Source organism: Equus quagga, chromosome 5 (assembly GCF_021613505.1).
Source record: "Equus quagga isolate Etosha38 chromosome 5, UCLA_HA_Equagga_1.0, whole genome shotgun sequence".
Taxonomy (NCBI): Eukaryota; Metazoa; Chordata; class Mammalia; order Perissodactyla; family Equidae; genus Equus; species Equus quagga.
This window is the reverse complement of record NC_060271.1, coordinates 35,183,013-35,323,869: the sequence shown is the minus strand read 5'-3', so window position 1 is coordinate 35,323,869 and position 140,857 is coordinate 35,183,013. Positions and strand designations below refer to the sequence as shown.

General features: G+C 56.0%; 1 protein-coding gene across 1 annotated transcript; it reads left to right on the top strand.

Annotated features, from left to right (window-relative positions):
• The first annotated feature begins 38,017 nt into the window (after nt 1–38,017).
• Nucleotides 38,018–134,204, top strand: PAX7 (paired box 7). Its single transcript, XM_046663055.1, has 9 exons — nt 38,018–38,102; nt 40,649–40,884; nt 41,455–41,584; nt 42,584–42,712; nt 90,044–90,243; nt 96,273–96,438; nt 97,837–98,039; nt 126,783–127,029; nt 134,089–134,204. The coding sequence occupies exons 1-9, from the start codon at nt 38,018–38,020 to the stop codon at nt 134,202–134,204; spliced, it is 1,512 nt and encodes a 503-aa protein (XP_046519011.1).
• The last annotated feature ends 6,653 nt before the right edge of the window (nt 134,205–140,857 follow it).

Genomic DNA, 140,857 nt, shown 5'->3' with positions numbered 1-140,857 from the left:
ACGGCTTCAGAGAATCAGGCTCCGTGGCTCCACTCAAAATCATCCCGTCCCTCGGGATTCACAGGGACCGCTGCCACCGCTTCTCGACAGTGACCATGCTGGGAACTTTCCACACTGCATTCGGCGGGTGTTCCTGAGCACCTCCTGTGTGCTGGGCGCTTTTCAGAGCACTTGGAAAAAGCAATAGCGAAAACAAAGATCTCTGCCCTTGCAGAGCCAATTTTATAGCAAGAAAAGAAGAAATTTAAAATAACAATAATAAATAAATAAATTATGTAATAGATGATAAGTGCTACAGAAAAACCAAATGGGGAAAGGGTATTGATACTGCTACGATAATTTTGATTTTCAATAAAGTGGTCATGGTGGGCCTCGTTGGAAAGTGTCATCTAGCAAAGCCTTGAAGGAGGTGAGGGTATGATCCACTCAGATATGTGGAGAAGGGACGGCCTGTGCAAAGGCCCTGAGGCACGAAGGAGCTGCCATGTTTCAGAACAGCAAGAAGGCCAGCATGGCTGGAACAGGGAGGAAGTAGAGGAGACAGGGCCTTGTCAGGACTCTGGATCATGCTGGGGCCACCACAGGGTGCTGAGCAGAGCTGTACCAGGAGCTGACTCACATTTTAAAAAGCCCCCTCTGGCTGCTGCATGGGGAGCAGACTTGTAGGGGGGAAGCAGAGAGACCAGTGGGGAGGCTGCCCAGTATGCGGGCGCAAGACAATGGTGGCTGAGGCCAGGCTGGCCCAGGGGTAGATGGGGAGAAGCGGGCAGAAGCTGGACGTGCCCGGAAGCGGGAGCACCCACCAGACTCCCTGACGGCCGGGTGCTTGCTTTACCCCAGTTTCTCCGGCCCTCTGAGAGGCGGGCGTGACGACTCCCACTTTAAAGTCACGTCAACAGGGGCTGAGAACCGAAGTCTCGCCCCCACCTCGCTCAGGGAGTGGGCAGCCCGGGGTGGCTCCACGGTGAGCGGCGCTGCTGGTGTCCAGAAGCCACCAGAGACGAGCTCGGGGCCCCCGGCAGAGGGCAGTTAAGGGGGCTGACACCTGCCTGCCCAGCACCCCATAAAGCGAGCTGGAGCGTGAATTGATGGCCTGTTAATGGCCCGGAGCTCAGAGCTGCCGTGTCCTCATCAGTTTATAAACTCATAAAACGCCGTGGTCACGGCACACGCCCCCGCCTCCTTTAGCTGAGAATGGATGGCCTTCCTGGGGGAAGAGGCAACCGGCTGTGGGCTGTCGCTGAGCGGGGGCACCACTGGACTCCCGGGCCCTTCCCCCTTCCCCTCGAGCCCCGAGGGGTCAGCCTGTGGCCCCGACTCCCGCCCCATGGCTCCATCTGCCCTTCCTCACTCTCTGCGGAAGCCCCCTGGGGTGGGGGGCCCACAGGAGGGAACGAGGGAAGGAAATTTACATCTGGGGGCAACTACTAGGTGCCAGGCATGACCCGTGACCCTCACAGCGTCCCCATAAGGTCAGCATCACAGCCCCCATCTGACAGATGGACAAACTGAAGGTCAGACACCGAGGGGTCGCACCCGAGGACCCTGAATCGGTGCCCCACCCCTGTCCTCTGAGCCACCTGTGGTCCCCAGCCCTTGGTGCACGGACAGATAAACGGCGTCACATGGCACCGCTGTGTGTGCGTCAACGAGGCCACCCGACGTCATCCCCCGCTAGCGTGGCTCTGGCACACTTGTTACAGGGACCCACTGCAGGTGGGACCGGGATCCAGACAGCCCTGTGCGACCTGCCTTCCCTCGGGCATCTCCTCTCCACCCACTCCTTACCGAGGAGCCCTGCGCCCTGAGGCGACAGCACTGTTCCCACCCCAGGCACAGTTCCAAGCTCCCGCTAATTTAACACACCCGACAGATTTAGGAGAGGTGTATTGTTTTCCCTGACTCACAGGTGAGGAACTCAAGGCACAGGAAGGTTAAGCCGCTTGCCCAAGGTCACACAGCTGGTGTGTGGCTGAACCGGGCTTTGAACTCAGGTCTTTCCACTCAGTACCCACGGCGCTGCTAGGCTTCTGTTCCCACCGGGTCCAGCCTGCTGTTCCCCGGTCACACCCGAACTGGGGACCCCGTCCAGGCCCCTGCAGAGGGACGATGCAGGGATGTCCCAGGGTGACAAGAGAAGGGTCCCCATGCCCACCCCTAGGGTCTGGTAAGGCTCTGCGCCCACCCCTGGGCGACCCCTGGCCCAAGAAGGAGCCACTCAGCGCACACCTGCGACAGGTGGGGCCCTGGCGCCCCCTCGAGTCCGCTGGCAGACTCTCCACTGGCTGGACGTGGCCCAGCTTCTAAACGCAGCCTCAGACCCGCCTGGCACCGGGGTTCGCTGCGTCCGCATCCCTCCCAGGCTGTGATTAACTGCATCGACTCGCGGTTTTACTCAGCTTCGTCCTAGGCGATAATTTCTGCAAAATCCCGAGTCTGATGTGCCAGGTGTGTTTCTTCCCGACGCCCTTTAAATGAAAGCTAAATACACAACTTCAAAAATTGCATTCATGTGCCTCAAAAAATCGCCTCCCCGCGCCTTCGGGTGGCGCTGCTCGTTCACCTGCAGAACCCGCTTGCTGGGATCTGTCGAGGACCCGGCCGTGCCTACAGCCAGGCGCCAGAGCCAGACTTTAATCAAAGAATTGAAAAAATAAGTATAGAATTACAACTCAACAATGTTATTAAGTGATAAAACTGGTTTGCCATGAGGAAGCAGAAAACACCGGATGAGCCCACACCTTGACTGGGCTGGGGAAGTCAGGGAGGGCTTCCTGGAGGAGGGGGCGCTTGAGCTGAGACCTGAAGGAGGAGCAAAAGTTAACCAGGTGAAGAGGGAAGGAAAGAGTGTTCTGGGCAGAAGGACCAGCGTTTGCAAGATCCCCGAGGCAGGAGGGAGCCTTCCCCATGAGTTCTCCATCTGCACCTTGGGACTCGGCTCCCTGTCCGCCGTCAGGGTGGGGATTCTGCCTGTGTGGCCTCCCTCCTTTGCCTTCTTTGCCCCCAGCTCCAGCCAGACTCACCCCCACCCCCCATGTCCCCAGGACTGCCCGGGGCTTTTGGTCTATTTCCTTTTCATCCTCGTGACCCTGGGGTTTGGCTCTCGGGATCCCCATTTCCAAATCAAAGAAACTGAACTTCAGAGATGTCGAGTTACTCTCCCAAAGCCACACAGCGTGGCAAAGCCAGGATTTGTACCCAGACCCGGTGGCTGTGCTCTCTTACTACATCAGGCTGCCTCTCAACCGTGTCCCAACTCTTACTCCTGTGGACTTCCAATCAGGAGACCCGGGGGCAACGCTTGACTTGGCACTAACTTGCTGAGCAAATTTGGGCAGGTTACTGGCCCTCTCTGAACCTCAGTCTCCTCATCTGTAAAATAAGAAGGGTGTACAATAATAGTAGCTAATATTTATTATTCCTCACATTAACTCTTTTAAGTGAGCAGTAGTAATATTCCCACACTACAATGTGGAAACAAGCTCAGAGAGGTTTGGTGACTTGTCCAAAGTCACACAGCTGGTGAGTAGCAGAGCAGCATGGAACCATCTCGAAAGCCCTCCCAGTAACAAAGTTCTTAGCCTGACTTTCCCAGGGAATCCCAGCTTACCCCTGGAACGTCAACCCGCACCTGGCCCCCTCTCCAGGGCTGCCCATTTTTGTCCACTACCCGCTGTCTGTGGGTGTGAGACACCTCTCCACAGAGGCAGCGGCCCAGGACGCTGCCTGACCCATGCCACCAGGTCCATGGCGAGCTGAGCAGGGTCCCTGGGGCCCTGGAGAGCCCATCCCTGCTTTCAGACCGGCACGCAGCCCCCACCCCGAGCTCTGCCGACCCGTTTAGATTCCGGGGAGAGCCTTTGCTCCCGCTGAGGGCTCTCATTCTCCGGCCTCCAGTCAATACCGCGGTTTGTTTCTGGGATCAGAAAGCCTTTCATCGCTGGCTCTGCGGCCCTCTGTCCAAGCTGCCTTTGCTGCCAGGCACGGCCCCTGACCTTGGGGAGCTCTGAGGCGCCCGGGCCGGCCCTCGCTGGCCCAGAGCTGTCCCGGCCTGGCGGGAAGGCGGGGAGCTGAGACAAGACCACGATTCTGCTGGGGTCTCCTCTGGGGCCTGAGGGGGCTGACACAGCTCAAACTCTAACAAATGCCGTCGGGAACAGAGTGTGCAAGTGCTGGGCGCCGGCCGAGGCCCTTGATGGGTGTGCTGGCGCGACCCTTCGTGAGGAGCGCCCCCGCCGACGGGAGAGGCCCAGCCCCCGCCTTCAGGGAGCCCCCATCAGATGGAGGGAACCAACCCCTGCCTCTGGGAGCCTCAGCCTCAGAGGAGGCAGGACACCAGGACAAAAACAGCAGTAAAACAAAGCTACAAATAGACAAAGGCAAAGAAACACCCAGGACGTGGAGGCTGGACCATGCAAGCTGAAGGCTGGACAAGCGTTTGGAGTCCATCACGGCTGGCTCCATGGGGGAGGCAAACACAGTGCCGTGTTCTGAGCAAAGGAACAGACTGGACTGGCCGGCAGTGCATGGCAAGCGTCCTGAGGAAGGAATGGCCGCGCAAGAGCTCACAACCTGGAGTGAGCTGCAGACCGTGCAAAGGCAGGGAGTGGGGCAGTGGAGGGGGAACCCTAGACGGACGGGGAAGAGCCGGGTTGTACTGAGCACTTACTTCGTTCTCCACTCTATGGGCCCCCGTGTACCATGTCCTCTGTCCTCACAGCAACCCTGTGAGCCAGGGGCTACCATTCCATCATGCCCATGTCAGGATGAGGGAGATGAAGCACAGAGAGGTTAAGGAACCTGCTCAAGGTCATCGCCAGTAAGTGGCAAAGCTGGGAAGCTTCTCAGGAATGACTTAACCTAATCCCTCTGTGTCACAAATAGTAGCTACAACCCAGAGAGGGGCAGTAACTGGCTCAGTGTTGCATAGCAACAGGGGGCAGGGCCAGAATGGAAGCTGAGGTCGTAGTGTCCTGGAATCCAAGACTAAGGAGGGACATCAGACACATGGAGAGGACCTTCTCTAGTCCTGATTGATCTGCGGAGCGGGCAGGGGGGCTGGGTTGGCAAGAGCAACGCGGAAGGATTGTTGTCAGCAGGGAGAGGAACAGAGCATTGATGGGCGTCCTGGCCATCTGCCACAAGTTAAAAATAGCCTGGTATTAAATTTTTAAAACAGGCAAAAGATTTAAACAGACACTTACCAAAGAAGATACATAGATGAGAAATAAGAACATGAAAAGGTGCTCAACCTCATTAGTCATTAGAGAAATACCACTTAAAACCACAGCGGGGTGCCACTGGACACCGATTAGAATGGTGACGATTAAAAAGACTGATCACACCAAGTGCTGGAAAAGAGCTGGAGGGAGGCCAGGGGCGCTCAGACGCTACTGGTGGGAGTGCAAAAGGGCACAGCCACTCTGGAAAAGTCTGGCACTTTCTTAAAAGTTAAATTTACACCTACCATATGATCCAGGCTTTCCAGTCCTAGATATCTACCTAGAAAGGAAAGCAATATCCACATGAACACCTGTGCACGCATATTCCTCAAAGCTTTGTTTAACTAGCCCAAACCTGGAAACAACCCAAATGTCCATCGACAGGTGAATGGAACAGATAAATTGTGGTACGTCCATATAATGGAATAGTACTCAGCAACAAAAAGGAGCAAACTATTAATATACACGACAACCTGGGTGAATTTCAAAATAATTACACTACAGAAAGAAGCTGGACAAGATGAGTACAGACCAGATGATTCCACTGACATAAATTCTAGAAAATGCAAACTAATCAATAGTGACAGAAAACAGATCAGTGGCAGCCTGGGGGATGGCTGGGAGGGGGGAGGTGACAAAGGGGCAGCAGGAAACTTTTAGGGACAATGACTGTGCTTGTTATCATGATCTGGGGAGGGTTTCAAAAGTACATACATATATCGAAACTTATCAAATGGAACAGTTCAGATATGTGCAATTTGCTGTGTGTCAATTATCTCTCAATAAAGTAGTCTGGTGTTAAGCAGCCCAGAGGCACAGAGAGGTGCCCCTGAACTAGAAGGTTCTGAAGGAGGCACAGTATGAAAGGGGAAACTGAGGCCATGTGCACTGCCCCGCAGCTGTGTCCAGACTCAGCCTGGTGGCAAGTGCCTCTCACAGGGCATCCCACTGGCCAGGCCAGAGCCATGGTCGTTGTTGGTAAAACGCCACATGGCCCAGAGCTCGGCACAGGCCTGGTCCAGGCCCAACAGGGGGACCCATGTGCACGATCGCTCTGTGCTCCAGTTCTTCAGCTGTAAACAGGGGTAAGAACGCCAGATGCTTCTGGACATGCTTTCTGGAAACCCAACTCAATCTGACTTAAATCACAGAGGGAATCCGCTGGCTCCAGTGCATATGCAGCCCAGCATTAGGTCTGCTCAGGCAAGGTTTGATCCAGCAGCAGCTCAGGGATATGACCAAAAGACGGGTTTCTTTCCATCTTTGTTCTTTGCCTTTTGAAGTATGGGCTTCCCCCCAAAGCTGGCAGCCCCTGTGGTCCCAAATGGTGGCTAGCAGCTATGGGCATCCTGGTTTATACCCTGCAGGAACAGGAAGGCATCTTTGTCCCGGCACCCCCAGTCCAAGAGGGAACGTGTTACGTCCTCTGATGGGCAACCCTGTTACCTGGACAGGTGCAGGCATGAGGTGTCTGTATCCCATGGGAATTAAAGGGCGGGGTTCTGGGAATGGGGGCAGGGGAAGGAGATGGGGGGAGGCATGAGGAACAGGAGACGGATGCAGAGAGGGAAAGCAGAAGCAGCAGCCACGACCAGCCACAGCCAGATCCCTGGTTAATCCAGGAGGATTCCTTGGGATCAATGGATCAATGGAAACCTCCGGCTTGTGGGAGGAGGCTGGCTGAGCCAGACAGAAACCATTCTCAAGGTCTGGAGTATTAAATGTGTCAGAGAGGGCGCATTCGAGAACAGAGACTAGTGTGTGAAACATAACGTGCATCCTTGGGCAGTTTTATTTTAAATTTCATTGCATTTTAATTTTTGAATAGTTGATCCATTCCTACGATTCAAAAACCAAAGGACATAGAAATGTACGTGGTCCAGGCTCTCCCTCCCTCCTCTGCTGACTCTCAGCTCCCCCTCCCCCACGGGTACCACTGCTCATAGTTCCTCACATATTTGTCCGGCATTTCTCCTGAATATCCATGCACATAAGAATATAGATTCTTGGTCATCCCCTTTTTGACACAAAATGTAAAATACTGAACACCCTGTCTTTCCCTTTAGTTTTTTCTCTTGACTGTGGTACCCCATGGTGTGGCTGGACCATAAAATAACCAATCTCTTACTGCTGGGCGTGGGTTGTTTCCAGCCGTTTGCTACTATAATCAATGCACTGATGAATAGCCTTGTATACAGTTGTCATTTCACGCGTGTGCAAGAGGGACAGGGTCTACTTCTCCCACAGACTCACCAACAGACGGTGGCACCTTACCTCCAGATTTTCACCAGTTTGATGAGGAAAAATGACACATGGCTGGGGATTCAGTGGGCATTGATCTGTCCATGAGTGAGCCGAACTTCTTTTCATGTGTTGGAGCACCTTGGGGCCCCTTTTTCTGTAAACCGTCTGTTCAGATCCCATGCCCGTGGTCATGTTGGGTTGTTTCTCTCATCAATTTCTGTAAGTTTTCAGGAGGGAGTTTAGCTCTTTGCCTCTGACGTGATTTCAAATATTTTTTCCCAGTTTATCATTTGCCTTTTGACTTTGCTCAGGATGGGATTTTGTTCAGCATGCAGAATGTTTTTTATTTTTATATCACTAAATTTGTCAGTTCTTTTATTTTCGAGGAAGATCGGCCCTGAGTAACAGCTGCTGCCAATCCTCTTCTTTTTTCTTTTTTTCTTTTTTTTTCTTTTCTTTTTTTTTTGCTGAGGAAGACTGGCCCTGAGCTAACATCCGTGCCCATCTTCCTCTTCTTTATACGTGGGACATCTACCACAGCATGGCTTGATAAGCGGTGCCATGTCCGCACCCGGGATCCAAACCGACGAACCCCAGGCCACCCAAGATGAGCATGCGAACTTAACTGCTGCGCAACCGGGCCGGCCCCAATTTGTCAATGTTTTTCAATAGCTGCTAGATTTTTGAGTCATAATTAGAAAGTTCCCAAGCTTCAAAGTTATAAAGAAATTCTCCCATGTTTCCTTCTAAAACGTTTGTGGTTTCATTTTCACATTTAAATCTTTGATTCCTTTGTAATCTGTTTTACGTATAAAGTAGAAATCTGGAATTTTATATCCAGTTGTCCCAGCACCACTTATTGAATAATTCAGCTTTTCTTCAACAGGTTGGTGTGGCAACTTTATCAAACAGTAAATGCCTACCTGAATCTACGCTTATTTCTGGACGTCCTGTTCTGTGTCATTCGTCTGTCTGAGAATTTGTGAGTCAAAACCACATTAATGATTGAAGCTGCATGATATGGTGGGTTCTTTCCATCCATGCTCTCTTTCTTCCTGGCTATGCTTCCTGGGTAACTTTTCATATGAACTGTAAGATAAACATACCTCCTTCAACAAAAACTGTTGACATTTTCCCCAGAATCAATGTAAATTTATCAATGAGCTTAGAGAGAATTAAAATGTCATGGCATTGAATCTCCTTCCTGAAACATGATGTGTGTTTCCACTCGTTCACATCGTTTTGCCTTTTAGCAGTTTAGTTCCTTAAAATATTTACTGAAATAGAACATGTACGCAGACAAGTCGCAAGTCGTTAAGGGTACAGCTCAATGAATTTTCACAAAGACGACACCCCGTGCAAGTGCCACCCGGAGTGAGAAACAGAAAAGGAGCAGCAACCCCAGAAGGCCCCCTAATTCCCCTCCCTCCACGCCCTCCTCTCAAATGAGCCACTGTCCCCACTTCCATGGCCAGGAGCGCTTCCTGGGTTTGAACGTTACAGCTTGAATCAGACCGTACGTGCTCTTCAGCGGCTGGCCTCTGTCACTCACCGCTGTGTTGGTGGGGTCTTTCATGCTGCACTTGCTCTTTTTCATTGCTGTATAGTTTTCCGCTGTGTGACTCTATCACAGTGGGTTCAACGTTCTATTTCTGATGGATATTTGGGGTTTTTTCCAGTTTAGGGATAGTGCTGCTATGAATGTTCTAGTCCATGTCTTTTGGTGCAAATATATGCTCACCTCTGTTAGGCCCTCCCGGGAGCAGTGTGGCCGGGTCACAGGGCATGAGGACACGCCCTCTGGCAGATGCTGTCAAGAAGCTTTCTAAAGTGCTGCACTCATTGCCACTCCCCTGGCTGTCTGCTCAAACCCGTTCTTCTCTCCTTCCTGGGCGCTTAGCAAGGCCACATTTCCCAGCCTCCCTCACAGCTAGAAAGGCCACGACACTGAGTTCTCGCTGGTGGCCGGTGATGGAAGTCGATGTGCCTCTTCCTCGCCCCACAGAGGGTGCACCTCCTCCTCACGCCCTCCCCCCACTGGAACCCACAATGACCCAGCGTCAACCATGCAAATGGCAGCCATGCCCCACGGGAGGGCAGAGCAACTTGGGCGGGATCCGGCTCCCCAAAGACGTCTTTGGGGCACAGCTGCCCCCTCACAGTGTCCACACGGGGAAGAGGCAGACGTCTGTGCTCCTCAAGCCAATGTACTTTAGGGTCTTTTTGTGATAAGAGTTAGGTCTTTTATCCTCAATAATATGGGAATTGGAACCAGAAGTGGGGCGCCATATGTGACATGGCGTCAGGCAGTGAGCAGGTTCTTAACCATGTTATGAAGATTTTCTCTATCCTTTATCCAGCATGTAATAAGGAAAGTGAATCAAAATGTGTTTCTCCTTGTATCTCACGTAACTTCTCCTTTATAAACACATCTACTGTGTCGTTTAGAGCATCGATGGCCGTAACTATTATTATTTCCATTGTGAATTACACACTCATATATTCCCAAGTGCCTTTCTTGTCTCATCAAACACTTTTTTGGGGTCTGAAGTCCACATTGTCTAATACTGAGATTACGAGACGTCGAGATTTTTATGTGCGTTCGCCTGGTGTCTTTGCCCAGCTCTTATCTCCAACCGTTCCCTCTGGCCCTGGTTCTGGCCTGCCTCCCGTACGGAGCCCAGGGCTGGATCTGCCTGTGGATTCCAACCCGGAGATTTTTTTCTTTCACTGGCAAATTAAGCCCATTTACACTTATTGACATTTCTAATATCTGTGTTCTGTCACATTATTTTACATAATTTTTTTTGTTTTTGTGGAGTTTTGAAGCCTTTTACTACGTGATTTGTTCTTCTTGCTTTTATATGTGGTTCTTCTGGTACACAAGGAGTTTTCACTTTTGTTCATTACTATAACTTTGCAGAGTATTCTCGGTCCACCATTTCTCAGAAAATGAGAAATTAAGGTGCTTGCTCTTCTTGCCATCCGCCCTCGCTCGCCCCCACCATCCGTGTTTCAGGTATTAAAGTTTCCTTCCCTGGTGGCGTCCTGTGTGCTGTTACACCTTTTTCTACTCCTCTCTCTTCTGACTTGTCACCTTTACTTGACGTCCTTTGATTCCCGGCTACCACGGATGAGGCGCTCGGCAAACACGCTCTTCTCTCTCCGTCCCCTCCCATCTCTTCTTAGCTGTATCATTTCTAACGTCGTCAGGACAACCGTCACTCCCCCTGCGAGCCATCCCTCTCCCCCACACGGTTAGTTTTCGTCCCAAACAACTGCAGGCAATGCGCCACCGTCCCCTGCTCGCGGCATCTTAGTGGCTGAAGTCCATCCTCATCTCGAGTTTGCTCAAGCCGGACTCCACGGGAACAACATCCGCTGAGCTCTGCGGTGGCCGGAACTGCTGCTGGGGTCCTGGGGCCTGAAGGACGGCTCCGCTCAGTGTGAACTCCCGCCTCACGCCGTCTTCCCTCGTTGGGTCCCGTGGGCACCGTTCTGCTCTCTTCCTAGTGCTGGGCTTCCGGCCCTTTCTCTGTCGATGGAGGGGAGAGCTGGACTCTCCCCGTCTGGTCACCTACAGGCGACGCCGTTCCTGCGCTGCCCTGGAGACAGAGACGGGACCGCCGCAGGGCAAGCCCCCTGCTGACAAGAGGGTGTTTTTGCTTCTGTTTTCCCAGCCTCCAGCGGTGGAGGCATTTATATCCCGTGCCCGGCTGCTGTGACCTTCACCATGTGGCTTTTACGGAGACCGTGGGCAGCCCCTGAATGTCATCTTTGAGTCTGCATTATCTGAACTCTGGTTTTCTGAAGATGGGGTTTGGGGGGCCTGTGGTCACCTTTGTGTGACATCCAGCAGGCAGAAATGGGAACTCCCGTCTCACGCTGACGTGCTCACGTCGGCACTCTGTTCAGTCATCAGCAGCTGTGCCCCCCGCCGGCTGCACGCCAGGGGCCGTGGACAAGGGGTTCCAGCTCCACCCCCCACAGGGGCCATCGGCCTCCTCTCAGAACAGGAGGCCCCCAAGGGCAGAAGCTGTTTCTCCCCCATCAGACTGGGAATCCTCAAAGGACCCGAGTGACATCTCCCCCATCAGACCAGAAAACTCCCGAAGGCCGAGGCCATGTCTTCTCATAAACATACAAGTTTATAGCATATTGTGAGTCCCACAAAGAAGGTAAAGTAGGAAAAGAGGAAGAAGACCGATGGAGGCTCCTAGTTTAGTTAGGGTGGACTTCTCCGAGCAAGCGGCATTTAAGTAAGCAAAGAGCTGAAAAACACAAGGGGCAGGCCAGGTGGATATCTAGGGGGAGAGCATTCCAAGCAGAGGGAACAGCAAGTGCAAAGGAACTGGGGCAGGAGAATGCATGACTGTTTAAGGAGCAAGAAGGTCAGTCAGTGTAGCTGGAGTGGAGCAAGCAACGGGCAGGTGGGGTCTGAGAAGCCAGTGTGCACAGAGTGGGTCGTCATGGGCCCCGACACCGTCTTTGGCTTTACTGTAAGTGGAGCAGAAGCCACTGTAAGATTTTGAGTGGAGTCGTGACCTCGTCTGACTTACTGTTAAAAGGATCACTCTGGAAGCCCTATAGAGACTAGACTGTAGGAAGGCAGAAGTAGAAACGGGGTCAGACTTACACAACTGGGCTTCTTGCCTTTGACACAGACAGGTATCCAGCAGCTGGGGTCCAGCTGAGGTCTGCACGCCTGGGGCCCACCAACCCCCACGGAATCTCAAACCCAAGGGCAGGAGGCGACGAGACCTGAGGACCAGTCGTTCTCCCTGTGGTCAAGGACCGTGCATCCTCGATCCCTCTTTCCCAGGCAATATTTCCCTCCAGTGGCCAGACACTGACGCCCTAACCATCGCGGGGGTGGGGGGGTCTTCGGGGTCGGTGGATGGTGGACCCGCCGCTGGGTGCTCCCTCGTCTGGCGGAGCCCCGGCTTCCCGAGGAGCAAGGCACAGGGTGGCCACTGGGTGGCAGCATTGCTCTGCCGAGAAGGCAGGGCCGCGCGGGCCGGGAGGTTCGGTCCCAGAGGGAAGGGAGCTGAAGCCGCGCCCCGCCCCTCAGCTCCGAGGGACCCTTCGCTGGCCGGGATGATGGCCGAGAGTGTGGCGATTACTCCAGGGGGGGTCTGAGACCATAAATACGGTTCACATCAGCGCCTCCCGCGACCCAGCAAATTCTGCCAGATCGCCCTGTGGGATCTGATAGTTCATTTCACAGGCGAGAACAGAGGCCCGAAGAGGGGACCCTCGCTGGCCCCACATCCTCCCGTGGCAGAGCCTGGGCCCCTCTCTGATCCTTCCACTCCCCTGAATGCGAACCAGCGGCCGGGAGAGCACTGGGCGAGGCAGTGCGGGAAGGTTCCTCTCCCTGTCCTGGTTTAGGGGTCCAGGGGGTGACCATCACCTCCGAGGATGAGGAGGAAGAAGAGCTGAGAGTAGTGCACACCCTTGGGGACTCTTTGAGGGGCCCCCAGAACCCCATCACGTCAGCTGGGGGAGGAGCATCTAGCATCGACCCCCATACAGTGAAAGCGGGATGGAAAGTGATGGCCCCGGAGAAGGAATTATGTTTGTAATTGCCTGACTGTCCTTATAAACACTCAGCTAACGGTCTTATTATTATTTGTTATCACTCAGAAAGGAGGGAGTGGCTCCTCCATGCCTCCCCCACAGACCATGTCAAACCCACATGGAAAGGCACCAGTTCCCTTCCTGGCCCGGATCTGAAAGGGCCCCATTCAACATCCTCTTAGGCAACCATCGGATTAATCTCTCTCCTCCACCAGACTGCTAGCTCCAAAAAGAACAGGGACTGGTATCTCGTGCTCCTCATTGTAGCCTCAGCTCCCACCGCTGGTGTGTGGCACATAGAAGGGGCCCAATAAGCGTGAATGAATGTGGGCATGAATGAATGAATGAATGCAGGCATGAATGAGTGAATGAATGCAGGCATGAATGAATGAACATGCGCATGACTGACTTGGCCTAATCCCACGGCCTCCACGAGGTCCCTCCTGCTCCCGAGGTTCGCAGAGCCCACAAAGGGGGAGCATCTGTGGCTGCTTCAGGGGCAACTTCACCCCGTGAACCCAGAACCAAAGTTGGCTCCAGGTCAAAAGCCCCCCGGCCGGGTTCGGGCCTGCTGCCCCCGCTGATGGGCACACAGCTGGGAATGCGAGCTGACCCAGGAAGCTGCCCCCTCCCCACTCCTGTCCCCCCCAGCTCGCTCGATGGCTGGGAACCCCGCCCAGGCGGCAGGATGGAGAAGTGGGGGAGCCTGGCTCGTAAATCACGTTCGGGCAGTCTGCTGGGAAGGGGGGACCGCAGCGTCTGGAGCCAGGGCTCTCCAGAGTCTGCCTGCAGGAAAGTGGTTCAGGGACAAACAGACTCAGCAGCAAAGGGGAAGGAGGGGAGGGGGCTGGAAACAGGAAGGGGAAAAGGGAGAGAGAGAGGAGGAGAGGGGAGAGGGGAGAGAGAGAAAGGCAAAGAGACAAAAGACAGTCAGAGACAGAGCAGCCAGAGAGAAGACCAGAAGTCACAGAGAAGGACCGGGAGACAGAGAAGGGACGGAGGGACGGTGAAAACACCTGTACGGGCAGGTCAGTGAGCACAGCCCCTCTTGCCTCTCGCATCTATTTTCAGGATCCTAGGTGCCGAGGGGAGCATATCCACAATGTCTTCCTCTAGAAGACAAGACTGATGGCCTTAGTGGTCCTGAGTACCAAGGAGGAGAAGAGTCTTCCCAATCAAGGCCCAGATTGGGGAAGACATTTGCCCAACGTCACACAGCAAACCTTGTGGCAGATCCAGGGACTTCTGGACAGGACACCTGGTCCAGTATTAAATGCTATTCTCTGGGTCCCTTGTTGGGAGTGGGGAATCTACTAGTCTTCGAGGACACCGTGCGGAGGTCACACATTCCTACACTTTCTGTTTCCTTTTGTTGCCACAGTCCTCTTGTTTCTCACCCCCTGAGACCCATTTCCATTTCCCCACCATACTCAGACGGAATAAACCTTTGCCCCCAGAAAGAAATGTTTAAACTAAACTTCAAGCCATCACGTTGTGGAAGGACAAACCTCTCAGACAGGGATTCAGCCAACCCAGCTTCAGACCCGTCAGCTAGGAACTCGCTGTGTGGCCTTGGGGTAGCCACACAGCATCTCTGGACCTCGTCTTCCAGGATAAAGAGGAGACTGGAATAGTAATCCCCAAAAGGGTCTTCCAGTGCTAAGACTCCATAATAATCCTCCCCTTCTTTGGAGGAAGTCCCGAGTGAGCGAGCACTGGACTGGGAGTCTGGAGTCCTCGGCCCCTTGGACTTAGCTCCCACTGCCCCTGGCAGGTGCATTCAGAGACAGCAACACTGGTTGAAACACGAGCGTGTCTCTCACCCACTGTTGCACGTGAACTTCCCAGCAACCCTGAGGGGCAGGCTTTATGGCTGCTCCCATTTTCCAGATGGGGAAACTGAGGGTGGGGCAGAATGACTCTACACAGAGGGAGCTGAGCCGGGAGTCAGATGGATGCAAGGCTGCCGACTCCGCAGCCCGGCTCGTCCCTGCTCCACCCACAGCGCAGCGTCTGAACCCGGGTGGGAAGAGATCGGGAGTGGGGACAAGGCAGACAGTGCTCACAGCCTCCGCCCAGGAAGCACGGCCCATCCCCTAGCCTCGTAGGTTCCGGGAAACAGTCGCTCCCACCCTCCATTGGGCAAAGAGACTTCTTTTTTTTTTTTCTTAAAGATTTTATTTTTTCCTTTTTCTCCCCAAAGCCCCCCAGTACATAGTTGTATATTCTTCGCTGTGGGTCCTTCTAGTTGTGGCATGTGGGACGCTGCCTCAGCGTGGTTTGATGAGCAGTGCCATGTCCACGCCCAGGATTCGAACCAACGAAACACTGGGCCGCCTGCAGCGGAGCGCGCGAACTTAACCACTCGGCCACGGGGCCAGCCCCATGGCAGAGACTTCTTGTACAGACAGGGAAACCGAGGGCCCGTGGAGGTTCCACAGCTCTGGGCGTCCTTCCTGCTCCACCCATAGGACCAGAGCTGCCACATAAAATACAGGACCGTATTGGGGACACATTTATACTAAAAATTGGTGCATCGCTTATCTGAAATTTAAATGTAACTGGGCATCCTGCAGTTTTATTTGCTAAATCTGGCTGGCTTGTGTGGGACACGCCCACGCCCCGCTTCCCACCGTCCTTTCGGGTTAGAACAGGCAGAGACCCCCAGACCCCAGCCTCTGTGTCTCTCCCTTTCCGAGCCAAGCCAGCCTCACACGGAACCCTGGGCCCTGCAAGCATTTGAACAGACGCCTGGGATCCGTTCCTTTTCACAAAGCATTGAAGCCCCACGTCTCTAAGGCTCTCTGGGGTCGTCAGAGGAGGGGGCGGTAGGCTCCCACAGACCCCCCACAGCTCTCCTGGCCTCCGTGCTGGGGCAGCAACGGCTCTCAGCATCGGTCAAGGCCTGAGCTTGTGACCCCGAGAGAGTCCTGTCACCCCCCACACCGGGCCTCAGTTTTCACGTCTGTGAAATGGGAGCTGGCTCCTCCTCTCCCTGCAGCCCTGGCTCGTGGACCTGGGTCTGAAAACATCTTCATGCCCCACGCCCAAAGACAGGGCCCTGTGCCCCCCGGGCATCCAGGCTCTGGTCTCTGTGCAGGTTCATGTCCCTCCTCCTCCAGGGGCCAGGCGGAGGGTGGGGTGAGAAGTCAGACCACCAGGAGATGCTGCTTCTGCCTCGCTTCCCAGTGGGCAGGCGGGCTCTGACGGTCACACTGACCAAGCGTCACGCATGCCCCCGCCGTGCGTGTCACATGTCCCCAGCTCCCAGGGCAGGGCCCAGCGCATCAAAATCCCCACTAACACTAATTAATCACTGCCCATGTGCCAAGCCCCACTCGCGGATTATCTGGTCTAATCCCCACCGCCATCTCACGCCCCTGCCAGCGCGTCCGTCACCTGGTGGCTATAGACTGTGCGTGTGTGTCGTCCACCTCCTAACCAGGTCACACGGGCCCTGCGGCCCAGCACCCTGTCCCTGCCGTTCACGGCTGCATCTTCAGGCTGGAGAGCAGGCCTGGCTCGGCGCAGGGGCTCGGCTGGCTGTGGGATGAATGATGAACAACTCTATTTGGTTGGTGAGGCCTGTCACTGTCTCCTCCACAGATGAGGACAGTGAGAGAAGCACCCAAGGTCGCGTGGGGAGAGTATTTTGAACCCAGCAGCAGGGCATCAAAGCCTATTCCATTAACCTCCACCCTATACGGTGGGAGCACAAAGAATAATTGATGAAAACGTGCATGCGCAATGAATGAATGATGCACAAATGAGCGCTCCCCCTCCCCTCTCAGCCAGCCCCCTTAGGGGCTGTTTCTCCAACAGTCTGGGGCAAAGGAATCCCTTTGAATCTGGAAGCAGGCACTAAACCTAAGAACCCGACCCTAGAGCATCAGGTTGTGGGGTCCCACTCAGAGACGGGCAGTGATGGTCCCGAGTCACACAGCACAGTGGTAGGAGGCCAGACAGCCCTCTCACAGACCCAGGCCCTCAAACCCAGCCCTGCCCCCATCCTGTGCTTGGGGACAGAGCAGTGGCTGGGGTTCAATTCAAGCCTTGCTCCTGACTTGCCGTGTGACCTTTTGAGAGTGATTGCACCTCTCTTAGTCTCTCCCACTGTAAAATGGGAATACGGCTCCTGAACCCACAGGGCTGTCCTGAAAATTAGGAAGCACAATCGTGGACAGCCAGCTGGGTCGAGAACATACTGTGCTCCGCAGGCCCCATCAACCCCCTCCAGGCCTCTTGGCCTCTGACCACAAGCACTAAAGGGGCTGACCCCAGAGCCAGCCTGACAACTCTGTAAAGTCTGAATCGAGGGAAATAATCGAGGTTAATTCCTCAGCATCTCGCACATACCTCCCACCTCTCCTCCCAGCAGGCCGGGGGATTTATGAGTTAATGTTGGCAGCGTCATGTAAAGGGCTATGAGATCCTTGGAGAGAGCCCTGGGGACGTGGGAAGAATGAAATGGGAGGCATAATGTTATTAGCACCCAATCACCGCAGGACAATCACTCTGGCTCCCCTGAAGCTAAAACTGCAGAGCCCTCCTCTCCCTGGGACCCACTTCACTCTCCCCTGTTACGACCAGGCTGGGGCCGGCAGGTGCCCTGGGCTGAGGCCTCAGTCCTTCCTGCTTGCTGTGTCACCTTAGGAAGTTCACACACCCTCTCTGGGTATGTTGCCTCATTTCCATTCCGAAGGGTCCCTGCCAATCAACAGACCCATAATGCACTGTGCCTGCCTCCCTGCCCCCGTGTGGACCTACCGCTCTACCCCAAGGGACCGTGAACCGCTCACGGGTGTCATCCAGAGGGAAAGCCAGGGATCTCCTTCCTCACCGCCCCCCCCCCCAATCTTAGCCAAACACTGAGGCCTCGACAAGCGGTCAAATGCGTTTCAGACCCTTTGATAAGGATGGATGCTACTCGACACACTGCTGCTGATGCTCAGTAACTCCTTTTGTCCTCGCCGCTGCGCTGTCACGTAGTTGCTGTGGTCACCCCACTCCAGGGACGAGGAAACCGAGGCCAGAGGGCACGTCCTTGCCCAGGCCCCACAGCTGGGAGGCAGGGGAGCAAGGATCCAGATCAGTCTAGCTCCACCCGTTCAAACATCCCCACCTCGTCCCATGTTCTCGTACCCACCACTTCCCGACCGGGCACCTGCCGGCTGTCCCTGCCCCCCTGGCTGACAGTATATGACCAGAGCTCTGTGGAGCAGTGACTGCACACCAGGCTCGGGGCTGAGCGTGTCCCTTTTGATCCAACCCCCCTCCCGGAAGTGTGGTGTCTTCCTCCCCATTCTCCAGGTGAGGAACTCGAGGCGTGGGGAGAAGAGATGGGCCTGGGGCCTTGCAGCTGCTCCCCCCCCCAATATCATCTCCTCACAGGGCCTCTGGCTCTCTCAGTCTGCCTCTTCCTGCCTCTGCGTACCAGAAGGCATTTATTTCCACCTCCCCTGACTTTGCGGGCGCATCTGGTCCCTCAGGTTCTTTGCCGGGTACCCAGAGCCTGGAATGGCACCAGTCACACAGTAGGTGCTCAACAAACACTTATAAATAAGGGTTGGAAGGCAGTGTCTCGTAGGCCAAGGAGCCCCCCGCACAGGGGCAGGAAGCTTGCTCTTAAGCAGCCAGAGAGGCTGGGATGGAGGCGGATGCTGCTCAGAGAAGGAGGGTCAGCAAGGGCACTGAGCTAAAGCCCTGTCCCACCCAGAGCCACCGATTTCTGGGACAGACACGCAGCCCTGCACATCTGGCACAATTAGCACCAGAGGGAGAACTCAGACCCCTTCCCCTTGGTCAGCTGGGGGTCTCCAGGGTTCCAAAGCCTTTGCCATTCGGCTGCCCGGTGCCCTCCAGGTGATGCGGGCCTACCTGTCTTTCCCGTTGGCAGCAACGTGTCCCCTCCGGGTAAATCTGAGGCCTCTCCCTGCCCCCTCCTTCCTCGGGTGCCGCCAGCGTCCTCCTGTCTTCGCCCAGCTCCTCATCTTCCTCCTCCTCCTCCCCCACCCCTCCCCGCCCGCCCACCAGAAGTTAATTCCTCCGAAACTTTCCGTGGGAGCAATTTCCACTTCTTATTATGCCCGCTGAGCCGGACCGGCTCCTCGCTATCTGGCTCCCTCCAGCAGGGCACACGGCTGACACTTGCCTGGAATAGCAGAGGTGACGGAAGGGGGGGCCCGGCTCCCAGGATTACGATAAGGGCTGGCAGGCCGTTTGGTATGCCAGCCCAGGCCACGCGCTTTACCTTCCATATTGGGGTGATAAAGATGATTTTCCATGCTGGTCCCTATCTCCTATCAAGACCAAACATTCAAATGCAGCCTACATTTTCAACCCCCACCCCGGACCCCCACTGCAAGACCCTCCCTCCTCCAAAGGAAATGGAACCTTAGGATTTGCAAAGGAAAAAAAAGTTAATTGAAGCAGCCAGGTCGTTCCTTGCCTGTGACTCTCGGATTTAATGAGAAAACGGAGCCGGTTTTAAAGCCAGGTGTGCTTCTGGGGTGCGGAGAGAGACGGGGGGTTGAGGGGCGCTTATTCGGTAGGCTCTGAGGAGGCCCCATTCCATCAGGAGGGTCCCAGGAAGGGGCACCACGTCCCGACCCACTTGCAGGATGCTCTGACCTCCAAGTTGTAAAAGAATTCGGGCTCTGGGCCAGAGGAGGATCTCGACCCAAAAGAGAGATGCCGGGGGTGGGGGGGGGGGGGGGTGGGGGAGGGGGGACGGGACACGGATGGGGAGGAAGCGTGACTTCACTTCCCGTCTTAATGAAATTTCACCAAAGGAGAAAGAGGCTTTAGGGAAACGTCGGTTCTTTTCCTTTATTATTATTATTTTTTAGGGTTTCGGAATTGTTTCCCGGGTTGGGAGTCTGTCAGCAGAATATTTATTGTACTTTACGGTGCATTAGTAACGAGATTGTCTTCCCTTTCCACGGCCGACTTCAAACCCCCCATCTATCTGGAAGCAGACTGTGTTAAGTAGGAGGATTTCTTTTCTGCCAAAGTCAGCAGCTGTGGCAGAGACGCCCCAACTCCCGGAACTCTGGCTGCAGTGGCATCCCCCACGGGGCCTCGGGGAAGGAGTGGGGAGGCACCCTGGCCCCCACCACCATCCTCATCCCTCCTGGCCTCTGTCCACCCACCTCACACCTCCCGAATTCTTCAGATGGCCCCCGGGGGCCCCTGCCCCTTGTGCCTCTCCACCCCCCACGCCCCCCCCCAGCAGGGCACCACACCCCAAAAGGCCTCAACACCAGCCACAAATTACAGCCCAGACAAGCATGGATTACCGGCCCCGCAGGAAACGGCCGGGGGCCTGGATGGGGAGGTGGCTCATCTCCCCACCTCCTGCAGGAGCAAAGGGACAAAGGAGCCAGAACAGAGGCTGGCAGCCCAGCCAGCTGCCCTGCCTACAGCAGCTTCTCATACAGGTTTTACAGGTCTGCCACGGAGGCGGGGACAAACGTGGCCACAAGCCATTAATTACAAATTGGTTCAGGGAAGGGAAGGCTGGAGAAGGCGGTTCCACATCCCACTCCAACCTCAGGTGGAAATTCCTGCTCTCTCCAGGATGCGCCCAGAGTGAGCGCCGCGCGGAGCGAGAGCCCTGCGTCCGCTCTCATCCGCCAGTGACGTCCAGTGGGTCTCTTCCTCTCCAGGCCTCACTTTCCCCCTCTGTCAACCAAGGGGTTGGACTGGATCATCTCTAAGGATATTCCTGATTCTGATCCTAATACTAATAATGATAATAGAAATAATAGCGACAACAGTAAAAGGAGCTACCGTGTAGTGAGAGCTGACTGGTGGCCAGTGCCATGCTGTCACGTATTATCTCATTGAATCTTCCCAACAACACTGTGGGCTGGGTACTATTATCATCCTCACCGTGCAGATGAGGGAGCAGGAGGAGGAGCAGCGAGCGCAGTGGCCCCGGGAGGCGGAGGAACGTTGCCATCGGGCAGGTAGTGGCAGTGCCTGGAGCCCGTCCTGCCTGACACCACATCCCTTCTCATGACTCTGGGCACGACCACCCGGGACGGTCCCGCAGGTCTAGGATTATACACTTGTCTTCCAACTGTTCCTCAGCAACTAAAAGTCAAGAAAGAAATGTGTCTAGAATGGTAAAGACTCCGGGAGAAGCTCCCGCGCTGCAGCGGGGCCGTCCTGTGCCTGTGCAAACGGAGCTCAGACACGAGAGGATCCAGGTCTGGTCTTCATTCCAGGAGGTGGAGAGGCACAGGGTGAGGAAAGCCACCAAGCCCATTAGTGAGGCACCGCCTGCCCACAGCCCCTGTTATTCCACTCGCCATCTTCCCTCCTCTCCCAGAACCCCCACCCCACCAGGCTCATCTCTCTTCCTGCTGGACCACCATGGAGGGCAGGGGCTCCCAACCTTAGCAGTGTTGACACACTGGGCTGATAGTTCTGTGTTGTGGGGCCTGTCCTGTGCACTGGAGGATGTTTAGCAGCATCCTTAGCCTGGGGATGGGGAGGGTTGACTGCGGGGGGGAGGGTTTCTACTGGCATCTAATGGATGGAGGCCAGGGATGCTGCTAAACATCCTACAGTGCACAGAGCAGCCCCCACAACAGAATTATTGGGCCAAAGAGGCAATGGTATCTAGGTTGAGAGACCCTGCATCAGTTTGATTAAACCCACTTGCTTGCCCTTTTTTGCCTTGGCCACTGGGAAGCTCAGAACAAAATTTTATACTCAGCTGCCATAGCTTCTCTCAGCCTACGTTTCTGAGTCAACCCTTTCTCCCCTCCCATCTTCAATTACTGTATATCTTCTTCTTTTATCCTTCTTTCAAGAGGCATACAGAATTTTTGTCTCATTTTAATCATGTTTTATTGTTATAGACAGAAAAGGGTATATAAACCAAAAGTAATTCCTATTGGTTTTTTAAAAGTGATTTTAAAAATTTTATAGGGTTTGCCATTTCATTTATAAGTTATTTCATCCTCTCAACAGCCGTATAAAGCAGGCTGGTGAGGAACCAGGCTCAGCCGGGTGACCCTGTGGGTAAATGAGGAAGCAGAACTTACACGTGAATTAAATGAAGTGTCAGAGACTAAATGAATCATATTGATCGGCTTCGATAGGAAATAGTAATAACTCCTACTGATTTATCTGAATTAATCAATTTATCTTCACAGCATCCTTTTAAAAATGATACTATTCCCTTTTCTTGATGAAGAAACCCAGCATTCCCAATCAACATGTATGGTGTGATTAGGTTTCCTCATCCAAAAGCTGATTTGGTTAATTCTGTGGTCTACACAGGCTGAGTTACCCAGATAATTGGCACGTTTGATGCCATCTGCCCATTGTTCAGCCAGCCTCATCGTCACAGTGCCCTCCTCCCGTCCTGTCCACCAGGCTGCTTGATGGGAACGCCAAACTCCACGTGGCAGAAAGAGGTATATCCAGACAGTAGAACATTATTCAGCTATGAAAAAGGAGTGAAGTCCTGATTCATGGTACGATGTGGATGAACCAGGAAAACATCAGGCTGAGAGAGAAGCCAGACACGAAAGGACACATATTGTGTGATTCCATTTAAGGGAAACACTCAGAATAGGCAGATCTTTAGAGACAGAAAGGAAACTAGTGGTTGCTGAGGGCTGGGGTGAAAGGGACCAATGGGGAGTGACTGCTAAGGGGAGCGAGGTTTCCTTTTGGACTAATGAACGTGCTCTAGAAATAGACAGTGGTGATGGTTGCACAACATTGTGAATGTACTGAATGCCACTGGAGTGTAAGTTTAAAATGGTTACAACATGGTATATTTTATGTATGTGTATTTTACCACAATTTTTTTTAAATGTAAAAAAAAAACGAAAGAAAGAGAAGAGCCAGTCTGCCTCCTCTGGGCCGGGAGTGTGGGAGCATCTTTCTCTTTCTTTTGATCCCATCTCTCTAATACTGGAATATTGCTTTCACCACAAACAAACCAAAAAGAAGAAGAAACAAACAAACAAAGTCCCAGACCGCTGGCACAGCGGAGGTCTTGCTGACGTCGCAAAGAATCAGCAGGTCAGAAAGGTGAGCCACTCGGTCTGTCAAAGGGTTATTTTGTCTACACAACACGGCACAGCTGGTTCGAAGTTTGGGTTTTGTTTTCTTTTCCCTCGCTTGGACTGGCTGCTTTAACTTGGTGAATAAGCAATTTGAGAATGATTGGGGAAAAATAATATTTTTACTCAAGCCCAGGTTTCCAAATTGCCCAATTAATAGAAGAGGAAAAGTCCTTTCTCTGAAGGACCTGGCCTTAGGCATTTGGAGCCAAAGTGAGTTTTGATCCCACTCCAAGCGACAGGGAAAGGATGCAATGGGAGCCCACCCGGCTTTGCTCTTCCCGGGGCTGAGAGAGGAGGTTTGCATATGACAGGTGTACCGGGGGGCTTGTCATTTATCCCGGGGGAAAGGGAGAATGCCCACAGGAGTCTCAGCCAGCGATGGCTAACAGAACTGGGCTTCAACCATCCAGCAGAACATTGTGCAGCTATGACATACGCTGTCTGCAAGCAAACTAACAAACAAAAACGTGAAGAAACATTTTCACGTAGATTTGGGTGAAACAGCACTTGAACCCCAGTATGACTGCAAATGTTGGTACAGGGAGAATACTGGACACAAATACACGAAAATGCGGGGAATGACAGTCTTCATTTTGTTTTATGTACTTTGCCAAGAACGAATGTTGCTTCTAGAATCCAAAATCTTTTTTTTTTTCCCAAAGATTTTCAGGGAGTCTCAATGTCCAGCCTTCCCTTGAAATGGCTTCCGGCTTGCAAATGGCCACAACATTTCCTTGCTTTGCGCGTGTCACTGCAGCCGCAGGGGGACACTCGGATCACAGGCAGGGCCGCATCTCGGCTGCAGCTGCTCCGGGCCACGTCCGTGGGATGCAGCCTCGGCAGACAGCAGTGGAGGAACCCAACGCTAGAGAGGCAGTGGGGTTTGGGGGACTCAGAGCCTCCCTCCAGGAATTTTCCTTTCCATTCCCTCGTCTATCCGTGATGGACTTACTTCTGAGAGAGAGGCAGGAGCATGCTTTCAGATCTAAGCGTAGGCACTTCTCCCCTACATCTGTCTCTGACGCTCTTGCTCCTGTTTCTGCCACTTAGCGGCCTGTGTGTCCTTGGGCAGGTCATTTGAATCCTCACCAGTAAAAGGGAAAGTGGTTCCAGTGAGATTCAAATGAGCAAGTCCTCAGGGCCCCAGTCCTGCCTGCGACTTGAACCCTGCATTCCGGCCGCCTGGTCTGATCCTTTGCCTGTCGGGACAGTCCTGTGAAGCAATGGTGATGCCACCACTGAGGAAAGAGCTGCCCGAAGTCACACGGCTGGAAAACGGCAGAGCGGGATTCGAACCCAGATCCCTGGCAGCAGGGCCCAAGCTGTTTGGTCTTGTTTCTCATTTTTGTGTCCGTGTGGTCCCTCTGGCTACACAGCAGCTTAAGAATCCACACCACATCTGGTTCGGTAAACATTTGTGAAGAATCTAATAATAAACATTTATTGTGCAGCTATGAAGTGTCAGGCACTGTGCTAAGCGCTCTTTGCTTATTATCTCATTTAATCTTTCATCCATCCCCAAGAGGTAGGCATGTCAGTATCTCCATCTTACAGATGAGGAGATGAAGGCACAGAGAGGTAAACTGACTCACCCAATATCACACAGCTGGTAAGTCAGAGGATGTAATCCCAAGAGTGTCAGATGTCTTGAAGGTGAGCTGCTCTGCGGCTTGGGAATTACAGCTGGTATCTATATGAACCTGGGGTAATGGATTCTAAGCTGACTGTTTGCTCTGGGTAGGGTCGGCCAGTAGGACGGCTGGGAAGCTTGACCCCTGCCTCCAGTTTCCAGCTGGAGGACAAAGCCCTGGGCCTGGAGCAGCTGGTACGCCGAGTCTCCCTTCCCCAGGCAGAGGCTGCGAGCCGCGGGCGTTAGCCGGCTCTGGACTGGCAGACATTGTGACCCAGCTGTAGGTCAGTGGACATTACTCAGCTGCGGGGGACAAGGTAAGATGCACTTTTCCTTGCAGACCGTGGATGTGGCCCACTGAGCAAGTGTGGGTGTTCACTGCCCAACCTTTAAAAAAACATCACACGCACAGAAACTGACAGTATTTGGGATAAATAGACAAGACGCCTTGCAGCGGGGGGCGAGTGGCTCAGCCCCCCTTACGCAGGCACCCCCACCCCAGGTTTCGGGGGATCCAAATCTTGGCACATGAAGAGGGGAGCTTGGTTCAAGAGGACCCTTCCACCGCCCTCTCCCCTCCCCACCATGCGGGAGTGACTTTTCACTTAAGGGAAATTGAAGAATTTCCCTCTGAAGGGTTTTTAAAGTTCAGCCCAGGCAAGCTCCGCTTTAGCGTAGATTTCCAGTTCCGAGGTGCAACCCCACGGGTCCACGTGCACATGGAAAAATGCCCGACTTTCCAGCGAGCACATGCGGACGGCCCCTGTTTTGCATTTGCAGCAACCCAGTATCAATCAACACTTATTTGTTGATGTGTCTTTCAGGGAATGAAGAAAACCGAAATCTGCTCTTTGTGTCAGCATCTGTCTGCATCTCCTTTTCCATATACTTCAGCCCACGTCAGTCTATCAGGCACGGACACACGCTCATGCACACACACCCATACACACACTCACACACACCTCTCTTTACAACTCTGTGGGTCTCTTCCCGAAAATTATTCAATATATGAAACACCTCCATGAACTTTCTCAATAATGTCCAGCTCTGGAAATTCAGAGCAGAAGAAAATTTGCAGGTTTCAAATCATAGATGCAAACGTAGGAACCATCTGACCCAGTAATTTAATGGAGGGGCACACTGAGACCCGGGGGGAAGTGACTTGCCCAAGGTTGTACAGAGAATCCGCGCTGGACCCCAAGTGCATCCCCAGGCTCCCTGGCTCCCGGTCCAGCACTGCCCGGAGAGGGACGAGAATCGAGGTCATTGTGTAAATTGCAAGGAGACGAATAGCACGTCTGCATCCCCGAGGACAGCCAAGGAGCGGATCTTTGCAGGCACAATTGCCACAGAAAGTTTTCAAAGCCTTTCCTAACCTAATATATGTCAAGAAATCTTTGGAGAGTCGTTCCCCATTAATCAGCTGTCAGCAGTGTTCTGAGGGAGGGCAGAGGAGCAGAGGATGGAGACGCCTAACGCATTTCCCAGAGCCTGCCTTCAGGATTTCCAAAACGAGTTTAGCAGAGCCAGTCACTTTGGGGGCGTCTGAGAGGAGAAATGCCTGTCACACCCCCAAATACTCTAAACCAGCACAACGACACCCCGATGAAGGGACTCTCCCACTTTGGGGTGTAGCAGCGTCATCTGGAAGGCTTGTGAAAACACAGATTGCTGTCCCCCACCCACCCAGAGTTTCTGATCCAGCAGGTCTGGTGTGGGGCCTGAGAAGTGGCATTTCTAACAGGCTCCCAGGGGAGGCTGACGCTGCTGGTCCGGGGAACACACTTTGAGAATCAGTGGTCTATGCCATTGAAGCTATTTGGACGGTCCAGACAAAAGGGTGAGAAAACAGCTGCATTCATCTGGGAGCAGAGTAACGTGGTGGTCGGGCACGAGGCTCAACGTCAAGCAGAGGTGATTGGCACTTGAGCTCTGCCCTAAACACTGGGGGTGCCGGTCTGGTGCTGCCGCTCCGCTGCCTGGCCCTGGGGTTGGCACATCCTGGGGGTGGAGTAAGTATGTGTTTCTGGGTGCTGTCTTTGTTGTTGGGTGGAGGTAAATCGCCCCAGTGCTTCCTCGCTCCCTACGTGGAAAGGAAGGGAGAGGTGGCACCGGGGCTGGGGGAACGTGGAGAGTGACCTGTGAGTCTGTTTCTTTTCATTGTATTAACTTCCACGGAGATGTCCTTGTTCGTAAAGATTAGAATCCTCATTACAGAAAATGCCTGGAGGCAAAAGAAGAAAATAAATAGCACCCACGATCTCACCCCTTAGCACCCACTCATCATTTGGGTACACATTCTTCTGAGGTTATTTTTCTACACTGCCGTATAATTTTTTTTTTTAAGTCAAATCACGCTGTTTTGGAAGTCTCCTTCTCCCACACGATATTTCATGAACATTTTGCCAAGTTATTAAAAATTTGAGAGGTAGTATAGTTCAGTGAAGAACTCAGACCCTGGAGCCAGACCATCTGAGTTCACGTTGGCGTCTGCCGCTTACTAGGTAAGGGACGAAGGACAAGTTACCCCCTCTCTCAGGGCTTCATTTTCTCCACCAATACCGTGGGGACGATAATATTAGTACTTACCTTAAACAGCTGATGTAAGGATTAAATGAGCGGTGTATGTAGAGCACTTAGGATGGTTGCTAGCATGGAGAGAAAGAAACACTACACAATGTTATCTCTTATTGTGTGTCCTGGTGCTGGTTCCAGAGTACTCCATTATACGGATGCTTCATAATATATTTGTCAATGTCCTATGGTTAAAGGCTTTTTCCCAGTTTTCCCTATTATAAGAAAAACTGCAATGAGCATACTTATATCTTTGCAGATGTGCCTGATAAATTCCTAGAAGTACAAAGTGATTTCTCAAGAATGGTTCTAAACATTTCTAGAACTTTTGAGACACACTTTCCAGATTGCCCTTCGGAAAGCTGGTAACCATTTACTCCACCGCGAACAGAACACAGGAGCCCCAGCTGCCAGAGCCCTCAGCAACCCTCAGTGGTACCATTTCCCCTCTCACAACTGCCACTTTGATGGGCGAGCCTGTATCTCACTGTTTTCATTTGTTTTTCTTAGGTATCTGGTAAGATTAACAATTTTTCATCTTCTTCCAGCCTTCACACACTTCTTTAATAAGTTTGCTGCCCATGTTCTTTGCCCAGAGGTTGTTCATCATCCTTATTGATTTGCAAGAGCTCTTTATATAGCAAAGACATTATTAACACTTTGCAGCAGAGATGTTGGAAGTATTTTCTCCAGGTTGTCATTTACTTCTCAGTTTTGTTTTTTGTGGACTCTCCCCCTTGTGCGTTACTTTGTTCCCCTCCGATCCCTTTGGTGACCAGCCAGGGCAGCCATGGCTTCTTCCCCCATCAGCATCTTCCCTGCCCACTTCCATGAGCCTGGGGCCCTTTTAAGTTTGTAGCCTGGGGCAGCCCCTTTGATTTACTGCCCCCTACATAATGAAAAACCCCAGATTGGAAAGTGGTCTGTCAGGTCTTTCCAGAAGTCCTCGATGACCCCAAATCTGCGGGGCTCCTACCCCTGCTGGCTGCACAGGTCACAAGTCATCACGCCCCAATGACCCCCAAGAAGGGATAACTCAAGCCCCCTGGTGATAACAGTTGATGCCAGCCAACTGGTTTGGCTGCTTGCTTCTCTAAATTTCCCTGATAATTTTTGGTGGAATGTAGGTCACAGCCCAGGACTGCAAGAGGAAAAATAATATTCAATTGAGAATAAGCATTAAAAGCTGCCCCTTACTGAGCCCTGTTAAGTGCGAGCTGCTCTACACATGTTATCTCTCCAGCAATCCCCCACAAGCTGTGTTACTGTGCTCATTTCTTCAATGAGGAAACGGAAGTTCAGAGAGGTTAAGTAACTTGCCCCAGGAAACCCAGCTCCTCAGGACTGAAACCAAGATTAAAATGGAGCTCATCAGTTTACAAGGCCTGTGTCCTATTGCACAACCCCTCTCACTGGAACCATCTGGGTTTAACCCACTGCCTTGCCACCACCTGCTCTCCGACACCAAGAAACCTCTTTACTGCCCTAATCCTCAGTTCTCTTTCATCTGGGGGGAAGAGCCTGCCTCTATAGCACACAATTTTGAGGCGAGAATCAAGGTTTTAAAATATGGACATGAAAACTCTACAAACTGTAAAAATGTTCAACACTGGTACAGATAGCACCTGCTTAGGTGAATGCACGGAAAATAACCAGTTATTCACTTACAACCTACAATTTGTATCCACTTGTATCAGTCACATAAGCCAGATACCCACATGCACAGGAGGGATCTCCAACGCCCTCCCCACCTTCGCAGTCACACTCATTCCTTCGTTCAGCAAATATTCGCTGTTTTCCAGGTCTTGGGGAGACAGGCAGACGGTGTCTGTGACCTCAGGGAGCTCACACGTGCACACATGCTCACACACACACACACACACACACACATTCTCGTCTGCATTTCAGTTTTCGTTTTGAGCATCTTTCTCTCCCATGGCTTGGAACCCCCGACACGCCCAGGTCTCAGAGACACGGAATCTCTGAGTTCACTTGAAACCAGATCCACATACCTTCTCCCCGGCTCCAGCGAGCCCAGCCTTCCTGGCACACGCATGTTTATCTGAGTCCCCACACCTGGAGATGCAGGATGACAAGTGTGGCCCTTCCAGAACGTGGCAGCCAGGGCCACCTCGGCCTCCAGCCAGCGGAGCATTCTGCAGAAGCACACACGGGGCCATTCAAGATCCAGCTGTATCTGCCCACAGGTTAGATTCTTTGTTGCATTTAAACCGACACTACCTGCGTCTACAGTGATAAAGCTCACAAACCTTATGCGGGGCAAGAAAAGCAAGTTTCAGAATGATGCCCACACTATACCATTCTGCCAACTGGAAACCGACAGATTTTAATGTAAATAAGTAGTAAATTATAAATGCATGTCTATAAGTTTCCTGTGTCTGCCATAACGAATTATTATAAACACAGCGTCTTAAAACAACAGAAACTTATTCCCTCACAGTTCTGGAGGCCGGAAGTCCTGAATCACACCATCGCTGGGCCAAAATCAAGGGGTCACAGGGTATGCTCTCTTCGGAGTCTCCAGGGGACAATCCCTTCCTCCAGCTTCTGGAGGCTGCCAGCATTCCTTGGCTTATGGCCTCATCACTCCAACCTCTGCCTCCACGAACACAGCACCTTCTCCTCTGTCTGTGTCAAATCTCCCTTTTCTCCTCTCTTATGATGATGCTTGTGACGGCATTTTGAGCCCACCCAGATGATCCAGGATAACCTAATAATCTCAAGATCCTAAACTTAGGCCCGTCTGCAAAGGTCCTTTTACATTTGAAGGAAACATTTCTAGGTTCCAGGGACGAGGACCTGCTATCTTTGGGGACCATTGTTCAGCCTCCTACAGCATCTCTAGAAACAATACACGCCAAATTCATGATTATGGTTTCTCCTGGGAGAAAAGTAAGGAATGATGCAGAGAAGGGGAGCATGAGGGTGTCAACTGTGTCTGTCAGTGCCCATTCTATTCTATGTCTGTGTGAAATAGATCATTTTTTTTTTTTAATTTTAAACCCTGCCACCTCCTAGCTGTGTGACCCTGCACAATTTATCCCACATTTCTGGACTGTTGTCTCCTCATCTGTAATAGGAAGATACTGGCATCTGCCTTGTGGACGTGTATGAGCATCAACAATATAATGGGCGTAAAGTGCCCAGCAAGTGTCTGGCTCTGTAAGTTCGGAGTCACCATTATTATTACTGTTGTTGTGGTTGTTGCTTTCCTGAACGTGAGGAGCATTTTCTCCAGCACACCCACGCACGCACGCACACACACACACACGCAACGCTTCCTGAGCAAGAGAAATAAGTTTTTCTGCTCCGAGCCCTGGTTTCTGAAACTCAGCACCAGTAGGGGGGTGGGGCGGACAGGCGAGCTGAGAACGACAATGGTAGAGGGGGGGCAGCCCCTTTGCGAAGGCACTTTTTGATCTGCTCTAACTGCCGCTATAGAGAATTAGATGGAATTCATTTCTGTGATGAAGGAATTAATGGTTATGGAGAGAATCGGGTTCAGGTGGAAGACTTGAATCCAAAAAAGGGAATAAAGCCTTGAAATTCAAATGAAAAATTATTATATAAGCATAAAGGAAACCTATTTTACACCTGTAAGACTAAATGTATAAATATGAACCAACTGCTCCCTCTGGGAAGTGGGGATTGTGCTTTTAATTCACCTAGACAAATGTGTACTGCACCCTTACCGCCACCTAGACATTTCAATGAAGACCTGGCACCTGCCGGGGGCTCCTCAGTACCCCCGGTCTGGCCACCTCCTCCCTTGGGCGAGGCACTTCCCAGCCAGGCAAAGGCCCTTCTGGCTTCCCCAGAACCCCTAGGAGGGAGGTGGGCTCCCAAAGCTGCAGACTCCTGGGACAAGGTCATCTCAAAGGCTCCCTGCCAGCTCTAGCATTCTCTGGTCCCACAGTCCCCCACTCCCACCCCCGTGGACTCCCGTGGCTGGACATAAAATCCTGCAGTCAATAGAATGTTTCAGCTTCCTTCATTCATTCAATAGCACCTTCTGAGCACCTGCCATGTGCCAGGCTCCATGCTCAGGGCTGGGGATCATCTGCCTTACAAAAGGAGAAACTGAGGCAACAAGCGAAGAAACGGGAGCAAGAAAGAGGGCAGGCTTTGGAGTCAAGGAGGCCTCAATTGAAATCCCTTCCCTACCACCTGATACCCTTTGACCTTGGACCAGTCGCAGTTTGACCTTGGACCTCCCTGAGTCTCAGTTTCCCCCTCTGTAACACAGAGATGCTGATATCCATCACACAGTGTGGCTTTGAGGTTAAACAGGCTGGCCATTAAATGCCTGGCACGGGGCAGGCATTCAAAATGCTCATTGTTAATATGGGCCCCTAAAGTCAAAGAGTAATATGGTCATTCCACTTAGCTCTTTGTCGAGCATCACGTGTGTTCTTCCAGACACTGAGCTCAGCCCCAGGACTGCAGAGAATACCAAGAGGACCCTGTGGCCGACTACAGAGGAAGCAGGAAGCGAGGGAGGCAGCACGGATGGAGCGCCGACTGCAGACCAGACTGCAGGACAGGCGTCTTCACCCAGCTCATCACTGCCACTTGAGACAGTACAAGTCGGCCATGTTTTGAGTTCCATCGGAGCAGCCTTCACCACACGTACACGTGCCGTAGGTGGCACATCAAAGGTTCAATATCACAGCAAATCGCTGGCCTCCCAAGATTCAAGCCCTAGTCTCCCATCCTGCTTGGGCTAGAATCACTGGTTCATTCATTCGTCCATCCAATGAATATTTATTTATTGAGCATCTACTGCAGAACTTAGGCATCAGCAGTGAATACAGAGAACAAATGCCCCTGCACCCAGGAGAGGGAAGACCCCTCCCAACTGAGCGGGCCCTGATAGAGGAGGGGGGTTACCAAGGACAGGAGGACATGCAACCCCGTTGCATCAGCTTCCCCTTAGCAACAAGCCAGACTGAAGTAGGGATCAGGCAGCGTTTGATCTTTTCGTCCTCATTCCCGTCCTGCCCTGCCCCCTGAAAAGCCTGGAGGCCTGCAAGGAGAGTTAGTCTGGGCTTGTGGGCTTGCCTGGAACTGGTGCACAGCCGTGCGCTCTGGGCCAGCCGGCGCTGGGCGCCGCCACCCTGCTTTGATTTGTATAATGAAAATGCTTTGCCGGTTCCATAGATGCTGGGCTCTGATAAGGTAATTGTCCAAGGGCACAGTCTACAACCCATTAACACTGGACTCGGTGCAAATTGAACTTGGAGAAGTGATCTAAAGGGGCCAGAGGAGGCAGCCCAGCGCCATCCAACACTTGGTCTTTTGTTCAGGCGGCTGGGAGCTTGGGAGGAGCCTCCCTCCCCAGGCTCTGCAGCGGTTCCAGGAAACCGAAATTCCTGTTGCACACCCACCTCCACCTCCTCATACCTGCGTTTGTGCACATGCACGCCTGTGTACACACATGCACACACGTACACGTGCAGGCACACTCACGTGCTCTCATATACTCTTACACAGGTACACGCGTACTCTCAGCCTCATCCATTCTTACATACACACTCTGAATCACAGGCACCTCCAGCCCACTCCACGCCCTCTAGAGGACAGACTGGAGGGGCATTCTCCTGCTCCTGGGCAGGGCCTTTCCCCCCACCAGAAATGGAAAGGAAAGAGGGAGTCCCAGGCAGAGGGAAGGTTTTTACAGATATTGGGGAACCCATTGGCCTTGACTGCATTTCTGAAAGCCAGTGAGAAAGCAGTCAGAGAAAGAAGTCCGGAGAAGAGAGAGGAGGGAGGGGAGGAGGGAGAGGAGGAGGAGGTTGGAGGTTGGAGGAGGACGATGAGGAAGAGGAGGAGGAGGAAGAGAAGGGCCAGAAAGAAGGGAAAGAAGCGGCTCACTGAGACCCTATTTAGCTGTGGGCCTGGGGGAATCCTCATTATTATTATTGTCATTATTTACCTTAAGAACTAGAATCCAACACACATTATTTTACTTTTCTGGGGAAAATTAAAATGTCAAGCAAGAAACCATCCCAGTTTCACTCTCCTTTCTGTTCAGGTTTGGGCAGATATTTTAAGGTCGCTCTCAGAGGAGTGTTACTCTTCAAGAGAAAAAAATAATAATAAAAGGTTGGAGCAGTGGGAAAAGGGTTCTTTTTCAAGGCTGTCTCTTCAAACGCGGCACTGAGGAATTTGGGCATCCGGAACCTGGCTGAGCCTCCAGAGGGTTCTTTGTTCGTGGATATTCCGTTTCCCTCCCCACCCACACGCCCACCCCCTCCTCTCTCATTATCAAACATTTGAAGACTGAATCATGCCATTGGCCGAAGTCTTTGGCCCAAGCCTCGGAAAATGCAAAAGGCCCCAGCCGAAATCCAAACCTCTGGTTTTCAAGGTGGATTTATCACCCTTTAAAGGAAGATTTATTGGGTAATCGCTTTTAAAAAGTACTCATCGCACAGGGATCTGAAATAAAAAGTGTGTCCTCTCCCTTGGGCTGGGGGAAGGGACCCCTGGCCACTCGAGGGCAGGGAAGGTGGAGCCCCAGTAAGTCAGCTTCCCACTTCCCACCCATCCACAGTCTGGCCAACTGTCCCAGCTGAAGTCTCCATCCTGGGGCCTACATCTGTCATTCCCATTTTTATTGGGTTTGGAGGGTTCAATTTGGGAACTTGAGAGGAAGAATTCCTATGAGCATTGTTGTTGCCTTTATAAAAGAAGTGGGAGGAGATCTCAGACCAGACAGGGAGAGGTGGAGGCAGGGGACCCTCGTCCAAGCCACAGAGCGTCAGGACAGGAGTGATTCCCGGGGGGAGGGGGGCCTGGAGGTGCTCCTTCAGAGACAGCCCAGGAGATGCAGAGCAGAGGAGGGGCCCTTCTTTGCTCAGCCCCATCTGGACCAAAGGGCCCTCCCAGGGATTCGAATCTGAGCTACAGCCCAGAGAGCAATGGAGGCCCGTGCATACCTCAGGAAACCATGGAGATGGGGGGAGGCGGTGGACTGGACAAGATGGTCAGAGTAAGAGAGGGACACCGCTGGGAGAAGTCAGAAAGGCAAGGAGGAAAGGAGAGAGAGAGGGACAAAAAGAGAGACGGAGACCATGAGACACACTGCGCAGCGACAGAGAGAGAGACAGAAAAAGTGTGTGAGAGAAAGAGAGACAGACAGAGACAGAGAGAGATTAGGGTGAGCAGCTGAAGGGGAAACTATGGGCCAAGTCCAGCCCCCCACACAATGCAGCCCAGAGCTCCTCAGGGCCACCGAGGTCTCAGGAGTCGATCAGTGTCTGTACGGGGAGTAAACTGGGCCAAGGAGATTAGCGAGGGGAACTGGGAGGAGGAGGGAAGAGGCCCCCCCACCCCCAGCTGCAGCCGCCCCAGTTCCCAGGTGAACCCCCCTTTCCGCTGTTGGATGTGAAATCGCCATTTCACCCCGCCACACTTCTTAATTGTTGCAAAAATCATTTGTGAAATTGGTCTCCAACAGGCGAGAACGGCCACGCTCATTCCGACAGACACCCCCCCTCCTCCCCCTCCGCCTTCCCGGCGGGAGCCCACGGAATCCCCGAGCTGCGAAAACGCAGGGCTGGCGCCGCCAGCGCGGGCTTCGGGGGAGCCTGCTCCCGGGCCTCCCTTGCGATTGGACCCGCCGACCCGCCGCTCTGAGTCTCCTGCCAGGGAGAGCGGGGGACCATGCCAAGGGTTAGGTGGCCACCGACTGGGCGGTGGGCCCTGAACCGAGGGGTCTGGCTGTGCGCGCGCTCGCCCCACTCAGCTCCGGGGACGCGCCGGCGCCTTCCAGGGTCCGCGCCCGAGCGCGCGCCCGCCGTCTGAGGTCTTTGCTCGCCGGAGAGATGACCAAGTCACACCCTGACCCCTTCTTGACTGGTGCTTAGAGCTATGCAAAGGCAACATGGGAGGGACCCCAAAACATAGAGACAGATACAGACCCTCTCTTAGAAACCCACACTTACTCAGACAGGCCCACAAGCCTACACACACACACACCCTCACCTGGACACACACAGACAGGACATCAACTCACAGACATACTGGCCCTTCCACCCAGAAATACAGAGGAGGTGCCTTAAATCCTTCTAAGGTGGGAGGGAAATTAGTGGTGAGTGAATGAATGTGCAATATACATAATAAATGTGCGTGCATCATACACATGTACACGGACGTCTATGTGTGTATCGATACCCGGATCATCTAGGCCTCTATCTCTATCTGTAAAGTATCTAGCCACCTCTGGAGGTCAAGGCAGGCCAGGCTCTCCAGCAAGATGAGATGTAAGGGGACTCAAGTCTAACTCTTCCCCAGACACACACTGTGGCTTAAAACTTCACCTCCCAACCTCTCTTGGGGGCAGCAGATACAGTGGGGCGGCACGAGCACTGAGAAAAGGAGCCCAGAACGCTTGTAGGGCCCCTGTAACTCAGGCAGCCTGGCCCCCTGGTGGCCCCCTTTCCAATTCTAAAGCTACTTGTCCTCCTCAATCCTGGAGAGACCGGAGGGTGTGGGTGTAACAGCTTTTCAGTAGGCCCCCATTCCCAGAGGGCAGCCCCCCAAGAGCCAGAGGAGCCCCCTCTGCTGACAGAGAGGGGAGGACCGAGTCAGCCACATGCTGAGAGGGGCAAAGGTCACAGGTGAGGAAAAGGGGAGGGGAGGGGGCACAGTGGGGCCAGCGTGAGGAGAGCCCCCCAGGCCAAGAGGAGGCTGACCCCAGCACCGGGAGAGGGCGGGCAGGGGGCGGGCTGGGGGCCAGTTAGAGGGCTGGGTTTATTTTATTGTATTTTGCCTCCAGCGCTAGGCCGGAGACACTCTTTCCCCGGGGAGACAAAAGGCCGGCAGCCATGGCGTCCTGCCCCGCTGGGAGGGCGGTGCGCCCCCAGGATTCGGTGTCCTGAGGCAGGAGCCCAGAGAACACAGAATTTCTGGACCTCTGACCACCCACCCCCCACAGCCCTGACCGTTTAATTGGGGCACACCCCCCTCCCACAATCCACCAGCGGAGGAGTTCGGAATTGATGAGCTCAGGGTGGTACCAAGTCCTGACCGGCTCCCTCTCTTCTGCAACCCATCCCTCTGGCCCCCAGATGCTGGGCACCCACTTTCTGTTGAGCCTCAGGGCCCCAACTACCTGCTGGAAAGGGGTTCTGGGTTGTGGGCTGAGGGCCTGAAGAGGGGGACGGGGTTTAAACTCGGTTGGAGATGGGCGGGGGTCGAGAGCCAGGAGGGGCGGGAGAGATGCATCCCTAACTCTCCGCAGACCCCGTTTTCTAAGCGCCAGACTCGCCCGGTCACTCTGGGCTTCGCAGAGCTGCGGGAGGCCGGGCATCCACCGGTCCCCGGGGCTCAGACCCTATTCCGCAGAGAAAATCACAAACTCCCTTGAAGTCACCTTAGGCCGTTTCTCCGTGGGGCCCACTCGCCACCGTTTCAGAACGTGTGAGCGAGATGAGAGAGAAGACAGCGGACTCTGACCCTGGGAGGCCGGAGGAAAGGAGAGCCCCGGAGGAGCCAGCGACCCAGGACGGGCATTCCCGTGCAGCCGGGACGCCGAGAGGGGCCGTGGGCCACCGGGGGCTGGGGACGCCGCAGATCGGGCCCATTCGTCAAAGGAAGACACTTGGACAAAGTTGGTCCCCTCCTCTCCTCCCCCTCCCCCAACCCCTCGGCCTCTGCTTCCTCTGTTTTAACGGGCAGTTCAAATTCTCCCCCAAAAAACGAGGTCGAGCCGAGGATTAGAAAAGAGAAAAAAAAAAAATATTCGTTGGCGATTTCTTTTCGTTATTGGTCCTCAGCTCCCTTCCGCTCTGGCCCCCTTCCCTCCTCATGAATAAAAGAAAAGTCCGCACCTATCAGATCTGTTCGCTGCCTCCTCCTCCTCCTCCTCCTCTCCGTGCTCCTGTGGAGCACTTTTGGACAACTTACCCAGCGGATCACTGGTCCCCTCGCTTTCCCTCTTCTCTTCCCGGCCCTGTCACCCCCTGTCGCCTCCCCTCGATCCCCGAAACCCAAAAGGCCCCTTCTGCCCTCCCCAAGTCTGCTGGGGGGCGGGGGTGTGGAAGCCCGTGTGTCAGGGCGTAGCGAGTGTGCTCTGGAGAAAGAAGGCGCGGGGAGGAGAGCGCAGACCAGCGGGAGGGAGGGGGGCGAGAGCGAGGGCATAAATATATAAATAAATACGAAAAAGAAATCCACGCGGCAGCCTCTCGGCTCAGAAACTTTGGCCCGGAGCGCGAGAGCTAGCGCGTCGCTCGCCAGTCCGAGGCTGGGGGCCCTGACTCTGGCCGCGTCCCCCCAGCCCCGCTCCGCGGCCCGGCCTCGTCTCCCGGCTCTGCCCGCAGCATCCGCCAGCACAACTTCTGACGGATCGGAGCGGGCAGAGGCGGACTTGGGGTTGGTGTGTTTGTTTGTTTGAACTTCCTTGTCGCCACCTTCCCTCCCCCCCAACCTCCGCCCCCATCTCGCCCCCTCCCCAGCTTCTGGACGCGTTTGACTGCAGCCGGGGGTGGGGGACTGGGGCAGGGAGTGTGTGTGGAGGGGAGGGGGGAAGAGGGTTCAGAAAAAAAAAAAAAGAAGAAGAAGAAGGAAAGAAAGAGATCGCAGCAGGGGTAAAGGGAGCGGACGGGAAGCGATTTTGGCCGACTCTGGATCCGTCCCCGGCGTGCGCAGGCATGGCGGCCCTTCCCGGCACCGTTCCGAGGATGATGCGGCCGGCGCCCGGCCAGAACTACCCCCGCACCGGATTCCCTCTGGAAGGTAAGAGCGCCGGGCCGCCTCGCCTCCACCCCTGGGGAGCTCGAGCTCCTCGGAGAGGCGGCGATCTCCGGGGGGTGCTGGCGGCGCCAGCGGCAGCAGGGGGTCCCGCTCTCTTCTGGGTCCAAGTCCGGGCGCCGGATCCAGGAAGTCTCCGGGACCGACACTTGTCCGTTTCTGCGTGGGTTTCACTGACCCGCGGCCTCGGCTTCCCGGGTCGCCGGCTCCGGCCTGCACCCGCGGGGCTGACCTCCGTGCGGGGGGGATCCGGCTCGTAGTGAAATTCAGCTCTTTCCACTATTTTCAGCTACTTTTCTCCTGACCCCTTCTCCGCTCCCTGCGTCCGCCGGCTTCGGGCTTTCTACTCCTGTTTTGAATTGTTCCTTCCACTCCCAGGAGGGTTGTCTAATCCCTTTTATTTCGAAATACCAACAATGTGTGATATTTTATATGTCTAAACTCGGAAGGCTCTCCGCTTCTTCCAAAGCAACGCTCAGCAGCTCCTGCTCTGGGCTCTGGAAACAGACTGATTTGAAAGAATACACAGTAACGAGTTTTTCCCGCAAACTTTTCTCTCGGGCTTCCGAACTCTGGAAATCTCCCGGGCGAGAACCTCAGGACGGCGGGAGGGCGCCACAGTACCCGGACAAGGGGAAAATATTGATTTTGTGATGTGTCCTCCCCAAATATCCAGCCCCGGCGTGAGCGGGGAGGATGGGCGGTGAACGGTCCCGGCTCCAGACAGGGCTGGGAGCGCACACCGCGGAGATCTTTCCTGCGTTTTTGTTTTGATTTATTTTTAAACTAATGGAAGGCCTTCAACCTGTCAACTGAGGGATCATTGGGCTTCTGGCGCTAGGGAGCCCAGGCTGTCACGGAGAAGTGGTTAGAGAGAGGCGCCACTTTTATTTTCTTAATTACTCTTCTTGTAATTGTTTGAGCCTCTTGTGCGTGAGGAAGGGGAGAGAAGGCAAGGCAGGGATGGAGGGGGGGCGGCTTGCGGTCTGGGGAGCGGGGGCCCCTCCGGCAGCGAGACGGCGCGGGTCCCTGAATTGGACAGAGGCGCGGAGAGTGGCTCCGTGATCAAGTGCGCGCGAGCAGCCACGCAGGCGGGAGAGCGCCCGAGCCCGGGGATTTGCCGAGCTCTCTGCTGTAGCGAATGCAAGTAAAACAGGCGGCCGAAGACGCGCGGCGGATTAGAACAATATTTGCCCAACATGACGCAGAATACTGAGGAGAGCCGAGCGCTGGTCGCTAAAGAGGCTCTTGAATATAAAGTTGGGCGCTCGAGAGCTCTCGAGCGCTAATGGCATATCCCGCCACGGAGACCGAGTGACTCTGACTTGGCGACGCACGATTTCTGATTAAATCCGAGGGTGGCTTCAGGCACCCACTTTTACAGGCAGAGGTGGGGGGACCGCGAGAGCGAGGGAGGAGGCGGTAGGAACGGCTCTGCCGCCGGAGCCCCTTCTCGCCTCCTCCTTTCCAATTATGCCGGCAGCTCCCTCCGCTCGGGCGCTGTGAAATCGTTCTAATCTGCCAGATCTCCGCAGCCGCCGAGTCCCCAAATTGGGGGGATCGAGGCCGGATTAGTGCACCGGGTGTCCCCCAACCTTCTGTGAGGAAATGGTGTAGACTTTGCATTAAGGCTCCGGAGGCGTTCTGTCCTCCCCCGCACACACCAGCGGTGCCTGTCTCCCTGGTTCCCAAAGTCACCCGCAGCCGGGGACTCTGGCCCACTGTGTACCAGCCACCCTGACCCTGCAGGGACGCTTCATGGATTTTTGAGGCCAAACGGGTATTTGATTTAGGAGCTTGCCGACAATGCAGCGTGTCCCCAAATTGTCCCAAAACGAAATTAGAACTTTGAGAGGGGTTGGAAGCAAGGGGGTCCCTCAAGGGACAGCCACGTGCCCACAGAGGCAGCGGCCAACAGCATTATGTCGCCGGTCCCTCGACTGTTCAATTATGGGCAGGACAGTTCCACTGCCCAGGCCAGGGATGTAAATATTCTTAATCAGCCAGGTCCTTCTGGCCCCCAATGAAGGGGATCAGTCTTGACCACTTAGAGCATGGAGCTGACCCGATGGGCCTCATCTCACCTGTTATTGGCCTCTCTAAGAGGCAGAGGGTCCGGCAGCCCAAGCCACATCCTGGGGGACAGAGAGCCATCGGTCCCAGAGTCTCCAGGCTCCACCAGCCTTGTGGCTCTGCCCTTTCACCTCTGTCTCTCTCCCTCTTCATCTCAGACACATTCTTATCTCCCAGGTGTGTCCTCATCCCCCCTAGTATGGCAGGACCGGGGGACACAGCATCTGGGGGGACTCTCGCAGCCAATAGTGACCCCTGTCTCCATCTCTGCGGGACCCTCCCTTGGCTTCATGACAGTTTTTTCCTGACCTCTGAACTACCACCGTTCCAAATGTAGGGAACTCGGAGATCCACTGTCGGGGTCTTGGGGCTCAAACAACATCAGAGTCAAGGGGTGCACCCAGCATCTCATCCTCACCCTGTGCCCCTCTCTTTCCTCATCTCCCCCCTTTCTCCAGTGTCCACCCCGCTTGGCCAAGGCCGGGTCAATCAGCTTGGCGGGGTCTTCATCAACGGGCGACCCCTGCCTAACCACATCCGCCACAAGATAGTAGAGATGGCCCACCACGGTATTCGGCCCTGTGTCATCTCCCGCCAGCTGCGTGTGTCTCACGGCTGCGTCTCCAAGATTCTCTGTCGCTATCAAGAGACGGGGTCCATCCGGCCTGGGGCCATCGGCGGCAGCAAGCCCAGAGTGAGTGTCTTTGCCGCAGAGCGGGCAGTCAGTCTTCCTATGGTTGGGGGATCCTGCTGAAGGCCGGCTCACTACCCCGCCCGTGTCCCCCAGTAGCACCGGGGGTCTGTATGTTTCCAATGGAAAGAACAGTGGGAGAGTGTCCCCACCTCAGGTGCCCCCCCCTTACCTGAATTTCTCAGGGATGGGGATAACTGAGGTCCAGATTGCCCAAGACTTTGAGGCCAGTCAGTCATTCCTGGGCTGTCCCTATATCTCTTCTGAGCCCCTATCACCAGCCCAGATCAGGGAATATCTTCCCTCAGTCTTGCCTGAAATAGTGTGGGGGGTCCTGGAGGTCCAAATTAAGCTTCTATTTTATTACCTATCACTGCCCTATTCTCCCCAACCCCAGCTGCCTTCCTGGGAGCCAGGAACAGGTTTCTGGAAAGGATAAAGCCAATCTCAGAAGGAGAGCATGGTGACCAGAGCCACCAGCTTGGCCAGGGGCTCTTGGGAGGTTGATATTAAAAGTCTCTCCCTCCCCCACCCCATCTTTCCACTCCTACTCTCCCACCTCCCCCTCTGAAGCAGGTGGCGACTCCCGATGTGGAGAAAAAGATCGAGGAGTACAAGAGGGAAAACCCGGGCATGTTCAGCTGGGAGATCCGAGACCGGCTGCTGAAGGACGGGCACTGCGACCGGAGCACCGTGCCCTCAGGTGAGAAGGCAGCTGAGCCAGCGGAGCCTGCCGGGGTCTGGCCAGGGCTGCGGCTGTGTGGGGCTGGAGGTGGAGAGGAGGCGAGGTGATGGATGCCAGGCAACTTGAGAAAAGTTGGGAGGAAAAGGGAGTGCAGAGAGTGAGAGCACAGGTAGGAATCAAAACCGAAAGGAAGATGGAAAGAGGGAAAGAGGACAGGAAAGAGAGGAAGTTAGGAAAGAAGGAAAGGGGGGAGAAGGAAGGAAGGAAAGAAGGGAGGGAGGAAGGAAGGAGCAAAAAGTTATCCTTAAGGTTGGGTGACAAGAGAAGCTCCCTCGGAGCTTTCTCAGAGAAGCGACCTAGAGAGATGGGTCTGTCTTAGGAAGGGTGATCTCCGTGGACTCTCTGGACCCCCTTGTCCAAGCCATCATTTCTATTCTGTTGCTGCCATCAGCCCCCAGTGGGTCCCAAATGTGGAGGCCCTGAACCGTGCTGCCTGTGACAGGGAAAGTGGCCTGGGGTGTGTGTGCTCGCGTGTGCAAGGGCGTTCAGGCATGCAGGGCTGGGCAGCACACCTAGGGGGTGGGGATGGCCTCCCCAGGGGATGGAGGGCCTCCAGGGAGGGCCTGGGGAAGTGAGTATGTGAGCATCTAGGGTATGTGATAATGTAAGGCACAAGTGTGTGCAAGGATGTGTATAGGAGTGCACCAGGTGGTGCCTCTGCCATAGTCTCTCCACCATCTGAGAGCCTCAGGTGGGAACTTCCCCATGTGGGCGACTGCACTTGTGCCCCAGAGTAGGTGTACATCTTAAATGGGGGGCTGGGAGGGGGGCAAAGGGTGTGAATCCCCTTGCCGTGTGTGTGTGTGTGTGTGTGTGTGTGTGTGTGTGTGTGAGAGAGAGAGAGAGAGAGAGAGAGAGAGGCGGGCTTCCTGACTTTCTCCCGGGGCCCAGGCCGCCTGCGCTCCCGGTTCCAACAACTTATACTCGCTCTTTTGCCTTTGAATTTCTGAGGTTTAGTGAGTTCGATTAGCCGCGTGCTCAGAATCAAGTTCGGGAAGAAAGAGGAGGAGGACGAAGCGGACAAGAAGGAGGACGACGGCGAGAAGAAAGCCAAGCACAGCATCGACGGCATCCTGGGCGACAAAGGTAAGGAGCCGCCCTGGGGCCTGCGACGCCCGCCTTTCCGCGCGCTGAGTTGCGGGCCAGAGGTTCGCTTCCGCCACCTCTGACTGGCGGACAGAACTGTAAGAGGAGAACTCGCAGCCCGCGGGGGCAGCCGGGGCCTCTCAGGGTTCGCGGAGAGCGCCCTCTCGGTGCCCCCCGGGCCGGGCGGGGCGCGGGGCCGGGGCGCAGATGGGCTCTGCGTCCCGGGAGAGGTTAGCGCCCAGTGCGCCACTGACTGCGCCACCCCTGCGCGCAGACGGAGCCGAGTTTTGGCTGCTAGTCCGGGTGTCGATCTATTATTTATAGGAAACTTGGGCAAGGGGGCGGGGGGCGAGGAAGGAGGAGCCGGCCTGCGGCTCCCTAAATGAATTTGTTAACCAGCCCCGCACACGCTCTCTAAACGGTCCCTTGAAACCCCTCCTGACAGTTGACTGACCGCTGCAATCAATAAAAATTAGCGAGGGCCGCGTGGGCCGCCGCCTAAGTCTCAGCCCCGCGTTGGCGGGGCCAGAACCGAGGCAGCACCGAGGGGACCAGATGCGCGCAGTGCCCAGCTGCTTTCCTCCCTCGTGGCGGGGAGGCGAGGCCAGGGCCCCAGATCCCAGCGTCGGAGATTGCAATCCGGGAGAGAGATGGGGGCTCCGCACGCCCTCTCTCCACTTTCCGCGCGGCTGCCGCGTGGGCTGAAGTCTGAGCCCAGAGTCTCGCTTTTTCTCGAGAGGAGCTGGGGAAGGCGTTCATCTTTCAAGCGCCTGCACGCCGGGAAAAAGGGGCTGTGCTTTCGTTTATTGACGGGCGAAGTTTTGAGAGAAGGGAAAGTCTTTCCGCATTACCCCCTCCTCTCTGCAGTTCTCTTTGAGACTTGAGGAGTGTGCGTTAAGTGGGGACGTGGGGAGAAAGAGAAGCGGGGAACCCAGAGTCACAGAGATGATGCGGAGAAGCAGGGAGTCCCCAGCACCCACGCGGGGAGGCGGCAGGCAGACAGGAAAGACAGTGGCCATATGAACCTGCAGCCCGGTGGCTTAGAAAAAGTGGGAGAATGCCCCGACCCTGGAAACTTGTAAAGAGCACGTTTTGTTGGTTTCCTTCCAGAGGTTTCCCCAAGCCCCTCTCTCCCTGCCTGCCTTGAACTCCTTAGCCCAGGTCTCTCCAGCTTTCAGTAGTCTCTCCCAACCTTGAAGATGAACTTCACAGACAAAGCCCGCTTCCCAAGACAGCCAGGCTCCGCCCCCACAGGCCCGGTCCGAGGGGAAGGATGGGGGGGGGTGGGGGTGGCAGGGGCAGCCGTGAGAGCAGCCTGGAGCTGCGGAGGGGGTGGGCTATTGACATTCAGGGCCCCAAGTGGAGACCAGTCCTGCCAGGGACAAAAGGACGAGGGAAGAAAGAGAGCGGAGCTGTGCCTGGCACCCTGCTGTGCCGGGCCTGCCGAGGGGCCTGGGGTCTGAAGTGGAGCCGCCCAACGCTGCCAAGTAGCCCCTGGCTTGGCTGAGGCAGCCCAGGGCCCTGGCACCCCTGTGGGGGGACCCAGTCCTTATTGCAGTTTGTGCTGGAAAAAGACTTAGCGGGACTTTTCTGTAGGCTGGGGGGACATCAAACTTGAATAATTTTTCCTGGCCAAATACTGCACAGCAGGCACTGCTTCTGAGAGATCGCCCGGGGAAGTGGAAGGAGGTTTGGTTTTACTTGGAGAGATTTAGGGGGGTGTGTGTCTGTGTGTGTCAGTCTATGAGGAAGCACAGTAGATAAATTTCCTTTGAGAAAGAAGGGAGAGAAGACGATGGACACATTGTGTGGTTTGGGATCCGTTTGATTCAAGGGAGTTCGGAGGCTTTGGGGTCCTCTGGGCTTAAGAAACCAGCTAACAGGCCGCTTCGCTGGACAGAGGTTTGCCCGGCCGGCCGGGCCGCGGAACCAGGAAGCTCAGGGTCTCCAAGGGATTAAGGAGGAGCCTGGGTTTTCCAGATGGGGAGGCAGAGAGCACAGGCGCTGTCTGGAGAGGAGCTGCAGAAATGAAAGGCAAGCGGCTGGCCTGGTGTCCCGAAAGCCCCGCAGATTTTGAGTGACACGTTGGGCATTGTGACTGTGAGCTGGATGGCCGCGTAAGCCCGTGTGTCTCTTGGTGTGACTGTCGGCCCACAGGCCTTTGAATCCTAGTGCTGTGGGTCATCTCCTGTGCAAGTGGGATTCCAAGTGGGTGTGCAGTGTGATTGTAGATGGGTGTGAATGGGCTGGCGACACTGGGGCTTAAAGAGGGTTGTCTGTCCATCTGTGGACAAATCTATCAGCTCCTGACTGGAGTACCTGGGCCAGTTGGAGGGCATCCCCGTGAACCACTCAGTTGGAACCTCTCCTCTCTCTCCCAGGCCCCCGACATCAGTTTTATGGTCGTGTTAAAGGTGGGAAGACCTTCCAGCCTCCACCCCAGCTGTCCAGGTGGGGAGACGCACAGAAGCCCCATGGGCAGAGCAGGGGGAGGGGCGCACCCCCCAACTTTGTTTTGGCTTCTTGCTCTTGACAAATGCTTTCTCCGGGGGTTGCCCCTCTCATGGCGGGGAGCCACCGAAGAAGGGGTTTAAGAGCTCTCCTCTTTAAGCGCTAAAGAGGGATCCCTCCCGGAGTCCGTTTTTTCCTATCGTCCGCTTGGCATTTAATAATGTTAAGACTTATTAGAGCTGGTAATGAAAACTGGGACCGCTGAATAGCAAACTGTGTTGGAGAGGGGTGTAATAGCTTCCAGGCATGGTAAGAAACTATTTATCCGCAATCAGTCCTCACTCTCAGAGTTTGAAGCACAAACGTTAAGTTGAAGGGTTTTAAAGCAGATTAAATTGAGCTTTTATTTCTTTGCACTTTCATCTCTGAACAGCTCACTCCTGCTCCCCTTGGGCTGATATTCATGAGGCTGTTCGTATTTTTTTTTTTTTTTTTTTTTGCTCTTATCCTTGTTAAGGCTGAGTTATTAGGATTGTTGGTTGTGAGAATTCTCAGACCGCTGTGGATAGGGGCTCCAGCCCTGCTCTGCTCACCTGGAGAGGGAAATGGACCATTCTGTGCCCTGGTCCGTTTGGGCTCTCTCCGCCTCACCCCTGCTCTGAGGATCAGGGGAGAGACAGGCCACAGACGCAACTGGGAGAGGATTTGAGAAGAGGCAAAAAAAAAAAAAAAAGAAAGAAAGAAAGAAAAAAGATCTTCCCAACCTGAGTCCAGGGAGACTCTTGTGGGAAATTTGATCCTGGTTTGCAAAGAGCCACACCATTCCTCTGTGGGAGCTGGAGGGAGTGCGAAGAAATAAGCAGTAATAGTAAAAGCAGTAACAACAGAAATAAACAATAAGAGCGCCAAAGCCTCATGCGTCTGATAATGCGCAAACTTAGGCTGAAACTGAGCAGACCAGAGGGGATCCACTTTGGTCTCCAGAGTGGAAAGCCCAGCGGGGTCACAATTAATATGAAATAAGGAAAAAAAAGTCATGAGATTAAAATGCAGACGAAGGCTGTGCATTTTCCTCTTGGGGGGGGGGGGGCGTAGGGAGTGCTCATGTCAAAGTCCATCGGAGAATTTGCTGACATCCCGGGTGTGAAAGCCCGTCTGAGGTCGGGGCCGAGTGGGGTGTGTGCAAGGCAGATGTGTATTTCTTTGCATTTTTCCTTAATTTATTTTTAAAGCAGCAAACTTACAGGTGTGGAGTGAGAAACGACGTAGGGGCTCGGAAAGGCGGGGAGAGCCCGAAGTGTCGGTTTTAGACACTTGTAAAAGGAGGTGGGAAACAATTTAATTTGGCAGCAGCGATAGCTGCTAATGCGGTTTTCGGTCGTTTGCTACACTGGAGGAAGCTGTTTTGATTGTGTGTACAAGGACCTGCCAAATTTAATTAGGCTCCGGGGGAGCGAATGAATAGGGGAAGGGGGGCAAGCTCCCCTCAGCCCACATCGTTTTTTTTTTTTTTTTTTTTTTTTCCGGCTTCACACCTGGAAGGGGCATTGTTTACCGGATAGGCTAAAACGCGAATGGGAAGAGGAGGGGGCGCAGAGGGAGAGGGGCCTTGGAAGAGGGAGCGAGGGAGGGGACGAAGATAGTCCATTTATCAAGAAACAATCTGCATTGATTTAAACCAACAAGTTCCCGCCTCTGTAAATGTGTGTTTAGAGAAAGGTAATTGACACTCCACCAAATCAAAGGATTACCCCGGGTTGGCAATCTAATCAAACCGGGTCCAGGCGGGATTTGAGGCTGTTCAGAGTGGGATCAGCTTCGCATAACGGGGGCTCGGAGGAAGATGGGAGGGTGTCAGGCAATTCCCCGGCTTTAGGCAGCGTTAGCTGGTGGATATTCAGCGAGACCGGAGGGAGGAGGGAGGGGGCCGGGCTCCGCCGCGCCCGGGCGATGGGGGGATGGGGTGAGAGGAGAGGAGGTGTGCAGGGGGGAGTATTCCGGCGGAGGGGGCTCCCGGCGAGGGGGCGAGCCCACACTGGGCTGACAAGACTCCCCCTTTCTTCCCTCCATCCCCCCAGCCGTAGAAGAGAGAGGGGGAGGCGGGAGCGGAGACTAACGAAGAACAACAATGAGATAACTATTACAAAGACTAACACTGGCGCGCGCGCGCTCGCAGCCCCAGAACCCGCGGTAAATAAACAAAGTCGGCAAACTGTTTGCCAGATAAACTCGTGCCTAAATCGAGTGTGACGGGCAAGGAAAGAAGAGACAGAAGGAGATAAGGTTGGAGGGGGAATGAACGAACATAATCTAATAGAAGACATTTAGAAAACAAACTTTAAACAAGGGAGAACAGGCGAGCGGAGGGTAATTACCCGCCCCAGAGAGCAAGGGAAGCTGTTGGAGCGCTGGGGGTGGGGTGGGGGGGACGGGAGCCGCCGAAGAGCTGCGCCGGGTGGCGGGTGGGGGAGGGGGGGCGGGTGCCTTTGGGACACCACAGGGAGTCAGGAGAGGGTCCCGGGGCGCGCGAGGGAAGGGCTCGGCTCCCTGATTGAGGTTCCCGCGCGCAGCCCAGGCTCCCTAGCGCATTTCTAAACAGGGTGGGGTCCCCCACTGCGAAGGCCTGCGGGTTTCAGGTTCACCTCCGGGCACGCACCGCCGCACACTGGCTGTTTCGAGACGTTTGTACCTAAAAGACTCGTGTGCACGGCACAGCCGTTAAAGGAATTAGATATTTACCAGTTTGAAATAAGCCTGGCTAAGAAGAAGAGAGAAGAGAGAGAGAGACATTGAAAAGATGAGGCTGGGGGAAGACTTCAAACGAATTCATCACTTGGAATGGTGGAGAGGAGATTTACCAGACAGTATTGGGAAGTTATTTAGATATTAATAACACCTTTTCCTGAGGCGCGACCACGGCAGCCATCTGCGCTGCTCTCCAAGCTATTTGGCTGGGTGAAATATGGGCGTCTCAAATGTGGGGAAGAGATAACGCAATCAGGCTAACCCTGGTCCTAAGACGGCATCGCAGCGTTAAACCCGGATTAACCTCCCCCCACCCCCGCCGCCCCCTCCCCTTTCCCAGCTTTCCAAATTTTTCAGTGGAATTTACATGGAAGGATTTAAAAGCACATATAACAGTAGCCTTAAAGCAGTAAGGTGATTATTTGTTTTTTTTTTTTTAAGAATGTCTTTCTGAAAATGATAGTTGTCACACACTACATTTTATATAAATAATATTAAATAAAAACATATATTTTTTTAGGAGAGAGGGCTGAGCAAATGAGATTTCCTTCCAGGTCGCCTCTCTGGACTTCCTATTTAGTATCATCAGCCAAGTTGATGGGGCTTCATTTAATGGGTGCCTAAGGATACCCACATGAGATGTACAAGACCCCCGGCTCTGGCCCTGGAAGCTCACCGTCTGAAGCCAGACAGAACTCCCGCCACGGAAGAGGCAGTGCCTGGTGAGGGGAATACTTCTCCCTATTAAGAGCACAGAAGAGAAACCCCAAAGGGAGGTTCTCCAGGGGCTTTGGGGCCTTGAAGGCCATGACTAAGGGGAGGCACATTCCAGGAATTCCAGAAAAATAGCTCTTCTCCCTCTGCCACCCCAGACTAATGAGGTAATTAGGAAACCCAGTTGGGGATGGAGATGAGAGGGGATTGCAAGGTTGGGATGCCCTCTCCGTTTTTGCAGTCCTACAGCTTCCCTACGCTTCACCCCCCCCACCCCGCTCCCCCCTCCCCCGCCCCCGACTCCCCCCAACTCTGGCTGAAAGAGGAAAAGGTGGAAATGGGGTCAGCGCTTTCTGACCTGCTCTGGAACGATTGGCCCCGGCTGGGGTCGGGCAGGGGGAGGGAGGGAACTCGCCTTCCCAAATCGAATCAAGGCAGAACGGTGACCTAAGGGGGAAACTTTGCCATTAGTAGAGAGATCTCTCCAAAACTTCAAACAAAGGTGGGGGGGGGGGGGAGGCGAGGAAGCAGTCCGGGGTGAGCGCAGGGCGGACAGGGAGCATGCGAAGAGGAGGGACTTGGAGGAGGAAGAGAAGGGGTCGAGGGCAAAGGCGAGGTGGGGGCCAAAGGAAGGGGTGTAGAGAAGGAGAGGCGAAAAGGGGTCGGCTGCACTTGGAACTCAAGCCCAGGGGTGGGGGGGCCGGAGAGGAAAAGCGTGTCGGGTCTCGGCAGCCTTGGGAGGGATAAGGGGGAAATTGTGTGCGCCCCAAGTCACGCTCCGAAGACGCCCCGAGGGCATTCCAGGACTCCCGGGGCGCTCGTGCCTGGCCCTTGGTTCGCGGCTGAGTGAGGGTGCGTTGCACCGGCCGGGGAGCTCTCCAGACCTGCTGCGGACGAATTGGTCCAATTTCCCCGAGAATGCGGGTCAGCTAAGAGTTGGTCGAGGCTACACTGGGCCTGAGCCTGGGTCGAGACCAAGGGAGGGATGGCAGAGGCCCGGGACACACACAGCCACAGAGGTGGGACTAGAGAGAGTCGGAAAGGAGGAGGAGAGCGTCAGGAGCGAGAGCGCGCGCGCGAGAGAAAATTCAGAGTGAGGAAGACGTGGCGCGGGATGCGAGAACCTGCCTAGAGCGTCTCAGGACGCTGAGAAATGCGGGGGGACCGAGGGAGGCGCGCAGCAGTAGGAAGAAAGACAAAGAGACGCAGAGTCACCGAAAGGCTGGCCTGGGACAGGCAGATCGGGAGAGACCGCGGGACCAGAGACAGCCCGCGGGAGAGCGCGGGCGGAGAGGGCGAGCGCGCAAAGCCGGGCGGCGGCGGGAGGCGGGCGAGCCGCTGTTGTCCTTTTGATCCTCCGCTGCTTCCCCTTATCAGAAGCGCTTTCGGTGACACTGGCACAAAGGCAGTTCATCATATTACAGCGCGGCCCGGCGGCTCGCTGCGATCTCGCCGCTTAATTAGAGGCGAGCGAGTCGGGCCGGCGGGGCGGGAGGGAGGCCGACCTCGAGGCGGGGGCCCGGGCTGCGCGCTCCGACCTTGGGCGCTGGGAAGGGGCCGGCCCGCGCGACTGGCTCTGTTGGGACTAGGACAAGGGGGGCGGGGAACCCTTATTCAGAGCGTCGCTAAATAAACAGGCCAGTCCGGGTTTCACTGGTGGAGGACTGATACTTGCCTCCTTCGGGTTGTAGCAGCCGCCCCTTCTAAGTTCTCAGCTTTGGGAAAGGATGGCGCACAGGCCACCATCCCCACTCCCCGGCATCGGACGCTGCCGACTGGAGGGTGAGTAAGGGTGAGGTTGCAACACCGGGCGAGCTCAAGGCTTCCTGCTACTCTGGGTCCAGAGCACACCCGCCAGTTCCCTGAGTGGCCTTCCCTCCTCACATGGCCTGCTCCGCCTGTCTCCATTTGAACCCAGCTGTTCGAGGCAGGAGGAATGCGGGAGGGGCAAAGCTCATTGTGATGGCCCGGAAAGTAAGAGTTCTCACGTCCATCCTGCCCTCAGCTCACTGGCAGTGTTATTCTGGGACAACTCGCTCAACCTCTCTGGGTCTCTGTTTTCTCCCAATGGAAAATCAGATAATTGAACCAAGGCAAATATTCTTATCCTTTTGGGGGACCCTGGGCCCCCTTGAGAATCGGATAAAATCTAAGAAACTGGCCATTCACACAGGTTCATTCAGGCAGAATTTTGCAGACAGAATAAAGGGGTCTTCCGGCTTCTAGAGGCCACACCCCATTAAGAACTTCACATGTGCATGTTTCCCAGTGACTCTGGTATTCTCTAGTGGGCATCTGATTCCAGGGGCTGGAGCCCAAAAGGGGGAGGGGGGGGGGGGGGGGGTGGTAGTGAGGCTGAGAGCCTGCCCTGCCCTCTGTCTGGCCCTTGGTGCTTCCTCCCCTTTCCCAAACAGAGGCTAGTTCCCAGGTAGTCCAGTGGCTGGGATTCAGCGGGTTCACCAAAACAGAAGGGGTTGAGTCCACCCCGCCTTTGGTTGTTGGAAGAATCCTTTCTGAGGTTGTTATAGGCAGAGATAAGCGCAAATGCTATGCTCCCCTTTTGTCTGTCCCACAAAAGGAAAAGAAAGAAAAGGACAAGGAAGGGAAAAAATTAAAATTTTCTCAGCGGGTGAATTTCTTCATTCATTCTGTAAAAAATGTGAGTACCTACTACATGCCAGGCAGTGGGTAAGTGCCGGGAGTACCTGCGACGTCGAGAAGGTCCCTGCCTCCAAGGAGTTCTGAGCCAAGTGGTTGAGACAGGAGACGAGCCCACACTCAGCAGAGGTGCCTCCGCGCGTGCGTTTGTGCGCGTACTTACCTGGACCTCCCTGTGCGCCCGCCTCCTCGCCAGGCTGCCTGTGTGTGTCTGGGTGTTTGTGAATATTGTGTGTGGGGGGGGGGGGGGGGGGGGAGTGTGTGTGTTTGTGCAGATCTGTGTGTCAGCACAACAGCAGGATGTGTTTGGGGCCGGACTGAATTTGGCAGGCAGCCCCCAACCTGACCTGGGGAGTCGCAGGCGTTGGCTAGGGTCTCTCGGAGCACCTGGCTTAGAGCCGGAGAAGGAGGGAGGAGCTGCCCAACCTGGGCTCCGGGCTCCGGAGCCTCTCGCCCTCATTGCGCTCTTTGTCTGACGGCGCAAGAAGACCGCAGATCAAAGAGGCCCCCAGACACAACAGAAAAAGGGGTGGGGCGTCAGGCGCGAGAAATAACTCCAAAAACTGTGCCCAGAACTTTTCCCGGGTCCTTTCCGTGGGACCCAGACTCCGAGGAGCCCCAGCCGAGTGGATGGCCGCCTTTCCGCGGGGCCCTCTCCACGATCCCCAGCCTCGGCCTGGTGGCAGGTGGAGAGGGCCCACGGAGGCTGCGGGTTCAATTCCGGCCACGGGTCTCTAGGTGACTGGGGAAGGTGGAGCGAAGTTTGTGGGACGGATGTGTGTTTGGGTGGTGTGTTGTGTATACTTTTGCATGGAGGTTGTGGGTCTGAGATCCAGCCTTCTGATTCCCTGGAAACTTGTCCTGGAAGTCGGCACCGGATTTATCTGGGCTGCATAGACACGAAGATCAGATTCAAGCTGGAGTTTGTCTCCACAGCAACAACTTCGGGTTTGGCAGGGGCCCCGGGGGAGTCCTAAGGAACCTTCTGGAACTCTATCCGGTGGAAGCCTGCAGAAGTTCCCTTATCTTCCGCGGGCTTTTCTAACCACGGACCCAACTCCCGCTGCAGGTCCAGACGCAGGGCCCCACCCGGCGCTTCCCAGCCCCCGACGACCCGGCGCTGGGCCCTCTCCCCGCGCCTCATCCTTTCAGCTTTCCTCCTGGCCTGGACTTCTTGAGCTCGGCTTCACTCTTCCGAGAGTCAAAAAGTCCGACAGAAAAAAAAAACAAAACCCTCCAATATATGTGTGTGGGAGAAGGGGCGCAGCTGGGAGCAACGTATTCTTCCGCTTTTTGACCCCACCCCACCCCTGCCCATACCCTTTTCTCTATTCTCCTCGTCCAGCTGTCTGCAAATGTCAGAATTCAAAATCTCTGCCCGCCCCTCCCATCTTTGACGATGGGGAAAGGTCCTGAGTTATTGCGCGGGCATTTCTGGGGGTTATTGGAGGCGCTAGGAGTGAACCCCTAAGAAAAGAGGCTCTGGAACATCCTTTAATAAATGGGTCGAATTGTGTTCCGGTTGGGACTTTCCCTTCGATGGCCGGTTCGGGGGACGCGAAGAGGTTTAGCTGCTGCGCGCAGACCTGTGCGCCACGGACGACTACCGCTGTCGAGGCCCCTTTGCGTCTCCCCCTTAAAAAAAAAAACCCTTTATCCCCTCCTGGCTGCGTGTAGGTTTGAGTCCTGGGAGCGCATCTTCTGGTGTGGAGCCTCAGCTCAGTGACTTCCTGTGCCCGAGCCTCAGTTTCCCTATCTGATTACGAGGATAGGAGCCCCTCCTCAGCTCCTGGGGCCGGAGGAAATGAGGGCCCGGAAAGCTCTTAGGAAGCTGGTCAGCGGGTCCGAGGAGGGGGGAGGGAGGCTCCCAGAGTTCCTGCTCCTCCCCGGCCGCCCCCGCCTCTCGGGCCGCAGTCCCCGCTCGCGCCTCAATGGCCACTTTAGAAATACAAACAACTTTAGAAATAAAGTAACCAAACGCCCGAAAGGGGCTTTGAAGGGGCGAATGCCTGGTGGCGCTTTACTATGGTGTGGGCCGAGGCCCTGGCCTAATCCCGCTTTCATTTTCACCGACGGCCGCGGGGGAAGCGCTCCCGGCCTCCCGGCCCCTCAGGAGGCTGATTAGGCCACAAAGAGCCCCCATTATCCCGAGAAGAAAACCGGGGGGCGGTGCAGAGCGGGGGGAGCCGGGCCGCCCGCGCCGGGGCTATTGACTTAGTGGATGAAGTCAAGAGCGGGCACGCTGGGAGCCGGGCGGGGGAGGGGAGGGGACGGGAGGGGGCGGGGAGACGGAACAAAACAGGACGCACAAAACCCCACAACAAAACCCGAGCTCCGGGCGAGGGGAAGCCAGGCCCCGGTGGAGGGCTTCATCCGCCGAGCTTCTGCTGGGTCAGCTGCCCCCGGCGGCCCACGATGGGGGGCGGCGCGGAGGAGCCTGGAGTCGTGGCTTTCTTGGGAGGGGGTGCCGGAGGAAAGGGGAAAGTTCTAGCCCTTGAAGCAGGCGTTTCTGTCGATAAGTGCTGCGTGGCTTGGGCACGCGGCCGGCTCTGGCCTTCCCTTTCTCTCCTGTGCGACCGGGGAGTTGGGTCCAGAGGTCTCCAGAAGTCATCCCCAGCTGTGGCCACCATGCGGGTCTGTGATGAGTGAGGTCTGGCGGGCAGAGGCCACTCCCCTGAGATGCTCCAGAGGAGATGCCTGAGTAGGGGGCGACAGGGGGCTGAAGGAGAAGGAGCTGCCCCCAGCCGAAAAGATTTGGGTAACTTTGAGTGAGGCGCCCCAAGAGCCTCAGTGTCCCCATCTGCAAGGTGGTGCCATCGATGACGACTTCAAAGTGCGCAGGGAAAGAGTCGACGATATAATTACATAAAGCTCATGGGAAATTGGGAGGAGGCTAAGTGTTACTCTCCACTCCCTTCCCCCCCCCCCCAACTCCAAGGCGTCTTTGAGTGTAGAGGCCGCTCCCTCACGACTTGAGAAATAGTAGGGGCTGTAAATCTCTAAGTGGTCACCATATTGGGCTGGGGTGGGGTGGGGACAGATGTTCAGCCATGTGCCAGCGAATAGTGTCCTTTCTCCTCTGAAAGGAAGAGGTGGCCCTGTGGGCAGCTCCTCATTCAACAGAAGGCGGGGGAGGAAGGCAGAAACCAAGCCAGTTCTTGGGGCCCAACAGATACTGTTGGATGTGTGGAGGGACTTTCCTCCCCTGGTGAGTTCTGTCCCCTCCCAGGTAGAGGCTGGGCAGCTTTGGCTGGCGGGGTGGGCGTGAGCACCATTGGTGAGTGAAGGAGATGGTGGAAACACAGGCTCCCAGTCATATCCCCCCACCAGCCATGCTGCCCTCCATCCCCTCGAAATAGGGCGGAGTAACTTGGAAGTGCTTTGAAGGCAGCCTGGCTCTTCATCCTTCATCCCATGGCTGCTGATTAAGCCGTCTTTGTGTGTGCTCTGCTGGGGGTGAGACCCCCAGAGTCCAGGTCGTCATGGGCTCCTCCAGGCTGAGTTGAGGAGTTAGGACTAATCCCAAGGGCAGTGGGGAGCCAGGAAGGGGACCTGGCCGGGGACGGATGGCCTGAGCAGAGACATACTGGAAGGTGTGAGAGACCAGCGAGGAGGCTAATGCTGTGACCCGGGAGCGGGACAGAGGCGCGTGGGAGTGGAGAGCAGAGGCTGAGTGGCGTTTGGGAGGCGCTGCCCCAGACTGACATTGGAAGGAGGGAGGGAAGAGGGGTGGCTGCCCTAGGTCGCTTAGAGGGACCTTGGATTCGTCTCCAGGCTGAGACTGGATGAGTTGGAGTTGAGCAGGCATTAGTGGTCATCTGGTCACTTTACAGATGGGAAAGCTGGGGTCCAGAGGGCATGGCACGAGTGAGCCCAAAGGAGGGAAAGGGTCGGAGGGCGTTTGTGCTGGTGGAGGAGCCACATAAGCTGGTTGATGTCTTACTTCCAGGAATTTGGAAGGCGTGGCGTGAGGGCACGGGAAAATATGGCCCTTCACATCCGTGCAGTCCATCGCCCTTTGAGATACATGCTTTTAAGTTCCACTTCACAGAGGGGGAAACTGAGGCACAGCGAGATTAGCATAAAGAAGTAGGGAAAAGAGAGTTCTCTCCCAATAGGGTCTATAGGACCCTGATGCCTTCACCCTAAGAAGCCTGAAGGGCGCAAATCCAGCTCTTCTTTTTGCCCCATCGGGGCAATCACAGCCCCCAGCACCCTACCCCCCTCTTCACGAAGCCTCGATCCTCAGCCCAGGGGAGGCAGTGGCTCAAGCCAGGACCCCCCACTACCACCCACACTCCCAGCACCCATGAGCACCTGCTGGGGTCTTGAGACTTGACGGATGCTGCAGACTTGGCCCTCTGAAGGGTCTGTTCTTGCTGGGCCGAGTCCTTTCAGTAGCAAGAAAAATAGCACCCCGGGGGAAAGCCACTGCAGGATGGCGGCTGAGGCTGGAACTCAGATCCTCCTGTGAGTGGCCCTGTGGAGAGGCCCCCACTTTAGCACTAACTGCTGTGTAACTGTGGACAAGCCGGTTAATTTCTCTGGTCCTTGCCCCTTTGTCTGAACAATGGCAGGGTGCGATCAGCCTAGTGGTTTTCAAACTGTGTTCCATGGAGCCTTGGGGTTCCAAGCAGGAGCCTCAGGGATGATGCAGAGGTGAGGACCCTTCGAGCTCTGGACTCTGGGCATGTGGGCATCGCAGGGAGGAAGTCAAAACTCCTGTCCCTATCAATAGAGGGGACTGGTGACACAGGGCTTTGTCCGAGGGAGGAGCAGGTCTGCCCTCCTGTCCTGTCTGAGGCCGCTCCGGCTGAGGGGCCGGGGCGGGGAGGCTCTGTTTACGCCTGGAGTCAGAGCCCCGGGCTGTGGTTATTGGTCTTCAGAGATAAGCTGATATTGCTTATCTGGTGACAAATGATTCCCCTCCTCTCCTCTCCTCTGATTAGGGAACTTTCTCTCCTGGCTGGGCGGTCTCTTTGGGAGAACAGGCAGGGCTGGGGTCTGCCTCTTCAGTCCCTGCCCAGCTTGCTGTGTGACCAGGGCAGGCAGTTCCCCTCTCTGTGCTTCACTGGGGGGCACTGCTGGTGTGGCTGGGTTGCAGCGCCATCCTGGCATGGTCCTGGAAGGGGGATTCAGTGCAGGCTGTGGGCGATGGAAAGACCCATGAGTCAGGAGGGCGGAAGGGTGTGCCCCAGAGATACCCAGATGCTTTCGCACAGCATGTGCACTTGGGCACTGTCTCAATTTGGGACATTTGAGGGGAGCAGCTTTTTGGGAAAGCTGTCCTGGTCATTTGATGGCCACCCGAGTTGAGAGCCACTGGTCTAGTGCAACACCTTGTTTTATAGATGGAGAAACTCAGGCCCAGAGAGGGGAAGAGACTTGTTCCTTGTTGCACAGCAAATTGAGAGCAGAGTCAGAACAGGGACCTGGTTTCCAGACGGTTAAACCAGGCACCATGAATGGAACTTTCTTCCAAACTCTGCGTCCCTCACCTTTTATGGCTGTCCCCTGCCCCTGTTGAGGGTCCGATTGGCTACGGCACCATGCTAGGAACAAGGGGGTGACGGGGCAAGCCCCTTCCCTGTCCTGCTGTCCCCGACTCCTGCCCACAACACAAGGATGGCATCCTAGACACTCGCTTCCATCTGAACTCTGGTCCCGCAGCTCCTACATCCAGAGGCAGCTGCAGGATCACAAAAATAGCCCTGGCCCAGCCTCCCTGCTGTGGGTCCCTGAGCGGGTCGCTTCACCTCTCTGAGCCTTGGTTTTCTCATGCATCCAATGGGAATAAAAATCACAAAAGAAGCAAATGAATTAAAACACGGAAAAGACGACTGGCACATAGGAAGTGCCTAATTAAAACCAGGTCGAAGCCCTGGAAGTAATTTGTGTGGAATAGCTCATCCACAAAGGTTGCTAAGATGAGAAGTTTCTAAGTCAAATGTACGTTGTTTTGTCAGAGGCTCTAACATATGCATATCGTTTTTCATAGGTTTCTGAAACACTTACTTTACAAAAGTAGTATGCAGTTGTAAAATTTCCACTCATAAAAACGTATACATAAAGTAAAAACGTATACATAAAGTAAAAACTGAAAATCCTTCTATTTTCCCAGAGATAATCTCGTTGAGTCTGGGGGGCTGGCTGTCTGCATTTCTCTATCTCGGTCTAGCTCTGTATCCATCCGTCTATCTAGATGCAGATGTGGACTTCCAGGAAACGGGCATCATATCAACCCAACCCCAGGGCTGAGGAGGCTTCAGGGCGAGCGTGAGCCCCCGCATTGAATTCCCAGTTGTGGGGACGTGTACATATGTGTGTGTTTCCCTGGGGAGGGGTCCTTAGCTTCTGAGTCTCCTAGGGCTCAGGGTCCCCCAAAGGTTAAGCATCCCGCATTAGGAGATTTGCAGGTGCTTGTCCTCCCTGAGGAGGAGCACCAGAGGCCCCCTCCCCCGGGCCTCCCCCCTCCTTCCCCCGGTGCACCTGCCTGGGCTTCCGGCCTCCTCTGCTTCAAAGCGGCAGGCTGGCCTTTACCTGCTTGCCTCAGAGAAAAGCAGCCTGGGTTGAAAGGGGAAGTGGCATTTCAGGCACTTAATTAGACCCAGGACAAGAATGGAGGCTGGCTCTCCGGTCAGGCCAGGGGGCTCGTTGGGGATTAACATCCAGGTAAACCCATCAGGCCTCACCAGCCCCTTGCCAGGAGGTGGCTGGCGGAATCACATTCCCAGGGAGGGTCCGAGGGGGAGGTGGCGTGTGTGCAGGGAGGGCCCTGCCACCTGCCACCCCCACCGGCCTTCTTCCCCTGCCCCCACCAGTGCCCCAGGGAGGTGGAGCTACAAGTACCATTTATATCAGTGTGCTGAGCACCTTCTCCGGGCCACGCGCTGTTCCAGGGGCTGGGAGGACAGCCGTGAGCGACATGAGGCCTCGGCTTCACGGAGCTTACACACTGGGGGCAGGGAGGCAACGAGCACGTCCACGAATAAGAAATACTTTTGGAAAGTGGACAAGGGTTTGAAGAAGATAAAGCAGAGTCTCAATAGAAAGTGGGCAACTGGGAAAGCAATGGGAGATGGGTTATCAGGGAAGCCTGCCCGGAGGAGGTGATAGTTGACCTGAGACCTGGATGGCAGGAAAGAGGCAGCCATTTATTGAACACCTGGTACTTAGGAGAATGGCTCCTTGAGAGCTGACTGTGTGCCAAGTGTTGGTTAAGTGCTTTACAGGGATGAATTCATGAATCCTCCTGAGGGCAGCTTGAAAGAGGGATTATTAAGATGCCTATTGACAGCTACAGAAACTGAGGCACAAGGAGGTGCCTCGGCCCTTTGGGCACAGACAGGCGGGTGCGTCTCGTTGGAAGCATGTGATCTCCCCCTGCCCTTGGTACCAAGAGTTGGTGTCAGGAATCCTGCCAGGTGCCCTACAAGCCACATCTCACCTAACCCCCCAGCCTTGCCCCGTGGGTATCTATTATCCCAGTTTTGCAGGTGAAAGCAGAGCTCAGAGAGGTTTTCTCAGCTCCCTAGAGTCACACAGCCAGCAAGTGGCAGAACCAGTCATTGAATCCAGTGTCACAAGCTTCCCACGGTGACACACCGGCTTTTTGGCAGGCATCTGACTTTGGAATGCCCTCCAGTAATTCACAGGATCCCATGTCCCCGTGGAGTGGCTTCCCCTGTCTCCAGAGTGAGGGGCTTGTCCGTAAGGGAAGATTCATGGAGAGGGCCTGCTGATTTGTTCTCTTTCCTGGGGTGCCCCACCCACGGTTTGGATCTGCATTTGGGATCATGAGCTGAGCAGTCCCCGTCAGCCGGGGAGTGCATTGGAAAATCGGTGTTGGCACCTCTGTTAAGGGAGCGTTCTTCCTCGTGTGTATTTTGTTGTTGCCACTCTGCTGTGTACACATGGTTGCTGGTGGATCCTCTTTTGGGAGCCTGGAAGGAAGGCTGGTTAGACTGGGGGCTTTGTCCTGGGTTGTTGGCGAGTGTGGACATGTCCTTGTGATCTAAAGTGTGAATGTGTTTGGGGCGCGTGGTTGTGCAGATCTTGGGGTGCATCTGTTGGTGCCGGGGGGTAGGTGTCCCTGAGTGGGTGGCTGGAGAATAAGGCAGAAGTGTCCTGGCAGGGCCGTCAATCCCACCGCAGCCCAGGTGGTAGTCGGTGCGTTTGCTGTGGTTTAGATGTATCTGTCCCCATTTTACAGAGAGGAAACCGAGGCTTAGACAGGCCAACTCGTCTCTCCGAAGTCTGCTAACCCGTGAGTGGCTGAGCCAGGAAGGGAAGCCAGGGCTGCCTTCAGGATCCAGCCTCTTTCCCCTGCTCCCCAGGAAAGGTTTCAGTGACAACAAAAGCTTTAAGTGCCGGCGCGTGACACTGCCACCTTGGGTCTTGGCGTCTCGGGGCCTGGCGGGCGTGTGTGCGGTCACATGCGTGTCCCCCTCCTCATTCTGGCCTCTCAGCCTCTGCCCACTCCCTGGGCCCCCCGCCCAGCCCTGTCGCATGCGGGCCTTTCTTTCTGGGGATTGCAAATACGCCAAAGATTAACGCCCGCAGCTGGCTGCAGCCCTGAACAATGGCGAGACCTGGGAAGTGGAGAGATGGCCAGAGAGGCACCCGGCCCTGTCCAGAGGGGCGGTGCACAGGGGCGGCCCACTTGGCTTGGAGTGACCTGTCGCCCCTCCCCGGCCTCTCCTCTCCGTCTCCCACCCCGAGCACCAGGCCCCCGGCTGGAAAGGGAAAACAGTCTGTAAAGAAATTCTCACCAGAAAGATGCTTCTCACAAGTCCACTGCCCTTAGCCCAGAGATTAGGGGAGAGTTACAGGAGGGGAGGGGCACCCCCTCCCAGGGGGAAATAGCCAATACATAATCACGTGAGAGAGAGAGAGAGAGAGATTGAGAGAGAGAGCGAGAGCTGGGCAGGGCGGGCAGGCGGCTTGGAATCCCAGCTGGACGCTGTGACCTGGCCTGAGAGGTGTCAGCTCTAACTCTGTTCTCCTCAACCCAGGACAAAACACTACATAACACAGCAAAACCAACGCACAGGGACGCAGTGCTTTCTCCTTCCCCCATCTCCACTCACCCACTTCCTCCTCGTGAGCGGGAAAGGGTCACAGGTGCCCCCTGAGAACTTTGCGGGCTACCCGGGCTGGTGGAGGGAAAAAGCAAACCACATTGGGTGGGCTGGAAGGCGGCTTGTACTAATTTGCAAGGCTGTGATCACTAGAGATGAACAGATCCTGCTCATTTCCAGCCAGGACGCAGCTCTGGAAAGGAAGACTTAGGGATGCAGAGGGGCCCCACCGCCCTGTGAGCAGCACAGGTCTCACTCATCCCATTTTACAGGTGAGGGAACTGAGGCTCAGCGTGAGGGAAAGTCACTTGCCCAAGATCAGGGCTAGAGAAAGAGGCAGAAGGAGTTCGAATCCCGGCCTCTCCGGCTTTGGGTACAGGACTCATGTCAGCCCTCCTGGGGGCTCAGGAGGGGCCAAGCAAAGGGACAACTAACCTTGCTTGGCGTGTGCCTCGTGCCACAGTGGCATCAGCTCCTAGCTGACATCAGCATACAGCTTCCTTTATTTGGGGCGTAATTATTATGATTTAGTTTTAACTCTGCTGTTTCATCTGGAGCTGGTCGGGTTTGTCCAAGCTCCTTCCCAATTCGTTTCATCACTGAAAAAATAAAGAATGCTGTTTTAAATGAAGACGACATGACTCCCTCCTAACCGCCAGAAGCTGGTCCCCCTGGAGTCCGGTTTGCACGGTCAGAAACAAGGGTTGCCGCCGGTCCCAGCCCATGACTGGGACGCTTAGAAATGCAGGTGGCACGTCCCCTCCGCAGATGTAGCCACTTAATTACCACGCAATCAATATGCAAACAAGTGCCAAACTGGGTTTGAATCAAATTTCTCATTGGGGACCCAGTGGGGGAAGAAAGTCCAGCAGAAGGGGGCCCACCAGGGGCGGGCTGGCAGGGAGGGGGGGTCGTGGGATGAAGAAATGGCCTTTGGCTGGGACCCAGGCCCCCGAGGGCTGCTCCGAGGCCCCAGGAGCCCCCAGTGTCTGGCGTGGGGCCCTGCTCCCATTGAGGGGAGCTGGGGTCCACGGCTCAAGGCTGCCGTTGGCGGGAGGGTTTCCAGGCCTGTCAGCTGAAGTCTGGCGGCCTCCACTAATTCATTTGACTCGGAAATCTCAACTTGACCAGGTCCCCCCTCCCCTCTTTAAAACAAACTCATTAAACTTGTCAACACTCATTAGGCCTGTAAAACATTGAACTAGAGCCACTGAGGCTTGGAGGGAGTGTGTGTGTGTGTGTGTGTGTGTGTGTGTGTTTCTGGGAGCGTGCACTGCAAAGCTGAACCAGGCCCTGGGAGACCCACCTCTGAGGCTCAGCAGGGGCAGAAGTCAGATCCGCTCGTTCCTCTCCTTCCTTCCTCCTGCATCTGCTCTGCGTGGGACGTGGAGCAGTGGCGGGCTGGAGGTGCAGCTCCAGGGTCGGACTCGGGTTCGAATCTGGCTTTGCCCTCCTGGCTGTCTGGCAAGGGCCAGTTCCTCCGTCACCCCATCTGTAATGTGGGTTTTATAATACAGGACCCATCTCCCCGGGCTGTTTTGGAAATAGTGTGTGTAAAGCGCTTAGAACAACGACGGGCACATTTTAAGAGCACAACTACTGGTAGCTATTATTATTAGTAATACCTTAAAATGTAAGAGGCGGCTTGGTGTCGAACTTTGAAATGTGGATTTGAAATTAGAACTTTGAAATTTGGGTTTGAATAGACTCGAGGTTAAACCTGAGCGTCCTGCTATGAGATTGTGGACCAGGGATCATTTCTCTGAGCCTCAGTTTCCCCAAGTAAAATGAGTAAAATAGAATGTGGGTTCAAATATAGGATTGTGGTGAGAAGTGAGTTAACACAGAGTCAAGACTAGGGCAGTGTCTGGTGCTGCGGGAATGTTAGGAATATTCTTCCTTCTTTATTCCCCACCCCAATTCACCCTGCGCCCCGAGCCTTACCAGGCAGCGTGGAAAGCAGGGGGCACGTCTGGTCTCACTCCTTTGGCAAGGAGTGTGGGGGTATTTTCCTACAACCCAAAGCAAAGCTGAGGGGCATGCAGGCTTCCAGGAGTGGGGCTGGAAACCCCATCCCAGCCTCGGGGTGGAGGTTCCTTTGGTCTTAGAAGCAGAAGTCTCATTTAGAGAACGTCCCCCTGTGCTCGATAAAAAAACAAAACAAAACAAAACACCTCCAGTTTTTAAAGGAACCAAGTGACCCCACATCTAAAAATGAAGCTGGAAGGAGGGTCCTGCCTGCTGTTGCTTCTAAGCCGCACTTTCCTTCTAAGAAATTCGTGCTCTCACCCCGGACTCCTTACAGCTAGAACTCAGCCCGTCCTCCGGCTGCCCAGGGGACCCAGCCCGCGGCCCGGAGCCCCTCAGACGGAGGCCGACTTCAGGATCCCGATGAATAGCGGTTTTGTCTGGGCTCCCATTTAGGATTTGTGGCTGTGGCTGTGATGTGTTTTTTTTTTTTCCCCTTTAAAGTGGGGTGTCTACAGGCTTTCGCCCTTTCTCGCTCTTTGCCGTTCCCTTCTTATTGAGAATGCCTCCGAAAAGACACCACCACGCCGGCCTTCTGCTATTTTTCTCTCTCTGAAAATGAGAACATCAGCTATTGAAGCGGATTGATGAACTCTTCGCAAAAGTTTATTAAGGGGAGGGTAGACAAAAGCCCCAGGGCCCGCAGGCAACTGAGCAGTCAGTATATATACTGGGCCCTTTTGTCCCCCCAGGGCCGACGCATGAATACCTCTCAATGGCCCTCTTTAGAGTGACAAGATCAAGCCAGACAACGGCTTGTTAAAAGGAACTGCGAGCTGTTTCTCTGTCCCCAGCCCGCAGCTCCTTCCCGCTTCTCCTGCATTAATGTACATCTGCAGCCAGAGGAATAATCGGCTGGAATTCTGTCGGTTTTGTGTGGGTTTTTCTTTTTTCCTAAATACACCCTTCCTCCTCCTCCCCCTCCCCGACCTGTCCCTCCTCCCCCGCCCCCTCCCCCGTGCCTCCTGCCGCCTCCCCACCGCGGTCCTCCAGCCATATGTTGCTGAGCACAGCCTGCTGGGGTCTTTGAGGGAGACCCCAGGGTGGGTGTTTCTGGAGAAGAACCAGAGAATGGGGCTCTCAAGCCTCGTCAGCCCCCAGCATCCTAACCGCTTTACTGAGCACCTGCTAGGCATGGGGGCTGGCTAGGGACTTAGATGCATCATCGCTGGGTGGGCTCTCACATCAAGGGCGCTGTCAGTTCCCCCAAGGCTTAGAAGGGCGGGCAAGGCCGGAGAGGAGCGCCTTCCTCAGGGGACCGTGGGCACCCGTGGAGCAGGGACGTGACTCCCAACCGGCTCACTCTCAGGCCTCGTCGTGCTCATTCTCAGCTGCTGCATTCAGTTCCGGGGTTGGGGCCAGAAGCAAAGCTCAACCCTAGTTATGTGGCGGCTTCTGAGTCGGCCGGCGACAGCTCGGTCAGCTCAGACGGTCCGTGTGTTCCCAGAGGGAGGTTGTCCGGAAGAGGCCCGGACCCCAGGACTCAGGGCTGGGCAAAGTGGTGAGAGGAGATCTGACTGGGGGCTGGGACGCCAAGTGGCCTTGGGGAATCCTTTCTTGTCACTCAAATAAACCACAGTGAGGGAAAAGTCCAGGTTCCCTCCAACTGGGATGGGGAGTGTGCGGGCCTGCATGCGTGCGAGTGCGTGCATGTGTGCAGTGTGTGCACGCGTGCATATACAGCTTGCATACGCATGTGTGGTGCATGTGTGTAGATGTGCGTGTGTGTACATATGTGTAGTGTGTGTGTGTCTGTGTGTCCTGCAGATTCACTGTTCTCGTGAGTTGAGCTTCCATCTCCTCTGCCAGATCAGAACCTTCCCTGAGGGCAAGGACTGCTTAAGTGCGTTTATTCTGCTTTGATCCCCTCTACTCGGTGTCAGTACAATGCCGTATGCAAAGTAGGTGCTCAATAAATGCTCCCTAGAACTTTCCTGAGACACATGGGCAGTGGAGGGGAGAGGGGCAGCCACACGTCTGGGGAGGGTTGAGGCTAGCCCCTCCCTCCCCTCCCCTTCCTCTTCTCTCCTTCCCTCTCTCCACCCAACACCTGTCTTAGTTTGGGTACCGAGGGCCCTGAACAGGGAGCATGGCCCGTGATGGTGGGCTGGAACAGACCGCGTCATTTATCTTCACCTTCTGAACAACTTCCCTCCGGCACCGCCAGGGAGGGCGTGGGCGGCCATCCTGCAGTGGGTGCCTTTCCCAGGGAGGGATGGAGACGGAGGGAGGGGCTCCGGCAGCAGCAGGTGGGAGGGAGTCGCTCCCACCTGAGAGGCAGGCACCTGGCCTCTGCACCCAGCTTTCCCTCCTGGTGGGGCCGCCAGCAGCTCTCCAAGTCTGCCTGGCGCTGTCCTGGTTTTCGTACTGTGAGTCCCCCATCCCAGAAACCCTCGGTCCCGAGCAAACTGGGGGTGGCTGGTCACCTTACTCCCAGGGGTCCGGGGACAAGTCCCTTCAGCCTGTGAGGCTCAGCGATGTCACCCTCAAATAGAGTCACCTCAGCCTCATCCCAGCTTCATTAAAGGGCCAGGAGGGAAGGGGAGAGGGTCTGCAGTGGGACTCAGAAAAGCTGGGAGGACTCTGTGCTTGCGAGGCGTGACCTTGGGGAAGGCGTGACCTGGACACCTGCACTTTGTGCTGGGGGCCGAGGGGGCCCCTCCAGGGGTGGAAATGGAGCTCGGGGCTGGAGTCTGGGGGGAGGCCTGTCCGGGCAGGGGCCCCGGGGTGGGGCCAGATTCCCACTAGGCCATTTGGTGGGGTGGGGGTTTGACCCTTGCCTTACAGTGAGTTCCATGTTCAGCTCCTCCCTTCCTTTCGGCTCTGCTCCTCCTCCAGACCCCTTATTTGTTTCTGGCTTAAGGACAGAATGAGAGGGGAGAAAACGGGAAATCCAGATGCCGAATCCACCCAGAGAGACCCAAGGGGGGCTGAGCGAGGCACGGGGGGCGCGGAGGTTGCTAAGAATCATCATAATTTCAGAAATCTGCTTCTCGCCACCCCCCCCCAAGATGAGAGCTGCTGTTTCATGGATGATTCAAGTCAAACTTCCCCCAAGGAAGGGCTGCGACCCCTGACCCCTGTAACCTGTATTTAGCACGTTCAAAAGCTCCCATTAGCCCCAGAGAGCTGACCTGGGCTGGGACCAAGGCAACAGGGCCAGCAGGGCTATAAACAAGCCCGGGTCCTCGGGCTCAGGAATCCTGAGTGAAAAAACAGAAGGGGCTCAGAGGTGGGGCCCCTCCTGGCCTGCCTGCATGTGGCCCAGGAGGGGGCGGGGGGGGGCACTGGGGGCCTGGAAGATGATCAGGAGGTGGAAAGAGGGGAGAAGAAGGGAGCAGTCAACCCCCCCCAAATACTGTACGAAGGTATTTCTTCTCTCGGACCCTTGGTTTTCTCACCTGTGAAATGGAGCTGAAAATTCTGTCCGCATGGGGTTTCTGTAAGGATTCAGTGAAATAATGTGGGTGAAGACAGCTTGCGTGAGCCTGCGGGCTCAACAGTGCTGGAGGGAACGATGACAAATGTGACTAGCAGGGACATAGAGAGGGGGCATGACTGAGGATTCAAACGATTGGCTCTGGGTGGTCAGTCGATCCGTGAGACTTTGTTGAGCTCTAACTATACGCCAGGCGCCACGCTGAAGTGGAGAATCACATGGGAGTGTCCCTGGCCTCGGGGGCCCCTTGTTTGGTGGGTAAGACAGACGGGCAGACAGATAGCGCCCCCCCATTTGGTGAGACGTGCTGGGGGGCACGGGGCTGTAGGAGATTCAGGTTTGGGGTCCATGAGATGAACATGAATTTGTCTTTATTCAGACCTCATTTCCAGTTCGTCCTTCCAGGGACTCTGATCTCTGCTCCCACCCACCGCTACTGCCCACCCCAAGCACGTCGTGGTGTGTCCTCATCGCCTGCATTAGACTGCCATTCTTCCCCATCTTCCTTTTTTTTCCCAAAGAAGATTAGCCCTGAGCTAACATCTGCTGCCAATCCTCCTCTTTTTGCTGAGGAAGACTGGCCCTGAGCTAACATCCGTGCCCATCTTCCTCTACTTTTTATGTAGGACGCCTACCACAGCATGGCTTGCCAAGCGGTGCCATGTCCGCACCTGGGATCCGCACCAGTGAACCCAGGCCGCAGAAGCGGAATGTGCACACTTAACCGCTGCACCACTGGGCCGGCCCCTCCCCCATTTTCTTGATGGGAAAGCAAAGGCTGAGAGAAGAGGAGTGGCCATCTCAGCTCTCCTTCCAGATCTTCTGGAAGCCCACATGGTGCTGAGGTCTGTGTCAATTTAGTCCTTTTCCTTGCTGTGTAACCTCAGTCAAGAAACGACCTCTCCGAGCCTCAGTCTTTTCATCTGTAAAATAGGGTGAATGACGTGCAACTCACAGTGTGGGATAAAATCAAGTGCCCCGTGCTGGTCCCAGTCGTGGGCCTGGAGCCCCTGTTGGGCTGGCTGCACACAGGAGCCAGGGCTCTGGCTCCCATGGCCCGGCCTGGCCTTTGAAGCTGAGTGCAGCTTCTTATTACCGCAATTAATTACCCGGGACAATGGCGCTGGCCCTGCCCTCTGCTGCACCTTCCAGTGGCCGGGGTTGGGCAGAGGGCACCCGGAGGAGGGAGGTGAAGCGGCCGCCTGTTTACGGGCACAGGAAGCTTTATTGGTTTTACCCTTCAGCCTGTTTTGAAATCAACGGACGTATCCAGGGAGGAGGTAGAAGCCAGCCTCCCGGAGCTCGGAGAGTGGCGTTATTGAGTTTTTGGTCCCCGGTGGCACACGGCCTGGTCTCTGCCTGCACTGGTGTCCCCGGAGGTCTGCTGTGGGGCCAGACAACAGTGATCCGTGGCTCGCTGGGGACAGCGTGGGTGTGCAGGGGCTGGGGAGCCGCTTCTCTTTCATGAGTCGCTGGAGGGCTGGGGAGGACCCCGAGTTAGGGGAGAGGCAGGTCTGGCTTTCTGAAGCCTGAAGCGAGCACTTGTGGAGCGTGTGACCCCGGCCCTGGCTGAGTCGTTCATCCTCTCTGAGCTCCGGTGATCCTGTCTTCAAGACGGGCCTAAAGACGAGGAACCTCAGAGGCCGGGCTAAGGGATGCCCGGTGGCAGGATACCATTAGGCAACCTGTGTGAAGTGGCGCCGGCTGCTCCTCTGTTCCTTCGTTAGTTCATTCATTCATTCATTCATTCGATCACTTATTCTCCTGCCCTGTGAGAGAGGCTGCCGCTTCAGGTCAGACTTCTGCTTGGAATGAGAAAAAAGAAAGCTGTTTTCTAACATCCAAAACCATTTTCTTAGTTCCTTATTATAAAAGAATTACATGCTTACTGTGAAAGCAAAAGTCAAACACTAGAAGAATATAGAAAGTAAACAGGTTGTCGGCCCCTCCCTTCCACCCCCCCTGCCCCGGAGTTAAATATTGTGAACAATTTGGGAATCTGATCTTCTAGATATTTCTCTGCAGGGAGATGCGTGCATCCACGAGTATGGTGATGCCGACAGAGTGGGCAGGTGCGATATGTGTTGTTCTAGACTGAAACGGGTAATGGGTTGGGGACATTGCTGCCCGGAGGCTGAGACGAGAGCCTGCTTCCTCCTGGGCGCCCCGCCAGCGGTGGGTTTTATCAGTTGTTGGTCACGTGGGTCTGACAGGAGAGGCCCGCGTGCCTGTCACTTTCACCTGTTAACTGAGGAGCCCTTGCCGGCCCTGGTCTACAGATGGTAAGACTGAGGACCAGAGAAGCAGGATGTGACTTCAGGCCTCCCGCTGGAAAGAGGCCGAGCTGGGATTTCGATTTGGGTTTTCTGACTCAAAGTCCCCTGGAATATTCTGGGGTGTGTGAGGAATTGGCCTCATCCTAAAATACAACTGCTGGGTTCGGGGGACAGACTCCGCATAAGAACCGTAGCCCGGCCCTGTGGTGGAAGATAGGCGGGGTTGACATTCTCCCGACAGCCCGGGAGCCATTACGTGACTTTAACCTGGCCTTGAAGTTCCGGCCAGCTGCTAGCCGCCCCGTCAAGAGGATTCGCTAATTCCGCAGTCTTTCCTTTTCCCTCCCTGGGAGAGAGAACAGGGAAGAAAGGCGGCTTCGTGAACCCGCGCCTCGCCCACCGGCGTTACGGACGTGGGGTTCAAGGCTGTAATTCCCTTCCCCAGTCCAGGATCTTGAGATCACAGCTCCCCCAGATCCTGGTAGTAAGATTGGGATTTGGAGCCGGAAAAAAGCCTCTCCCACATCAGACCCTCCTCACGTGTCAGCTCGGGAAGCATCTAGTCCGACCCTCTCACTTTCGCAGATGGAGGGGCAGAGGCCTCAGAAAGGTTAAGTGACTTGCCCAAGGCCACACAGCTAATTAGCGGCAGGGCCAGGACAGATTCCATCCTGCTGGAAAGATGATCTGATCCCTCTGAGGCAGCGGTGACCTCTCTCCTGGCCCCCACACAGCCTGTAGCCACATCTGGGTTTTTCCTTCCCCATTGTTGAGAGTCTTCCAAAGCGAGGAGGCCGGGAGGCATAGCAAATGGGGAGCTGATGACCTGGAAGAAGGGAGGCAGCGCCTGGGGTGGGGGAGGGTGGAGGAGAGGGGCTGCCTCAGGGAGGAGGGTGAGGCGGCCCTGCTGGACGTCCATCTACGGAGTCATCGCAGCCCTCTCGTTTGGCCGGCACTTTGCAGTTGACAAAGCTCTTCCGAGACTGTGAGTCTCATAGACATCTGTGCAGTGGCCTTGTCATCCCCGTTTTACGCACGGGGAAACTGAGGCCCAAAGGGTGACGTCAGTAGCTCAGAGTCACATAGTAAGTGATGGAGTGTCAGACCTGGGGAGGGGGGAACTTCGGGACCATCTAGTCCTCCCCTCCCCCCCCCCCATTTTATAGACGGGGAAGCTGAGGCCCAGGGGAGGGGAGGCCAGGAGTTCCCTATTCTGGCACCTGTTCCCCTGGACACATGCTGCCCCCTTAGATATATGGCAGGTGAACCAGATCCTAAGGGCAGACAGGAGACTGTGTTTCCTTTCCCAGGGAGCATGCCAGCGTGGTGACAAGGCCCAGCCGGAGATGCTACCCTTTGGTTCCAGTGATTCCAAACATGGCAGTGTAGGGTGGCGGCTAAGCTCCCAGGCTCCGAAGTCAGCGGGACCCAAATTCCAATCCTGGCTCTGCTGTGTGTCTTCGGGCAAATTACCTTGTCTCTCTGGGCCTGTTTCCCCATGAGCTCTGTGGAGCTCCGTTGCAGAGTGGCTGGGCAGGTTAGATGAGGTGACACAGGCACACAGCCTAGCAGGGGCCTGGCCACAGGAAGTGCTAGATAAGTCTGGGCAGCTCGTTACTTTTATGATCAGGGCAGACTGCAAGGGGGTGAGCTTGGCCCAGCTCTCACCCCCCGAGGCCTCGCCCACACCCCTGTGGCGCGGGCCCCTCACAGGTTTCTGGCCGACTCGGAAGGCCCAGGAACGAGGCTCCTGTGCCTGGAGCTGGGCAGACGGGTGCACGGGCAGGCTGGGGTGGCTCGAAGCTGCAGAAATGGTGATGTTTCCTATAGAAGAAAGAAAGGAGGTGGTTATGTGCGCCTCCTTTCCCCAGAGACTGGGCCAATTCAGCCCATCCTGTTTCAAAATAATAATTTAATTTCTAGGGAAAACCCCAGCTCTATAGTCCAGGGTTGAAGACTAACTCCCAATCTCGGGCCTGTCCCCTGGCTCCACACACAGTGGCCGGGTTGGGGTCTGGGGAGCCCCTGGGCATGCTCTGGCCGGCAGGGACCTTGTGGGCTCTCCAGCGAAGTTGTTGGGTGGGGGGGTGGCATAGGCTCTGCCTCGAGTCTGGGATGGGCTGTTGGCACAGGTGACGCCACCTACACGTACCGCATTCTCTCTAATAGCTGCCCAGTGATGTCCTCGGGAGTCAGGGGCCCTGCCGCCTGCCTGGCCAGCTCAGCCCCCAATTTAGGTGAATTGCATGCCAGCCAGTGACAGTGGGGAAGGCTTTGGGGCGGGAGAAGGGGTTGGTGGGGCCCGGAGGTGACTGTGGGGGGCATCCAGCCAACTGTGGAGCCCAGCCACCTCCCCATTCATTCCTTGGCCAAGTCCTCGGGGCTCAGCCCCTCACCCAGGTGCGTGTCACCGTTGTACCTGAAGACGGGCTTTGGAAGTCAATGATTTGAAACCAGGGAAGCCAAGGCCTTGTGGGCCTCTCAGAGCAAACAAGCTCTTGGCAAGTTCAGAGAAAAGGAAACAGGATTGAATTTCCCCTCTGACCCACCTGGGGAAGATTCAGACAGCTTGGTGGTGGGGGCGTCTGGGAGCTTGGCTCCCGTGGCAGGCTTAGTGGGCAGGGGTCCTTTGGGGTCATCGAGAAAGACCCCTGAGCCATTCTACAGCTTCTTCATAGCAGCTGGTTCTAGGATTTAGGACCACTGAGATCAGGCAGTTCTTCCTTCGGTCTGACTTCCTTCCTTCCTGCTGCAGATCAAAAGATGGCAGGACCTCTGCTGCTTGTCCCTGGCTCAGCAGCTGAGTTGAGGAGCTGGTGTGAGTCCTGATGCTGCCCCATCTGGCTCTGTGTGCTGTCGGACAAGCTGCTTTGCCACTCCATGCTTGTTCCCATCTGTAAAATGGGGGAGACTAATAATGCCCACTCTGAGGTCCGGTCAAGCGTAAAGTCTTAGAGAAAGGGAAGGGGTGGGGAGAAGTTTGTTCTGTGGCTGCATCCTTCAGATAGCCTCTGGGGAAGGAGGAAGAGGGACTGTGTGTCCATCAAACCCCGCAGATGGGCCGTGGGGGATGCAGGTGGAAGGACCCAGGTTAGACTGAAGGAAATGTACGCCCATTAGTCTCCGTAAGTCCTGAGGTCCTGGGCCTGAAGGGGAACATTAGCAGGTGGGGTGGGGGTTGCTCTGAGGATGTGATAGGAGCAGAGGGATGGTGTAAATGACCTCCCCAGACCAGTCTTGGGAGCTTCTGCCCGCCCTTCAGCCTTGGCTGGACCCCTGCCCCTGAGCCAGCCCTGCCAGCCCCGGGGGTTGGGGAGAGTCCTCTCTTCACTCTTCTCTTCCCCCAGCCGAGGCCAATGGGATGTGCCCCGTCCCCAGCTCCCATTCTCCCTTCCCTCTGGAAACTCCACGACTCCTCCTCCCTTTAACCATGCTGCCTCCGGAGCTGAATAGGAGATGGGAAAACTCGGAGCAAAACCGGGGAGCCCGAGAGCAGTGGTTCTCGGCCCTGGATGTGCAGGAGGCTCACGGTGCCCGAGCTGCACCCCAGACCATTACATCAGAACGGGGGGTGGGGACAGGAGTTTTTGAAGCTCCCCGGTGGTTCCAATGGGCAGCCCCAGGTTGAGAACCCCTGCCTCAGGGTCAGAGCCGTCCAGCCACACAGATGCCTGAGCCAGCCTCTCCGGGCCTCAGCATCCTACCCATAAAACCTAGGAGATGTCAGACGCTCTCACAGAGCCAGAGGGCAGAGCAGAAAGGAGACCTGCGAGAAAGCTCCTGGTATCCAGTAGGTGCTCAATAAATGCTCATTAAAATAATACTGGCTCCAAGCGCCTGTGGGTGCCAAGTATTTTGCATGTATTTACATAAGCTCTCCTGTGGCCCTGGACGCTTCCGGAGGGGCACGTCTCTCCCAGGAGGAGGGAGCCTTTGTCTGGGTTTTGGGCGCCCACGTGCGTCTAGAGGCCCTAGAGGAGAACCGGGGCTCGTTCTTGTTCAGACACGTCCTAGGTAACTTTCTGCAAACAGTGACTCAGCCGTTGCTGAATCCCTTCCCAGACCAGGCCTGGCTTCCTCAGGTTTCTTCCTGCGACATGTCAGGGCCCACGAGGATGTGGCAAGCACCTGTGTCGGTTTTCCTAGGGGGCCCTTGGGAGTGATCAGGGGCCGAAGGACAGGGGTTTCTCCTCTGCCTCCCCTTCCTCAGACACTTACTTCATCTGAGCATCCATCTGCCTGCTAGGTCCTGGGGCTCAGAGAGGCGAAGTGACCAGCCCAAGGTCACCCAGGATTCAGTCCTCCAGTTCTTGGTCCCCAAAGCCGTATCTCGCTGGCAGCCTGTGGTTCCACATCAGGAAAAAGGAGCAGTGCTTCTGGATCCCCACCCTGGCTGGACACCACTCACTTCCTGGTGCTTGGCTTCATTGTCCCTTGTCCTGTCCCTTCCTCCCAGGTCTGGAGCACCCTCAGACTGGGGGTAGCAGCCGATGGCACTGCTTCTGGGCTTGCAGGGGAGGGCCAGGAAGAATCAAGGGCATCTTTAGAGCCCTGGAGCCTGTGTCCTGAGTCAGCGGCCCTTGGACTTACCTAAAATGGTGGCCATACTGGTAACACCCCCAGGGGTTGTTGGCCTGCCATCGGCCACCCTCCACCCTTTGTTGACACACCCAAGAGTGTCTCTGGGTCTCTGGGACTAGAGAGGGGGCCTGACACCAGTCCTGGTTCTCCCACTGACCTGCTGTGTGACCTCTGGCAAGTCACATCCCCTTTCTGGGCTCAGTTTTCTCATTTGTAAGACAATGAGCTGAGACTAAATTATCTCTCAGATTGCTCCTGGCTTGAACTGACTGACTCTCTTGGCACAGAAAGGAAGGAGGTCCCAAACATTAGAGATTAAGTCCATCAGGAAAGCTGTCCTAAACCGGGAGGCTGGTGCCTGAACCAGATCTAAGATCAACAACCCCCCTCCCCCAGCCTTGGTGTCCTGGTCTGTAAATGGAATGATGATAGTTGCAACATTGTTGCACCCTTAAATGAGCTAATCCTCAGGAGGCCCTTAAAGGTGCCTGGCACAGGTGAGGCACTTCTGGTGAGCTGGAATCCTGGTAATGGTTTCTCTGCCTTCCAGGGCCCTGGGCTCTGGAGTGGAGGGCAGAGCGCCGAACTGCTGCTGCTCTTGCCAGGATTAAATGAGACCATCAGTGCCCGGACCTTGGTGCCTGGCAAATTGCCCCATTATTGCAAAATCCATGGCTGGCTCTCCCTTTTCCAAGCCCCATAATGGGAGCAGTGCTGTAGGAGCTGGGAAGTGAGGCAATGGTGGGGGTGGAGACGGGTGGCTTTTGGTTGCCCTGTTCAGGATGCCGAAGAGCCTCTGTTGCACACACCTTGAGCGCCCAGGCCAGGGAACCCGCTGTGCCCCTCCCCACCCTCTTAGCCCACAGCTGTGGTCACGCAGCCGCACCCACTGCCCAGCCCTGGCCGGGCCTGGTTCTCCAGCAAGTGCCCCCTCACCCTCTTGCTTGCCCTCGGGCCAGGGCTCTCAAACCCTAATTCATGAAACCTGCCAAACCGGAGCCCAGAACGCAGTCCCCTGGGGCATCCGTCTGTCTGTCCGTCCGTCCATCACACATCACTCGCTGGTCTGGCTGCAGGGCCCGGAGGGTGGGTTCCAGCCAGCCTATGGGGGCGGCGGAGTGTGCAGACAACAGCCCAGGCCTGAGCGACACCATCCACCTGGCTCCTGGTCCCATCAGGCACCACTTAGGGGGATGTCCCCTTAAATGCGGAGGGTGCAGGCAGGGCTGGAGATGCCTTCAGAAATGGAAATGGGCCCCATTTGTTTATAATTTACTCCCTGACACTTAACGGGAACCGGGTGGGAGCAATAAAGACTCTGTGCTCACCCAGCTCCCACCTCAAAAGTGCTGGAGCTGGTCCAGTTCTCTGGGGGCAAATGCATCTCAAAGTGGAGCAGACCGCATGCCCCCGCTCCCCCGCCGGCTCTCCTAACCTGTGAAAGGCTCCTCGCTGTCCCGAGACCCGCCGGGCTGCCAGGCTTTCCAGGCTGTGGGGCAGGAAGGCAGGGGGCCTTGATCTCGAGGGGGAAAAGGGCCCAGGACTAGAATATTCTGGGCACAAGATAGGCAAAGAGAGGGGGGCCAGTGATGGAGGAGAAATCCGGTTTTCAATTTTCCTTAAGAGAAAAATGAGTGCATGAGAGACGGAATAATTTTCCAGTGCACAGGCCCTAAGTAAAACCAACTTGAGACATTGTGAGTTATTAAAGGGGAAGAAAGAAAAGAAATTGTAAAATCAGTTTGCCTTTAGCAGAACTGTACAATGCCCTCTTATTTCCAGGGGAATCTAATTAGAGGGCGGGCGGCCAAGCCTGGGAGGGGATGGAAGCTGGAGGTTGGGGCTTCGAGGCCCCCTGGGCTGCGAGGAGGAGGGTTATGAGGGTCAAAGGTGGGCTTTGGGGAGCCTTTCCCCTCCCAGCCTCACGGAAGGCTCGGCTGGCTTGGGTGCGAATCCTGAGTCGGGCTCCGCTTTACGTCTTTGAGTTGGTGGCTGAGCATGAGCATCTGTTTGGCATGATGCTCACCTCCAGCCACCATTCACAAGCTCCCTCACCTTCAGGCTCTCCCTCCACCTTCTCCCCTCTCTCTCACCGCTGACCCTGGGGGACCTAGCCACTGGGTCCCCTAGCCTCCTGGTATTATATGTCTAGCTCCGCCTCTGAGGCTGCCCAGCCATCCTCCTCCCCTCCCACCCATCCCCAACCTTTTGCAGGATACATAAGACGCTTTTCGTAAAAGATAAGCTTTTTTTGTTCAGAAATAACAGAGAGTAAAAGGCCCCGGAATTATAAGCACCTATGCACGCATGTGCACACAGCCAGCAGAACGGTGGTTAACAGCAGATATATGTCCTTCCACGTGTATTTCACAAAGCACAGGATCCAGCGCCTCCCAATGATAGCCATCCGTATCTCAAATGATACATCCCCTCCCACCAAGGGCAGCCCCAGGCCAGAGAGCGCGGGTCCTTCCTACAGCCCCTAGCAGCTCTCTTTGGAGCAAACACAGGATGGCATTGCGGGGAGAAAGGAAGGGGGCAAATGGATGTAGAAAAAGGAGCGTTGGCCTGGGGACGGTCTACATTTTCCCAGGGCTTTTCACTGCCCTCACTTCGTGAAAGGGGGCTGGGGGGCAAAGGAGTCTGTACATGGGTTCGGACTCCTGAGAGACCTGAGCTCAAGTCCTGACACAGCCACATATAGCTGTGTGACCGTGAGTAATCGCTGCCCCTCTCTGAGTCTGATCCTCAGAACCGCATTCATGTCAGTGCCTGCCAGCTGTGAGTGTTGTGGGATGATGCCAGGTGTGCGTGCCAAGCACAGGACCTGGCACCAGGCAAGAGCATCACAAACTCCCATCGTCCGTGTTTTATCTCCGTGGAGAGGACCACTTGTTCTTCCAAACCAGGAAGCCCAATCTCTCACCATCCAGAAGCACGACTTTGCCCTCTGAGAACCGGCGCGTTTTGAGGTTCCACCCCTCCCTGCTAGTTTAATGTAATGAACCTATGGCTGGCCACATTTGGGGAAAATAACATTACTTATTCTATCAAGATTCAGCAAACTGGGCCCAGAGCAATCATTGCCCCAGGGTGCGAGTAGCAGATTTTATTTTTATTGATCAAAAAAATCTTTTTTATCAAAAACGCATCAAACTAGAAAAAGCGTAAGCAGCAGGATCAAATTGGATTTTAACTCCTTTAAAAACTGGCTCCCTCCAGGAACCCGTTTGCAAAGACGTCCGACTCTCTGTGATGAGATGCTCACAGTGCAGGGTGGCTGAGGCAGTCCACGGGCAGGGGCGGCTGTGTTGCACCCATCATTGAGATGCCGTATTTGCATTTGGGCCACCTCTGAATGGACCAAACATCTGGATGCAGATGGGGGATTTCAGTGGAGTACCTGTGTGTTGGTTTACCGAGCATCAGCCCTCTGGGCCCCTTGGAACTGCTCAGCCGGCTGGCTGGGACTCTTGGTGTGGGTCCAGGTGTCTGGGGTTGCATAAATACATCTGTAATGAGATGATTGTGCAAGATGATCCTAACACACTCACCAAGAATCACGTTAGCTTGAAGAGCAGACCTTCATAGGCATCTGTTGGAATATTGCAAGTTATTGCATAGATCTGGGCATAGCAGAGGAGGCCATTCATTCATTCACTCATTCATTCATTCAATGAACTTGTGTTCAGCTCTTCCCATGGGCCAAGCCCTTTTCTGGGCATTGGGAATAAAGCAATGAACAAAACAGAAAAATCCTTGTCCTCCTGGCATGGAAATATTGCCCTTGCAAATAATTCAAGCTGAGAAGCTGGAGGATGGGTTACAGAGGAGCCTGGTGTCAGGTGCGGTCCCTGACTTCAGCCTCTGAAAGGCCGCTATCCTGATACTACGACGGCTCTTTCCCCTTACTAAGACCACTGATGCAATCTGCTTGCTGATCGTGAAGGGAAAGGTGGTGGGAGAAGGGAGGGCAGACTTAGGTAAGAAGCCACGGCAGAGAGTGGAGGTGGAAAGTGAGGCTCCAGAGCCTGGGGCGGATGGGGGAGCGGGCTGGGCTCCAGGCATCCGGGGCTGTGGCCTGTCAAGAATCTGCTGAGCCAGCCACCATGGCAGGTTGCTGGAGCAGGGTTCACAGAGAAGACAGTTCACCTGCCAAGCTTGCACCTGGCTGGGCCCCCCTTGGGCTGAGCCTCTTCATCTCCCGTTGTAAAGAAGAGCCGGGTTTTGGAGCCGTGCGGGCCAGGGCTTGGCACTCTCCTGCAGCCCCTCATTCCATTCTGATAATAGGTGACAAGAGTTGTATGGTTTTCCCTTTCCGTAGCATGGCTTTTGTTTGTTGGATGTTGCTATTTTTCTCTGAATTTCTATAGAACAGTGGTTCTTGGGGGCCCACCACCAGCAGCCGCAGCATTACCTGGGACCTTGTTGGAAAAGCAACTTCTTAGGCTCCACCTACCAAATCAGAAACTCCCGTGTGAGGCCCGGCCATCCGCATTTCCACCATCCTGCAGGGGATGCTGATGCCGTGAAGCTTGAGAACCGCTGGTTTAGAAGATGCTGGGGAGCCAACTTGATTTACTTAAAGTATGTCCGGTGGCTTTGGCGCTGGACCCACCTGGGTTGAAGGGAGCCTTCACCACTTAGCGTCTGAGCAAGTCCCCAGGCCTTTCTGAGCATTTACCCAAGGGTGCTGGCCTGTGGGGTGACCGTGAGGGTTCCATGAAAGGACGTGATGCGTGATGAGTTCCTGGCACATAGTAGAGCCTCGATAAACCATGACCCCCCCCCTTCCGTCTATTACTGCATTATGCGACAGAGATGCAAGTGTTCTCCTGCACGAGTGCTGATCACCTTTGAAAATCAACCTCACCAACTCCAAGAGCAACAGAATCACCGCATCTTAGAACCACAGGACCAGAGGGTGTTAGAGCCAAAGGGGACATTTTAGTCCTGCCTCCTCTTCCTACAGGTGAAGAAACAGGCTCACTGAGGCTGTGTTCCTGGCCCAGGTGACACTGCATTTCAGAGCCATCCCCCTTCTCCCCCACCCTTTCCACCTCTGTCCTGTCCTCTGAGTTATTTTGCACAGAGACTCACGGCGAGGGAGCCCGAAATGAGCCCCTAGCTGCTTTTTGCAAATATCTTTTGCAGGTGGACCTCATGTCTGTTCTGTTCTCTGCTTCGTCAGCCATAGCTACGCGTGGCCAGCACCTGTGGGCTGAGTGATGAATTACTATCTGGGGGTGGGAGCCTGGGCTCGGGGGAGAGGCAGCAGATCCAGGGGGCCCCCTGGCCTTGATGGGTGCAGGTGATGGCCCTCCCACTGGCCGCCAGCCCCCCAGCACCCAGACCTGGCTCCGCTTCAGGACCAAGTTTTCAAGGGCTGGGGCGTCCGCCTGCCATAATACACAACAGTAATTAAGAAATAAGCCGCCTTGCCCAGCTTCACAGTGATCATTTGGCTAAGTAACTACCATGGTCCAGTGCCTCAAAAATCACCATTAGAGTACGCTCCTTATGGCCATAAAATTTCTCGTTTTCTGCCTTTCATCAGCCTCCCCCTGCAATCTTCGCCTTGCTTTATTTATACATTCGTCCTCAAACAATGGCAATAAACTCTTTCCCAGAGTGTTGCAAATCAGAAATTTGTCCACATTTTTCCACCACCTTCCACTGTGGACCTGCTCTGCCTGGGAACAGCCCAGCCAGGCCAGCTGGAGAGGCCGGCTTGCTGTAGATTGATGGGAGCAAGACAGGACGGGGTTGCCGGGGAGAGGGGGTGGGGAGGGGGCAGCGGGAGAATGCAGCATGAAAGGCCTCTGGCTGCCCGGCGATCAGTGGACACACAAGGGGCCCATGACCGGCCGGGGGATGGGAGGAGGGGGAGGATGGGGGGAGGGGAGGCATAAGCCTTCCCCACCCCCTTCCCATAAGAGAGGAGGAGGGCCTGGGGACTAGCCGGGAGCAGGCTGGCCCCAGGCAGAATATGACAGTCTTGAACTTGGTCCTTCCCTGGCCTACAGGAGTCAGATGATCCCAGGATGTCCTGTAGCCCAGACTGCACCCCCGCTTAGAATCTCAGTCTCTTCTGGAGCTCTTCACTAGCCCCTGTGGATCAATTCTTCTTTCATCCAGCAGTGGGCATTCATTAAAAGCCCTACTGTGTGCCAGGAACTAGACGGGGTTCTGGCGTGTGAAGTAATGAGTTAGTTAGATACAGCCCAAGGCCTCTCCTCAGAGTTGTTCTTAGAGACCCAGGAGGACCTGTGAGTTTTAGGGATAGGGAAAATGGGTCCCAGAGAGGGGTTCAGACTTGCCAAACGTCACACAGCAAGTTGGAGGCGGGGTAAGGGATGAACTTAAGGGCTCCAATCTGGGGCCCTCTCGTCTCTCCAACCAGCCCACAGGCTCCCTGAGCTGACATCTGTGCCCATCTTGCTCTCTTTTGTATGTGGGATGCCCCCACAGCATGGCTTGACGAGCATGTGTAGGTCTGCCCCCAGGATCCGAACCACCAAACTTAACCACTATGCCGCTGGGCCGGCTCCCGGCTTGCTTTTCTAACCATCCTGCTTGGCTTTCACATCCGTGCTCCGGGATCAGCCTGCAGCACGGCCCGCTCTGAGGAGCGTGGTCCTCTTTAGAAGGCGCGGGATTCAGAGAATATCCTCTCGTTTCCATTGTGACGGTCGTTACCGCTGTCGCTTTTATCTGTGTGGGCCTCTGGGGCACCCAGTTGGTTCACCTTGATGTATAATATAATGTCGGGTTCTGGAGTTTTCTGGGATGCCTGTTTAAAGAAAGATGGAGGTGAGGATAGATGGGAAGGTGGACGGATAGAAACGACTCCTGAGGGAAAGATAGCAGCTCAGAGTCCTGAGAGAGAACCTGCGACTGTGGGACGCTCCAGTCAGCTGTCCTGGTGTCTGTGGTGACAAGGTCCATGGGTTCTTTGTTCAACTGATGGCTGCAGCTCTTATTAGAGACTGTTCTTAAGAACATTCTAGAATGATAGGAACCACAGAGCTGTTCCCAGTCACCCTGCCCTGAGGTGACACCCAGTATAGTAGAAAAACTATAGTTCCCATTCTCGAGAATCTCGCGGTCTTACTATGAAGGTGCAGTCTATGCTGGGATGTCCCCAGCTTGATGGGGGAGACCCAGTTCCCACATTCAAGAGGTTCAAATAAACCTTGTACGAACTGGGTATACGGCGTGTTTGGTAAGCAGAATGTGTGCATCCTGAGTTAATTGAGGGTCTCCAGCAGGAGTCGATGCCAGGTGCTGGGAGGGTGGCAGATGCCACAGGCGAGTGGTGAGGACCAGGCGGGAGGGTGTGGCTGCCACGCAGACCGTCAAGGACTAGGCGGACTTCAGTCCAGATTTGAAGGGGGGCGGGGGGGGGGGGGCGTCATCCCAGGCCGCAGCATGGCGCCAAAGCTTAGCCTGTGGGGAGAGGCATGTGTGGGCCAGTGCAAGGAGGACCTTGAATGCCAGGCTCATGTGTCACCTTGATAGTTAAGAGAGGGCCTCTGGGCCAGCTGCCTGGGTTTAGCTGTCACTCTGCCATTGAGTTAGGAACCCCTCTGAGCCTCAGTTTCCTCATCTGTAAAGGGGGGCTAATCACAACACAGTTCTTACGGTTGTGGTCGGATTACGTGACTTGCAATAGGAAAGGCTCATAAGATGCTCAGAACACAGCCGCTGTTTGTGTGTCTGTTCCGCTGAGCCCTTATGCCCAGTTCTGCTGCAGGAAACCATGTGATCACAGAGCCCAGTCTTCAGGGCACAGCAAGCCCCAGGCTGAAGCCCTTCCTTGGGGCTGAGCCCGGAGGCAGGGGGCTCGATTGAGGCGGGAGGCAGGGGCTGGGGTCCTGAGACCCGCTTCTGTCCTGCCTCCTTTGACGACTTTCCAACGGGCTGCTGCCTTCCAGGCTCCGGCAGTGAGGATGGGGGAGAGCGGATGGGAGGGGGAGGAAGAGGGTCCGGGCAGGCTTGACTTCTCAGGCGTGTGGTCCTTTCACGACGGCTTTGTGGGGCACTGACGGGTGGCCGGGCTGCCCGCTCCTCGCCACCACGTGGGGCAGCTTCATCTGGCCACTGGGGCCCCAGCTGCTGCTGTTTCTCCTTCGCTGATTCTGAGGCCTCCCCCAAGGCATCCCCCAGCCCAGCTTCCTGAGGGTCTGCCTCCCTCTTTGGCCCCTTGGTGCCTGCCAGCATCTGTACCCCAGCTGTACCACTTACTGGAGACCTGACACCCGCTCCTCTCTGTGGGTAGCATTTGCGTCTGGGATGGCTTCCCCTGGGGGGATAGGATAGGATCTTGGGTCTGTGGTGTGGCTGGGTTTATGCAAAGCTCCTGCCATGGTATGATAATGAAGGGATGACCACGGAGTAGTCATTCATTCAATCATCTGTTCATTCGTTCATTCATTCATTCATTCATGCTTCATGCATTCATTGCCTTTGTGTTTTGTGTCAGGAAAATATGCTTTCCTCTTGGGGATGCAGAGGTAAATTAAGTTCTCATTGTATGCAGGCACCAATAACAATAGCAATGATAATAATAATAGCTAGCATTTATTGAGCACTGACTGTGTACCTGGCACTGTCGTAGACCCGGTCTTGCACTAATTCATTTAATCTTCGTGTGTGGTGACTCTGTGAGGTTGGTGCTATTATCTTCCTCATTTTACAGGCCCAGAGGAGTGAGGTAACCTTCCTGAGCGAGGAGGGGAGCGGGCTGTGACAGCTGCCTCAAGGGCACCACTTGGTACTTCTCGAGGTTTCCCTGCGTGCAGCCACACCAGCAGCCCGAGGAGTAGGCAGATGGCGGTTCTCATTCCCAGTGGGTGGATGGAGCAATGGAGATTCCAAGAGGACAAGTGACATGTTCAAGGTCACATAGCGGGCCGGGGACTGAGCCTGGAGTGCCAGCTCCCCAGACGCCAGGCTGCCATCCGAATGAGAGGAGAGCCTGGGCCTGGGAGTCAGCCGGGCTGCCCCGTCACCCGCAGCTCTCGGAGCTCAGCCTCCGGACACGGGTTCCTGCTCTTCCCCTCCTCCCTTCTCACTCCCGTCACTGTCCCCATTTTAGAAATGAAGAGATTGAAGCTCGGGAGTTAAATAGCACACTGGGCGTCTATCGCTCACGGGAGACAGATCCAGAATTCACACCCGGGTCCGTCTCACCTGCAGCGTCTCTTCCCATCGCCCCCCAGTGCTGCCCTTGGCTGCCTCGCCCATGCTCTGTAGGACAGGACCCAGTTGGCAAACCCCCTTTCAGGAGCTGACACGGCGAGCTCTGCCGACTGCCATCAGCCCAGTGAAGAGTGAAGGAAAACTGGTGGTTGTTTCAAGGTCACCTTAAAGTCACAGGAAGAGCGTAAAGGGGGATCCTGGTGAGCTGGCTGAGCTCCTCTGTAGCGGGCTCGCTCTGTCTCCAAGGAGCCTGCTTCACGCGTCCCCTTCTCCCTTCCCTAACCACAGCTGCGGCCCCCTCCCAGAACTCCACATTTGCCGCGTGTGACAGCAACAGGTCACAGAGGCTGAGCTGGAGGGGCCTCGGGACTTCTTTAGCTTCACCCTCTTGCCTTAAGGGCAGCCGAGCCTTAGTTGTGAACTCTCTGCACCCAGGAAGTCTTCCCTGACTCAGTGGCCTTGGCTCAGAGGGTTCCAGCCCTCACAAACCCTCTCTTCTCTCCCGTACGTGTCTTGTGCTTGGGTCAAGGTTCAGCGCGGAAGGAGCTCTGGATCCGTCATGAGACAACGTGGCTCTGAATTCTGGCCCTGCAACCACACAGTACCAGTTCGAGCAGTACTGCTTCCTTCTTCCTAGACGTGGCCCTTCCTGGCAGGACTGCAGAAAGAGCACCCTCTAGTACCTGAGAACAATACTGTGCTATTCGCACAGAAGGCCCATCAGAAGACACTTCCCAGGGGCCCTGCATTTTGTAATGCAGATTATCTACTTAGGGTTCAGAGTGAAAAAACAAAAAAGACAGCCCGATGGGGTGAGACCCAGACTTCCTGGAGAAGAAAAATTTTGTCTGATTTAGTCTGTGAACAAGTGAGAATTCCACCCTGGCTTTCTGGAGACATGCTCCTCCCCTCCCTCCCCTGCTTGAGTTGGGAGAGTGAGGTGGGGCCTGTCGACTCTTCTCAGTCGCTGAGAAACAGCATGGGATTTGGGATCAGACAGGACCTGTGTGGCTCCCCACCTCGCCAGGCCCCCTGACCCCCAGGGAGGCCCCTCCGACAGCAGGACTGAATCAAGTGTGGACATTTCGCTGAGCCCCAGCCCCATCTCAGACCAGATGGAGGAGGGTGCCCTCGGGAAGTCTTCCTGGAGGTGGGGTCCCAAGCCCAGTCAGAAGGGAGGACGATTAATGGAAGCTCACGTTTGCTGAGCACTCACTTGTCTCTGGCACTGTTCTGTGTGCCTTCATATGCTCCCTTGCTCACTCAGTCGTTCAACAAATACTGAGGTGTCCACTTTGTGCCAAGCACTGGAGATTCAGCAGTGGACAAAAAAGATGAAGACACCCCCCCTCATGGAGCTCTGGAGATGGCCAGGACCATGCAGGGGTTCAATCAAATAGGGTATTTAGCACATCTGATCGTGATATGTGCTGTGGGGAAATGCAAAGCAAAGAAGGTGATGGTGGGGGTCCCTAATATTCTCCATATTTTGCACACATGGAATCCACAGGATCCAGGCATCCAGGTGCCCCGCTCTCCTGGGCCTGGCCGGGCGCAAACTGCAGGAGTTCGCCAGGCCAAGAGGGGTTGGGTAGGGTGCTCCAGGCAGAGGGCACAGCCTGTGCAAAGGCCTGCAGTTGCCGGGGCAGGAGGCAGGTGCTGGAGTCCAGGGAGAGACGGAGGGGACAGGCTGGGGCAGGGACAGGGCTGGGTGTGGGGTGGGATCGCAGCTAACAGACTCTGAGTCTCCCAGCCTTGGACCTGGGCTGGTTGCCTGTGAGGCATGAAGGGAGAAGACGGAGCAGTAAGGACCATTGCCGGGGCTGTAACCTGGGCCCTTGGGTGGTGGTGTGGAGACGGGCACCCAAGAGAAGTTTGGGCAGAGGAGGTGGACGGTGGGGGGGGGGGGGGGTCGCTTGCGGGAAGGTTTAACTTGGGGTCTGAGCTGCCTCGCCACCGGATCCCCCATCAACCAGTCCAGCCCGTGCCGTGCGCTGCACTCCGGCAGACATCACAGGGCCGCACGCACCACGCACTGGTTCCGGCTGAGCAGTTCGCAGGAGGGGCTGGGCAGGCGCCCGCACGGCCGGCTCGCCGGCCCCCAGCTGAGCTGTAAATGGCTTTTCCATTTTCCCAGCCCTGCGCCAGCCCTGCTTGGTATTCAGGGGCCCGGCCCACACTCTCCGGCTCTCGGCTCTGCCCGAATTACTTGATTAAAACGCATATCAGCTATTATGTGATTCGTTTCTCTGCCGCAGCTCCGAGCCGGCCTGTGTTAAACTGCAGGGAGGGTGCTGGGGAGAGGGGCACAGGAGCAGGGGTGGGAGGGCGTCTTTGACTGGGGGGAGTAGCCGAGAGAAGGACCCCAAACCTCAAGGCCACTGCTGGCTTCCCCTGGTCTAGGATGACAAGGATTTGAAATGGGCCAACGCCCTCCTGCCTTCTGAGAGGAGGGTAGGTCTAGAAATTGTGACCATCTCATTTCAAAGCTTTTCCTCTGGCAAAAGGGAAAGAAGGGAAAGTTTAGTGTCGGGGGGTGGGGGGAGGAGAGGAAGCCACCTTGGTTTTCACAGTCAGAAATGGAATTCTCCATCACCCGGGGGCTGTAGCAAACTGGCTCTCACGGGGCTGGGCATCCAGACTCCTGGGTTTTCTCCCCAGCCTCTCTGCCCTGGGACTCTACTGAATATCTGTAAAATGGAGCTAATGCTGCCTACTTGGCCCTCCAGGGTTATTGGGAGAGACTGTGTTGGGACAATGAAAGGGTTTGTAAACTGTAGTGCTGTGGACAGGTAGAGGGTGATCACTATTGCAGAGTTCAAAAAGAACTTTGTAGTCATTCTGCCAAGCCCTATGCATCTAAGAAGCCTTTTACTGAGCACCTGCTGTGTGCCAGGCACAGTTCCTGCTGCATTCAAGGGTCTCGTGGTCCAATGGGAATGAGAGACCCGTAAACAGGCAAGTTTGGTGTCTCCTGATAAGCTTTGAGAGCCCTGAAGGTGGGCACTGAACCCAGCCTGGAGGGGCCCAGGAAGCCTTGCTGGGGGAGGCTGCCCATGAGCTGGGTTCTGCTGGATGTGTAGGAGTGCACCCAGTAAAAGGGGTGAGGCGTTCCAAGTGGAGGAAGCTCACATTCAAAGTCATGCAGAGTGAGACATGTAAGGAAGCTGAGGGCTGGATGGGGGGCCTCAGGGAGGGGCTGGGTAAGTCTGGACACGTGGCGGGGCAATGGTGGCGGGGCCTCGCTGGTGTAGATGAGGTTTCCCGAGTCAGCAGTGTCAGAGGAGGGAGCAGGGGCTGGGGAAGAGACCCTGAGAGCCGCCCATGGCGACTGTCTACCTGCCTCCATCAGCCTGGCCTGGGCTGGACTCTGCCCTGAGCAGACCTCGTTCCTGCCCACCCTAAAGCTTTGACGAACCAGACAGCTCCCGTCACCCTCCTGTCCCTCATTCTGTCCCCAGGCTGCTCTGCGGCTCTTTCAAGTCACATAGCTGTCTTGTGTTTTACGCCTGTCCTGGCCCCAGTTCACCTGGAAGCAGTGTTTCCTCCATCGGACTGGGAAGTTCCCAGGACATGGGTGATACCTCCTCCATCAGATTGGGAGCTTCCTAAGACAGAAGCTGTTTTTCCCCCATAAGATGGGGAGGGCCCCAAGGTAGAGGTTGTGTTTCTTCCTTTTTCGTTTGAGACTCCCCACCTCCCTCTGCAGAGACAGGATCCAGGAACCAGAGAGAGGGCCCCTTGCCTATCCCTCTCTCTCTCGGGGGCTGTCTCCAGCCCAGCCCACTCTGTCCCACCCCCTTGGGACCAGTGCATCTCACAGCTGCTTGAGAGCGGGGCTCGGGGGGAGGAGCTGTGGCTGGCCGGGAGGCTGCTCCCCCGCCCGCCCACAGCCAGCCTGTGATAACGAATGCGCGCCCATGTCCTCCTCCCCACACGTCCTCCTCCTGCCAGCTGTCCAGGCGTCACCGTCACCGAGAGGCGACAAGCTTTCGGTGCACAGAGGTCTCAGCCCCAGCCAGATGGGCCTCCCTGTGGCCCAGTCCACCTCATCCTGTGGATTTACTGAATTCTGAGGCTAATGGGTTCCTGGGGAGGGGGCGTCACTGGGGAAACTGAGGCAAGGGCGAGGGGGCGGCATCAGGCTCGTTGTGAGAGGGTCCCCTCACTCACGCGGCTTTGTCTGCACCCTGCCCTCTCCCCTTTTCTGTCATCGTCATCGCCCTTCATGTGCCCTTTACCCCTGTAGTCTTCATTCCATTCTCAAAGCAGTCCAGGGAGCCACACTGGGATGTATTACTTTCATTTTTACAGCTGAGTAAACCAAGGTACAGAGAGAGGAAGTGATTTGTCCAAGGCCATACAGCGAGGGAGAGACCAAGCCCAGAATCCAGATGTCGGGCCACCCAGACCCAGACTCTTGACTGGAACAGAACTGCCCCAGAAGGCCCCCTAACTCCCTCTCAATCTGTCCTTCCTCCCCCTCCCTCTCCAGGAATAAGCACGAGCTTCCTGGCTGTGTGGCTCCCATCAAGTTACTGAACCTCTCTGAGCCTTGTTTTCCCTGTTGGTAAAAGAACCAATAGTCCCAGCTTCGCAGACGTGCCGTGCGGCTGGCACAGACCTGGGGTGGGGTCTCTTCCCCTGGGCTGGGCCGGGGAGGAAGCAGGGGCTCTTACTCAGGACCTGAAGTCACAGACTATACTCCTCTTCTCTTGAGATCTCTCTGGATCTCCGGCTAGTGGGACAGAGCCTTGCTCTCCCCACTTAGCATCCAAAGGGTTGTTATGGCAACTGCCGACATCCTGGAGGATCATTCCAGCATCTTTCAAACAACAGAGACCTGTGGGCCCTGTTTGCCTTCCCGGGTCTGGGTCTTAGTCTGGGCGTCTCCGGGCCCAGGGAGTTCCCAGACCTGCACTGACTAAGGGGTGGGAGGGACAAGGAGACCCAGCACCCCACGATGAGTCCAGGAGCTGCAAGTAATTTGGAGGACAAGGGCATCGGGCGCCTGCGGGCCTGAGTGGGCCCTGAGGCTGGGTCAGGTCCAGGAGCAGAAGCAGCCTGAATTTTATAGCAAAGCCGCTTGTTAGCTAAATGCATTCAAGATTTTGGTTACAGCCCGACAGCCTGTCCTATTATTTCTTCAATATTTTACTTTATACAAAAGCACCTTAAAAAATGGAATTCACGGAAATGAGTGCTCTTGTAAACGGAAAATGAGTACCACGTCCTATTAATAGAGGAGAACCCTAAGAACAAATACCATTAAAACAATGTCGTGAAATTCCACCTGGAGACTTTCGCATGCAGAAAGCTCGGAGCTTGAGGCCTGCCCTCCTCTTGTTAAAAAGAGAACACAGCGGGGTTGAAGCTGCGCTGTCCTGTGGGGCAGCCGCCTGCCACGTGCAGCTAGGGAAGTTCAAATTAAAATGAAATACAGGGGAAACAGCCGTTCAGTCGCACTGGGCACATTTCGAGTGCGCAGTACCAGGTGTGGTTGACGCCAGCATGTTGAGCGCGCAGATCTACAACACGTCCATCATCGCGGAAAATGCTGTTACACGGCGCTGCTCTAGGACTGGCCTGAGGTTTAATCAGACTGGGTTCCTCCCGGAACAGGGCAGTGTCTCCTCCGTCTGACTAGGGCTCTCCGTCTCCTCCCCCATCTGACCTCCCGGCTCTGAGCACAGCCTCTGCCCGTAGATTTCGCCTCCAACGGCCCTTATTTTCATCTCCCTCACCTCCTGTCTGAGCTCCAGGGTCCCCACTGGCGCACGGAGCCTCGGGCCCCATTCCCCGTCTGCGGTCTGGCCTCCCTTCCCGCCGGCCAGTCCCTGCTTCCTCCTTCTGAGGCCCCACAGGCTCAGTCTCCTGGCCACTGTCAGAAAATTGAAGTTATGCAGAGAGTTTCAGGAAATGAGTCCCTGAGATTAGTTGTATTTGGCTCTGAGCCGCAGACGTGCTGGGGAAAGCGCCCCAGGATGCCCGCTGTGCCCGTCGTGGCCTCCTCTCTGTGACGGGCAGCTGGGCAGTCGGGAAAGGCAGAGGAGGGGCTGGATCCAACCGCAGGTCTCTGCCTTTAAGGACGAAGCAGGCGACGAGGAAGGGAGGTCTCCCTTGCCCTTGGTTCCCTTGTCATGCAGTGTCACAATCGGAGACAGCCTGGCAGTGGCCAATAAAAGGTAGAGATGACTGACGAATGGCCAAGAGAGCAGGATGGAGGGAAGGGGACCCAGGCCACAGGGGCACTTCCCAAGGCTGGATGACCTCCCAGTATTCCAGTCCAGCCACCTGGCGCCCGGCTGATGATGCAGCCTCATGATAACGTTACCCAGCATGGCCTTTTTCACATGCTCTTCCACCTGCCTGAAACGCCCTTCCCTTCACCTCCACTTGAGATCTAAAAGGCTGTATTAGGTGGGGTTTTTTTTGGTGGGAGGGAGGTTGTCCTCTGTGGGACTGGCCCAGACACATTCATGTAACCCACATTTGAAGCAATTGAGTAAGAACAGGAGTGAGGCCAGGAGAGCAGGATCCGAGCCAGTGTAGACACTCCCTGAGAAACCTTGGGCATTTCACGTTGCTTCTCTGTGACTCAGTTTCTCCCATCTGTAGTGTGAGCACATGATCCTGAGGCTCTTCCACCTTGCCTGAGCGCTCTGAGCACAGCATCCTTAGCCCGTGTGTGGCACAGACCAGATGCTCTGTCAGTGCTCTGGGGGATGAACGGATGACAAAAAACATAAGTGCTTCCAGGAAGATGGAGATGAAGTGGGGGTGGGGGAGAGAAACAAAAGCAAAGGGAGAAGGGAAAAGGGAGGAGTGGGGAGGGGAGGAGGAAGATGGTTTCTGACTGCTTGCTTCTCCTTTTCCCTCTCCCTTCGTTTCCTCTTCTCACTGGCCTCCTCCTCCATGCTCCCCACACTTTCCCCCGGGGCCACTGAAGATGCAGCTTCAGAGCCGTGGCTAGGGAACTCCTTGCTAGCATCCCCTCTGCTGGGTCAGAGATGGGCAAGAGGCCACGGGGTTGATGGGGATGGGGAGCCAGTTTAGTCCCCAGGGTGTCTTCAGCCCTGACTGCCAAGAAGCTTGATCAGACCCTTCCTGCAACCTCCCTGGCCTGGAACAGGAGCAGATTCCTAGCCTGATAACCCTATCCAGGGCTGGGATGTGAGCTGGCTCCAGAATCGTGGGCTCTCTCTGCACAGGAAGCAAAGGCCTTCACCCACCCATTAGTGGGGATGATGGGGTGGGGGCCATGGCCACCACCAAGGTCATCAGGTGAGGTCTCCTTTTCCAGCCCAGAAGGTCACTCAGGAACATCCCAGGAAGGGCCTATGTATGGAAGTCACATAGTCCAAATCCTCATGTTACAAATAGGGAAACTGAGGCCCGAAGTGGGAAGGTAGCCTTCCTAGGGCACAGTTCACGGTGTTCAGGGGCAGAGCCATCCTGGAGTCTAAGCTCTCTGACTGCCAGCCTGGGCTCACGCCTTTGCCCCCTCCCTCCCTTTCTTCCTGCCTTCCTCTTTTCTTAGTTTTTGCAATATTCTTCCCAAAATGCAATAGCATCTTTGTCTAAATGGTCATCATTTAAAAAATACTAAATTATAAAGGAGTGTAAAGAAGAAAACAGAAGTTCTGTCACTCTGCAGGGTACCATTTATTAACCTTTTGGGTACAGTGTTCTGTAATGCGTGTCATGTGTGCCTTTTCCAAAAGTGGGGTCGATCTTTGCACGCTGGTTTGTACCTTGGCTTTTTCTTAAAGTCAGGGTTATTAAGGTATAGTTAACATACAGTCAAATTCTCTTTTTTTGGAGAATATAGTTTTAGGAGTTTTGACAAATCTATTTCATCATGAAACCACGTCCTGAGTCCTGTGTCATGCACATCCTTCTGTGTCAGGGGAGACTATCTAAATGCTCAGCTATTGGGGATCTTTTTTGTCATGAGGTGTTTAACCAATCCCCTAGGGGTGGGCATGGAGGTTGCTTCCACCCTTCCCTCTGATAAACGGTGTTGTGGGAAACAGCCTTCTCCTGGTGCTCAGAGGGGATCTGATCCTCCGCGCAGTGACGGGAAGGAAGGTGGGCATAACTCCCCGCCATCTCACTAGGTCCCCGCCCTCTTCCTCCCTCTCCCCCGGCTCAGGGAACCGGCTGGACGAGGGCTCGGACGTGGAGTCGGAACCCGACCTCCCTCTGAAGCGCAAACAGCGCCGCAGTCGGACCACGTTCACGGCCGAGCAGCTGGAGGAGCTGGAGAAGGCCTTCGAGAGGACCCACTACCCGGACATCTACACCCGCGAGGAGCTGGCACAGAGGACCAAGCTGACCGAGGCGCGCGTGCAGGTGAGGAGGCGCCTCCGGCGTTCGCGATGCCGGCATGTTGCAGAGACCCGGATGGAGAAGGTGGGGGTGGCTGGGTCCGAGAGTATAGTGGGCCCGCGAGGGCTCTGCGGCAGGGACCATGCAGATGAGTAAGGCCGCCGGCACTCGGTGCAGAGTTAAGTGGGCAGCAAATGTTGGTTGACTGACTGACTGACCAAGCCATGGACAGCCCCAGGGAAGCCAGGAGCTGCAGTGAGGCCTGTTGGACTGCGTTCATCCCTCCAGGCAACAATTACTTCAGGGAGAGGAAGGGATGGAGGGAGAGATGGAGGGGGAGAGAAGAAAAAAGGCAAAAGAGAGAGAGGAGGAAAAGGGAGAGAGGGAGGAAGAAAAGAAAGAAGGGAGGAAGGAGGGGAGGGCGCTGGGTCAGCCAGAGAGAGGGCTCGGGGAGTATAAAAATCCCCAAATCTCCCACAGGGGAGGAAAATTTCCAAAGAGGCCTAGCTTCCTAAGATAGCTAATGAGTTCCCCGTCATGGGAAGCATGCAAGCAAACTGGGCAGGCATGTTCCTGGTGGGTTAGAAGCTGGTGGGAGAGTGGGCAGAACGTGACCCCTCCACGCCCTCAAGTGTGTGGTTCCTAATGGGGGCAGGGGGAAGGGAGAGTGCTGACAGAGCAGTGCCTGTGGGTTTGCAGGGCCGGCGGCGGGGGGATCGCCACCCCTCCCCAGGTGGAGAGTCCTACAGCTGCTCCCCAGGGCAGAGTGGACTCTGGGGCCCCTCTGGGAAGGGCTCCAGCCAGGTGGGGTGGAGGGGGAGGCGCCAGGCAGGTTGGGGTGGTCAGTCCTGCGGAATCCCCTCCTGGCCTGTCTTCTCCATAAGGCGGGCAGGTGGGTCTGCAGAGGGGCCACCTGCCCTGCTCCCTGGGGGGTGGGCACTTCCATCTGAGGGGAGCCAGCCTTCGTGGGGCACCCAGCTTGTGCCAGTCTCCGAGCTCGGGGCTTCCTGCGCACGACGTGGTAGAACCTTGGGTTGGAATGGTCACCCCCTCAGGAGGGACAGGGCGGGGGCACAGAGCCAGGCAGGGGCTGAGTCGGGCCTGGGATGCAGACCTGTTGGACGCCGGAGCCCAGGCTGTTTCCACTCACAAGAAGGAAGAAGTTGACTCAGAGCCTGGGATTGGAAAGCAACAGGGAAAGTTCCAGAAGCAAACTGGCATTGAAGCCCCTCAGGAACCAGCAGACATCCCTCCGCCCTCCCACCCCCACTCCCGGAGTCGGGGGCCCTTGGCTGCCTTTGCGGGAGACCCCCAGGGGCAGGCGACAGGCAGCAGCCAGCCCATCTCATCCCCCCTCCTCCCCACAGGGTGACATCCGAGCCCGCCCTGGGCTGCTCCCCACCCCCCTGCAGCTGTTCTGGGGGCACATTCCTCGGGGCTTTCTCATTCCCACGCCTGTGGCCACGGCTGCTTCCCACCACCTTGAAGCCTGACCGCTCCTTGTAAAATTTCCTGGCTGTCAGGCCACTGCTTTTATTGGCCCAGGGGACCCAGAAACAGGTGTCACTCAAGGTCTACAGAGGGAGGGGGGCTGGGAGGGGAGTCCGGGGCAGCCAGAGCCCAGGAGACCCCCTAGTGAGGGCCCCGGGCAGACCTCCTCCACATGCTGCCTCCCCCATCAGACTGTGAGCTCCCCTGGAATAGAGCTGGGTCTTCCCCGCAGACTGTGAGCGCCCCTGGGGCAGAGTTGGGGGGCCCAGAGGGGCCCCCCCCCCCCCCCCCCCCCCCCCACCCCCCAGCCCGAGAGCTTTCCCAGCTGAAGGAGGGATAAATAAATCACGAGTTTTTAAAGAATGAGCAAAAGCTGATAAAAAACATTAAGACAGAAAGGATAGAATATTTGGCCTTCCTGGAGAGGAAGAGACTTGGACACGGCTGCTCTGAGAGGCCCCTGAGGGTGGGACCAGCGCCAACAGGGGAACGTCCCAAGTCCCATGTAAAGGTCTGCAGGGACGGGAGCACAAGACTGAGAGCCACAGGCCAGGGTTCCCCTTGGTCCTCGCCTCTGATCAGCTTGTCACCTTCAACAGGTCAGTTTCCTTTCCTGAGGCTTCATTTCCCATCTATAAATAAAGGGGTTGAACTAAATGATCATTAGGTCTCCTTAAAGTTCTAGGACCCTTACTTATTGATAATCAGAGCTGCCTTGTGAGGTGATGAGATCCCTGTTACCAGAAGTATTCAAGCAAAAGTGCGATGTCCCTGCATTTTGAGAGACCCCGATGAGAGAGTTCCTGCTGTGGACAGTGGGACAGGGACCTCAAAGCCTCCTGAACACTAGATTTTATGACTTCAGACTTTTGAGGTTCTGGTCTCTGATTCCAAGAGTCTGTGGTTCTCGGACTTTGCGATCCTGTGCCATCTTATGGCAGTGGCTCTAAGAGATGGGCGGGGTAGTGGAGTGGCTCAGAGTGGGCTCAGAGCCAGAGGCCAAGGTGTGAATTCCAGCTCTGCCCTCAGTTGCCTCACTTGCAAAATAATGGTGACAATAATAGGGTCCTCTTGTTCTGGAGATTAAATGAATACAAGTATAAAAAAAGTACTCAAACAAAGTTAGGAAGAGTCTGATACACAGAAGTACCATAAATGGGGGCCATTATTGTCAAAACTCCACCTGTTCTCGGTGGTTCCAATTCTGACCACCCTTGAAACTCCAGGTTCGTTGATGTGGCTCTCATTTATTGAGCACCTACTGTGTGCCAGACACTTTTCTAGACACTGGGGATCCAGCAGACAGAAATCTCTGCTGTCATGGAGCTGCCGTTTGAGTAAACAGGGAGGCAGGTCAACATGTGTCAGGTGGGGTTCTAGCAACTCCAGTGTGTTACCTCCGCCTGGCTTCCCTCTGGCCCTGCTTCCCAGCAGAGGGTCGGGAGCTGCCCTTTGAACCGTGATGTCTGGCGGAGACACCCCCAACTCAGTCTGCAGAAAGCCGGAGCCCCCGGGAACGGTGGGCAAGGGGATGTTGGACAGGAAGACACATACCAGGGGACCAGCGACTCCTGTCTATGGAGGAGCCTTCATTCTTACAGGCTGGGGCCTGACCCCAACCTTGCATGCATCTGCCTTGGAGGCAAACAGATCCACCGTGTGCCCAGCGCCAAGATCCTCCAGCCCATGTGTTCCTTCTAGAAACAGAGCCCAGCCCAGGCAGAAGCTCATTTTGGAGGCACTAGAGGGAATCGCTAATTAATAACTCAAACCGAACTCTTCATAACGCGAGATCACATTTGTGATGCCCTTCTGTGCCAGGCAGGATGCTCAACACTCAACATCCGTTATCTTTATCATCCTCCCCATAATCCTAGGAGGTCGGTACGATTACTCTCTCCATTTTGTAGGTGAGAAACATGAGATTTAGCTACGGGAAGTAACTTCCTAAAGACGGTTACTAAGCGACTGTGCTGGGACTGTCTGTCGTGTTCCCTTCCTCTGCGCTGCGTTGAGAGAAGGGCCAGACGGAATACCCAGCTCAGTAAAGTGACGCTTCCCAGGGCTAGGTGCTGAGCAAAGGCTCAGAAATGAATAATAAAACTCAGCCTCTGCTTTCAAAGACCTCAACCCCGATCAGGGATTCTGGGTGGGCACTGGGGCTGGCTTTGCGCCTCCCGGAGCCTCCGTGTCCCCATCTGTAGCTGGGCAGCTTGCACCAGGTGCTGGGGAAGAGCCCCTCCAGCTCCGCCATCGGAGGGTTCCCAGCGGAATCGTGATCGTAGATGCGGTCCTATGCACTTTGCTCGTGTTAACTTATTTGAGGTCCAGAACCGCCTAGGCGGTGGGTGCCATTATTGGCCACATTTTACGAAGAAACTGAGGCACAGAGGGATAACGGAGTCTGTCCATCTTAGCTAGGAGTCAGAGGCAGGATTCGAACCCAGGCAGTGGCTGACTTAACCCTCAAGTCACACTTTGCGAGGAGGAAGGTGCCTGCTGGGGTGGAGACAGCCCTAGGGAAACAGGGCAAGGAATGAAGACGAGGTAAGAGAACTGATGGCAAAGGGCATGTCTCTCCTCCGGGAAGTCCTCCTGGCTTCTGAGAGGTGAAGTTGGAAGCCTCTCCTCGGACCTCCTTATGGCACCTTGCACGTCACCCCGAGCTTACTGCACGGGCGAGCAGCTGCCCTCTGGCTTGTCTGTGTGTGCCCAGGCAGAGGGCGGCGTGACAGCTACAGTCCTGTTCGTCTCTTACCCCTCTTGTCTTGCTTGGCACGGAGCAGAGTCCCAGGGGAGTTCTGAGATGAGAAGGAGGGAAGGAAGGAAAGAAGGAAGGAAAGGAAGGGTGGGGAAGGGGGAAGCAGGCTTCCAGCTGTATTTCAGACCCTTTATTTGAGGAAAAAGATCACTCACACCTAAGAAACAGCGACCAAGCAGAGCAGCGTGTCCCACACGCACGTCGTTCCCAACCATCTTCAGCATCTTCCTCATATTTGCATATTATCCCTATTGTATTTACCTTTTAAATAAAATCAATGTGTTTTAAAGTGAAAGTGTATATCACTCTCCTGAAAGGAAGGTAGCTGGAGAGACACATAAATCACAACATGATGCAAGTCCTGTAGGAAAATGCCACCTGCACAGGCGTCCTCTGCTTGTGACAGGGGGATTAGCAGGTGTTGGAAGGCGCTAGGATGCTTTAGCACCAAGCCGATACCTCCTGCTCCACACGCCCAGAGGCCTGGAGGAGGAGAGGTGGTTCCGGGGTTACTTAATGTCTGTGTCACTCGCCATCTGGGGTATCTCTCCCATGCGGGGCGGCAGGAGGCCCACGCTCTGGGAGACACTGAATTAAAACAAAGCTGTTCCCCACACGGCCCCCCGAGGCGCAGCCCCATTCCTCGGCAGGTCGGAAGCAGCCTCCGTTGACTGGCGGGCGTCCATCCCACCCCAGGATGCCCCTGGGGACACCCCAGTGCCATGGGGAGGCGAGGAGAAGCCAGAACTTGAATTTTATGGGCTGCCTCATCTCCTTTCTCTGAGGAGGATCCTAAGCGGGTCAGAGCCAGCTGCTCTGTTCCTCCAGCTTGGAAAGCTGGACAGTTTCTCCCCTGGGGAAGGACCTGGAAAAGACAGACAAAGGCCCCCTCCACCCAGCTAGGACAGCCCTGCCCCATGTCAGCAGACCTGGTCTAGAGGTTTGGGGGTCTTCGGTGATCTGATGCCAGGGGAGGTTGGGGTCTTCACCCCACCAGGAGGGGCTCCCAACTGAGCCTTGTGGCCCCAGCGCTGGTAAAGACACACCAGAGCCATCTCTGCCTTCACTTGTTCATTCATTCATTCATTCAAGTATTGGGTGGGCACCTGTGGGAGAGTAAGCAGTGAGGCCTCTGCCCACGGGGCTTAGAGCTGAGGGGAGACAAAGAGCATCACCAGGAAACGAGTAAAGAGAATAATGGGCTTGTTGAAGCTCCCAAGCTGGAGGCCTCCCGAGAGGAGGCGGGGACCTGCTTGGACCACCTTCAGTGCAGCCAGGAGGGAATCAGAGCCGGAGGAGGCATTTCAGCCGAGCCCTACAGGCCAAGGAGCCAGCCGCGGGCAGAGTGTGCAGGTTAGAGGGAACACTGTGTGCAAAGCCTGGAGGTGGGAAGAGCCCCGCACAGCTGCCCCCATTTCCCACACTCTTCTCCTCTCTCTCCGGCCTCTCTTGGGGAACTTGTTACCAATCCAGACAAGCAGGTTCTAGAAGGTTCACACTAAAGTTTGAAGCGCCCTGTCATGTGGGCAAGTCCCCCACTCTCCCCAGGTCTCAGTTTGCTCGTCTGTATAAAGGGGGGATGATGGTCACCCTCTCCCTGGGAGGTGGGGAGGACAGAATGGGTCACACCCTTGGAAGCACTCTGTGAACTGTCCCGAGTGGCAGCTAGGCAGGACGTCCCCCCGTGGGGGAGGACGCCAGCTGGATGGGAGGGTGACTACGAGGGACCGGGTGTAGCTGTGTCTCACTCTCCGCCAGGAGCCAGGCTGAGGGCCTCCATTCTCTGCTCTCCATCCCTCAGGTCTGGTTCAGTAACCGCCGTGCCCGTTGGCGTAAGCAGGCAGGAGCCAACCAGCTGGCAGCGTTCAACCACCTTCTGCCAGGGGGCTTCCCGCCCACCGGCATGCCCACGCTGCCCCCCTACCAGCTGCCAGAGTCCACCTACCCCACCACCACCATCTCCCAAGGTGAGTACCCAGCTCCTGTCCTGGCGTCTCAGTGATAACATTTCATCCCTTCTCCTTGCCTCACCCATTTCTCCCTTCCCTACAAAGAAGGAATAAGACAGTTTTGGGGTTTTTTTTTTTTTTTGAGGACGATTAGCCCTGAGCTAACATCTGCCACCCGTACTCCTCTTTTTTGCTGAGGAACAGTGGCCCTGAGCTAACATCCGTGCCCATCTTCCTCTACTTTATTTGTGGGATGCCTGCCACAGCATGGCTTGATGAGCAGTGCGTAGGTCTGTACCCGGGAACCAAACTGGTGAGCCCCGGGCTGCCGAAGCGGAACATGCGAACTTAACCGCTGCACCACCGGGCCAGCCCCAAAGAGTTATTTTTTTTATGACAATTTGTCTGCTTTCATGTGGGCAGACTATTGATGCAAAAAGATAAGTCCTGCCCTTGAACTTCTTAGCTTTGCCAACGAGCCACAGAGCATCCCCTGCGGATCAACAAGGTCGCCTCCATGCCCACACTTAGAACAGAGTTTCTTAAACTGGGAAGTCACACTAGCCTCCTGGGGTCTTATTAAAATTCGGAAGAGATGGCGAGCCTTGTCGGGGGAGAAGGGTTCCCCCCCCCACCCTCCCTGGATCCTGCCCCCCATTCTGCCCTCCCCCTCCTGTCCGCCCCCAGCACACATCAGGAATCCTGCTACTGGACATCTGCCTCATGAAGCCCCGTGGCCGCCTCTTAAAGGGCCAGCAGGCTGCAGCTCTGGAGGCCGAGGAGAGGGGCAGGGGGCCCACCTTGCGGTTCTCCATGAGAAATTGGACTGTGGCCGTGGCTGACGATCCCAGCCACTGGAAGGCTGCATGGAGGGTCTGAAAGAGAGGACCAGCAGCTGAGAACAGAAATGGCAGTTCAAACCCTGGCTCCCCCCCACTAGCCTTGTCACCTTGCACAAGTGCCCCCCCCCCCCCCCCCCCCCCCGCCAAGCCTCAATTTCTTCATCTCTAAAATGGGAACCACACTTTTGCTTCATAGCCTTAGACAGCATTTGTGAAAGCACCTGGCAAGGCGCCATTGGATCAGGCCTGGACTGCGTAGGTTAACAGAGTTCCCAATGAGGTCTGACGTTCAGTCCAGATAACATTTATTGAGCACCTACTGTGTGCCAAGCACTGAGCAACAGGGCCAGGGGGCAGTCTCCTAGAGCTTATCTGGAATGTTGGTCAGCTGTCACTCAGGCCTTGGCCAGTCCCTTGTGCCCTGTCCAGAAGCCAGCTTGTCCCATCCCAGTGGCGTCCCTCCCAGGCCTGGAGATGGAGAATGAGGCTCCTGGCTCCTCTTCCAGACAGGAGGTTCCTTCCCCGCCTGGAAGGCCCGGTCCTTGCTCAGGCCCTCTCCTGGGTCTCTCCACAGACGGGGGCAGCACTGTGCACCGGCCCCAGCCCCTCCCGCCGTCCACCATGCACCAGGGGGGCCTGGCGGCAGCAGCCGCAGCCGCTGACAGCAGCTCTGCCTATGGAGCCCGCCACAGCTTCTCCAGCTACTCCGACAGCTTCATGAACCCGGCGGCTCCCGCCAACCACATGAACCCCGTCAGCAACGGCCTGTCCCCTCAGGTAGGTGGCCTGGCCCCCCTGCCCAGGGTCCCATCGCCGGACAACACCTGGCCAGTAGGGGCTCCGAGCGACACAGGTTGGCTCTTCCCTGGGGGGAGTTCACTGGCTTCCACAAAACTGCTGGCTGTTGGTAACCTGGAGTGAGTTGAAGCGGGAGGCGAGGATGCTCCCTCCACCGTCACTTCTCAGTATTCTGTGATCCTTCGCCCTGCATTACCTTCTCCAAGCTGCAGATCTGGGCGACCCCGTGGGCGGATGTGGAGAAAGGTTTCCATACTTCTTGTGACCCTGAAACAAACAAATCTTGTATTATAGCCTTACTCCTGGCCCCACAGCCACCCGGCGCTTGTGAAACTGGCCCACCCCCCACCTCATGGGGGTTCAGTCTGTAAAAGTCAGGCGTTCTCAGGCAGCGCGTCGAGTTGCTGGAAGTCGGGCACTGTTTCCTGTGGGATGCTGACTGTGGGTGGGGCTTGGTTCTAGAAGCAGGAGTCCTTCCTGGATTCCACCCTGTGCGCCATCTCCCGCCTTTCACAGGAGTGACGGATGAGGGAAAGGAGGGACCACATCCTGTTGGTGGAGAGAGTTGCTGGGGTTCTAGACGGGGAGCTCGACTCCCACGGGGGCTTGGAATGCTGTTCACTCACGCGTGACAGGTTGCTGGTTGCGTCACCCGCCGCCTGATGTGCTGTTAGAAGTTGTGGAACCTTCTTTAGGTGAAGTCAGAAAGACAAAGCTGGGGCCGATGGTGGTTCCTGGTGGGCGGTTACTGGCTGATGGTGGTGATTGGTGAGTTTGGAGAATGGGACTCAGTGATGCTGAATTTGAGGAGCCGATGAGTTCGTTTCCGCGGCTACAGCAGGCTCTCAGATACCCACAGAGGAAGGAATTAATCCTTGTACCCTGCCTCCCACCTCCCGAGAGGTCTGTGGAGAGAATAAAGTGGCGCAGACAGATGTGAACAGCTGTAGCGCGGGAGAACAGGTGAAGGCTCGGAGGGGCTGAGCCCAGCTCTGCTGCTCAGGGTGTTAAGTGAGTTGGCATCTCTGAGCCTCAGTTTATGCCCCGTTAGAAAAAAGAGCCATCAAACAGAGACGGTTGCCACTTCCTAAGAAGGTGCTCTCTGCATTCCACGTGCTCACTGCTCAAAGTGCCAGCACAGAGCTGGGACGAAGCCGGGGCCAAATGAACATTAGTCTCTTGCCCACCTCCCCGCCCCCCGCCTTGGCCAGGACAATATAATTAGTAGAGAAACTCGTTACCTGAAGGATAAAAGGGGCCCAAGGGAGGTCAGCTACATCCCCGCGGCCACGTCCATGCAGCGACCTGTTTTTGTAAGTCAAGTTTTACACGTACAACCACGCCCATCCACTTACATATTTGTGGCTGCTTCTGCAGAGTTGAGGTGTTTCAAAAAGAGACCACGTGGCCCACAAAGCTTAAAATATTTACTAAAATACTAAAATATTTGGCCCTTACCGAAAACGATTGCCAATCCCTGGTCTAAAACATGCCCAAGAATGTTCATCTCCTGCACGCTTGGGGCTCATTCCCGTTTGCCCCGTTAATGTGTATAGTTGACGTCTGACTGCCTTTTGGTTCCATCATTCTTGTGGGTAAGGTCCTTTCCCCTTTCTCTGCCTCGATTTTCTCATCCACGAAATGGGGGCGATGCCAGCACCTGCGTACAGGGTTAGTGGGGACTGAACGAGCGGATCCAGTAAAGCCCTTAGCCCGGGTCCCGTGCAGAGTCGAGTGGCCGGTAAACATAAGCAGCTGTGCACAGAGCTCCCCACAGTGACGCACCACATGCTCCGGGGGCTCACGTTGTGGGGGTGCTGCAGCCTGCAGACCGGGATGTTTTCCCAGTGGACTCTAACTGGCCTTTTTGGGGTTCAAGGCCATCACCTCCATCTCATTAGTGGCTGAGCTAACCTTCTGACTAATCCTCCAGTGGCTACTCCTGACTCAGAGACAGGAGGATCCCGGAGCTGGCTGGGTGAGGAGGCTGCACAGACCAGGGTATCCACGCCCGAGAATGTGGTCCAGGCATGGCCTTATGGTGCAAAGCAAGTCGGAGGAGCAGCACGTGAAAGGCTGAAGAGGGCCCTTGAGATGATGTGGGCCAGCCAGACGGAGGACCCAGGACACACTGGCCGGGCCAGGGCTGACCACTGCTCCTCCCAGCCCTCCCGTCTCCAAGTGGGCTGAGGTTTATCCCCAAAGCAGCATGTTGTCACAGGGGAGAGGAGAGACCAGCAAAGAAGGGGCCCCCCGGCTTCTGGAGCGTGACTCAGCAATGGGATTCAAGAGAGGCTGCTCCGTGCACTGTTAGGGCCCAGAAATGGACCTCAGGGAGGGAGGGGGGAGGAGGAGAAACTAAGCCACCACTCTGAGCAGCCAGGTCAAGGCCCAGCTTCTCCCCGCCTTAGCTGGACCCTCACCCCTCCTCCGAGAGACCCTCGGGAAGCTTCGTCCCCCTCCCTCAGGGCGAGGAGGCTGTGAGGGCATGATGGATTGGGCGAACTCCGGGGACTCACCCAGAGGTTCCCACCGAAGGTGTGAAGACAGATGAGGGTCTGACAGGGGCAGAGGGGACCCGGAGGTGAACAGCTGCTGGATGGAGGGAGGGGCTGCTCACGGGGCAGATGCGAGGGCGGGCCGTGTGTGCCTCTGTGCATGTGAACTGCCGGGGTTAAGCTAGGAACGCTTCCTCAAGGAAGGGGGCAGCGACGGGGGCGTTTCTGGTCCTTGTACAGAAGTTGCTGGCGGTGCCAAGCTCCGACTCCCGGTGCACGCTCTCCTCCGTCTGAGCAGGCGGACTGCGCATCTTCGGCACGTCCCGGTGGTCTTGGGAGGGCTGGGGGGTGGGAGTCTCCGCCAAGACAGATCCACTTCCCACGTCCCGTCTCCCCGGCAGGAGGGCTTTCTCTGAGGCTCACCGGGACAAGAGGGGGAGTACAGGCCCCCTCGGGGATGGGGCTTCTTCCTGGGCTGTGGGGCCGGCACTTGCCCCTCACCCAGGCCTGCAGGACCGGGCCGCCGTCGCCCAGATAGCCTTGGCCCTTGTTCTTACAAAAGCCCAAGGGGTCAACGTTGGGGGGTGAAGTTGGGGCTCTGCTGAGTGCCTGGCCGGCTTTTGCTGCTGCCTGGGGAACACCTCCTCCCGGGGTTCACCCGGGTTCTCGTCCCAGACCCAGTCTGGGAAGCGGGTGCTGCTGAGCCTCAGAGATCCCGGAGAGACGGCTCAGCAGAACCTCACGGAAAAGCCGTTCACTCCTCTCAGCCACGTCCCTGACCCGCTCTCATGGACCCAGTAGTTCTGCAGTGCCTGCATGTGCCAGGCTCTGTTCCAGGCCTGAATCAGCGACCCCGCAGGTTGCAGAGCCCACCCTGGCAGAGCTGGCAGTGCCAGGGCAGACACATCGGAAAGGGAATTAGAAAGCACGCAGTATGTCTGATACCGATGTCGACAAGCACAGATGAACCTCGGCAGACTGCTCGGGGTTCCTATAAACCGGGCTACGGGAGGGCAGAGCCAGGGGTCCACCCACCTCCTGCAGCCTGAGATCCCGGCACTCATGCTGCCCTCCTGCTCCAGAGGTGCCCACACTTGCTCTTCTTTCTGGAGACTGGCTGGCAGCAGGGAGAAACCGTCTCAGGAAGCTGGTCCCTTCAGCTTGGGGGAGGGGACAGCTTGTTCAACCCACGACACGGTGAGGATGCTGAGGCCAGGGCCTCAGGTTGGGGCCGACGGCAAAGCTGAGTCGGAAGGCTCCCAGGAGGGTAGGTGACAGGAGGCTGGGTTTGCGCCCAGCCCAGGCCTTGCCAGGCCCACAGCCCAGCCTCACAGGGTCAGGCACTCAGCACGGGATGGCCCGGCTCTGTGCACGGGGCCTTATGAAGGGGTGGAGGGCAAACCAGTCCTGTGCGGGAGACCTGGTCTCTGGTGGCTTGGAGGGGGCCAGGACTCACAGACCCCCAGCCTGCTCTCTCCCCTTTGCTCCAGGCTGAGGGTCAGGTACTCAGAGAACAGCTCTCAGAGAACAACTCAAGACGGCTTAGGACAGAAGGAACCTTCTGTGACAGGAATGACTGAGTCATCTGACCCCAGCAGATTGATCACTCGTGCCAGCCGGTGTCTGGGAATTGGGAGCAGGGCGCGCTTTTAGGGGTGGTGGGCAGAGATGGAAAGGGGGACACCCAGGCCTGCCCTTAGGACTCGCCAGTCTGATGGGGGAGACACAGCCCCTGCCCTGAGGCGCTCCCAGTCTGAGAGGGGGGACCCAGGTCCTGTCCTTGGGAGCTCATAGCGTCACGGAAGAGAAAAACTGCTCGTCCACAGACGCTCGGGTCTGATGGTGGGAGTGCAGGCCTCCCTGGTAGAGGCCCCATGTGATGGGGGAGACAGGCATCGGGCAGTCCTTCGCAGCTGCCGCTCCAGCCAGTCAGAGCTCCCAAGCAAAGGATCAGGAGCAAAGTTCTGCCATTTCACGGGTCATTTGGAGGCTATGGTCCTGGTGCCTGTGCTGGGGGCTTCTTGAGGGCCTGCATGGACGCCTTCCCCCAGGGGCGGCCCCTAGCTGGAGCTTCCTTCTCCTCCAGTCTTTTTTAGATGCAGACTCTACGGAATTGGAAGCGGAAGCTGAGGCCCAGAGAGGGCGAGAAAATTGCCCAAAATCACACAGTCAGGTTAGCGGCCAAGCTGGGACTGGCACCCAGGTCTCCAGGCCCCTCGCCCAGAGCTCCTGCCACCACGTCCTGCAAAGGGGGAGCTTGCGTCCTGCCACCTCCACTCCTTTTGCTCCATCCTAAAGCCCCACATCCCTCGTCCCCTTTGCTCCTCTCTGGAGCTTAACATGAGGGAACCTGGAAAAGGGACTTAGGTATTTACAATTTCCCCGACACTGAACTAGTGAAAACTATTCTGTAAGTGGCAGTTGACCACAGGCCACGATCCCAGGAAAACAAGGCTTTTCGTCCTTTGCTGAATCTTGGGTTTTTTCCTCCTTTCCCCCCATGCTCGTGGTGACAGTGACAGCTAACGTGGTGTGCACGCTGACTGTGGGCCGCACGGACAGGCCAGGTGCTGTACCTGCCTTTGCTCCTTGAACCTCGGCCGTTGCCTTGTGACCTTCCTTTTACAGACGGGGAAACTGACTTGTCCAGAGTTCTCCATCCGTCCACCCATCCATCCAGCAAGTACTTACTAAGCCCCTAGGGGGCCAGCCTCTGTGCTGGGCTCTGGGAGGGGCAGAGCTAGGATTGAAGAATCTGGCTCCAGGGCCCGCTGTGCTATTCTGCTGTGTCTGCCTTGGCAGGCTGGTCCTCCAGTCCATATGGGGACGTTGAGGTTCTAGGCTCGAGTGGCAATTAGTGGCATAGGCAGGTTCAAGGTCTGTCCCTCAAGTGCCAAGCTCCCCTCTGCTCCCGAGACCAGGAATAAAGATCCAGGCTTTATTTCAGTTTCGTTATGAAGGGGTTTTCCTGGATGCCTCTCAACAGCTGATTCCCAGCGCTGCCCTCCCCGCAGCTTTTGAGGCCTCCCAGGGCGCCAATCCAACAAGGACAGACACTCCATCAGCTGCACACCCACTGCGCACCAGATCCCATGTAAACCCTACACTTGGGGAGACAGGCTCAGAGAGGTTAAGTAACTTGCTGAAGGCCACAGAGCAGGGGCGTGGCGGAGATGGGATTCTAAGGCAGATCTGCCTGATCCGTGCACCACACCTTCCCGTGACCCTCAGCGGGACAAGCTCAAGACCGTCCACTGGCTTCCGGGCACTGAGCTGTGCCCCCCACGTGGTGGGCCCTGGAACCTCCCGTCGCCTCTTTCTCCTCTCACTTCCTCTCGGTGTTTTTTTTCCCCTTTATTGGCGACACTGCGTTTATAATAAGCATTTAAAATGAGTCTTGCTGGACCAGGGACGAGGAAGGAGGAGGGAGTGGAAGATTTGTAGGCAGGAAGACGGGAGGGGGATTGTGGGGTGTTAAATAGCCCAGAATTTTTAAAAACTGATGCAAATCACTGGTAGGAGAGAAAATTATGTGCAATTACGTCCTGATATTGGAAGGTTTTGCCTAGCCCAGGCAACAAGATCTCATTAACAAGCAGAAAATAAGATTGAAATGGTGTGTGAAAGAGCTGAAAAATGAATTTGAATGCTGCGTTTGTCCACAATTACCCCCTCCTTCACACATATTTTATTGCAATTTTTTTATTATTCTTAATCTCTCCATTCCTCAAAGCAGATTGGGGACATCCTGGCATTACTGGGGCGTCGGGAGGAGGTGTGGAGGATTTCCCGCTCCCCTGAAAGGAGACCCTGCTCTCGCACATTTTCCGAGGTTGGGTTTTGGACGGATCAGAATTCATTTCTCTGGCTTAGCGGGTTGTAGGAACATGGGGCTTTAACCCCAGCCAGTAGCTCCTCGGGGCCCCGCCCCGCCCTTCCTTCTCCTCCCTTCCCTGCGCCTCCTCTGCCTCCTGCTCACTTCCCGCTCCACCTTCATTTCCCCTGCCTTCTCAGGGTCTCTTCCAGGCTGTCCCCTTCCCGGGAGGCCTCTCCCACAGGCCCCAAGAATGGAGGAAGCCTGGGACGAGGGAAACTGTGCGGCCTTTGCCAGCAAGCAGTCCTGAGTTGGAGTTCTGGTTCTGCTGCTTGCTAAGTTGCTGTGTGGCTTGGGGCAGCTTGCTTAACCTCTCTGGGCTTCATTTTCCTCGTCTGAGAATGGGAGTGAGAATCCCTACCTCTCAGGGACTGCTATGAGGACTAAGGGAGAATTTGAGTGAAGTACCTGGTATACAGTAGGTGCTTAATACATGTGCATTCTCCACACACACCCCCGTCTGTGCCCTGGCCTCCCAACTCTGCCTTACTCCCGTCCCGTACCCCATCTCTCCCGTCTCTTCCCTCCCTTCTTTCTCCCCTTCACTCCCTTCGGTTGGTTGGGAAATGCCTGAGTTGGTTTCCAATCCAGGACAGTGGTGGGGGTGCCACTGAGCCCAGCCTTAGGAAGAGGAGGCCACATCCAGGTAGCACCCTCTGTGCAGAAAGCACAGCAAAGCCCATCTCCCCCGTCCCCCTCGGCCCTGGGGAAGCATGAGCTGGGAGGGAAGGAATGACTGGCTCACGTAGGAAGGACACTGGCTCTGACACTGGTTTTTCCCAGGATTAGGGAAAAACTAGCTGAGTCACCCACCCACCCACCTACCCATTTCTCACCATGACCAGCGGTGACAGTGTGGGATCAGGGGTCAGCTTGTGGGAAGAGCCAAGAGTCTGCAGCCAGATTTTCTTGGACCTGAAGCCAAATGCCATTTTGCAGTGTCTGCCCTCCCCAGCTGGCTTTCACCGTCCCCAGGGAGAGCCCAGCTCACAGAGCTCCCCCCACCCCAGCCCCATCTGCCAGCCCCTGGTCACAGCCCTGACAGGTCAGGGTACCAATGGGGAGTGTCCACTCAGCTCATCAGAGGTCCCCTGACCCCGAGTGCCCCTCCCCCTTGACTCCTGGGCAGGGATGAGCTACCAGGCTCAGAGAATCGGCCGTGGGACCCTGGGCATCCTCGAGGGCCCTGCCAAGATCCTGCTCTCTCGTCCAGCTCTGCCTTTGTCCACGGTTAACCTACCTCAGTGGGAAAAGCTGAGTTATCCCCCCGGCCCCCGCCCCGCGGCTCCTCGCCAAGCAAAACCACCTGCTCCCATCAATCAGAGGCCAGCTCCCGCCCACGGGAGGCCTGGGCCAGTCTCCTCGCCTGTGAAAACAGGCCCATGTTTATATCTCTGCCTTCCTCATCCCTTTTTCCTGGGTGGAGGGGACTGAGGGGGCAGGGGAGAGACAGGCGAGCCTGGGATCAGGAACTCTCCAGACTGCTGGTGAGGAGGGCGCTCATGCCTGTGTGCACAACCTGCCAGGAACTGGGGGGTCTGACTCTGGGGTCTTTTCATCCTTGAGGACGACTGTGGCCTTTTCTCCTTTCTTAGAAGACCGAGTGGGATTCTGGGAAGATGGCATCTTAATCCACCTCCCTGAGTCTGGACCAGAGATGGGGGGTGACAGCAGCCCTCAGGAAATGCTCTTGGATCCTTTTTGCCCACCACGGAAACATCCGCCCCACCTCCTGAGGAGGCGTGGGCAGGAGCTTGCCTCATGAACGGGGGGTCAGGGAGATCTAGATGTTTCCACGCCCCACCTGACGTCAGGGACCACGGGCTTCAGGGGGACCACGGGCGTGCCAGAAATCCTCGGTGCACGACGCTTCCTTTGCTCACACACAGAACTCGGTGTCTGGCACGTAGTAGGCCTCCAACAACTGTTGGTGAGCCCCGGGTCCCGCAGGCCTGGTTACAGCAGCTGTGGGCTGCTCCCCAGAGCTTTCGGAGGCAGCTGACCATTTCGTTTGCACTGGAATGTCATTACATACGATTCCCTTCAAATTCATTTATCTCGCTCCTGTTACGGACACGATGTATAGGGAGGCTCAGAACAGACGCTGAGATGGCTGTCTCTGCTCGTACCCAGTATACTTGGGGGAGACAGTACTCCCCCGCCCCAGAGAGCAGTGAGTCAGTGGTTGACAGCTGAGTGGGACTTCTGGTCAGACAGGATAGGACGAGCAGAGGAGTTTGGAGAAGGGAGCGTGTGGTCAGAGGAGGCTTCCCGGAGGAGGAGTCTCAAAGGGGAAGTAGAATTTGCTCAGGGGAAAATAGGAAGGCACAGGAGGATGGTGCAGACCAGACAGCAGTAAATGATATGGCAAATACTGCAACAGTGGCTAATTCAGATACGTCATGGGCACAGTGGAATGATCATACAGACGAGGGTTCGGATTCTGGGTCTTCTACATACTTGCTCTGTGACCACGGGCAAGTTACATGAGCTCTCTGAGCCTCAGTTTCCTCACCTGTAAAATGGGGCCAATACGATTCACCTTGCAGGATAACAAGAATTAAGTGAGACTGTTCATGTGAAACACCCGGTACCGTGCCTGGCACACAGGAAGGGCTCAGTTCAGTCAGTGGCAGTTTTTCCGTCTCTGCTTCTCCCTGCCCTGAGGAGAACTGAATCAGCGAGGTCCCGCTAGGTTTCTCTGCTTCGACCATTTCTTTCTGGGACTGGAGGTCCGGCTCAGCCCCAGCCAGGTCTGGTCACTGGCTGGAAAGTTGGGAGATCTGAGTTCCCTCCTGGCTCAGCTTCTGACCCACTGCGTGCCCTTGGCAGAGGCCTCCCTGCTCTGGTCCTCGGTTTCCCCATCTGTGCAATGAACGAGATGGAGCGACTGCTAGTAAGGAACGTGCCTGCTCAGTCTGTGATTTCTCTGGGTTCTTTGTACCAGCACGTGAGCCGCAGCTCCTAAATCTGCCGGCGGGGGCGACCCTCCTCCCCGTGCTGCGCCTCCTCCCCACTCTCCTGGGGCCCCAGCTCGGGCTTCCCAGCAGGCCGGGGGTTAGCTATCCATCCCGAGCTGCCTGGCTTGGTGGGAAAGAATGCAAATAGCGGATTTGTCCTCCTTTCTGATTAGCGCGGGGGCTCGGAATAAGACAGTCCCGGCAGATAGAGGGGAAGAAAATGAGGGAGATTAGCAATTAATACAGCGGGCAGACCCAGAGCTGCTCAGGCCTGTCCCTGGGGTCCCCAGCGGGAGGGAGGCCGCCGGGATGGCCAGGTGACCGGACCTGGGAGGCCAGGCAAGGTCCCCAGTAGGAGAGGTGGGGTGCCTTTGAGGGTCCCCCAAGGCCATGCCCCCTGTCTCAAGCCTTTCCACTTGCTGCTCCCTCTGCCTGGGAGCCCTTCTCCACCTGCCGTCATCATCGCAAACCCACTCCTACTCATTCTTTAAGACTCGGCCCCCTTCTGGAAAGCCTTCCTCACCTGCTTGTGGTGGGTTAGTTCTGCTAGCCCATAACTCTCCCTGTGCATTTATGACGTTTTGTCAGGATGTTAAAAGTACCTGTCTTACTAGACAAGTTAATAATAATGACGATTTTTTTGAGCATTGACCCCAGGCCAGATGCCGTGCTAAGCGGGTCCCACGGATTATCTCATTTACTCTTCAGAACGTCTCCTTCGGAAGGGGAGGGCCCCAGTTATTTCTGTCTCACAAACAGGGGGACACAGCCACCCCGCAGTTTACGTGATTTGCCTAAGATAAGTTGTTAGCAAGTGGCAGGCTCTGGACTTGACTCCAGCCTGCCTGGCCTCGGGGATCATGCTCTTAGCCAGTACATGTCACGAAAACAGTCTGTTTGCCACGTGCTGATGGGCCCCAAACGTGACTCTTTGCTCTCCCTGTTCCCGGTGCCCTAAGAGGCCTCAGGACGCAGGCTCTGGAATCTCTGGGCCTGGGGCCCAATCTCCACCACTGTCACTTCCAACCTGTGCCATTCCAAACAGGTGCTTTTCTGCCTCAGTCTCCCCCTCTGTAAAGCGAGGCTAAGAACAATTCTCATCTCATGGAACTGGTCTGAGCAGCAAGTGCGTTGATGTGACAGAGCGTGTGGGCATCTGGCACAGTGCAGGGGGGCATTTGCAGATGGGGGTCCCAAGGCTGCCAAGCACGTCGGTGCAGGGCCAGGCCCCAGACCTCCTGTTGCGGAATTAATTTTCCCCCAGCACCTTCGAGTTCCCCTGCTTCTGCCGCCTCCCTGTCCAGGCTCCTGCCCAACCTCAGCCGCAGCCCTCCCCCTGCCCCCGAGCCTCCCCATCAGCCCCGTCTCTCCCGGGGCCCTCTTCCCAGCTGTGAACACTTCTCCAACACCTTTGGGGTGGGGACAGGGGTTCTGAGCTGCCCCCAGAGAGCTCTGCTGCCAGGTGGTGGCTGATGGGGAGGAAACAGGCAGAAGAGGCTCTTCCGCTGGAGTTTCTGGGAGCATCTGAGATCCGGGCCAGTGTCCCCAGGCACGGCTGGCGACCTTCAGAGGGTCAGGCCTGAGCGCCGCCCCAATGCCTGTGCAGCCTCGGCCAGTTACCCCGCTCTGCGCCTCTGTTTCCTTCTGAGTGACAAGGGCCAGTGCTTTCTTTGAAGGGAGGACAGCCTCTACCCCATCCCGGCCTGCAGTCCCACTGTCCTTCTCCGGCCAGCCTCCCCTCCGTGTTGTGTCCTGTCCTTCAGCCCAGAACTTTCTCTGGGCCCAGCTGATGGGAAATTAACCACTGATTTCTTCTCTCCCTCTGTTTCCTGTTTCTCTCTCCCCGACTGCTTGCGGTTCCGGGTTCTCCGGGCGCTTCTCTCCCTTAGGCCCCCTTTTCCCTGCCCCGGCTGCAGACCCGTCTTCTTTCAGACCCTCCTCCCTCCTCCTCTCAAATCCAGCCCGTTCCCTTTCCCCTGATCTCTCTCATTCTTCTCCACTCCTTCTCTCATTTCTCGATTCCTGCCCAAACACCTCTTCTCTCTCCATCTCCAGCTCAGCCCCCGCCCCAGGTCTGCTTTCCCACTCCCTCCCACCTCTCGGACTGTCCAGCTCGCAGACTGGCGGGGGCTGGGCGCAGGTTCCGGGGCGCAGGTTCTGGGCCGGGGTGGGTGGGGGCGGGGGCGGAGGCGGCCGGGGGGGGGGGGGGCGCGGATCGGGGATCGCGCGCGCGGCCGCCCCTCCCCGCGCCGCGCTGCCGCCGCGCGCCTTTGATCCATGGCCCGAGGCCGCCTGACAGTGGAAAATGCGGGGAGACAAAACCACTCAGTCAAAGTGATTCCCAACAACTGTCTCCCCGAGATAAGGAGGCACTCGGGCTTGCCGGCCTGCTTAATTCCCGCTGCCCGGGCTTGGGATCGGGGAGCAGCGGCTGCCCGGCCGCCCCCCAAACGCGAGCCAGCGCGTCGTCGCGGGTCCTGCCTGGGCTGTCCCTTCCTGGAGCGCATGGGCCAGGGCAGGGTGGGCTGGGTGAGTGAGAGAAGCAGACAGATGCCCACATCCTTGGTGGCGCCTCCAGTGAGGGCTTCCGTCCATATTCCCTGTGCATTCATTTGGTGCCCTTATGCAATGCACTTGCCAGAACATTCTCACCTCCCTGCTCTTCACTAGCCAAACCCTATTCATCTCCCTGGCCTCAGCTCAGAGATCACTTCCTCCGACAAGCTTCCTCTGACCCTCCAGTCTGGGTGGCTGCCCTCCCTCCCAGGGGAGCAGTTTTGCCTCTGAATGCTAACTTTCTGGATGCTGCTGTCTCCGCGCGCAGCACGGACCAGGCTATCCTGGGCCCATGTTCTCAGCACAAAGCCTGGCACACAGCAGGGGTCCCATAAACAGCTGTGGGCAGGCATTGGCCCCTGTGAGCATCCCTTCTGTGCCCCGCCCCGTGGCCCCTGCCTTCAAGGACCTTCCAGTTAGTTTGGCTGGAGGCAAGCGAGCAAAGCAGGAGCCAGAAGTCTCCAGAAAGAAGGGATTGCCGGCTTGGCTGGGCTGGACAGACCACCTGGAGGTCCAGCCCCGCTTTCCAGCCCCTTCCTTGGGAAGCTGGGGTCCAACTCCGGAGGTTCAGGAAGTGGCAAGAGGTCCAATTACGTAAAGTGAAGACAAAAGAGGACCGTCGCTCCACCCAGAACCTCCACGGGGCTGTCCGTCGGGGGCCGAGGGAGCCAGCTTGTTCCCAGAGATGGCAGGGGCAGAGGTCATGGGGAGGCGGAATTCAGGAGGAGGAAGGGCGTTCCCATGGGAGCTGGCTGCCGTGGAGGGCGGCCGTGTGACGCAGTGAGCACCCCGTCCCTGGGGGTATGGGCAGACTCCGGTTTCCTCTGGACTCTTGGAGGCTAGGTTCTTCGCAGGGTAGGGGATTAAATAGGGTCAGTGGTTCCCAAACCTGTGCATCAGAGTGATCTGGGATGCCTGCTAAAAGTCTAAATTCCCAGGCTCCCGCCTGACCGGCTGATGCACAGGCCTGTCCCGGGCCTGGGGGGATCCCTGTTTTAAAGAGGACGCCAGCCGAGGCAGCCCAGATCAGGGAGCCTTCACCTTGTCAGCATCGCCTCAGCACCTTGACCCCCCCTTTCTTTAGGAAGTGACTCAGAGGAGGGTCTGTTTGCGCTGAACTGAGACCGCCTCTCCAGCCGTCTCTGAGCCAGAAGGCGCCCTGGAAATAGTTGGCAGAACCCGCCACCTCCTTTTACAAACAGAGGCGCCCCCGCTGGTCCCGCACACTTTTCACGGCCCAGAAAGACTCGGGGATTATCAGGCCTTTTCTGGGGGCACAGGGGGTGTGGCAAGGGCCGGATCGTCTCAGAGGTCGCTGGACAGCACTTACGGTCCTCTCTGCCTCTGCTCCGAGTGGCATGGGCAATCCCCACTTTGACACAAAGCCCTGGGAAATCTTCTCGAGCATTGAGCACCAGATGAGGAGAGCCGGGTGGAGGGTGGGAGGGAGAGCCGCCTCTGCCTGGCTCCGGTCCCTCCATCCCGCTGGTCTGTTGGGGGCCAGCAGAGAGCATGATGGCTCAGCGTGCAACCTTCTCACCAGACCCGGGGTCTGAGCTCTGGCGGCGTCGGAGGATTAAGGTCCCGTGAGGGCGCTGGCTGGTGTCTCACACAAAGAGGACACATCCCGGCTGAAATTGAGACATAGTGCCCGGGGGCAGAAGTCCCTGAGTCTCCCCCAGGGCTGCCTTCCCTTCCCCACCACAGAGAATGCCCTCCCGACTCCAGGCCCCCTGAGCATCCTTCCCTGAGGCCCTGGAGCCAGCTCCGACCCCAGCCAACTCCATCCTCCCTCCCTGGGTATCTGGAGGGAAGCAGCTGTCCCAACTGGGGTCCCACCCTGGAGTGGGATTGCTCTTCCAGCATCATTACTGTCCATAATAAGGCCAACACCACCCCTAGTTTGTTCAGAACCTGGGGGTCAACAAGGTGCTTTTGCCCCATTAGCTGTTTGATCCTCACTGAGCCCTGAGGGCCTGGAGTCATCATGCCCATTTTGCAGACTGAGAGGCGAAGCTCAAGGTTGGCAGCAAGGGGCAGTGTCGGAATCCAAAACCCAGGTCTGTCTGATACCAGAGATGAAATTCCCTCCTTCGTGCTGGGCTGCCAGAACAGGCCCTCGCTATCTCACTGGGTCTGGTCTGCACTTTAACAAGTTCCCAGGGGATTTGCATGCACGGGAAAACTTGAGAAGCACTGCTGAAATGACCTTGTCATGCCCTCCCCAACTCCCCAGCTCTCAGATGCGCCCCAAGCTCCCGGCAGTGACTCAGAGTGGACCCCCCTGAGGAAGAGCCTGCGAGGGGAGCTGACATCCCTCAGGGGCCCAGAGCAAGGAGCAGGGGAGCAGGGAGGGGGCTGAGGGCTCCTCCAGCCCTGCAGTCCTGCACTGTGCTGACAACCAGCCGGACCCGGGTGCGAGCCTGGCCCCCTGCGTGGTGCGTGACCCTGGCCCATTCAACTCCAGGGCTGCTTCGGGAGGGGCTTCCTGCTGGAGGTATGCAGGGGTGGTGGGCAGAGGGGCGTGGAAGTGGACAGACAGACAGACACGCAGAACAGCCAGGGAAAGGGAGGGCTGGAGGAGCAGTGGAGGCAGAGGGAGAGGCAGGCAGGCAGGGAGACGTAAAGAGAGGCTGGGAGAGCAGCACAGAGAGAGAGAGAGAGGAAGGGAGAGAGAGAGAGAGAGAGACGAGAGAGAGAGAGGAAGGCAGAGAGAGAGATAGAGAGAAAGACGAGAGAGAGCAACGTGGAGAGAAGGGAGCAGACAGAGACAGGGACGAGAAGAAAAGGAGAGAAACAGGGAGACGCCGTGGATGACGGGAGCGACAAGTGGTGGAGCAGAGACACAGGTGGAGGGAGATGAACTTACAGAAATGGGAGGGGCGCAGGGAGCCGAGACAGGAAGGAGGACACCGAAGCGGGAGGGGCGGGTGCGGAGAGGGCTTGGGGGAGACCCAGACACGGCTCTGCAGTCAGACAGACCTGAGTTTGAACTCCAGACCCTCCACCTCCTAGCTGTGTGGCCTTGGGTTCCTGCATCAAGGGAACAGCCGCAGCAGAAGGGGCCCTTTATCCCTGGACATGGTAACCTGCCAGAGCCCAGCATTTCTCCGCGCTCCCTGCTCCCACCCACGGTCCCCGGATCCACAGCCAAGGGGGCTGCCTGGGCCTGAACCCCAAGTGCCTGCTCCCAGCCCCGGCCTCCCCGTGCGGCGGCGGTTGGTCCAGAGCCCCCAGAGCCCAGGGTGAGAAGTCCTGCCCTTCTGCCAAGTGTTTTCCTTTAGTTCCAGATGCCACCCTGACAGGTGCTCCCCTGTGATTAATGTCCCCAACCCCCAGGCCTGGGACCAGCCCCTCCTCCCCAAGCCAGAGCTGGTAGGTGTGTGGGCTGCACAGGGACCAAGCCTCCCAGAATCCTGCCTGGTCCTCTCTCTCCCTGCACCTTCCCTGGCCACCAGGAGAGAGAAGAGCCCCGCCTCAGAATCCCCTGAGAGGAGCTGATGTGGCCCAGCTTTCCTTCAAGGCTGTGTTTTCCCGTCTGTGTGATGATGTTAATAATCCTGCTGCTGTGGTCAGGAGGCTGTCAGCCTGGAGTGCCCGGAGCCCCTTGGGGCAAAGCAGAAAGGCCTCTGGGGGGCTGCGAGGAGGCCCCCACCCATAACAGAGTCACTGATGGTGGCCTGGGGCACAGGAGAGTAACTTCAGTGGTCAGTGATGCTCAGTGACTCAGGGAGGGAACTTGAGGTCATCACATTACATAGGGGACACAGGAGCTTCAGCAACTCGAAGGCCCCTTGCAGAGTGGCAGGGAAGGGGATCATGTATGGTTGGGGGTATAGCCAGGTGGTTTGGGGGACTGCTGTCAGAGCTGGGGGCTGTGGCTGGAGATGCAGTGAGTGCGAATTGGAGTGCTCTTATCTAAAATTTAGGCAATAACTCTCCAATTGGGAGGAGTGGTTACTAGCTGTGTGATCTTGAGCAAGTGACGTGACCTCTCTGTGCCTCCGTTTCCTTATCTGTAAAATGTGGATGACAGTACTACCTATTTTACAGGGCTGAGTGAGGAGTAAACAGGTTAACAATGAAATGCTTGGAGCTCTACTTGGCACAGAATCAGCATCAGAGAAACGTTAGCTGGGATTACGGATGGTTATGTTTGGAACCATGGTCTGCACAGGGTCATGGAGTTGGGTTGTAATGGGAGCTGAGACCCAGGCTGGCGTTGGGGTAGATGCAGTATAAGATGGGCTGGGGTCTCCATTCTGGGTCCTTTCCCCACCTCGCCCAACCCCCTTCTGGAATAACCCTCGGCCTCGCCTTCCCATGCCTTCGAGAAAGCGCCTGTCTCCTCCCGCGTCTCTCCCAGCCCGGGGGACACAGAGATAACATCTCTCTGAGGCTGTCCCCAGCCTCTTGTTTGTTTGCTACGTCGGAGCCCTGGGCACATTTTTGCTAATTTTGTGGCTGCCTTTATCAAATGGGGATTCACAGGCACTTTATCCTCGATAAGTGGATTAGTCGGTGAGCTAAACAAGACGGTATGGGACGTGGGGGCTGCTCCGGAGAAGATATTTGTTTCGCGAAGAATGGAGCCTGCGTTCTGTGCCCTGCGCAGGCGAGGCAGGCAGGGCGGCGAGGTGGCTGGAGGGCCTCTGCGCTCTTCTCGGGGGCAGGGAGCCCTGACTCTCTAGGCGGCGCAGGCAGAGAGGGGGAGGGAGGCTGACGGCCCCGGGTCCCCCAGGGTAGGGGAGAGTGGAACCCTGCATTGAATCCAGCTGCTATGCCTGCCTCATTTGGAGACTGTCACCTGGGCGGCCGCTTCCTCCCCCATCTCCCGCCTTCCCATGCTTTTCCCTCCCTCCCTTCCTTTCCTTCCCTCCAAGGCTTTCACTTCCTTTTTGTTTCCTTTCTTCCTTCTTCAAACACCTCCAAAGGCCTTTTGATAAGTACCACGAGTCCAGACATAGACAAGACATGGTCCTAGCACTTGCAGACAAAAGCACCAAACCAAAGCAGTCGCCCCCCAAACACGGCAGGGAGAGGCCACTCTGGTTGCACAGACGGGGCGTCTCAAACTTCTTCCCAAAGTTCCCCTGATAATAGTCGAGGGTGTTTCCCCCTGGGGCCCTGAGGGTGGGGTATAACTCAGACTTTTGTGTATTATCTTTACAATGCGTGCACAGTTTGCATTCTTTGCCCCTGTGGAGCTATATTTGTTGATCATAATAATATAATCAATTAGCATCGGGTCAAGTTGACACTCCGGGAAGTTGGGCCATGTTATCCTGTGGCTTTGCCTGGCACGTGACATTGCAGAGCAACATGGATGTTGGGACCGAGCGGGGAGGTGAAATGTCGGTGCTGTCTGGAGTCAGGGCGACCAAAAGGGTGATGGAGTCACAGACAGAAACACGGAGTGCGGGAGGGGGATTGGGGTCAGGGGTAGATGTGTGAAGGTCAAGGCCAGGAGGCAGCCAAGAGGGTGCCTAGGAGGGAGGTCAGGGCAGCGAGGTGGATTTCAGAGGCATCTCTCTGCAGAGACCCAGAGATGGACTGATATGCTTAGGGAGGGAGGAGAGAAAGGCGGAGAGGATGCTTGGTCCAGCTGTTCCCCCACAGCTGGATGAGAACGTGGCGGGACGCAGTGTTTTCTTTTTCCCTTCCATTTTTAATATGAGTGGCCAGGATCTGGAGATCTCTGCTCTGTGCTGCAGCAAGAATCTAGCTGAGGGGTGAGAGGGAGCAGAGTCTCAAAGAGGAAAGAAAAGGAGAGAGCAGAGCATTCCGGGTCCCCAGCTGGTCCTTAGCAGCGTCTGTCCTCCCCAAGCTGCCTCCAGCTGAGTGTGATTTTGCTATTTATTTACATGTAATTATTGCTATGAGGTGCAGATATTAACGCTGTCAAGAGCAATTTGCTCTGACATTTTTCACTCGCTCAGTGCCCCCGCCACTCTCGATGGAGCTCAGGGCTCTCCCTGCTCCGGCCGCTGCGCACTCGGTGGCCCAGCCGGGAACCACCCAGCCGGCAAGGAGTGGCGTCAGCGAGCTCACCCGGTCCCTCTGCAAACTCATTAAGCTTCGAAATTGCATTTGGTCTGGGAGAGGGCTGGCTGCGCCCTGCTCCGCCCTGCCTAGGCTGGCTCAAGGCCCCGCTGCCCTGCCTTCCTCAGAGAAAACTGGGCAGGGGCTGGGCTGGCTGCGGCCGGGGCCAGTGGCTGAGGCTGGCAGAGGGCAGCTGGTGAAGCGGTAGAGGCTCATGGTCAGGGAGGCGGGAGTGCACACAGCCCCCTGGGTAGCCACTGTACAAAGGTCAGACATGGCAGCTGGAACCCTCTTCAGAGGGTTATCTGGTCACCCCACAAGAAAACCAGGCAGCTCTAACTTTCAAGGACATTATTGCAATTGACAGCTGTACCCACCTAACAAAGAGGCTTTCCTGCGGAGCCAGTCGAGCATCCTAGCCAGCCTGCAGTGGATGGTACCCTGCTGAGCCGGCCCTGCAGTGGGTCCCTTAGGTAGATGCTAGAAAGAGAATCCACTTTGGAGTTACACCTTCTGAGTCAAATCCCAGCCCGCCGCTTACCAATGGTATAGATTTGGGTGAATTATTTAGCTTCCCAGAGCCTCAGTTTCCTGATCTGTCACATGGAACGGCCAATACCTACATTTCACTGAATCTGAGATGCTTGGATGCTGGCCCTTTCTGGATCTTATCAGAAGGCATCAACAAAAGCTTTGCACGCAGCTCTGTCATCACTGGTACCTGACAAGGATGCTTGCTGGCTGCTGTCACAGCCACAGCCAGGTGCTGCAGATGCTAAAATGCATCCCGATCTCAGGAAGATTGAAATACGCGTCCTGCCGACCACTGGGGCAGGAGGGGCGGTGGGGCTGCCTGGGCGTGGTAGGTGCTTGGCTTGATAATAATAACAGGGGGCTTCGTAATGGAAGGCTGTCATCGTTTTTCCTTTGGAGCCCCTTGATAACTGAGGACCGTTTTATGGAAGGAGAAACTGAGGCTCATTCATTCATTCCACCTAAGGGACTCTGCTCCTTGGAGAGGGCAAGCGGGCCCTGAGCTGTCACGGGCGGGAGTCCCTAACGCATTGTGATGGGTGCCAGCTTGTCTGCACAGGTAGTAACGAGGCCTCCCTGCCACCGCTAATCTGCGTCCTCGTCTCCGGCAATTACTGAGGGGTCCCCCCCCACGCCACGGGGCCAGGAGCTCAGGCCCCCCTGTCCTCCTCCTCCTCTGCCAACCTGGGCTGGGGCCCGAGTCAAGGAGGCCCCCTCCCTCCAGTCTCAGCCCTCCCGCCTCCCCTCCTCCCCCAGCTCAGCCAATTAGGCCCCTGACACCTGGAGCCGCTGACAAACGGTTTCTGTCACTTGCTCTCTGTCTTTCATTAGGGCTGCGGGGGAGGGGGAGCGGGGGGGGGGGAAGGAGGTGGGATCCTTCATGCTTAGTAAGGCCAGATACATTAATTACAAAACGGCCATTTGCCGCGTGAAAGTGTGCTAATTAAATTTATGCAATCATTATCTTTAAATAGTCATATCTTTCCCGGCGATCGGCCCCTTCCTTCTCCAGCCCCACTGCCGCTCGGAGCAGAGTCGCTCTAATCCCCCGTCCGCCATTATCGCACCATCAGAGATGGTCTCTGAATCCCACCGCACCCCGTTAGCCTCAGCGCCCCGCCAGGAGCCAGGGGCCCTTGGCCCCATCCTGGCACGGACACCTTCAGACTCGGGCCAACCCAGGATCCACCCAGGGAGGGGGAGGCCAAAGCCATCCCCCTCCCGTGTTCCCAGATATTTCTAGATGTTTCCAGATATTTCTGGATGTTTCCAGATATTTGGAGGTTGACATCTTGTAGACCAAACATTGGAAATTGGTGTGTGTGTGTCTTTAACTTCTCGACCAAGGAGTGGGAAGTCGCTCTGTCCAGCCCCCACTTCCAGACAGTCTGTAGCTCAGCCTCCAAGGACCCCTGGGGTGGGCGGCCGCTCTGTGAAATCCGTTGAGTTGAGGGGCAGGTGCGGGTATGCCACAGACCCTGAGTTTATTCTTTTCATTCAACTAAATTATGCCAGGCCCTGTGCTGGGGATAAACAGATGAATTCACTCATTCATTCGTTCATGAGTTCACACGCTCCACGAGTGTCTGTTGGACACCTGCTATATGCTAGGCACTAGGCGTAGGACGCCAAGTCTGTCCCCAGCCGCTCCTGGCCAAGTCCGGGGTCAGGGTCAGTCTGGGCCAGGGCGGAAGGCGGGGCCACAGTGGGCTGGGAAGTTTTCTCTGGGTGAGGCCCAAACCCAAGACTTCACAGCCCTTCAGGTCCCTCCCTCCACCCGCTAGGAGGTTCCTGCCGCAGTCCCGGCTGTACCCCTTCTCTGCAGGAGCCGTCCTCCCTGCTCGCCTCTCCGGCTGACAGAGCCCGTCTCTTGAGTCCTTCCGGGTCTGGTCTGTTGAACTCCCACGTGGGAGGCAGCGAGAACCCGATGGAGTCTGAGGACCCGGCAGCCCCTCCTGGTCAGGGGGGCAGTCAAGGACCAGTGTTTCCTGGGTGCCCTCTGAGCCTCGGAGTTCCCCAAGCCCCAGTGTGTACCCTTGGTGAGATCAACGAGAGGGGCAGACAGGACGTGTGCCCATACACATGTGCACTACTCACACGGGCACACACATACGCAGTACTCACACATGGTACTCACACATCTGCACACAAGAACTCACAAGCACACATACAAAACTCATACCTGCACACATGATGCTCCCGTGTGCACATGCATGCACGCACACAATACTCACACATGCACACGCAGACTCACACATACAAAATTCACAGGCACACAACACTCCTGTGCACGTGCATACATACACACACTCATCTCACACGTGCAATTCACTCACACAGTGCTCACACACACACACACACACACACACACGAGTTAAGAACGACCCGGAGCCATCTATGGTGAGTGGAGACCACAGCCAGGTGCAGGCCAAGAGGATTGGACTAGAGGTCAAGGGTCAAGGGTTCCCGCCCCCCTGATGCCACTCAGCCCCCAGGTGATTCTGGGTGGGCCCCTAAGCCTCAGTTTCCTTGTCTGAAAATCGGGGTAACAACGCTTCAGAGAGAAGTGATGGGGCTTAAGGGAAATGCTGGGGAACTGTGAGCGGCTGTGCTGCGCCAGAGGACGGCAGCGGCTCTCAGAAGAGCCTGGATGGAAGGCTTCCTGGAACAAATGAGGGGACAGGGCGTGAGGGGTTGGGGCTGGCGTTGGGGAAGGGAGGCGAGCTCGCTGGCCACGCCTGGGCACCAGCTCTCCTGCGGGCCCCGGCGGGAGCTGCTGTGGGACGCGGATGGTGGAGGCGCGAAGCGGGAGGGCCGTGAGCAGAGGGACGGAAGGCGAAGTTGGGGCGGGGACAGGAGACCTGCAGGAAATCTTGTTTGGAAGCTCAAAGTCAGCACCCGCAGCCCATTACCGCTGTCCGCAGCGGGCAGGGGGAGGGGCGGGCCGATCCTCTTAGCCGGGAATGGAGCGGGAGAGAAGGGGAGCAGGGTGGTCGGCTGCCTGGGTGGGTGATTTCTCGCTTGCTCTAATCCCAGCGTGGAGCTGGGCCGGGCCACGGGCCGGGCGGGCGTGTGTTTGTGTGATGTGCGTCTGGGTGTCCACTGGGGACCGGAGGGGGATGGATGCAGGCACGGAGGAGTGCTTTAGCGAGCTGGCGATTAGGGGGTTGTGAGGCTGCGGTGTGTGTGAATGTGTGGGTGTGCACGTGTGAAGAGTGTGTATGGCGTGTGAGGGCGTGCAGCATGCGGTGTTTCCTGTGCATCATTCTTTGTGTGCTCGTGTGGGCGTGTCTTATAATGCTGTGCGCACGCCCGTCTGTGTGTGCCCACATCTTCACCCACGTAGATGTGTAGTCCTATTTAGGTGTGTGTAGCGATAATAGTGACGATTTGAGAGTGGTGGTTCTCAAACTTGGCTGCACATTAGACTCACGGGGGAACGAGCTTTAAAAAATCCTGATACCCAGACCCTCAAACCAGCTAATCAGAATCTCTCAGGGATGGGGCCCTGGCATCTAAGACTCGCCAGGTGATTCCGCTGGCGGCCAAGGGGGAGGAGCAGTGGCTGAGCAGACAGATCCCAGGGGAGCAGCCCCGTCCCTTCTCCCCAGCCCTCAGCCTGCCCCCTGGGGTCCGTCTGTACACAGCAATGGACTCCAGGCCCCAGGCGCTCAGGGACCAGGGCAGGTCCCCCAGGTCACCCCCCAGCCTGGGACAGTTCTTGATCCATAGAGACATATTTCACGCGGTCCAGACCAATGTTGCATCCGTTCCTGGCAAGCTGTGCCCTTGCCTTCTCTCCCCGACGGTGGGAACAGGCTGCCCCCCAAACATGCCCGCTCTGCCTCTTGTTGAAGTCAGGGGATGAATTCGTGAGGGGCTGGACCAGGCTGCAGTTGGATCTGAGGCTTGGAGATAAACGTGCTCAGTGTGCGAAGCCAGCAGGTCATTTTGGAGCCCAGCCGGGGACAGGGGGAGGGGGAGTGGCCATCACGAGCCCAGGGCCGGCTCCACCGCCGTTGGTTTTCAGTGGGTGCAAGTCACTGTCTCTCTTTGAGCCTTAATTTCCCCATCTGTGAAAATTCGGCAATCTCCAAGGTGCCTCTGAGGTTTCATGTGTGTATTTGGGTGTGTTTACATGTAAGTGTGAGTGTGTGTAAGTGGATTGGTGAGTTTAAGAAAAGCAGGTGCACACATGTGGTTTATGGTGTTTTGTTTTTTTGGGAGTTTTTTTGCTGAGGAAGATTCGCCCTGAGCTAACATCTGTGCCAGTCTCCCTCTATTCTGTATGTGGGTCACTGCCACAGCATGGCCGCTGACGAGTGGTGTAGGTCTGCGCCTGGGAACCCAACCTGGGCCACCCAAGTGGAGCTTGCCGAACTTAACCACTAGGCCGTGGGGCCGGCCCTGGTTTATTGGGGTTTTCGTGGAAAGCTATTTGGCGATCCAGAGGAGAGGCGTTTTGAGTTCTCACCTTCCTGGATGCAGGAGTGTGTCCCTGTGGAGGGACCTGTGAGCAGCCCTGTGTGGCATGTGTGTTGTGTAGGTGTGTGAATCCCGGGCCTCACCAGGTCTCGACTGGAGCCGTCACCGATTTGCCGTCAGGGCCCCATGTCCTTGGATGCAATCCCCTGGCTACAGATGAGCACGTGCAGGCCAGAGAGGGGGCGTGTGACTTGTCACTCACCGGCTCCCCTTCCAGAGGGCAGGCCCCAGCTTCTGCATGGCGCAGAGCAAGTCTCCACACAGAAAGCCCCCACTGCGTGCCAGGCCCCCTGGGGAAGAAGAGATGAAGAAGACACTGCCCCCCACAGGGAGGAGCTCCCTGAGTCTGCCCTCCTTTCAGCCTCCGCCGGGTCCCTCTAACCCAGGTGGAAGAGGAGCGAGGTGGGGAGAGCTTGTGTTTACCAGGAACGGACGGAGCGCCAGGCACTGTCTTGGGCGTTCAGTGTGCATTTACTCACTTAATCCTCACACTGACCCTCTGGGTAGCTACAGGTATTACCCTTCCCATTATACAGATAAGAAAACTGAGGCAGAGAGGTGAAAGGCCCAGGGTCACAGCTGGTCAGTGGCAGAGCATGGATGCTAATGCAGATATTCCGGCCCCCAGTGCCGCAGGGAAGCCCCTCAGACACAGGTTGGCTGAGCACCCTTGGGGAAACCACTGTCCCTCTGGGACCTCGGAGGCCCCTCCTGGCATTGCCGGCCTTGCCAAGTGGGGCTCCCCACCTGCCTGCTGGTCCAGGGGTCCTTGGCCTCGTTCCAGCCCCGTCTCATCTCCAGGTCCACAGTTCTGACCTCAGCAGTCTGGCTCCCTGCCCCCCCCCCCCCGCCCCCGCGCCCTGCCTCCGCCCCCACCCACCCACCCACCTACCCGGAACCCTGCCACGGGAGCCCCGGTGATGGCGATCACCCCTGCTAATTGCAGCCTCGCTCCCAAAGCCTCGTTGGGTTATCACAGAGGGTGCAGATCTGCCGCTCAGCCTCCTCGGTCCCAGGCCCTCAGGGCCAGCTCAGGCACGGAGGGAATTAATTACATTTTTCCCATCCCCTTCTTGTAAAGTAGGGGAGTGCACCGTGCGTCCCGGGGGCGGGGGCGGTGAGCAGAGGATGCAGAAGGGGGCCTGGCACGGGGCTCCCGTGGCCCCCACCCCCGAACCTGCCCGCCTCTCCTCCGTGGCGGAAGGGGGGCGAGGCCGGCCCCTTATTGATTTAGTCTGGTGGAGGCTGCGACTGATTGAGAGCAGAGGGAGAGGAAGGGGCTGGGGACGGGCGGGGGCCATGGCGGTGGGGGGAGAGGAAGGGACGGCTGTCACTCAGGCTGACGGACAGCCCGGAGATTTGCCTTCAGATAAAACCTTACAGATGTGGAGGTCGGTATTGATTTTGAGTTAGTAACGGTAACACACCAAGAAGTAATACATTAGTGAAAGCAAGGTCACCAGGAAAAAGTGAAACCCACGGGGAGGCCTCGGCCTTCTCCAGGGGTGGATTATGGCATCAGACCAGGACTTCGTCAAGTTCAAAAGTTTGCAGGCCCCGACCTCGGCTGGGCCCCAACTGTGGGCAAACACTTCCTGCTTCCCCGGGCAAAGAGGGGCTCCCAGGGTCCGCGGGCCAGTCAGAGGCCAGCAAGGGCCACTCAGGTCCTCAGGCTCTACACAGTGGGTCTGCCCAGTGCTCTCCAGTGCTGCCTGTTGTGGGAAAAGAACACAGCCAGAGGTCAGGGAGCTGGTCCACATCCCAGCTCTGCCACTGCCTGGCTGCGTGACCTCAGGTGGACCTTTCCGCGTCCTGGTGCCTCAGTTTCCCCATCTGCAGAATGGGGGTAATGACAGCCTCTTGTCTTGGGGAGTCGGTGCTCCCCCTCCCACCTCTCGTCAGCTGAGTCCTGTTCCATCTGCCTGGAAGCTGCCATGCCCACAGACAAGGGGCTGGATGAAATGGAAGCCCTTTGATCCATAGGCCTGCAGCAGATGCCACGCATCCCCCATTCACACCTACCCCAGATGTGGATTTGATTTGATGTTCCGGGGCAAATCCCATTGAACAAATCCCATTACAGGAAAAGCTCCCTGGGCCTGAGCTGATTCCGAGCTGTCTGCTAAGGGCCCAAAGTCCAAGCCCTGCTGAGCCACTGGGCCCCACACACGCCCCTTCTGACAAAGGCCTCTAGCTCCTGGGCTTTCTCTCTGAACATTGACCTAGTGCTATTTCTTAAACCTGCTGGGCATGTTCCCACCGCAGGGCCTTTGCACTTGCTGACCCTTCTGCCTGGAAAGCCTTCTGCTACGTCTTCCCACAGCTGGTTCTTTTTGGTCTTGCTGGATATTGCCTCTTTGGGGAGGTGGTGCCTGACTCCACATACCCACCTTGTTTTCCCTCCATGGCACTTATCAGTATTGGAAATTCTATTATTTATTTGTTATTTGTTTGTGGTCAGCCTCCATCATTAGACTGGTGGCTCCGGGAGGGCATGGTGTTGCTACTGTTCATTGCTGTGTCTCAGTGCCTGGCTCAGTGTCTGGTACGGCATAGGCGCTCAGCAAGTATTTGTTAAATGAACATACCTGAATTCAGCACGCTTTTCTGAGCTCCTAGACCGTAGCAGACACAGTGGAGGCCCCGGGGCTGCAGAGATGCATGAAACAGAGTTCCAGCCTGCCCTCAAAGAGCTCACATCCCAGCCCCATCTCCAGCCTGGCACACAGTAGCACTCTAGGAAATGTTTGTTGAATGAACAATTGAATGATTGAAGAATGTCTTCAGGAAACACCACATCGTTTGGGATAGCTGGGATGTAAAGTGCAAGGTGGGACGGGGTGGGAGGAGTTGGGACAGGCAGGTAGCAGTCAGGCCACGAGCAGCCTCTGCCCTGTTTACTGGGAGGTACTGAGGAGCCGCTGATAATTCTTGAGCGATGTGGTCAGATTTGGTGGCGGTTCTCTGTAGGTCTCTGTCTTGCAGGCTGAGTGCTGGGTCTATGCACAGGCCCCAGCTGGTCCCCAAAACACCCTCATCCTCTCCCGAACCCTGCCCCCGACTTCTCCCTTCCCGTCCCATCGTCCCCCCAGGGCTCAGCATCTTAGTGATGTGCAGAAGGGGAGGGTTAAGCCAGGGTCTCACCCGGGCTGGCAGACCTCCCGAGAGTCTCCTGCCACCACAGTTGTCCTTCTAGAGGAAGGCAGATGGGCTGCGAGCTTCCCCTGAGCCCCTACGTCTGGTCTTGGGGCCCAGGCCTCCCGGAGGAGCAGGGTCGGCGTTTGTATGGGGAGGGGGATGGGATGGGTGGCGATTTTCTTAATTTAGATGGAAAGTGAGGGGCACATTGGGAACCTGACAGGCCACCTGGAAGAGAGTTGGGTCTCTGAACCCCCAGAGCAGTGTCAGCTTCCGGGGTTTGCCCTGAGACTCTCCCCCTACCCCAGCACACACATGCACACACACACACACACACACACACACACAGTAGCTTCCACAGGCCCAGGAGACCCCCTCTTGACGGGTGAAAAGCAGCAAACACAGCCCCACTGTGTGTCAGATGTCCTCACGCACCACCCCCTTTGCGGGTTCCCTCTCGCCACCACCCCAGCCCCCTGTGCAGCCTCTGCCGTGACACAGGCCTCTGAGGCGCAGAGAGAGTTGGGGAGACCTCAGCTCCCTAGAACAGCACTGCTGCCCCGAGTCGTCTGGCCACCTCCTTCTCACAGACCCAGGCCAAGGGCCTCTGCTGTCTAATGGGCTGACACACCGGAAGTCCCACCTAAACCCCACCAGGTGCGGTGGAGACAGGAGCAGCCCCGGTAGGCCGGGTGCCCTGGACTCTGGCTCTGGGGATGGCGGACAGTGAAAGGACAGAGGACGATGACCCCAGGGCTGAGGGGAGTGTGCTGGAACAGGGATCAAGTGTCAGGGGAGGCCGTGCCCATGCCGTTCAGAGGACCCAGGCCCCCCAGGGATGAGGGACCCCATCCCCATCCCCCCACCAGCAGCTACCTGGGTCCCTGGCGTGAGAACCTTTAAAGGGGCCACGTGCCTAAAACTCAGTCTCGACGTTGTCAGGTGAGGGGGTCGGCCGACTGGGCCCTGGCCTGCTTCCTCGCACACCTGCTATGAGTGTCCCTTTCTCCGTCTGAGAAGGGGGCGTCCTGGCTCCGCCCCACACGTCCCTGGCTGCTCTGGATTGGGAGGGGGGAGAGGGAAGGATGTGGGGAACCGCACATCAGAGGAGCTGGGGCCGCCGTTTGCCGAGCACGCACCCCATGCCAGGCTCGGGGCACAGCCCTTGTGCGCAGACCCCACCCCGTCCTCCTGGCTACCCTCTGCACTAGGGTCGATGGTCGTCTCTTTTCCTCAGGATGGGATGGCCACAGAAGTTAAGGGACACCCGAGGCTGCACAGCTAGGAAGTGGAAGCGCTCCATCCGTCCTGGCCTGAGGACTCGCGTCCACACCCTCGGCCCCGGCCAGACCTCAGTGCTGGCGGTGGCGGGGACAAGTCAGGAGGCAGCGGGAAATCAGGACACAGCTGCCTGCCTGGCGTGGATTGCCGCGTGATTCTTTAGCTCAGGGCGGGCAGATCATCAGCAAGGCTGTCCCCACCTGGCACTGCGGCCTCCCTCCCGTAGGAGGTAGCATCCTCAGGAGGTCCCCAGGGCCTGCGTCTGCCTCCTCTCCCTGGACTGTCCGGGACCCCTGTGCTCCCTCACCCTGCGGGGCCTCCTGCGGCCTGCACTGCCTTTCTCCTCTCTCTCTCCACCGCCGGGCTGGCTGGGCACCCTCCACGGGGCTCCCACGGCCCCCTGAGCTGCCTCTTCCGCACCCCTCATCGCTGTGTATCTTGATGGTCTGTTGCGAGGTGCCTCCGCCACCAGACGCAGACACTCCCCCTGCTCTTCCTCCTCTGAAGTCCCAGGGCCTGGCCTGAGGCCTGGGCCCACAGTCACCATCAGTGCATGTTTGTTGAATGAATAAGTGAACACGCCCATGAACCTACACCAGGTTCTTTAAGCTGGGTTTCCAGAGACGGGCGTCACCTGTCAGTCCATGTTGCCAGCACTGATGGGAGCTCCTGTTTGCTGAAGCAGGGAAGGCGTTGACGCTCGCAGACATCCAAGAGCTGCCAGAATCAAAGACAAGTGCCCGGGAGGCTATTTGCCAGCATTGGCCATGTGGGTTGGTGTTGTAAGGGCAGAAGCTCAAAGTCCAGAGAAGTCAGGGGCGTAGCAGGCCTGGCACAGGGCAGGGGGGTGAAGCCGGCGAGCTCCAGAGTCCTGCTCTGACCTTCGTGTTGGGTGGGCGGGCATCCCGGTGTGATGGGGAGGCACAGTTCCCTGTCCCGGGGGAGGTGCCTGTCTGATGGGAGAGACATACCCAGCCAGTTAGTTCATTGATTTGTTCATGCACGTATGCATTCATGCACTGGGCAGACAGGCACAAGGTGCCCTTAGAGCCAGGCCCTGGGCGTAGAGAAGTGGGCAAGGCCACCCCTGCCCCTTAGAGCTCTCAGCAGGGGGTGGCTTCCTGGGGAAGGACTTAAAGGAGAAACCGCCAACCAACCATCTTACCCACAGGGACAGGCAAACCAGGTAAACTGAGGCTCTCGATGCTGCAGGGACCTCTAGGGAGCAACTCCAGCAAAGGCCTGTCCAGGGCCCCCAGGCGTCGTCCCTGCACGTGCTTGTGTCTGCAGAGTCCGTCCTCCGAGCCCCCCCACGCCTGCTGCTTGGCCGGCACTGATGGTCTCTCCCCCGCAGGTGATGAGCATTCTGAGCAACCCCAGTGCTGTGCCGCCGCAGCCGCAGGCCGACTTCTCCATCTCCCCTCTGCACGGCGGCCTGGACTCGGCCACCTCCATCTCGGCCAGCTGCAGCCAGCGGGCTGACTCCATCAAGCCGGGAGACAGCCTGCCCACCTCCCAGTCCTACTGCCCGCCCACCTACAGCGCCACCGGCTACAGCGTGGACCCCGTGGCTGGCTACCAGTACGGCCAGTATGGCCAGAGTGAGTGCCAAGCGCCCCGGGCGTCCCCTCCCCCCGCAGGGCCTCCCGCTGACAGGTAGAGAGCTGCAAAGTGGTGGTGGGTGGGGTACCCATTTCACAGATGAGGAACTGGGAGTCCAGAAAGGACGGACGGTTGTCCTAAGATGACGCTGCGCCGGACCCCTGCAGTCATGCTGCTGTCACCTGAAGGCAACACTGTCCCACGAAATACCATACGAGCCCCAAATGTCATGGAGAATGTCTGAGTAGCCACGTTTTAAAACATAAGGAGAAATCAATGGAATTATTTTTACTGACATATTTTATTTAACCCAGTCCAAAAGATGGTCATGTCGACATGTCATCCAGACATAATGATTAATGAGCTATTTTATGTTCTTTTTTCATAATATGTCTTTGAAATCCAGTCCATTTTAATTCAGACACTGTTTTCATTGGAAATACTTGATCTGCATCTAAATTTTATATAATTTACAACTGAGGAAATAGATTTACACACCCAACTTGTTCCAAATATACTAAAAAATTTCCCAAATATACTGAAATCGAAATTTGGTTTTTACATGTAAATGAGATAAAGTTGAATCAAAGTGTAACATTCAGTTCTCTGTCCCAGCGGCCACGTTTCAAGTGCTCAGGAGCCACGTGCGGCTGGGGAGCAGCGCGCTGGACGGTGCGGTGCAGATCTGCGCGTTTCCGCCCTGGGCTGAGGGGAAGCTGCACTGCGGGCCCTCTCCTCTGCTCCTCCCCCTCAGCCTTGGTTTCCCCAGATTTTGAGCTGATCTCATGTGCCCACCCCACCCGTCAGCCCGTTGACACCTTGCCTGGAGGCGGGGACCTCGGACCCTCAGACCAAAGGCTACAAAAGGCAGGCCGGCCACAGCCTCCAGCTGTTGGGTAGGGTGGCAGCAGGGCAGGCCCAGCGGCACAGGCAGCCAGGGTCACGGGGTCCCCTTCTGCCCCACCTCCCACCCCAGGCCTCACCTGCTGGTGTCAAACGAATCAGAAGGGCGCGACCTCCCAGCCCGAGGGCCTCCTCCCCGCCCTGCCCCTCCCTGACCCTGGCTTCCTGCCCCCACACCAACTCTCGGCTCCTCACGCGGCCTTGGCCTCCGCAGCCAAATGAAGGCCAGCTGTGCTCACGACCCCTTCCCTGTGTGTGTTTGTGTTCACGTCTGTGTGTTTGTGTGAGTGTGAATACATGTGCCATGGGGGTGTTCTCATTCGTGTGCATGTGTGTCTGTGTGTGTTGTGTATTTCAGCAGACGTGTTTGTGCACGCAGCCTCGTGTATAGGGATGTGTCTGTACGTGTGAAGGTGTGAGTGGCGTGTGTGGGCATGTGTGCATATGACTGGTCACACGTGTGTGTTTAAATGAGCGTATTGTGTGCACATGATGTGCATATGGATTTGTATTGGACACACGTGGAGGTTTGGTCACGTGAGTGTGTGTGGCTGCAGCACATACACACGTGTGTTCGGGTGTGTATATTCAGGTGTGCATGTGACTGAGTGTCTCTGTCTGTGCCTGTGTGTTTGATGTATGTCACTATGTGGACATGCATAATAAACGTGTGCATGTGTACAGATGTGTGTGGCTATATGCACATGTGTATACATGTGTGTTCAGCATGTACGTGTGCTTGAGGGTGTCTGCAAGTGTGTATTTGTAGTATGTGTGGATGTGTAGACTGTGCAGTGTGTAAATATGGGGGGTGTGTCCTGGAGGTGTGGCTGTGTGTGCCTGTGTATTGCTGTGCATCTGGGTGTGTGCACGTGATGTCTGTGTGAATGTGTGTGCGTGGGGAGCAAGTGTGCAGGGGTAACGCGTGTGTGCATGTATGTTGGAGAGCAGGGTGCACACACGTGCACAGACAGCAGTGTTTCCAGGGGGCCCGGGTGACCCCTGCCCCAGCCGGTGCTCCCGGGCGAGGAGCGGGACACACATGCTCTTGATAAAGGATTTCCAGGGGCAGCAGCTGCAGCCTGGGGCGGGCGTTAGTCACACCCAGAGCCCCATGCCCCACTCCAGGGGCGCCCGCCCAACTCGGAAATAAAATTAACCCCAAAGTCAGCACGGGGGCGGCGAGGAAGCGGATCAAAAGGGAAAGGGCCCAGGAGGCGAGAAAGGAGTGTTTGTTCCTCGCTCAGGAAAAGCTGCCAGAGCGTGTCCTCCACCTCCTCCTCCCTCCGCCTCCCCCCTCCATCCTCCCCTCCCCAGCCCCTCCCCCGCCAGCTCTACCCTGCTCCCTGGCTCCTCCAGGGGCAGCTCAGAGCTCCGCCTGGGCCGCATTCTCCAGCCCTACCCCGAGGGAGTCCCAGCACAGACCCCACCGCACCCCACCCCACCTCACTCCACCGAGGCTCCAGGCTTGGGCTGGGAGGGACCTAAGGGAAAGGCTGCCCCTCTGCCCACATAGTATGGGAGAGTCGCCCTGCCTCTCTGAGCCTCAGTTTAGCCATCTGTGAAATGGGGGCCCACGGGTTAGACTCAGTCATCTCAAGGCTTTTGGAACAGCTCGGGGACACACTGTGTTCCCACTGACCACCTGCTCCATGTTCGCGGGCGACTGAATATGACTGGGCTCCCACAATGCATGTGCAAGTGTCCTGTGTCCCTAACTGCAACTGGGTGTGCCCAGGTCCACCCGTCATCTGCTCACATCTGTCCCAGGCATTGGGCACAAGGCATGTTCCTCATTTCATGTAATTCTCCAAAACCTTACCTGAGGCGGGTGTTATTTGTCCTCAGGTTACAGATACAAAGCTCAGGCCCAGAGAGGCTAGGAATTTTCCCAAGGTCACACAGTAGGTGAGTGGTGAACTCCTAGTCTCCTGACTTCAAAGCCAGCCTTCTTTGGCCAAACCACAAATTTGTAAGACACTCACTCAGTCACAATACACATCTCGACCCCCGTTGTGGGGATTCCTGTTCACAACTTCATGTGAACCTCTATGTGGACAGATGCACACTCACAGAGATTTATTTCTCCGTGAGTATTCACTAACGTATGTATATACATGGCTTGGAGATATAAATAGACAAAATGTACATGCCTACAGGAAGCAGAAGTGACCGTTTATGGAGCATCTACCCTGGGGCTGGCATTTCATCCTCACGGCCACCGTGTGCAGTGTGCACGGTTATTCCCACTGCACAGATGGCGAAATGGGATCCAGAGAGGTCGTGTGCCCGAGATCACTGCCGTGCACACAGCCGCACCTACAGCCCCACCCCGGGAGGACCTCACTCACTTCCAGGTGTGCGTGGAGTGTCCACGTGGGCCAGACTCTTAAGCAGCAGAGTCCACCTCCTGTCCCCGGGCCACTCGCCTTCCCTGGGACACCGCCACACCTTCCTTTCCTGCTCCCGGCCATCATCTGTCCATCTGTCTGTCCCTCTCCATCCCTGGAGGGGGTGGGTGGGGGCAGGGGGACAGGGAAGGGGCACACGGCAGATTAATATGGCCCTGGTGTTCCCAGAGGCCAGGGCCGTACTAATGATGGGGCTGATAGAACGCAGAAGTGTGAAAAGAATTTTAATAGATCTGACAAGTCTAATAAGAATTTGTGTCTAGAAGGGTCCTCCTCTGGGGCCGCGGGCTGACGAGGCGCTGACGGCTGAGGCTTGTTTACGGGTTGGCATCGCCATCACTTCTCCTGCCAACTTCCGATTAATCTAATTTGAGACGTTTAGAGCCCAGGCAGGGGTGCAAGGCAGAGGAGGGGAGACACCGAGAGACAGAGGGACAGGAGGGCCCACGACAGAGGCCGCGATGAGGAATGTCACAGCCCTGCCCTCGCGGGCCCCGGCTCGACCCCAGGGAGAGGCAGGCCCTGTGGCGCGGTGGGTGCCCTTGAAGTTGGCCCGGTCATCTGCCAAGTTTGGCTCCGTGGTGTTTCCTCGCTCACCACGACAGGGCCTGGGCGAGTGCCCGCTGTGCGCCTGACTGTGGCTGGTACCTGGGAGAGGCTAGAAAGGAGCAGAGACAGTGACCAGGGGCGCAAGCAGGACAGATTCGGGCTCCAGCATCTCACGTGCTGTGCGTGATTCTGGGCCAGCAATCCTTCCGTGCCTCAGTTCCCATATTTGTAAAATGGGAAGAAGCGTATCCAGAGACCAGGCTGTTGAAAGAATTCAATGAGGTCCTGTCTGCTTGGCGGGTAATGAGTGCTCAGCTTGTGAGGGACCTCGCTCTGCTGTTCTCATCATTGCCGTTCAAAGCCAGACCCTTCTGCCTCACCCGCAGGACGAGCTGGAGAGGGTGGCACCCGAGGTTGGCACGATGTGGAATAAGGAGGGGTAGGCAGAGCCTTCGGTGACTCAGGAAGGGTGACCTGACTTGGCCATGTGGCCTTGGACAAGTTACCTGCATTTCCTGGAGTAGAAACTGGGGCCAGTGCAGGATTTGGCGGGTAGAGCGCCTCATTCCCTCTAAAGCACTGGCGTGTGCCGGGGCTGGTTCTTCGGAAGCTGCTGGGTGACGCTCGTGGGGTGGTGAGGAGCTGGCATCAGACTGCCTGGGCCGAATCCTGGCGCCATAATGTATGAGCCGCGTGATCTTCCAAGCTAGGCGCGCTCTCAGGGCCGTGCCTCGGGTTCAGCATCAGTAAAATGGGGGTGATGATACTCAGCCTTGCAGACCTGTTGTGTGAGTTAAATGAGACAGTGCGGGACGGGCCCAGGGCAGCTCTCTGTCTATGATTGCTCTTCCTCTTCTCCCCGTTCTTATGCAGAAAACTAGGCTTCCTCATGGGACAGACCCTGGAGCCCAGTTAGGACTGGCTCCAGGTAGCAGAGATGGTGTAGCCAGAGTTGCAGGGACCCCTGAGGCCAGAGGCAGGAGATTCTCCCACCCCCACCTAGAGTTAGGGGCAGACCCAAGGGAGGGAAAGACTGGGTGCCACCACCTCTGCCCTAGCCTGGAGGCTGCGTGACCTCAGGGACAGCACCCAGGGACTCAGCTCGGGCCCTGGAGCCTGGGAAGCTGACGGGCACAGGGTCCAGACACTCCAAAAACCCAAGGGCATTTGCACATCCTTTAGGAACATGGGGTCTGGGCACTGAGCCCTCTGTGCCCGGCATCTTGAAGCACATGATCTCATCGATCCTTGTCACAGCCTTGAGGGGGCTGGAATGGCTTCTATCCATTTTCCAGACAAGGAAACAGGCCTGGAGAGGCAAAGCGATTTGCCAAAGCCACGTGAGCGGGAGGTAGTCGGGACTCCGAATTGCCTCACACGCTGTTCCTTTCCTTCTTGTCCCCGTCAAAGATCAGTCACGTCTGTGCCAAATCCCAACCGTAGGAGCCCAAGTCTGTTGAGCTGACCTGTGCCAGGCACGGTGCCAACTGACTACTTCATGTGCACTTTCTCCTTTTCTCCTCACGACAGCTCTGCATCCTAGGTGCTCCTGTTACCCTCATTTACAGATAGGGAAACTGAGGCTCGAATAGGTGAGATGCTGTGCCCAAAGTCACAGACTGAAAGTTAACACATGCAGGATTTGAACCTAAATCATTCGAACCCCAAGGCAATACCACCTCCCGCAGCCCCATGTCTGATGCTGCCCGTGTCGCCTCCCTGGGCCTCGCATTTGGCCATGCCCTTCACCTCCTGGCTCCACCCACCTGCCCAAGGAGAGGCATGTAGAGTGTCCCAGGAGCCCTCGGTGGGCAGGTGACAGAGCGAGAGTTGGGCCAGGCCTCGTGATTCCTAGCACGGCGTTCTGTCCGTCTTCCTCTCGCCTCTGGTCCCAGGCGGTTGATTGGCCCCAGCGCGGACCCTGGCTCGGGAGGCAGCATCTCTGCCTTGAGAGGCCTTGCCACCTGCCAGTCAAATCATTTGGTCGGGGCGGATTTCTGCGGTGGCCTCAGGCAGGCACAGTTAGTACGTTTAAGACAGAACTCGTGTACACGCGGGCCCAGTGGTGGTACCTGCACACACACACCCCAACACGTGTACCTGGCTTCGGTGGAACTCAGCTGTGCACACGCACGGGCATTCCCCCTGTTCTACTCATGCCGGTGCACACAGCTCACCCACATCTGTGCACATGTGCACGTGCAGGTATTGCTCATGTGTGAGCATTCGTGTTCATGCCCATGACTACTTCACAGAGATTCTTGTTTTCCCTGTTCACACGCACACAAGCACACACCCTCAGACCCTTGCCGCTGGATGACCAGAACTGACGAGGCCGAAGGGCTCAGCTCCCTGCGTGTCAGGGTCCCGGCCCTTCTGCACGGACCCCTCAGCTCGCCTGCAAAAGCTGCTGTGGCTTCTGAGTAAGGGGTCATGCTTTGCCTCATCCATGAGCTGGGCTCAGGGTCCAAAGAAGGAAGAGGGACCTGGCCCTCATTACGTCCTGGGCTCTGTGGGACTCACTGGAGACCCCTCATAGTGGGGACTGTAGAGGCATGCTGGAAAAAGGGACTAATTCTTCCCTCAACAGTGTGCATGCCCTCTGTGCCTCCCTACAGAACCCATGAGAGAGCTGGGCAAATAATGTGTTAACACATGCTGAATGATTGGAGAGGTGAGAGAAAGAGCTTCATGAAGAGAAGGGGGGATGGATGGATGGATTGATGGATGCATGGATGGATGGATGGATGGATGGAAGAAGAGATGGATAGATGGACAAAGGGTGAATGGACTAATCGGTGAATGGATAAATGGATAGGTGGATGGATGGAAGAAGAGGTAGATAAATGGATGAATTGATGAGTAGATAAATGGATAGATGGATGGATGGATGGATGGATGGAAGAAGAGATGGATAAATGGACAAAGGGTGAATGGACGAATTGATGAATGGATAAATGGATAGATGGAGGGATGGATGGATGGATGGAAGAAGAGATAGATGGATGAATTGATGAATGGATAAATGGGTGGATGGATGGATAGATGGACAGAAGGGTGAATGGACGAACTGATGACTTGATAAATGGATAGATGGAGGGATGGATGGATGCATGGATGGATAGGTGGATGTGGGGCAGATGGAAGAACAGGCAAAAAGAACCTTGATTTCTAGGAGCTTCTCTTTTTTTCCAGCTGCTGTTGATTACCTGGCCAAAAACGTGAGCCTCTCCACACAGCGTCGCATGAAGCTTGGGGAGCACTCTGCTGTGCTGGGACTCCTGCCCGTGGAAACTGGCCAGGCCTACTAGGGCCCCTGGGGCGACTTGTTCCACCCGGATCCCAGCCCAACCCTTACTGATCCCTGAGCCTCCCAGCCTCAGTCCCTCATCGCCCTGGGGTCCCACGAGGCCAGGAGAGGAGCCGATTCCCTTCTCAGAGCCAGCCCTCTGGAGATGAGCAGCCAGTCAGCCCTTCACCTGCGGTCAGGGACCAAGTGTGAGCCCCTTGGAGTCTGTCCCTTCACTCTCACCCCAGGGGGGTTTCCGGTCAGCTGCAGTCCTCCCCCAGGCAAATCCTGTCGTGGCCTCTGTGCCATCTCAGGCACAGAGATCGAAGCTCACCATGAATAGGGCACCTTGGGCATCCAAAGGAGGATGGTGTCTGGGATGAGGTCCTGGAGCCCTCTGGACCCAACTCTGATGGGTACCCTGGCCAGAGGTGGAGGTGGAGCTCACATGGCTACTGTCAGCTCAAAGTGCTGGAAGCCCGCCTTCCCAGGTGGGTCTCTGGCCCAGGGTCAGAACCACCGCCCATTCTTCCTCTGGATGCTGGGACAACAGCAGAGAGGGGATCCTAGCCTGGGGGTTTTCCCAGGGGAGTCACCCAGGAATTCTGCGGACTTCAGGGCCCTCCCCACACACACCTGCTGGGCATAGGGGGGAATCTAGCCTCGGTAGGGGGACTGGGAAGACCAGGAAGAGGCTTAACCAGGGGACGGAGCCAGGTGGGGGTGGGACTTTCAGCCGTGGCGGGCCCAGGGTACAAGGACCCAACCCAGGTATCTGGAGGCTGACGACTCTAGACCGCAGCCCAAGCGCCAACCTTGCCCACTCCATGTAGGGGCTGGGGAGCCTGCAGACTCCCTCGGTTTCCTCATTCGCTGCATCAGATGGGATGGGGAGGGGACCAAGTCTTGAGGACACGTGAGTGAAAAGGCATAGGGCTGGCTCAGAAGGGGATTTCGTAACTGGGGTCCCACTGCTTGTGGGTGGCAAACCTTTGTTGCCAAAGGCTTCAGCTCTATGCCTTCGAGTCCACACCCCACGGAGCTTCGATTTCTCCCAGAGCCCCCTACGGAGCCCTGAGCCCCTGCCCTGCATGCCCAACCCTCTAGGGAGGGGCCTCCATCTGCCTGGGAGTCCCTTTAAGCTGCTGGGGGTGCAGAGAGCCTCCTTCGGGGCTCTGGAGGAGGGTTCTTGGACCTGCGGGGACTGCTTGCCCCACAGACAAGACCACCGATTTCCCTTGGCACTGGGGGTAGGCATGTCCCTGTCCCACACGGGGGGGGGCATCTTTCACTGTTGACTCACTCTCGGTCGAGAGGCTTGTCTCCCAATCCGGCACAGCTGGGCAGATGTGGCCAGTCTCCAAGCCACCACCCCTGGGCAGAGGGCGATGCCAAAGGTTCTGGAGAAGAGGGAAACGGCACCTTCCTTGGCCACTCCAGTGGCTTCCCAAAGCTCCCTTCTCTTTAAGAGACCTTTGGGGAGTGATTCAAGCCCCTGCCTGCGCCTCCCTCGGAGCTTTTCACCACCTTCACCTATTTATCAAAATTATACTCATCCTCACATCGCCATCATTGTAATCTACACTTGGGTCACCTTTATCAAGTGCCGCCTGGTAGAAGGCACGTGTGACGGGAGGCACAGCCCGGAATCCACAAAGACTGGACCAAATTGCTTGTCCCCACCTGGGCCCATGAGGCCACCTCTTTGCTCAACCCCTGCTTCTTGCCCTCGACCAACAAGACATTCCCAGAGGGAAGAGCTGCTGCTTTGAGAGCCGACCTGAGTTCCTCCCTCCTGGGGAGTGGGGTTGGCGAGACGCTAGGACACCTTCCCACATGGACGTCACCTCTGTGACACATGCTCGTTTGTTTCTCATCTTCAGACTCGGTGATACCAAGTCCGTCCTGGACCACGGCCGGGGTGGCTCGTATCTCTGGTTTAGAGGAATCTATTAATAATTGGGGACAAACAGACTCTTCGGTAGCCGTGGACACCCAGACGTTTGTGGCCCATCAAGTTCAGCCAAGATTTCAACTGGAGCATCCACTGCAGGAGACTTTTGGTCCTTCGAGCTCTGGACAAACAGGAAGACTGTGTGGTACCTGGGAGACCCAGGCCGTGCTTTTGTAGCCATCACAGCCAGAAAGCAGCAATTCCTTAAGATCAACCACAGTCTCCATCCACATTCCTTAACGGTCAGTCCTTCCCCTGGAGGCCTGGCTCAGAAATCGCCCGAGTCTCCTTATACTCTATGTCACCCAGGAGCAGGGATCTCAGGCAGGTGACATCAAAAGCACCCAGCCCCACCCCCAGGGGGTGACATTCCAATGCTAGGACCAAGCTCGAGTATCCACCCAGTATGGTGAAGTGGGAATAAACCACATGATTCCTCATTACATCCCGACTTCTCTGGCGTTCTCCCAAGCCACCATCTTGGTAGAAAATGGAACGTATTCCCCCAGGGGCCCCACCCCCCTCAGACAGAGACCCTGACCCCAATAGATTTTCCCTAAAACCCCCTATGTTGATGTGTCTAGCCAACTCAATCTATAAAATTCAGTCTTGTGTTGACAGCTGGCACCTTCACCAGAGAGGTGACGTGGGACGAGAGGCACAAGGCCTCAACCTCTTGAGGGTTGGTCATGGCCTGGGAAAGAAGGCCTGAATCCCGGTGGCTAGACTGGCCCAGGAGCCATCCCCGTCCATCCCTGTAAATAGAGTCTTTAGCAAAATAAGAGATGTTTCTTCCAACTTACCACAAGTAGCTGTTGGCCCGTCCCACGGGGGGGCCCTCCTCTGAGCTCATTGTACACTAGTCGGAAATGTGGTGATGTGCTGTTTGTTTATAGGAAGTTGACTTTTATGTGTGTACATATGTATATGTACACACACACTAAAAAAGGAAAGAAACCCCCACAGTGCGTGACGTGCTAGTGCCAGGGACCATCTGTAGGGCTATATCTGCATATCGTGTGTTTCAAATTATACATTCCAGGTTCTATTGGGTTCTTTCATTTTTATGGCTTCGTTTTTCCATTTGCTATTTCTCTCTTGCTATGAAAACAAAAAAAAGAAGTGACGTGTGAGAACCAAGCGATGCTTTTATACTCTTATTTTTTACTTGATTTACCTTTACTGTTCATTTGCCAGAGGAACGTGGAGAAGCGAGATAGGGGAAGGAGAGAGAAAAAGAGAAGGAAGAGAGAGGTTTGCCCAGAAGAAGAATGAGAAGATCAGATTTGCCCTCTGACTGTGGCTTGAGAACAGGACGGGCCCCAGACTTTGGCCACCCTCCCGAAATCCAGTGTTTTAGATGGAGCAGGTGAAGCATTCTGAGATTTGGATCCTGGAACTGGGTGAAACTCCATGATTGCCCTAAAAAAGACATTCTCTGGGGCCTCTCTCAGGTTGATGTTCTCGTCAAGCTCCCGAATGTGCCCTTCCCTATTGGATGCTTTTTGTGGTCGCCAGGTCTTCTCCACGCTCCCCCTGCAGAGACACCAAATCAAGACCAAATGGGGGTACTCCAGCCGCCATTTTGAAATGCTCAGAGACATCTGTGTATTGAATGCTTTTTCTGTCAAGTTTCACACGGCCAATTCCCCACGTGGGAAACATCTACATAGCACTCCAGGTCATTCCTTCTCCCTCGTAACTGCAACTTGGTTGCTTCCGTATTTGACTCACAGCCATTTTCCTCCATGTGGAAGTGAGTGTGTGTGCGTGAGAGTGTGAGTGGGGTGTGCGTGTGGGTGCAAGGGTGTATGTTTAAATATAATCGCACCATAATTTATTCAGCTCTATGGAGTAGTAGAATAGAAAGAGAAACTGGCATTTGCTTTAACTACCTGCTTGTAAGTGCTTCCTCTGTAACTCAGGCGTAACTGTTACACATTAAAAGAAATTAAAAGCATTTCCAAGGTTCCGTGTACTCAATTGATTGCCCTTATGTGGCCACCCTAAAAGGGACTGAGGGGAGGTCAAGAAGCCCTTTGACCTAATTCAGAGGGTCAGGGTAGGACCTGCGTTTCTCTTGCCTCGCACGAGGTCCCCCAGCGCCAAGCAGCTGCTAGACACATAGTGGCCACCCAATCGATATTGGATCAATGGACACTGTTGCTCAAGCATCTTGCTGGGGAAACCTTGGTTCTCTTCACCAGGATAGATTTTCCAGCTGTTGAGCTTAGAGCCTTGTGGGCCATCTGCCAGTACATAGAATTTGGGAGACAGCAGAGAGCTCAGAAGCTTACACATGCCTTGGAAGTAGAACCTGGTATGCGGGTTCTTGGGCAGGTGAATTACTGATGGGGAGCCCTCAAGAGAAATCCATCAGGGAGTGAAGGAAGCAAGACTGGGCGGGGGAAGGAGCTACGCAGAGAGGGGGTTTAACTGGAGTCTTGCTCTAACCTGATCCTGCAGGGAGCTCTGGAGCATGAGCTGGAGCACAGAGTGAGTCTCACCTTCAGATCAGGAGACTGGCCTTTTGTTCCAGGGCATCAGTCATTCACCAGCTGCTGGCTGTCCCTAGGGATGTGGGTGGGTGGGTAAAGGGCTTATGTGCCAACAGCTGTGGTTAAAGTGGCTCCTCTTGGGGCCAGCCCCATGGCCTGGTGCTTAAGTTCAGCTCTTCTTTGGCAGCCTGGGTTTGTGGGTTCTCATCCGGGAGTGGACCTATACACCTCATCAGCCATACTGTGGTGGCGAACCACATATAAGGTAGAGGAAGATTGGCACAGATATTAAGTCAGGGCTAATCTTCCTCAAGCAAAATAAATAAATAGATAAAGTGGCTCCTATAGGCTGAGGGCAGATCTCCAGAGAAAGGTGCAGCGATGACCCCTTCACAGCGACATTCACATCAGTTAGAGGACAGATGCGCCGGCCCAGTAAAGGGTATCGGGGCAAGAACTGGCACTGTCTAGTCTACATATGTCCCCGTGGCTCTGAAGCAGGGTACCCAGGTCATTCCAGGGTGCTGGTTCACGTGCATGATCTGAGCAGGAAGGGGGAGATGGGGCAGTGGTTGGGAGGAATTGTGTGTGAAGGATTAGTAAGGTGTTCCACAGACCTGAGTCCATGCAACCCAGCCAAGCTCTCCAGGGAAGGACCTTGGGGGATGTTGGGTCTTCCCAGGGTCTGAGACCAATTGGAAGGCTCCCCAGCATCCTCCTCCACATAAAGTCCCTGCAGTGTGATGAGCTCTGTACCAGTCCCTGTGGAGTCCAGGCAGCTTATGTCAGAACCAGGGCTGCCAATGTGTCCCACCTCGGGTCCATCTCCCCACCCACAACCAGGCAGGTATCATCCAGTAAGTCAGGAAGATATGGGGGAGAGTCAAGAACTAAAGTTCCACTCTTAGCTCTGCACGTGACTCGCTGTGGGTCCTGAGACAACTTTGTCCCCCTCTCAGATTTTATTTCTGTATATTTTTTAAAAGCAGGCTAGATGATCTCTAAGAATCTTCCAGGTTACTGTGACAATAAACTGAGCCAGGAGCTGGTCTTGCAAGCAGCCCAGAGGGCGCCTGGACGGCTCAGAGCTGTCCACACCAGCGCTGGGAAGTCAACACAAATCTCTGGGTGCTGAGTGTGTGATGCCAAGGGGCTCCCAGACACAGCCCCTCCCATGGGGGCCCCCAGAGAGCTCCCTGATCCCCTCAGGGAGCTTTCCTAGGTGTCCCACCCAACAACCTGAGTCTATATCTCAAGAAAAGCTGAAGACTGTGCTCTTCTGCCCAGGCACACTACTGCCCAGAGCAAAATCAGGCTTCTGTGTCTGAAGGAAAAGGGAAGAATGGACATTGGACAGACAAGTGTATCAGCCAGCTATTGTGACAATAATGCTGTGTAACATAGCAGTCTCTGTGCCTGGTCTCATCGCTCCTGCACACTTTATGGTGGGTGAGCTTCATGACCTTTCCTTGAGCAAAACTTAGTAGTGGAAGTAAGAGGTTCCTGAGACGAGAGATACACAGGACAGAGACTGGGGCTTCTGAGTATAACCCTGTCTGCTGTGTATTTGAGGGTAGAATATCTGGTCTTTACAAGAGTGCAGCTTCCAGAGCACCTCTCCCCAGGCTGCCCTTCACTTACTCTGGGCAGAGAATCATTTCCTGCTCCTGAGGGTGTAAACAGTTGTCGCAGGGAGCGGGGACTCCCTTCCCAGAGGCACCACGGGGAGTGTGTTCAGGGCCCCACGCACCTCTGCTCCCTCCCCTGGAAAGAACTGGATGTTCTCCCTCAGAGAAAGGCCAACCCTTGGTCCCAGGTACCCTTCGTGTGACTGTGGGAAAGTCTCCTCATCCTTCAAATGGAAATAAAGTCTGTCCCACCGTATCGGGGTAGAATGCAGTAACCAACCACCCCAAATCTCAGTGGCTGGAAACACTGAAGGTTTCTTATTTTTCTCATTCATATTCGGGTCTGCCACTCATCATAGTCAGCCTGATAGAGATGGGCATCATCTCGAGCGTTGCTGGTCACCAGTACCAGGAGGAAAGGGGTGAATGGTGCGCTGGCTCCTAAGTCTTCCACCTGGAGTGACTCGGGACACTTCTGCTCACTCTCCATGGGCCAGAGCAAGTCATGTGGCCACAGTGAACCTCAAAGGGAGCAGGGAAGGATGGTCCACTCTGTGCTCGGGGGGTGGGAAGTGGGACTATTTGGAACAGCGCA

Coding starts and splice junctions, on each gene's coding strand:
- PAX7 (XM_046663055.1), top strand. CDS start 38,018: ATGGCGGCCCTTCCCGGCACCGTTCCGAGGATGATGCGGCCGGCGCCC. Junction 40,885..41,454: donor TCGGCGGCAGCAAGCCCAGA/GTGAGTGTCTTT, acceptor CCCCCTCTGAAG/CAGGTGGCGACTCCCGATGT. Junction 96,439..97,836: donor CACCACCACCATCTCCCAAG/GTGAGTACCCAG, acceptor GTCTCTCCACAG/ACGGGGGCAGCACTGTGCAC.